A 144,179-nucleotide genomic window follows, 5' to 3' on the forward strand; every position below is an offset into this window, starting at 1 on the left:
GTAGATAATCCTCAGTGTATCCTTTTATAAAAATGCTAGTGTCATCAGCGAACATCACCATTTCTGCATATGTCAGATGGTTTGGCAAATCGTTTATGTACACCAAGAACAACAAAGGGCCTTATACGAAACCCTGGGGCACTCCATAGCTAGTCTCTTTCTTTTTTTTTTTTTTTTTTTTTTTTTTTTTTTTTTTTTTTTTTTTTTTTTTTTTTTTTTAAATCTGAAAGATAAACTTTGCCTTCATGACATATTTGTACTTTCTGTTGTCTATCAGAGAGATAAGACTTGAACCATTACCTGTAAGTTCACAATATGAAATTTTCTTGTCTCCTAAGAAAATCTGCTTGCTACGTTTTTAGGCAGGCTTTCCCAGTCAAGCTTTTTTTTAAGACTAGTGATTTTTTGAGGGGCTGAAGGAAGCACCCTGTTATGCTGAGAAACAGCTTTTCTGAGGGACTGAAGACATTTATACGATCATATCTGGGAAGCACGGCTCTCATCTTCAGTCAGTACAGATTTTAGTTTAAGCCTCCACATTCATCCTCTTCCAGCTTTCTTCATATGTTTTTCTATCATTCTCTAACCTGTTCTCTCTCTTTTTCTTTACGGGTTTTGTGCTCGTATTTGCTGGCATCTTCCTGCGATTTTTCATGAAGCGGCCGCGTATGCATTGCCGACATTGTTTTTTCCACTTTCTGAGTACAAATTGATGAGTTATAGAGTAAACTTATTTATGTTTTTCATCACGGATGGGACACTAAATGCATAGCTGTATTTGTAAATACCTTACCTTTCTTTAAAAACTGAAGTTATGCTCTTGAAACAAAAGCAAAGACTGCAACTTAAATTTAAATAGCTACAAAAAGAGAAAGTGAGCCTTTCTCCTCCATCCTTATCTACAAAAGTGCCAACTTTGTTCAACTATATTTCCTCAAATAATTTTGTAACTTTGCTAATTTTTCCATGACACTAAAATTTGACTTATGTAGACTGAGAACTCTGTGACATAAATTTAATTAAAAATGAAATTTAAAAATGTCTCAGCCTCAGTTTCACAATGAATCACTCTATTGTGGACATAAGATACTAGTTTTCTGTGTTCGTGAAGTGCACTCTCTTACATTTCTGTAAGTTTAAAGCAAGTTTCCAATTTTTGCACCATTTCGGAATCTTGGTACAAAGTGTGTTTTTTTTAAGTAAGTACTGTTTTGAAATTAAAAAAATACATGCTAAGATATCTCAATGAATTTATTTTTGCATGAAAGCCTGTACCTTAATCTACTTTACTACATAATTTCCGTCAATATTGAGGCACTTGTCATAATGTTGTACCAGTTTTTGAATACCCTCCTCATAGAAGTCTGCCACCTGACTTGTTAACCACTGCATCACCATTGTTTTGACTTCATCATCGTCTTGAAGATGCTGACTGCCCAGGTGTTTCTTCAAGATAAAACATGGGTGGCCTACGTCACACCAGAATCAAAGCAACAGTCCATGAAATGGCAGCATACACATTCACCCAGAAAAGTGAAGTTTAAGCAAACAATTTCTGCCCAGAAAATCATGTGCATAGTTTTTTGGGACAGAAAAGGAGTATTGCTTGTGGAATTTCTGCCTCATAATGAGACAATCAATGCAGCAGTTTACTGTAAGACATCTCACCTTTTTGCAGTTTCTTAAGTTTAACCCACAGGTCATAACCAATAGATTGTGGTCAGAGTCCACATCTGCCCCTGGAAATGTCTTACTATTTAATACCTGGTTCCTAAATCTCTGTCTTACCATTATATAATCTATCTGATATCTTTTAGTATCTCCAGGGTTCTTCCATGTTTACAACCGTCTTTCATGATTCTTAAACCAAGCGTTAGCTATGATTAAGCTGTGCTCTGTGCAAAATTCTACCAGGCGGATTCCTCTTTCATTTCTTAGCCCCAATCCATATTCATGTACTACGTTTCCTTCTCTCCCTTTTCCTACTACCAAATTCCAGTCACCCATTACTATTAAATTTTCGTCACCCATCACTATCTGAATAATTTCTTTTATTTCGTCATACATTTCTTCTTCGTCATCTGCAGAGCTAGTTGGCATATAAACTTGTACTACTGTAGTAGGTGTGGGCTTCGTATCTATCTTGGCCACAATAATGCGTTCACTATGCTGTTTGTAATAGCTTACCCACCTTCCTATTTTCCTATTCATTATTAAACCTACTCCTGCATTACCCCTATTTGATTTTGTGTTTATGATCCTGTATTCACCTGACCAAAAGTCTTGTTCCTCCAACCACCGAACTTCACTAATTCCCACTATATCTAACTTTAACCTATCCATTTCCCTTTTTAAATTTTCTAAGATACCTTCCCGATTAAGTGATCTGACATTCCACGCTCCGATCCGTAGAACGCCAGTTTTCTTTCTCCTGATAACGACATCCTCTTGAGTAGTCCCCGCCCGGAGATCCGAATGGGGGACTATTTTACCTCCGGAATATTTTACCCAAGAGGATGCCATCATCATTTAATCATACAGTAAAGCTGCATGCCCTCGGGAAAAATTACGGCCGTAGTTTCCCCTTGCTTTCAGCCGTTCGCAGTACCAGCACAGCAAGACCGTTTTGGTTATTGTTACAAGGCCAGATCAGTCAATCATCCAGACTGTTCCCCCTGCAACTACTGAAGAGGCTGCTGCCCCTCTTCAGGAACCACACGTTTGTCTGGCTTGTCAACAGATACCCCTCCGTTATGGTTGCACCTACTGTACGGCTATCTGTATCGCTGAGGCACACAAGCCTCCCCACCAATGGCAAGGTCCATGGTTCATGGGGGGAGGTATGTTGATCAACAATTAAAATGGGATGAACATATTAGGATGCTTGGGAAAAAAATCAGCACAGTGTGCTATGTCTTACGAATATTAGTCACTGTGTGTAATAGTTCATGCAAGAGAATGACATACATTGCACACATACATTCTATAATAAGTTTCGGCTTAACATTCTGGGGTCCAAATGCCCAAAATGTGAAATATGTGTTCAGATTGCAAAAACGAGCTATCAGAATAATGAGCAAGAGTCACAAAAGAGCGCACTGCAGTGAGCTATTTAAAATATGGGGTATTCTGACAATCCTAAGTGAATATATCTTGCAAACTACAGTTTTTATTCACAAAAATATTGAGCAATATTTAGCAAACAGCTGCATACGTGATCACCAAACCAGAAACAGTAATTGCTTGTTCCTAAACAGCGTGAATAAAACTAAAACCCAGACCACTATGTTTTACCAAGGTGTCAAGATATACAATAAATTGCCAAAAGAAATCAAAAACATAAAGGAATTCTGTAAATTTGAAGCATTCCTTAAAGAATTTTTATTAAAAAATAGTTTTTACTCAATTAGAGAATTCATGCAGCATAAAATTGGCATAAATAAATAATGAATTTATTATATATAGCATGTATTTCATTATCTTATGTGACAAAATAATGTACATATGTATGTATAATGACGACATCCATACAAAGAAATTTGTTTACGGATGAATAAATAAATAAATAAACCATAGTGAGGCGCCTCAGATGAGGCGGCAGTGTGTTGGGTCACTTGCTCTTAGTGGTGTATGGTAATGACCTTGCAAACAATATTAATAGTTACCTCAGACTTTTTGCAGATGATGCAGCTATGTACTTTGAAGTATAGTCAGATCTTGATAAGATTTTGGAGTTTTACACCGATTAGCAACTTTGTTTAAATGTTTGTAAATGCAAAACTGTGCACTTATCAAAATAAAATAAAAAACTACTGTGACTACAGTACCAATGGCCCACAATTGGAATTTGCAAAATCATACAAATATCTGATTGTAATAGTTTGCAGAGGCATGAAATGGAACAGTCACTTAGGCGTAGTTGTGTGTAAAGCAGGTAGAACCCTGGGGAAGTGTAATCAGTCTACAGTGTGATTGGTTACAAGTCACTCATGTGACCATCCTGGAACATTGATAAAGCATGTGGGACCCATACCAATATCTGATTGTAATAGTTTGCAGAGGCATGAAATGGGACAGTCACTTAGGCGTAGTAGTGTGTAAAGCAGGTAGAACCCTTGGGAAGCGTAATCAGTCTACAGTGTGATTGGGTACAAGTCACTCATGTGACCATCCTGGAACATTGATAAAATATGTGGGACCCATACCAAATAGGGCTAACAGGGGATATTGAATGTATACAAAGAAGGGCAGCACAAATGGTCACAAGGTTTTTGACCGACAGGAGAGAGTCGTTGCAGAGAAAATGAAAACTGAACTAGCAGACTCTTGAAGATAGGTGGAAACTACCCTGGGAAAAACCTACTTACACTGTTTCAAGAACCAGTTTGAAATGACAGTTACGTAGGAATATACTACAAGCGCTTACTTATCACTCTTGTAAGCATTGTGAGATTAGATTGAATGCTTCTGTGCACGCTGCTATTCTTCCCACACTTCATATGTGAATGGAATGGGAAAAGCCCCAGTAAGTAATACAATGCTATGCACTTCACAGTGGTTTGCAGAGTATAGGTGCAGATGTAAATGTTGACGTGGATGTCAATTTTATTGGACGGCTGTTTTGTGGATCATTACTTTCACCCTTCTTGTAGGCAGATGTTACCTGTGGTTTCTACCAAACTCTGAGCACTGTTGTTCCCCCTCTGCCCCCCCCCCCTCCCCTTCCCACCAACCGGACGAATCTGTTGTATATTATTCTTAAAATCTTAAAATGGGAGCTAACTCAGCTGCAGATTCTGTACAGAACCTGACAAGAATTCCATCACATCCTGTTTTTCAACATCACTGGCACTAATATTCACAATATACATAAATGACCTTGTGGATGACATCGGACGTTCACTGAGGCTTTTTGCAGATGATGCTGTGGTATATCGAGAGGTTGTAACAATGGAAAATTGTACTGAAATGCAGGAGGATCTGCAGCGAATTGACGCATGGTGCAGGGAATGGCAATTGAATCTCAATGTAGACAAGTGTAATGTGCTGTGAATACATAGAAAGATAGTTCCCTTATCATTTAGCTACAATATAGCAGGTCAGCAACTGGAAGCAGTTAATTCCATAAATTATCTGGGAGTACGCATTAGGATTGATTTAAAATGGAATGACTATATAAAGTTGATCGTCAGTAAAGCAGATGCCAGACTGAGATTCATTGGAAGAATCCTAAGGAAATGCAATCCGAAAACAAAGGAAGTAGGTTACAGTACACTTGTTTGCCCACTGCTTGAATACTGCTCACCGGTGTGGGATCCATACCAGATAGGGTCGATAGAAGAGATAGAGAAGATCGAACAGAGAGCAGCGCACTTCGTTACAGGATCATTTAGTAATCGCGAAAGCGTTACGGAGATGATAGATAAACTCCAGTGGAAGACTCTGCAGGAGATACGCTCAGTAGCTCGGTACGGGCTTTTGTTGAAGTTTCGAGAACATGCCTTCACCGAGGAGTCGAGGGCGCTGATGACCTCGACGTTGAGTGCCCATAAGCCCCAACACACACACACACACACACACACACACACACACGCACACACACACCGAGTAGTCGAGCAGTATATTGCTCCCTCCTATGTATACCTCGTGAAGAGACCGTGAGGATAAAATCAGAGAGATTAGAGTCCACACAGAGGCATACCGACAATCCTTCTTTCCACGAACAATACGAGACTGGAATAGAAGGGAGAACCGATAGAGGTACTCAAGGTACCTTCCGCCACACACCATCAGGTAGCTTGCGGAGTATGGATGTAGATGTAGATGTAGATATCTGTGACTCATCTCTCTGGTAGTATGAGAATTAAACTGGGCTCAGTTGTAGTCAAATTAAATCAGGTGATGCTGAGGGAATCAGATTAGGAAATGAGACACGTAAAGTGGTAGACGAGTTTTGCTACTTTGGCAGCAAAATAACTGATGAAGGCCAAACTAGAAAGGATATAAAATGTAGACTGGCAATATCACGAAAAGTGTTTCTGAAGAAGAGAAATTTGTTAACATAGAGTATAGATTTAAGTTTGAGGAAGTCTTTTCAAAAATTAGTTGTATGGAGTGTAGCCATGTGTGGAAGTGAAACATGGACAGTAAACAGTTTAGACAAGAGTCTTTTGAAATGTGGTGCTACAGAAGAATGCTGAAGATGAGCCGGGTAGATCAGGTAGCTAATGATGTGGTGAAGAGAAAAGAAATTTGTGGCACAACCTGACCAGAAGAAGGGATCTGTTGGTTGGACGCATTCTGAGACATCAAGGGATCATCAGTTTAGTACTGGAGGCAAGTGGGGTGGGGGCTAAAAATCATAGAGGGAGACCAAGAGTCCTTTACCCATCCACCCCACTCCCTAATTCCATTCCAGCACAACACAGCGTTCTATTATTCCACCACTGAACCAACACCCTTTTTACTTTTCTCCGCCCCCCCCCCCCCCTTCCCCATCCTCCGTGTAACCTCCTGGCTTGCACCTTGCTGTGCTACCCTCTCCTCACAACTACCCTGCTATCCCTTGTAATATTTCTGGCTTATTCAGCCATCATATTAGGCTCCAGGAAGCTATTCCCAGGGCAGTGGAGATGCAAGAAGCATAAAGATGATGCAATGTGGGTTGAGGTACCGGTGACAGATGTTAGATTCGGTACCATTCCCGTGAGAAAGACCGCCAGCATGATGCTGCTGCTCTGTTATTGGCTGTTGTGTTCGGCAGTAGGGCACCAAAACGTTAAACTTTAGTTGCTATTATTAATTAAACCTTGTAATATCTCTTTATGTTCGATGAATTATTCTGATACAATTCTGCCCTTGGATGACGTTTACTAATTTTCTATCTTCATACTCGTAGAATCCATGCGCAAAGTAGTTTCATACAATAGCTATGCCATGAGCGCATAATTATTCTTTGTAGTACTCTCTCTGGTGGTTGTTAGAAAAAAAGGCTTCTGAGATTGTCTTTGTGCCAATTAGCCTGAGCATTGTTTGAAGAATTGTAATCTGAATATTGAGATTTATGACAAAAGATAACTGATACGAAAAAGTACGATTAAAAGGGAAATATATATATATATTGCTCCTTCATACAAAAGGTGTGTAACAATTTAGCCTACATTATTTTTACATTATTTGACATTTGAGAATTAATGATATTCATTGATACTGGATACGAACCTGCATTTAATAATCCAAGAGCTCCATTACTTCTTCGAAAGGTTAAACTTCATCAAAGCCAAATATCCACTTGATCTGAGGTTTCCTGACTGATTATACAACGCTCCCATATTTGTATAGATTAGCAGACTGCCGCAAAGCACGAGCCTGCAGAAAAGAAGAATCATCGCCTGATTTCATTCTAACAAGTAAAATTTCTGAATCATTTTGAGTGACTGAGTTATGACTGTGTTTCCTATCATGAATGATTGATTGCTCGAATGAATTGAGAACTACATAATTATAATAGAGGGAAACATTCCACGTAGGAAAAATACACCCAAAAACAAAGATGATGCGACCCACCAAACGAAAGCGCTGGCAGGCCGACAGACACACAAACAAACACAAACATACACACAAAATTCAAGCCTTCGCAACAAACCGCCGCCCCACCAGGAAAGAGGGAAGGAGAGGAAAAAACCAAAGGATGTGGGCTTCAAGGGAGAGGGCAAGGAGTCACTCCAACCCCGGGAGCGGAAAGACTTACCTTAGGGGGAAAAAAGGACGGGTATACACTCGCACACACACACATATCCATCCACACATATACAGACACAAGCAGACGAAAAATTACAGTGGCGACCGTGACAGGACAGATTGTTTGGCGTTACCGACCTGTCATCCAAATTACTTCATTTTTCAAAATAAACATCTCTCAACAGCCAGCTATCAATCAGTCATTTCAAAATTATTAAAATCAAGTTATTTCTAAAACAAAAGACTGACGATATTACTGCCGATGCAGTTCGGTGGCGTTCGGGTCACGCCTTGCTGGCTTGGCGCGCGAAGTGTCTCGCACAGTCCAGCTCTGCAGTTCTGACCGTTCCAGTAGACAGACATGTCGTCTGTTATAGCAGTATTTGTTTCATGCAGTTTTATTTACTACAGTTCTGACCGTCGCCAGGTACAGACATGTTGTCTGTAATAGCAGTATTTGATTCATGTAATTTTATTCTCCAGTTCTGACGGTTCCAGTAGACAGACATGTTGTCTGTGGCAGGATGTATTTCACGTTATTTTAGCCAGATATAATGACTGTCGAAAGATATATTCAATACGCTGTGATCAGGAATAGTTTCTCGTGTCTATATCAATAAAAACGCGAGTGGCATCCCGAACGAGTTATAGTTTATTCGTAGCAGTAGTTCCTTGCGAAGTTAATTTCAGCCTCAAGGAAAAGAATTTATGACCTGCGTGCTGTTTTCTGCACTGGGGACATCATCATCGTGAAGACAGCAGGTTAGTGAAGTGTACAAGAACTTATGTACTCCACACAGGGCAGTGGAAACGACTAGGCACCTCACGTGTACTGCATGTACAGTACAAATGTGCTCAGTGACACGTCATTTGCAGTAATGCAGAGGAGGTAAAGAAGGATGAAAGTTTTAACACTATCTCACTTTTATTCCTTTTTTCTTGCCGTACCCCCCCCCCCCCCCCCCCCCAGCCTCCTCCTTACCCCGACTGCAGTGACTGCCTCTCTCATCGTGCACCGTTGCTCACAATCTGGCGTCGGCAGCCGGAGTCCGTGATCGTGTGTGTGTGAGCTGCATTTGCATGTATGTGTGTGTACGTTGCCTAATTCCGATGGAGGCCTGTTTGGGTGAAAGCATACTGGGGGGCCTATCTGTGACTCAGTATCTCTGCTACATGGTGCGTACCAACTATCCTTTCCGTAATGTTGTCTTTGTACTGTATACTATGTTATAATCTGGCTGATGTTGATACATTTCAAGTAGTCAGTACAAAAAACATTAATAATCTACCAACCACAATAAATAACAGAGCAAAAATAGTAATGTTTCCCGACGATACAAGTATCCTTGTACAAGGACCCAACTCCACAATGCAGGATACAAGTACACAAATGGTTCACTGCAAATAGCCTAACCTTAAATCTTTCAAAAACCACCAATATGATACAGCTTTCAAAAAAAAAAAAAAAAAAAAAAAAAAAAACTGAAATACATGTTAACACTCACAAAATTAATGAAACCACACATACAAAATTCCTAGGTAGTCAGATAAACAGTCACCTAAGATGGAAAGAACAAATTGATCAGCTGGTCAAGAAACTTAGCTCATCGTGCTTTGCACTAAGAGTCCTCCATCAGTTAGTGGACAGAGAAATAATGTTGTTGCCATATTTTGTGTATTTCCATTCTGTTCTCTCCTATGGCGTAATCTTCTGGGGAAATACTGCAGGTGTTGAAAAAGTCTTCAGAATACAAAAACAAGCAGTGAGACTAATATGTGGGGTCCCTAATGGGGCATCTTGCAGAGGTCTCTTCAAATCTCTCAGGATACTTGCCATCACAGGTCAGTATATATACTCACTGATGTTATTTGTAGCCAACAACAGGGAATTGTGACATCCTCGACCACGACGCAAGACGGGTGAAAAATTTACGCCAAGGCTCTGCAACTCTCACTAAAGTACATAGGGGAGTTACTGAGTCAGGTATAAAGGTCTTCAATAAGCTCCCTATCAATATAAAAAAGGAAATAAATAATGTACAGGTTTTCAAAAGGAAACTAAAGTTATGCCTCATTGAACAAACTTTCTATAAAATGAATGAATACTTAGAGTTATAAGGTATGAGAGTGGGGGAAACTGCCTAAGAAAAGCACACCCTTAAAGATAAAGTGTGTGCTGTTATTTGTAGTTTAACTGAAGTTGTGATAAAATGTAACTTTATCTATATCATTATAAGAAAATGTGAACTCGCATGTATCCACGCTCTTGAGCATTCACTTAAACCCCTTCTTAAGGAATGCAGTTTAGCATAAAAATATGCACTATCACTTATTCTACTATTTTGAACAGTCACTTAAACTGTTTCTGGTATAATGCAGGCTTTAATACTGCATGCAAGTAATTGTTTTTGGTAAATAAACAAATGTCTTTGCAATGTGATGTATAAATGTTCATGCACTACTGTATTATATCAATTGACTTGTCCTGCATCACTTGTACACTGGTTGTATAATATGTAATCAACAAGACCAAATAAATAAATAAAATTTAAAAAAACTGCAAGAAGTGCTGCCACATCCCCTCTGTCTGACAAACTGGCACCCAGCAATTTCTTCTTGTTGCCAAGTGTGAGGAAATGGCTCACAGGTAAATAATTGTGTGTGAATGAAGAAATCGTCATCGAGGTGAGAGGCATATTTTTGAGAGGATGACAATTCCTATTTTTTGGAGGGGTCAAAAATGCCCTGGGCATTGAAAGAAATGTACAAAGTGTGATTGGAAAGTCTCAAGGATGGATCCGTTACTGCTTACTGGTTTGACGGGCAGGAGGGTGGGGAGTGAGTTGTTGCCTTGTCCTTGAACGCCCCCTGACAGGAAACCACATTTCCTTTATTCAGTTCGTTGTGGCAGCTGGTTGAGTGTGGGTCTGTGAGGGCTCGTTGCTGGATTCTGTCTGCGTGACAATGGACATAAAAACAGAGCAATGAGTTTGTGTGAAATTTTGTTTTTGTCCGGTTCAACAAATTTAAAAATGGCTGCAAATCGTTTGAAGATGAACCACGGTCCGGCCGTCCTTCCACCTCAAAAACGAATGAAAATGTTGTGGAAGATCATGACTTAATGCACTCTGATCGTAGACTTACAATTAGGGAGATGGCTGATGAACTTAATTTTAAGTTTCTATTCAGTTCAGTCAATTTTAACTGAAGATTGGACATGCGTCGAGTGTCCACAAAATGCATTCCCAAAGTGTTGTCAAGTGACCTGGGACAATACCAACTTGAAGTGTGCTAGGAACTGATTAATCAGACTAAAAATGATGCAGATTTGTTGAATAGGGTAATTACATTTGATGAAATGTGGGTATATGGAGATGATCCTGAAACCAAAGTGCAGTCATTGGAGTGGAAGACTCGAGGTTCACCACGGCGAAAAAAGCACGGCAAAGTCGGTCGAAGGTGAAGACAATGTTAGTGATTTTTTTCGATTCTACAGTATTGTGCATCATGGACTGGAGGACAGTCAGTTAACTAGGAATTCTACCAATGTGTCCTTGAGCGTTTGCGCGAAAAGGTGCGGAAGAAAAGGCCTGCATTGTGGAAAGATGGGAGTTGGGTGCTACACCGTGCCTTCTCCATCGTTGAATTTTTGACCAAATTCAAAATTCCTGTGTTTCCATAACCACCATATTCATCTGGTTTGGCCCCTGTGGACTTCTGCCTGTTTCCTAAACTGAACAATTCACTGAAAGAGAAGCGATTTGACTCGATTGATGACAGCCAGGCAAATACGGAGAGCGTCCTTAGCACACTTCAGGAAAAAAATTTCCAGGAATGTTTCCAAAAGTGGAAACGCCATTGGAGTCCATGTGTTCAGACAGGGGTCTATTCTGAAAGAGATGCATCAATGTAGCATGTAAGTACCACCATTGTACAATTACAAGCCCATTCATAAAACAACCAGTCACACCTCGTACATTCCTAAAAGGCAACCTCACTGAAAAGTAAATAATTTGTTTTTGCGCTACTGTGACAGATTATTGAACTGCCCTCATATGGTAATGATGTAATCATTTGCTGTTAGCTGTATGGCACTGCTTGTCTCTCTCTTGCAGGACAGTGCCATAATTCGAGTCATCGGTGGGGAAAAAGCTGCAGACGTGTGGGTTCCACGGTTTGTTTTCAATCACAAAACAATCTGCGCCGGCGTCACCTTAACTGCAGAAGCGGACCTCACGAGTGCGACGTGCCTCGACGATGATGAGCCACTTGAGGGTGAGCACAAAGTACACCTACATCTACAATTTTATCCTGTAAGCCAGATTTTGAAGTGGCATATATTAAACAGATGTATTTTAACTTCAGGCAGGGGGGCAGAGGTTAGTTTAACAACTGATCTGCCCTGTATTTTACGAGGCTGTCAGACGAATTTGAAATGACTATAGGTTTTGTGAGATGGCTGATGCGCTCCCAGAACTATCTACATCTACATTTATACTCCAAAAGCCACCCAAAGGTGTGTGGCTGAGGGCACTTTACATACCACTGTCATTACCTCCCTTTCCTGTTCCAGTCACATACGGTCCGCGGGAAGAACGACTGCCGGAAAGCCTTCGTGCGCGCTCGAGTCTCTCTAATTTTACATTCGTGACCACCTCGGGAGGTGTAAGTAGGGGGAAGCAATATATTCGATACCTCATCCAAAAATGCACCCTCTCAAAACCTGGACAGCAAGCTACACTTCGATGCAGAGTGCCTCTCTTGCAGAGTCTGCCACTTGAGTCTACTAAACTTCTCCGTAACGCTATCACACTTACCAAATAACCCTGTGACGAAACGCGCCACTGTTCTTTGGATCTTCTCTATCTCCTCTGTGAACCCGACCTGGTACGGATCCCACACTGATGAACAATACTCGAGTACAGGTCGAACGAGTGTTTTGTAAGCCACCTCCTTTCTTGATGGACTACATTTTCTAAGGACTCTCCCAATGAATCTCAACGTGACACCCGCCTTACCAACAATTAATTTTATATGATCATTCCACTTCAAATCATTCCATATGCGTACTCCCAGACATTTTACAGAAGTAACTGCTACCAGTGTTTGTTCCACTATCATGTAATCGTACAATAACATGCTGCGTTCTGTTTGCTAAAAACTCTTCAATCCAGCCACACAGCTGGTCTGATATTCCGTAGGCTCTTACTTTGTTTATCAGGTGACAGTGCGGAACTGTATCGAATGCCTTCCGGAAGTCAAGGAAAATGGCACCTACCTGGGAGCCTGTATCTAATATTTTCTGGGTCTCATGAACAAATAAAGCGAGTTGGGTCCCACACGATCACTGTTTCCGGAATCCATGTTGATTCCTACAGAGTAGATTTTGGGTTTCCAGAAATGACATGGTATGCGAGCAAAAAACATGTTCTAAAATTCTACAACAGATCGATGTCAGAGATATAGGTCTATAGTTTTGCGCATCTGCTCGACGACCCTTCTTGAAGAATGGGACTACCTGTGCTCTTTTCCAATCATTTGGAACCTTCCATTCCTCTAGAGGCTTGCGGTACATGGCTGTTAGAAGGGGGGCAAGTTCTTTCGCCTTCCCAACAACATTTTCTATGAGTTCTCTCCAATTTAAGTTGTTCATGTCAGGGCAGCTGGCTCACCCTGTCTGTTGTTTCTTCTTCAGTTCAGTTAGGATTTTACTATCACATTTTAACATTGGCAAAGTTGAATATTTTACAGTCTATATCTACAAGGATACTTTGCAAATCACACTTATGTGCCTGGCAGAGGGTTCATCGAACCACATTCACAATAATCTTCTAGTACTCCACTCTCGTTTACCTTGCTGTGCGAGATCCAGTTTCCCTTATTTTATTATGGTGATTGTTTCTTCCTATGTGGATCTGCATCAACAAAATATTTTCACATTCGGAGGAGAAAGTTGAAAATTGGTCAATGAAATTGAGCTAGAGGATCAGACTGCAATGAGAAACACTTTTATTATTATTATTATTATTATTATTATTATTTTTAAATATCTTTTATCATGTCTGTGACACTCTCCCCTACTTCTTGATACAAAATGTGCTGCCCTTCTTTTCACTTTCTCCATTAATCCTACCTGGTAAGGATCGCGCACTACACAGCAGTACTCCATAGGAGGATGGACAAGCAAAGTGTAGGCAGTCTCTTTAATAGATCGGTTGCGTTTCCTCAGTGTTCTGCCAATAAAACACAGTCTTGGGTTCGCCTTCCCCACAACATTTTCTATGAGTTCTTTCCAGTTTAAGTTGTTCGTAATTGTAGCTCCTAGGTATTTAGTTGAATTTACAGCCTTTAGATGAGACTGATTTATCACATAACAGAAGTCTAATGGATTCTTTTTATCACTCATGTGGGTGACCTCAGACTTTTCATTACTTAGGGTCAATTGCCTATATTTGCACCATATCTTTTCTAAATGGTTTTGCAATTCATTTGATCTTCTGATGACTCTACTAGAGGACAAATGACATCACATGTGCAAACAACCTAAGACGGCTACTCAGTCTCTTACATCATTTATATAGATAAGGAACAGCAGAGGGCCTTTAACACTTCCTTGGGGACCACCAGAAATCTCTTCTGTTTTATTCAATGACATTCCATCAGTTACTACAAACTGTGACCTCTCAGAAAATCACGAACCCAGTCACATAACTGAGACTATATTCCATATGCGAGCAATTTGATTACAAACCACTCGGAGGTACAGTGTCAGAAGCCTTCTGGAAATCTAGAAATATGGAATCAATTTGAAATCCCTTGTCAGTAGCACTCACCACTTGTGTTAGAAAAGATCTAGTTACGTTTCACAAGAAAAATATTTTCCAAATCTGTGTCAACTGTGTGTCAGTAGACAATTCTCTTTGAGATTAATTTGTAATGTTCAAACACAACATATGTTCCAAACCGGGTAGGTGAAAGTGCCCAAAAATGGGAGAGAGTGATTGTAATATCAAGCGACATTGTATTGTTTGCATTTTTACTTTTAACTACACTCCTCTGTAGCTGAGGTCGCTAATGCGTGCCTGTGTGGTGGCACTCGACTAGAGACGGGTAGTTCGCGAACGAACGGGTGCAAAGGAACGGTTCACCAAGATGAACGAGAGGACCGAGGAATGAATTCCAAGGAACGATCGGTTCATAGTTCACTTCAGTCGTGACGGTCTACTTATAGTTCCCGGGAACGAGGAACGATTGGTTCATAGATCACTTCGGTTGCGGCGGTCACTTTGGCAATTCTCGTTCCAGCCTCGGTCGCATGCTCGTCTCAGTCTCTGTCTCCCTCGGCCGCACTCGTCGTTCTTCGCATGACCACCTGTCTCAGTTCCACGGCCGACTGCTTCTAGTTAGTTCAGTATCCAGTTGCTCATTTCGTTCACTGCGCTCGCCTATTTTACATGTGTTCCAAACTGTTCTTGCATTTGGATCTGGCTATTCAGCGTCCATGACCGGTAATCAAAAAGTATTTTATAGTTACGTAAATTACATAAAAATTACATCGTGTGTAATAAGTACGTCTCTTCAGGTAACAAAAGGGCGTATCAGCTCACTTCATTATATCGATGAACAGCAGAAGACACACTTATAACAAGGCAAGGGGGTTTTTTTTTTTTCATAAATATTTTGGTTTCATCGAATTGATTTAGCAGCTAACTTTCAATAATTTGCTTAATTTTTAGTGTAAGAAAACTCATTTAAAACGATTTTCGTGTATCTTTCATATATAAAATATTACATTTAGGAAGGATCTAATTATTTGTAAGTTTTGTTGGTTCCAATTTGCATTACCTGCTAGTTTGGTTTCTTTGAAAAAATGAAAGAAAGTGGGTTGCAGGTCATTTTGGCTCAGTAGGAAAAGCGGTGCCTCTCCATTTGAAAAGACATAGATTGCCATAAAATCGTATTTACTTATTATCTCAAAAACATTTGTTCAGAAGGAGCTTTCAAACCAAAAACTTTATTAGTGCGAACTTAATTATTGTTATTATTATTGCTGCATTAACTTTAATAATGCAACATAAAAACCTAATTTTTACTAAGCGTGTGATGCAAGTATGAGAAAACCACATTTTATTTTATGCTTCCACAAAGTCTCTACTCCGCCTACAAACTCAGAGATAACGTGAAATATATATAGGGTGTAAACGATTATTGTTTACAATGTAGCATAGCTATGTAGTGGAAGTCGAAACGAAGAATTCTATACGAGACACTTGTGGTCTATTAAGTTGAGAAACAGCCACCAACAGGTTTACAAGACTAAATGAGCTATAGCCCACGCGCGTCGCGTGAGATTTTCACATTCTCTTCTCCAGCTCTCTACACATCGTCATCGATTGTTTCGCAATTGTTGCTCGCGTTATCTTGTTATTTCTTCACTGCCTAATTATTACACGTTTGTCTGTCTGTTGTATCTGCTCGTAACGGGCAACACACCGTCCGTAATTGGCGAGCAGGTCTGTTCTCGGGACCGGTTTTCCGTGCGCCATCCTATATTATTTCCTTGCAATCAGCCACACAAGACTATGGTTGGCTAAACGAGAGGTTCTGCAGAGTCACAGAAATTGTTTCTAAAAGTGTATAAGAATTCTGTAATGAATACAAAATCTGTACTTCAGGGGGGAGGCAAGTGCCCCCTCCTGATGCCCTCCATCCTTCAGTCACCTACACTACTAGTTTTCAGTTTTTCATAAGAACCATATACCAAGCACAAATGAACGGCGAACGAGTAAAAATGAACGGTTCCCAAGGACGAACGAGTTTGCCCATCCCTACACTCGACTCTGAGGTAAGACGGTTCGGACATTGTTCGGCCTTCAAGGGGAGGAGAGGTGACGGCACAAAGTTCCTGATCACCAGTTTTTGCACCGGTGGCTCGGATTAATTCCAAACCTTTCCACGGTGTCTCACAAAGTGACATCACGTGACTGTCGACGACGAGGCCGCCCGTCGGGAGGAGGTGTTGAGCTCGGCAACACCCTCGATGTTATTTGAGTGGTTAGGAAAGGTGAAAGGAGTATATAGAGGGACTATACAAGGGCGATATACTTAAGGGCAATGTTGTAGAAACGGAAGAGGATGTAGATGAAGATGAAATGGGAGATACGATACTGCGTGAAGAGTTTGATAGAGCACTGAAAGACCTGAGTCGAAACAAGGCCCCGGGAGTAGACAATATTCCATTAGAACTACTGACAGCCTTGGGAGAGCCAGTCATGACAAAACTCTACCATCTGGTGAGCAAGATGTATGAGACAGGCGAAATACCCCCAGACTTCAAGAAGAATATAATAATTCCGATTCCAAAGAAAGCAGGTGTTGACAGATGTGAAAATTACCGAATTATCAGTTTAATAAGTCACGGCTGCAAAATACTAACATGAATTCTTTAAAGATGAATGGAAAAACTGGTACAAGTTGACCTCTGGGAAGCTCTGTTTGGATTCCATAGAAATGTTGAAACACGTGAGGCAATACTGACCCTACGACTTCTTAGAAGCTAGATTAAAAAAAAGGCAAACCTACATTCCTAGCATTTGTAGACTTAGAGAAAGCTTTTGACAATGTTGACAGGAATAGTCTCTTTCAAGTTCTGAAGGTGGCAGGGGTAAAACACAGGGAGCAAAAGGCTATTTACAATTTGTACAGAAACCAGATGGCAGTTATAAGAGTCGAGGGGCAAGAAAAGCAGTTGTTGGAAAGGGAGTGAGACAGGGTTTTAGCCTCTCCCCGATGTTATTCAATCTGTATATTGAGCAAGCAGTAAAGAAAACAAAAGAAAAATTCGGAGTAGGTATTAAAATCAATGGAGAAGAAATAAAAACTATTGAGGTTCGCCGATGACATTGTAATTCTGTCAGAGACAGCAAAGGACTTGGAAGAGCAGTTGAACGGAATGGACAGTGTCTTGAAGGAAGGATATAAGATGAACATCAACAAAAGCAAAATGAGGATAATGGAACGTAGTCGAATTAAGTTGGGTTATGCTGAGGGCATTAGATTAGGAAATGAGACACTTGAAGTAGTAAAGGAGCTTTGCTATTTGAGGAGCAAAATAACTGATGATGGTCGAAGTAGAGAGGATATAAAATGTAGACTGGCAATGGCAAGGAAAGCGTTTCTGAAGAAGAGAAATTTGTTAACATTGAGTATAGATGTAAGTGTCAGGAAGTCGTTTCTGAAAGTATTTGTATAGAGTGTTGCCATGTGTGGAAGTGAAACATGGTCGATTAACAGTTTGGATAAGAAGAGAATAGAAGCTTTCGAAATGTGGTGCTACAGAAGAAAGCTGAAGATTAGATGGGTAGATCACGTAACTAATGAGGAGGTACTGAATAGGATTGGGGAGAAGAGGAGTTTGTGGCACAACTTGACTAGAAGAAGGGATCGGTTGGTAGGACACGTTCTGAGGCATCAAGGGATCACCAATTTATTATCAGAGGGCTGCGTAGAGGGTAAAAATCGTAGAGGGAGACCAAGAGATGAATACACTAAACAGATTCAGAAGGATGTAGGCTGCAGTAGGTACTGGGAGATGAAGAAGCTTGCACAGGATAGAGTAGCATGGAGAGCTGTATCAAACCAGTCTCAGGACTGAAGACCACAACAACAACAACAACCACATTTGTATTGGTTTATTTTTAAAAAGAGTGCTAATAACCATGCTGTTGAGTGTCCTAAATACACACACACACACACACACACACACACACACACACACTATTCAATTTGTGGCATGTGGCAGAGCGTACTTCCGGCACTAACATTATTCCCTGTTGTGGCTCTCGATCTTCCACCATAATCGAGTCCATCAACGTGAGGCGGCAAACATGAGGTAGCCAAGGAGGTGGGAATGTGGGTTCTACTATGCCAAGACTGCTTGGTAGCTACAACAGGAAAAAACAATTAATTAGCAGGAGTACAAAATAAGAAAGTATTTATTACTTAATTTTTCTGTAGTCCACGATCAGTTGGTTGACAATTATAGAAGATGCGACTAGACTAAGCGTCTGCAGAATGACACAATTTATGAGTCACAAATCTGGCAGTGACGAATTAATCCCTCGTAATCTCGAATGTGAATTTGGAGACTAACTTGGAACGGAGCTACAAAGACTTGATGGCAGCAACGACTGAGCTGCAGATGGTGACTAACATCGGCGCTGGCTTACCACTGAGCGCGGCTACGAACTGTAGACTGGCACAACTGCACTACTCTCCTGCTGCACATGAAGTGGCCCAGCGGTGAGCATAAGTACTGCGACTGGCTGTGTTCTCTTTGGCTAACACAGCCGCTCTTCTGTTCCATGTATCGAGAGAATCGCATCCGGTGGATCGATCTCTCAGGCGGCGGTGTGGTCGTATGACTGACGACATCACACTTGTAATTGACTGAAGAGTCCATAGCAAGTAGAACACAGCCTGTCCTTAATGAAGAGAAGTCTCCAGACATTAAAGTATCTCTGGACATATCCAAATGGAGCATTATAGGTCTATTACCACTCATAATAGCCTGCCAGAAAACGAAAACAAGTACACTCGGAAAGGCGATGTCGATTTTGGTCCAGTGACAGCATATGTCACCTGGGGATAGTAAATGTACTGGTAATACGAGGGTTGAATGAAAAGTACTGCCTCCAACTTTGTTAACTGGGTTTGGATGGGAATAGTTTAATAAATCAAATTACCAATATTCACTTTTCTACATAATCTTCCGGAAAGTGTTTGACTCGGTGCCCCACTGCAGACTCCTAACTAAGGTACGAGCATATGGGACAGGTTCCCAAGTATTTGAGTGGCTCAAAGACTTCTTAAGTACTAGAACTCAGTACGTTGTCCTCGATGGTGAGTGTTCATTGGAGGTGAGGGTATCATCTGGAGTGCCCCAGGGAAGTGTGGTAGGTCTGCTGTTGTTTTCTATCTACATAAACAATCTTTTGGATAGGGTGGATAGCAATGTGTGGCTGTTTGCTGATGATGCTGTGGTGTACAGGAAGGTGTTGTCATTTAGTGACTGTAGGAGGATACAAGATGACTTGGACAGGATTTGTGATTGGTGTAAAGAATGGCAGCTAACTCTAAATATAGATAAATGTAAATTAATGCAGATGAATAGGAAAAAGAATCCTGTAATGTTTGAATATTCCATTAGTAGTGTAGCGCTTGACACAGTCACGTCGATTAAATATTTGGGCGTAACATTGCAGAGCGATGTGAAGTGGGACAAGCATGTAATGGCAGTTGTGTGGTAGGCGGATAGTCGTCTTTGGTTCATTGGTAGAATGTTGGGAAGATAAGATAAGAGAGATTAGAGTTCGTACAGAGGCATATAGGCAGTCTTTTTTCCCTCGTTCTGTTTGGATGTGGAACAGGGAGAGAAGATGCTAGTTGTGGTACAAGGTACCCTCCGCCACGCACCGTATGGTGGATTGCGGAGTATGTATGTAGATGTAGAATTTAATACATTTCTGCTTGCAATGAACAAGTTTTCTGACGCCATCAAGGAAGTAGTTGACACAATGTTTCTGCAACCACAGTCCCACAGTTCTCTCAACGTCTTCATCAGAAACATAATGATGTCCCTGCAGATCGTCTTTCATTATTGGGAACAGGTGGAAGTGAGACAGTGCTAAATCTGGACTGTATGGAAGATGCCGTACAGTGGTGAGATTAAGTCTCTCAAGTTCTGCTGTGGTGGCATGTGAAGTGTGTGGTTTGCCAAGCAAAGCAATAATGTGACCCACACGTTATTGTGAAATGCTGACTGTGCTTGCAGTTTCTCTCTGAGTGATACGATGATCGTCCTGAACCAATCTGTCAACATTTTGCTTGTGAAACTCGGTGGTTGCTGTCACAGGGTGTCCGACTCGTTGTTTGTCATGCAGATCAGATGTTCCTGCCTCAACATCTTTAAACTTACTCTCCCAACGACGCACATTACTCACATAGACACTATCACTACAGGGTGTTACAGAAAGGTACGGCCAAACTTTCAGGAAACATTCCTCACACACAAATAAAGAAAAGATGTTATGTGGACATGTGTCTGGAAACGCTTAATTTCCATGTTAGAGCTCATTTTAGTTTCATTAGTATGTACTGTACTTCCTCGATTCACCGCCATGATTTCATACGGGATACTCTACCTGTGCTGCTAGAAAATGTGCCTTTACAAGTACGACACAACATGTGGTTCATGCACGATGGAGCTCCTGCACGCTTCAGTCGAAGTGTTTGTACGCTTCTCAACAACAGATTTGGTGACCGATGGATTGGTAGAGGCGGACCAATTCCATGGCCTCCACGCTCTCCTGACCTCAACACTCTTGACTTTCATTTCTGGGGGCATTTGAAAGCTCTTGTCTACCCAACCCCACATCTACATCTACATCTACATCTACATGAATACTCTGCAATTCACATTTAAGTGCTTGGCAGAGGGTTCGTCGAACCACAATCATACTATCTCTCTAAAATTCCACACCCGAACAGCGCGTGGGAAAAACGAACACCTAAACGTTTCTGTTCGAGCTCTGATTTCTCTTATTTTATTTTGATGATCATTCCTACCTATGTAGGTTGGGCTCAACAAAATATTTTCGCATTCGGAAAAGAAAGTTGGTGACTGAAATTTCGTAAATAGATCTCGCCGCGACGAAAAACGTCTTTGCTGTAATGACTTCCATCCCAATTCGCATATCATATCTGCCACACTCTCTCCCCTACTACGTGATAATACAAAACGAGCTGCCCTTTTTTACACCCTTTCGATGTCCTCCGTCAATCCCATCTGGTAAGGATCCCACACTGCACAGCAATATTCTAACAGAGAACGAACGAGTGTAGTGTAAGCTGTCTCTTTAGTGGACTTGTTGCATCTTCTAAGTGTCCTGCCAATGAAACGCAACCTTTGGCTTGCCTTCCCCACAATATTATCTATGTGGTCTTCCCAACTGAAGTTGTTCGTAATTTTAACACCCAGGTACTTAGTTGAATTGACAGCCTCAAGAATTGTACTATTTATCGAGTAATCGGATTCCAACGGATTTCTTTTGTAACTCGTGTGGATCACCTCACACTTTTCATTATTTAGCGTCAACTGCCACCTGCCACACCATACAGCAATCTTTTCTAAATCGCTTTGCAACTGATACTGGTCTTCGGATGACCTTACTAGACGGTAAATTACAGCATCATCTGCGAACAACCTAAGAGAACTGCTCAGATTGTCACCCAGGTCATTTATATAGATCAGGAACAGCAGAGGTCCCAGGACACTTCCCTGGGGAACACCCGATATCACTTCAGTTTTACTCGATGATTTGCCGTCTATTACTACGAACTGCGACCTTCCTGACAGGAAATCACGAATCCAGTCGCACAACTGAGACGATACCCCATAGGCCCGCAGCTCAATTAGAAGCCGCTTGTGAGGAACAGTGTCAAAAGCTTTCCGGAAATCCAGAAATACGGAATCAACTTGAGATCCCCTGTCGATAGTGGCCATTACTTCGTGCGAATAAAGAGCTAGCTGCGTTGCACAAGAACGATGTTTTCTGAAACCGTGCTGATTACGTATCAATAGATCGTTCCCTTCGAGGTGATTCATAATGTTTGAATACAGTATATGCTCCAAAACCCTACTGCAAACCGACGTCAATGATATAGGTCTGTAGTTCGATGGATTACTCCTATTACCCTTCTTAAACACTGGTGCGACCTGCGAAATTTTGCAATCTGTAGGTACAGATCTATCGGTGAGCGAGCGATTGTGTATGATTGCTAAGTAGGGAGCTATTGTATCAGTGTAATCTGAAAGAACCTAATCGGTATACAATCTGGACTTGAAGACTTGCCCGTATCAAGCGATTTGAGTTGCTTCGCAACCCCTAAGGTATCTTCTTCTAAGGAACAGACAGCATAGTGGAATAGCTAGCAGAGCACCATCTGTGTCCACCCTGTAGCAGGGAATGCTCACAGCCAGAAGGCTCAGTGTGATGCAAACATGTAAAGCAAGCGAGCAACCACGTCAGAGACGCCCTCCCGCTTCCTACAGCCAGCTGAGCAAGTTTGTAAGGAGTCAAATTGTGGGCTTCCGATCGGCAGGATGGTCCTTTTGAAGAATTGCCTCATAAATTGGACGTGCTGCACCAGTTGTGCAACAGTGCTAGTATCAGTGGTCACACGAACATTCTCACACCCATAGACGAGGTTCTGGATATCCACGCAGCACAGAGGCCTGCTAGGATCATTGTATCTTAAGTGTTGCAGTGTCAGATCGTGCAGCTTCCGCAGCACAGATAAGAGGGTTTGTGAACCCAGATGTGTCAACCCGAACTGTTGTGAAGCGGTTATTAACAGTTGGACTCTAGGCACACAAGCATTTAGCCCTGTGTAACTAACCTGTTACTACGGGTTATTACGTTAAGACTAGGGTCGCCACTGACTCTAACCGTACAACTAATCAAAGGTTTGGCCGAGTCGGAAAATAAATTAATTTGATCACAGTCCATAAACTCATAGAAATGCATACGTCGTGATACCGCCCATAGGGGATGCGATGTAATTAATAGTATTGCCCATGCACTGTTCACCAGAATCAAACATTTAAAATAAAATAGAAAATGCATCAACACTGTGCATAAGATCAGCTCCCAGCAACACACCTGAAAATAAGACTTAATCTAAAGCATTTGTTTTGAAATAAAAGGGGAAAATAATCACTGAACCTGTGCATAAGGAAATGCATTGGATGTGCTAACGGGAAAGCTACGAGGTGAGTGGCTTAGGTGCAAAACCGTAATCTCAGAATACAAGAGAAAATGGCGAATAAAATCATTTATTCCTAAGACGTGGATGTGAGGCATGTACACAATTCCTGATAACATTAATTCCTAAAACATTAAAGAAAAGCATAGATACATTCACCGTTATAATCTACACCTAAAATCATTGGTGTGAATCATTCATACAACTGCTGTTGCCTGATGACTGATCGCAATAACTCGTGAAACGGTAGTCATTTCACAGTACACCCGCGTGCCTACGTGGTTTGTGGAGACGCAATTTCTAGGTATTGTGGCCAAGTTGCAACAATATCACATCACACAATCGCGAACAGTTAACATTCTTTAAAACAAACATGAGATCGGACAGTTAGTGATGACTGTAGCTCAACGAACTCTAATGTTCTACGGTGGTTGGCTCCCTACAGATGAAAGACACATAAAGCAAGGAAAATTTACGAGAAGGCAAAGCTATTAATATTTAGAAAAATAAAAGCATATACAGGCACAGTTGAAGGCAAACAGACATTCATACAGAAGCGAGTTCTCACTTCTTATCGACACCTTTGCCTGGCGGATCCAAGTCTGCTATAGGAATTTTCTAAAAGAAAAATCTGCCAAAGTTTTGCATTCCTTGCTGCGACAAGGCAAAGCAATCTTGCAGAGTTTAAAAGCGAGACCAAAATGTAACAGCTCTCCCCTCGCCAAGTAACAACGCGCCACGCGGTCAGTCTAACTCACCCTTCTTTGATTGGAGCACAGCTGTGGACGCTTCCCGTACCGGCGGCAGACTGCCTCCCTTTTTCCTGTCCAGCCTCCTCCACGCTCCGCGTGGCCCAGAAAACCCAAAGGTGCCATTTCCACCACCAACCTAACGCAGGTGGATTTCTCACGAGTAGCGCAAACCTCTTTGCCTACTTGACCACTACGAGAGTTGGCTATTCTGTACAACTGCTACTGAATCTGTACGACTACCGCAGACTTTCTGCAGCAGACTACGCCACCGTCTAGCAACGTGACACACAACCACATTCATTCAATCACACCACTATGAGAGTGATGAGGAAAGAAAAACAAGGAAAAGAAATAGAAATGCTAGTGAAAATGGGCTACCGGACTAATGAAAGGTGGCTACAGGACTCTTTCACGGTCTTCCGATCACGCCAGAGCATTGATGTGCGTGGCTCGACTGGTACCACCAGAGGATCACTCGGAAGATGGAATGGCATGCCGTGGTCTTTGGTGATGAAAGCAGATTCTGCCTGCCAGCAAGTGGTGGTCACTTGACATAGACCTGGTGATTTCTGTCTCATGGAGTGTATTCATCCAAAACACACTGCCTTATAGTCTGAGGTCCAATGAGCTTCAACTCTTGTTCACCTTTGGTGTTTCTGGAGGGACACTAACCAGCACTCGGTATGTGCAGAATGTTATTAGATGCATTCTTTTCCTGCTCTTGCAACAGGAAGGTGTTGTGTCATTCCATCAGGTTAATGGTCACCCACACATTGCCCTCGAAACTCGATGTTCTTTGCAGGACGTGGGGCAACTTACCTGGCCAGCATGATCTCTGAACTTGTCTCCAGTTGAGCACGTGTGGGATATGACGGGATGAGAAATGACTCGTACAACTCGTCAACTCTTACAGGGCTACATGAACAGGTTGAGCAGCTGTGGTGTAACGTGTCCCAGGATAGTATTAACCATCTGTACGATCGACTGGATGCCGGAATCAGTGCCTGCATTGCTGTCCGTGGAGGCTAGCTCATATACTAATGTGGGTGTTGCAGCACGGGTCAATCACCGCTACCTCAGAACTGTGTGTGATGTTGACCTGTAAATGAGATCATTTCATGTACTTCATATGCACTGTTGTAATAGTAAATCTTGAGTAAGCAGGAAACCTGTAAAAGGGTGTACTAATTTTTTCCCCATGTATAAAGGACCTAGCAGATAATGTCAGAATCTCTATGAGATGGTTGCTGGATGGTACATAAAACTCTAGGATGTTTGACTAATATAGAGTGTTGCCCATTAGGCTGAGATCCTAGCTGGAAATCCAAATAGAGCAGCACGATTTACCCACGTGTTGACCTGCCAGGTTAGCCGAGAGTGCTAATGCGCTGCTTCCCAGACTCGGGTAGGGATCGAATCCATCTGGCGGATTAATGATGAAGGCCGGTGTGGTTATTAGGCGGTTTAGGCCATTTTCCACCTACTGCTAGGTAAATACCGGGCTGGTCCCCGTGTCCCGCCTCAGTTACACGACTTGCGAACATTTGAAAAACGTTCGCACTATTTCATGGCTTACACTAGACGCAGACAGCTGGGGTACAGTGTGTTAACTGTAAGACGGCAGAGTTGTGAGGGGGGTGCGGGGAGAGGAGGAAGCAAGCATGGCTGGCGAGGGGAGTGGAGCCGTTGTGGGAGGGGGGGCAAGGCACGCCTATCAGTTGCAGTGCTGGCACTACAAATTGCGCGTCATGCTTACACGAAAGCTGTCGAAAGGCTTGGAAGTAAAACTCGCTATGAATGTTGTTTGTCTACTATGCGCTCACAAACCATTCATCCGATTGCAATGAAACTTTGGTGAGTTGTTCTCCGAACACCCGAAAAGAGTAATGCGCAATGTTTCAACAGTTAGGTCACTGTAGCATGCGTAGCGCAATTGATTTAGTAAAGGCTTGTCATGCAGCAGACCTAGGTTTGATTGCCACTGCTCGCAATTTTATTATTTTTTTTTTTCATTCCCCGCAATGCTAAACTATTAATTATAAAATTTAAATATACTTAAACAGGTCATATAGTATAATGTAACTGTCAATCTCTATATATAAAAATGAATGTGTATGTATGTCTGCCCTCTGTGCATTCCCAAACCATTCATCCGACTGCGGTGAAATTTTGGTGATTTGTTCACAATGAGATACCACCGCGGGAAAATATCCAGATTTATGCACCCACTATTTGAGAATGAGAACATGTGTTTCGAAATAATACAGTAGCCAGTGGTGTTTCCATACAAAGCAATACGGTAGCAAGGAAAAATGAAATATAAGGTAATTCGGATGAAATAGGGGGCTCCTTCATAGTGATCGCAAACAAAATATCTGAAATGGAAACTCACCTTTTCTTGCCAGGCGTTTGTGGTGATACGCCAGGATGATTCTTGGGAAACTGTTTGAATTTTCCAATGCTACGCATGCTTTGTCCAGTGTATGTAGCAGCTCTCACTGAAGATTTGTAAATGGGGTGAAGCAATTTTTTCTGCTCCCTTTCCCTTTTGCATCATTCAATCACACGCAATATAATTTTGCATTGTTGGCGACTCCTGAGATGGGCCAGCAACTGCCTCTTCAGTAATTTTGATAATGTTTAGCACAACTGCACAGTAATAACACGCAGAACAGTACAGCGCAAAACAATAATGAAGCAGACGACAATGACTACCTTGTACAACACAGTCAGCTACGTAATGTTGGCAGCAGTCGAAACTGAGTGCCTACCGAAGCCTCCCGACGTTTACCGATTCAGGACTAGGGAGAGGTTTGCCATCTAAAAGTTTACACACTGTACACTAATTCTGTCCCTGGGGGTATGGGGTGGCCACAGGAAGGGCATCCAACCACCCTTCTACACTAACACAGTCAAATCTGTAGTAACACGGCCGATCCCACGTTGAAGTGGGACAAAGGCCCAAAGAAAATGTTGATAATGATGATGTTCTGCCCATGGGTTTCACTAGTAAGTGTGAATGCATCACACACGTGCTCATCCAACTCAAGTGGAAGATACTAGAAGAGAGTCGTTACACATCACAGTATGGTTTACTTTTATAATTGTGAGACGGTAAGTGCACAGAGAAGTCAATTAACGTAATGCCTCCTGTTTTGTGAAAGACATACCGTACAGTTGGAGAGATCTGAGTGCACACGAAGTCTTACCTACAGTCATTCTTCCTGTGCACCAATTGCAAATGAAACTGAAAAGGTATGGAACTAATAGTGCTACATAAAGTATCTTCTGCCACACTCCATACAATGGCTTTTGAAGTATAGCTATAGAAGTAAAGGCTTCATTAACTTTCACATGTTGGCCACATTAGTATGTAAGGATAGTTGCTGTTTTTTGCCATAAAAAACAAACATTTAATAAGAGGACCAAGCATCATTAAACTACAAAGTTATCTGAAGAAAAGTGTTTTTAGAGGCGTTGGCTGTAAACATTCAACGTTATTCTACACTAATTTTGGTTTTTAGAGTTGTCATTATGGCCGATGACACTGTAATTCTGTCAGAGACAGCAAAGAACCTGGAAAAGCAGTTGAACAGAATGGACAGTGTCTTGAAAGGAAGGTATAAGATGAACATCAACAAAAGCAAAACAAGGATAATGGAATTAGTCTAATTAAATCGGGTGATGCTGAGGGAATTAGATTAGAAATGAGACAGTTAAAGCTGTAGATGAGTTTTGCTATTTGTGGAGCAAAATAACTGATGATGGTTGAAATAGAGAGGATATCAAATGTAGACCGGCAATGGCAAAGAAAGCGTTTCTGATGAAGAGAAATTTGTGTACTTCGAGTATTGATTTAAGTGTCAGGAAGTTGTTTCTGAAAGTATTTGTATGGAGTGTAGCCATATATGGAAGTGAAACGTGGATGATAAATAGTTTAGACAAGAAGAGAATAGAAGCTTTCGAAAAGTGGTGCTACAGAAGAATGCTGAAGATTAGATGGGTAGATCACATAACTAATGAGGAGGTATTGAATAGAATTGGGGAGAAGAGGAGTTTGTGGCACAACTTGACCAGAAGAAGGGATCGATTGGTAGGACGTGCTCTGAGGCATCAAGGGATCACCAATTTAGTACTGGAGGGCAGCGTGGAGGTTAAAAATCGTAGAGGGAGACCAAGAGATGAATACACTAAGCAAATTCAGAAGGATGTAGGTTGCAGTAGATACTGGGAGATGAAGAAGCTTGCACAGGATAGAGTAGCATAGAAATCTGCATCAAACCAGTCTCTGGACTGAAGACCAAATGAACAACAGAGCCAACGTCACCAGAAAGCTAACAACTGAAACAGGAATACATATGCAGTATACACAACCTAGAGGAACAAAAAATATGAGAATTTTATTGCTTGTTTCAAAATTAGTAATGTGATTGTAAGACTTTGTAGCGCTTATAAAATTCGACTTAAGTTATAAGTAACACATAGATGAAAGAGCAACTCAAACTGTTTTACTTACGAGCGTTCACTGTGAGCGTCATTCGCCAAACGGCACACTTCGATTCGATATGCGAGTTCTTCCCAAACCTCGATCAGCACGTCTGGAGTAATTGTGGTAATATCTGCTTCAGTCCAGTTTCTGGAGTTGGGTAGGTCATCTGGTAGCATGATTCTTTATTAACCCTCAGAGGTAAAAATTGCACGGAGTCAGATTGGATGAACGTGGAGGCCGTGTGAAATGAGCTATGCTATTTAGTCCCGTGTGGCCTATCCAGTGGTCAGGCACAACATCATTTGAGTTGTGTACTGAGCTATTCTGGTGAAGGAGCACAGCATCTTGCTGCCAAATAAAGTTCTGTTGTTCAGCTACTTCCAGTTTAGGAAAGAGTCACAGTTGTAGTGTATCAAGTTAATAAAAACCAGTTATAGTTGCTTCAGTGCAGAAACAGGCCCTATAAACTCTCTGCCAGACTATAACACAAAAAGTAATCAATTTAGGGAGTCTAAAAGCAGTTATAATTTTGTGAGGATTTGCTGATCCCCAGATTGCGCATTGTATGTGTTACATTTTCACGTATCCAAAATGTCGATTCGTAACTGAAGATGACGTGATCCAGAAAATCTTCATCGTGCGGCAACATTATGCTTGCAGAGATGGCATGCAAAGCATAGTCTGTACACCTCAGAGCTTGTAACAACTGCAAATGGTAAGGACATAGTCACACAGTCATCACTGGAACTGTTAATTCGCGACAAGCCTTCTGAACTGATTTCTCGGGGCTACTCTTTCATTCGTTTGATATGTTCTTTGATTGAACTTGGTCGCCCCATTTTTTTATCTTTGCATAGACAGTCGGTGTCTTCAGACAGATGTCAGACCATCTACGGATGTTACGAGGGTGAGTCAATTATTATCTGCAAAGTAGTTATGAAATTTTATTGTAATCAAATAGGAAACTTACAAGAACATCATTTTTCAACATAGTGTCCTTGCGTTTCAGTGCACTTGGCCCATCGTTGTACAAGCTTCCTGAACCCCTAATAAAAGAAAGTTCTCAGTTGAGCTGCGAGCCAGGAATGAACCGCTTCTTCTTGTCCGAGGCAAATCGATAGCCCCTTAATGCCTGTTTGAGTGGACCAAACAAGTGATAGTCAGAAGGGCCAAGATCGGGACTATGTGAAGGATGATCCAGTACTTCAAATTTGAGTTCCTGGAGCGTTTCAGCAGTGTGGGCAGCAGTATGCGGATGGACATTGTCGTGCAACAGCACAACACCTTTTGACAGCAATCCTCGATGTTTGCTTCGAATTGCAGCTTTAGCCTGGAGTAAGCGTCTCACTGTTACACTGTTTATTGTTGTGCCCTTTTCCCCATAATGTTCCAGTGCTGGACCTTGTGCATCCCAAAGAACCGTGAACTTAAGTTTTTCTGCGGACGGTTGGGTCTTGAACTTTTTCTTGCACGGCGAATTTGGATGTTTCCATTCCATACTCTGCCATTTACTCTCCGGCTCGTAATGATAGATCCATGTTTCGTCACCGGTAATGATCCTGTCTAAGAAGTTGTCCCCTTCATTACCGTAGTGATCCAAATGTTTTTTGCAGATGTCCAAGTGTGTTTGTTTATGGAACTGTGGGAGCTGTTTTGGGACCCATCTTGCACAAACTTTGTGAAACCCAAGTCTGTTGTGGATGATTGCATAGGAAGAACTGTGACTAATTTTAAAGATGTGCCACTTCGTCAATAGTTAATCTGTCTAAGAGAAGCATTTCATGTGAACGCTCAATGGTTTCTTCATTTGTGGCGGTAAAGAGTCATCCAGCTCCTTCATCATGCATAACACTTGTGTGACCATTTCGGAATTTTTCAATCCATTCGTAGACACTGTGCTGTGGCAAAACACAGTTCCTGTACTGTACCAAAAGTCTTCTATGAATTTTGGCCCCTGATACGCCTTCTGACCACAAGAAATGGATCACTGAATGCTGCTCTTCTTTGGTACAAATAGACAGCAGAGCAACCATGATTAACAGCATGGCAGTGATAATGAAACTAACCTAGCAGCTTGAAAATTGGAAAGATATAACAACAAATAAACAAAGCATGCATCATCAATGTAAAACAACAGTACTATCAAAATAAACAAAAATGTAACTAAATTGCGGATAATAATTGACTTACCCTCGTACTATCACTTGGAGAATTACAACAGAACTTAATATGAAAGGCACATTGCACAATAATAGCAGATTTAGCCTTTGCCAACTGTAAAAACGTACAGCTTCCTGTTTACTAGTTGTCATCTATGCTATTAGTGTGTTCAAATGGAGACTTAGAAAACAGTGCATGCACATCTGCATGGGTATACAAACTTTTTGGGTTGCTCCTGCATTTGACGAGTTATTTATAACTCTAAGCTGAAAGTAATGAATCTTACGAAGCCTTAAAAACTCAATATTTATTCTGAAAGACTCGGCGCATATGTGCGTCAAAATCACAAAATCGTACTTACAAAGCAGTACTTCAGATGGATCAGAAATCCATACAGCTTGTACGAGACTCATTCTCACATGAAATACAACAATGTCAAACAGTGGTACGCAAAATACATGTAATGTAGCCGTTGTCATAAATCACAAACACATGTTATAGTTAGTAGGTGGGTGTCATCAAAGGCAGATGTAACCTAAGATCATTAAAGAGTTTAATGTCAAGGAGTAGATACATATGGAGAGCTTTAACATAGTCAGTAGAAGAAGTCAGAGGGTGCAATTGATACAAGGTTAGTTCAGTGCTGGCAACAAGTTGTTACTATAATCATATTTTTATTTATTTATTTATTTATTTATTGAGTCCTTTTATCATATGTAGTACAGTGTACAGGATGATATTGGGCTTATTACCAAGTTCAAAATGATACATATTTAAATAATCATTCTTCAACATGCTACCAATTTCAATAGTTGTAGTTCTTACAATGATACAATGTTACAAATTACAGTAGCTTTAGTTCTTAACAGTTATTCTGGTCCAAGTATTCCTTTACTGAGTAGAAACAGTGGTACTGTAGGTATTCTCTGACAGAGCTTTGAAAAGCACTAATATTTTGTAAGCATTTTATACTATTTGATAGTCTATTATAGAGTTTAATACCCAGATAGCATGTACCTTTCTGATACAAACTGGTACTGGCTGGGGGTACATGCAAGTTATATTTTATTCAAGTATTATAATCATGCATCTCTTTGTTTTTTAAAGTATTATCATCATTTCCAATCATATACTTTTTTACGTACATTAGTGTGTCAACAATAAACATACACGGTAGAGGTAGTATATTCAGTGCTTTAAATATTGGTTTGCAGGACTGTCGAGCACCACTCCCTGTCATAATCCTAATGGCTCTTTTTTGTATTCTGAAGGTCCCTTGAGCTGCTGGGGAATTTCCCCAGAATATGAGTCCATACTTGAGATGGGCATTGAAGTATGCGTAATAGGCACACAATAATGCCTGTTCATTTATGCATCGTTTGAGAACCCTAAGAAGATATCAACCCGTGCTCAGCTTGGCATTAATTTGTTCTATGTGTCTGTCCCATTTTAAGTCTCTTTGTATCCAGATGCCGAGAAATTTTGTAGCCTCATCATTTGCAATAGGGTGTTGATTGATTTTTATTTCTGGATATATCAATGTGGTGTTTTGGTGGTTATGGAAACTTAAGGCTACTGTTTTGTTGTAGTTTATTATCAACTGATTTTCTGCTGTCCAATTACTTAGATGTTTTGTAACTGTGTTTACTTCTTCTTGTACATCTTCATTTTTTGCTGCTTTTACCAATATTGTTGTGTCGTCAGCAAACAGTATTACTTTGTGGGAATCAATATGTATATCCAAATCATTGATATATAACAAGAAAAGTAGGGGTCCCATTACTGACCCTTGCGGTACCCCGTAAGTGAATGGGCTTTCTGATGATACATATTCTGTGATTATTCGTGCTTTACATCTATATGTCTCATGGATACTTTTTGTTTACGGTCGTTGAGAAATGAACGAATCCAATCATTTGCCAACCCCCTAATTCCATAGGGCTCTAGCTTCTTCAATAGGGTTTTGTGGTTTACCATATCAAAGGCTTTGGTTAGGTCCAAAAATATACCTGTTGCTTGTTGTTTTTCATCTATTGTTTTTAATACAGTAGATATGCATTCATAGATTGCTGTCTCCGTTGATTTCTTGCTTCTAAAGCCATGTTGAGTATTAGATAGCACACTGTTTTTGTTTATCAACTTTAACAACTTACTACACATAATTTTTTCTATTACTTTTGAGAAACAGGGTGTTAATATAATGGGACGATAGTTTATTACTTCATCTTTGTCACTAGCTTTGAAAATAGGGATGACTTTTTGATGTTTTTAGTTGATCTGGAAAGATGCCTGACTCTAGGGAACAGTTGCATAAGTGAGTAAGGGAGTCAATTATATTTTGGATACAGAGTTTTAGGATTCTGTTCGGTATACCATCAATTCCTGCTGAGTATAGCCTAAGGAGAACAAGTGTAGATGAAGCTGTGTCATGAAACATGGCAAACAAATAACTTTTAAATGATAAAAATCATGTCTTGTTAAATACACATTTTTATACAATAGTAGCATTACATAAAAGACAATTGTAGATAGTAGTTGCAGGCAATCAGCTTGTCATCCAAGTAAGGCAATGATGTTGTTGTTGTTGTGGTCTTCAGTCCTGAGACTGGTTTGATGCAGATCTCCATGCTACTCTATCCTGTGCAAGCTTCTTCATCTCCCAGTACCTACTGCAACCTACATCCTTCTGAATCTGCTTAGTGTATTCATCTCTTGGTCTCCCTCTACGATTTTTACCCTCCACGGTGCCCTCCAATGCTAAATTTGTGATCCCTTGATGCCCCAAAACATGCACTACCAACCGATCCCTTCTTCTAGTCAAGTTGTGCCACAATCCTCTCTTCTCCCCAATCCTGTTCAATACCTCCTCATTAGTTACGTGATCTACCCACCTTATCTTCAGCATTCTTCTGTAGCACCACATTTCGAAAGCTTCTATTCTCTTCTTGTCCAAACTAGTTATTGTCCATGTTTCACTTCCATACATGGCTACACTCCATACAAACACTTTCAGAAACGACTTCCTGACACTTAAATCTATACTCGATGTTAACAAATTTCTCTTCTTCAGAAACGATTTCCTTGCCATTGCCAGTCTACATTTTATATCCTCTCTACTTCGACCATCATCAGTTATTTTACTCCCTAAATAGCAAAACTCCTTTACTACTTTAAGTGTCTCATTTCCTAATCTAATTCCCTCAGCGTCACCCGATTTAATTTGACTACATTCCATTATCCTCGTTTTGCTTTTGTTGATATTCATCTTGTATCCTCCTTTCAAGACACTGTCCATTCCGTTCAACTGCTCTTCCAAGTCCTTTGCTGTCTCTGACAGAATTACAATGTAATCGGCGAACCTCAAAGTTTTTACTTCTTCTCCATGAATTTTAATACCTACTCCGAATTTTTCTTTTGTTTCCTTTACTGCTTGCTCAATATACAGATTGAATAACATCGGGGAGAGGCTACAACCCTGTCTCACTCCTTTCCCAACCACTGCTTCCCTTTCATGCCCCTCGACTCTTATAACTGCCATCTGATTTCTGTACAAATTGTAAATAGCCTTTCGCTCCCTGTATTTTATACCTACCACCTTCAGAATTTGAAAGAGAGTATTCCAGTTAACATTGTCAAAAGCTTTCTCTAAGTCTACAAATGCTAGAAACGTAGGTTTGCCTTTTCTTAATCTTTCTTCTAAGATAAGTCGTAAGGTTAGTATTGCCTCACGTGTTCCAACATTTCTGCAGAATCCAAACTGATCTTCCCCGAGGTCCACTTCTACCAGTTTTTCCATTCGTCTGTAAAGAATTCGTGTTAGTATTTTGCAGCTGTGACTTATTAAACTGATAGTTTGGTAATTTTCACATCTGTCAACACCTGCTTTCTTTGGGATTGGAATTATTATATTCTTCTTGAACTCTGAGGGAATTTCGCCTGTCTCATACATTTTGCTCACCAGATGGTAGAGTTTTGTCAGGACTGGCTCTGCCAAGGGTGTCAGTAGTTCTAATGGAATGTTGTCTACTCCGGGGGCCTTGTTTCAACTCAGGTCTTTCAGTGCTCTGTCAAACTCTTCACGTAGTATCATATCTCCCATTTCATCTTCATCTACACCCTCTTCCATTTCAATAATATTGTCTTCAAGTACATCACCCTTGTATAGACCCTCTATATACTGCTTCCACCTTTCCGCTTTCCCTTCTTTGTTTAGAACTGGGTTTCCATCAAAGCACTTGATATTCATGCAAGTGTTTCTCTTTTCTCCAAAGATCTCTTTAATTTTCCTGTAGGCAGTATCCATCTTACCCCTAGTGAGATAAGCCTCTACATCTTTACATTTGTCCTCTAGCCATCCCTGCTTAGCCATTTTGCACTTAATGTCGATCTCATTTTTGAGACGTTTGTATTCCTTTTTGCCTGCTTCTCTTACTGCATTTTTGTATTTTCACCTTTTATCAATTACATTCAGTATCTCTTCCGTTACCCAAGGGTTTCTACTAGCCCTTGTCTTTTTACCTACTTGATTCTCTGCTGCCTTCACTATTTCATCCCTCAAAGCTATTCATTCTTCTTCTACTGTATTTCTTTCCCCCATTCCTGTCAATTGTTCCCTTATGCTCTCCCTGAAACCCTGTACAACCTCTGGTTCTTTCAGTTTATCCAGGTCCCATCTCCTTAAATTACCACCTTTTTGCAGTTTCTTCAGTTTTAATCTGCAGCTCATTAGCAATAGATAGTGGTCAGAGTCCACATCTGCCCCTGGAAATGTCTTACTATTTAAAACCTGGTTCCTAAATCTCTGCCTTACCATTATATAATCTATCTGAAACCTCTTAGTATTTCCAGGGTTTTTCCATGTATACAACCTTCTTTTATGTTTCTTGAACCAAGTGTTAGCTATGATTAAGTTGTGCTCTGTGAAAAATTCTATTAGGCGGCTTCCTCTTTTATTTCTTAGCCCCAAGCCATATTCTCCTAATACGTTTCCTTCTCTTCCTTTTCCTACTGTCAAATTCCAGTCACCCATGACTATTAAATTTTCGTCTCCCTTCACTATCTGAATAATTTCTTTTATTTCATCATACATTTCTTCAATTTCTTCGTCATCTGCAGAGCTAGTTGGCATATAAACTTGTACTACTGTAGTAGGTATGGGCTTCGTATCTATCTTGGTCACAATAATGCGTTCACTATGCTGTTTGTAGTAGCTTACCCGCATTCCTATTTTCCTATTCATTATTAAACCTACTCCTGCATTACCCCCATTTGATTTTGTGTTTATAACCCTGTAGTCACCTGGCCAGAAGTCTTGTTCCTCCTGCCACCGAACTTAACTAATCCCCACTCTATCTAACTTTAACCTGTCCATTTCCCTTTTTAAAATTTTCTAACCTACCTGCCCGATTAAGGGATCTGACATTCCATGCTCCGATCCGTGGAACACCAGCTTTCTTTCTCCTGATAACGACATCCTCCGGAGTAGTCCCTGCCCGGAGATCCGAATGGGGGACTATTTTACCTCCGGAATATTTTACCCAAGAGGATGCCATCATCATTTAATCATACAGTAAAGCTGCATGCCCTCGGGAAAAATTACGGCTGTAGTTTCCGCTTGCTTTCAGCCGTCCGCAGTACCAGCACAGCAAGGCCGTTTTGGTTATTCTTACAAGGCCAGATCAGTCAATCATCCAAACTGTTGCCCCTGCAACTACTGAAAAGGCTGCTGCCCCTCTTCAGGAACCACATGTTTGTCTGGCCTCTCAACAGATACCCCTCCGTTATGGTTGCACCTACGGTACGGCTGTCTGTGTCGTTGAGCCACGCAAGCCTCCCCACCAACAGCAAGGTCCATGGTTCATGGGGGGGGGGGGGGGGGGGGGGGGAGTTGCAGATACACACACACACACACACACACACACACACACACACACACACACGGTGGGTGCTGAGACCGCACTGCCTCAGGGAAGATTGCGGTCATGTGTGTGTGAGTTGCATTTGTGGTTTTGTGTGTGTGTGTGTGTGTGTGTGTGTGTGTGTGTGTGTGTGTGTAATATTGTTATTTAAACCAATTAATTGAATAAAACTAATGATCGAAACTATTTCGATACAGATGAAAAAATTTCAGAGCTCCTGAAGAGATTTGCGCCCAGTACCTTCTGCATATGAGGAAACTACCTTAAACATTACACTATGCAATTAGTCTGTGCAAAGCTCCTATTTATAAGCTGTAAAGCATCAAACATGTAATTACAATTTTTTTCTGTATATGTGACATCATTTCGATTCTGCAGCCACGATGAATAAAGACAAAGGAATTAAAGACATTAACTGCCAGTAGGCATCGATTTATGTCAATGGGGAAAGTTGAAAATTTGTGCTTACTAGGCAGATGTGCTGACCACGACACAATCCAGACACATGATGGGCGAGAGCACCCCATAAGTAATGTCCAGATAAGTTGAGAATTTGGGTCTGACGGGAGAGGTGCCAGGGTAGTCTGTGCAGTCGAGATGAGCGCTGTACCCAGCAGGCGTAATTTGTCAGTGCATCTACCTAGTAAGCGGGATACCTGGGTTCGAATCCTGCTCCGACACAAATTTTCAACTTTTTCCATTGATATAAATCAGCGTCCACTGGCAGCTAACATCTTTAGTTCCTTAGTGTCTCAAATCTTTTTTCGTCGATTACTCGCTAACGGGGGCCCCGCAGGGATGGACAGCCACAGGGTGTGGTACCTCGGCCCTTGCCTACCTCAACATATAGGCGGTTTCAAAAAATCAATCCCTCCCCAGGGGAACTCTCCACGTGAGAGTCCAATATCACCTTTAGTGTCAGGAGTCTGACCTGTGTGAAATGTGAGCGTCATTTATGTCTGTTATCTTGCTTTTCCACATTGGGAAATCTGTATCTTTTTTCATTATAAATATACCAGTCCACCACTATTACATATGTACCAAGCTTCATGTCATCCGTTATTACTACTTGCTTACTTAATTCCTTTTACTCAGATGTGGAGCATAGGGCATATGGCCAGGGTACTCTCAGTATAGTCCTCAAACATTTATTGATGAAGGTTTGTACTCTCGTTTTAATCTGTGCTGTCACATTCCGTATCTCACACCCGTAAAAGAGAACAGATTTTACATTCGAGTCAAAAATTTTAAGCTACCGTATTTGCTCGAATCTAAGCCGCACCTAAAAAATGAGACTCGAAATCAAGGGAAAAAAAAATTTCCAGAATCTAAGCCGCACCTGAAATTTGAGACTCGAAATTCAAGGGGAGAGAAAAGTTTTAGGCCGCACCTCCAAATCGAAACAAAGTTGGTCCATTGTAATATGAGACACAATTTAGGTCGAATGAATGACGATACAGCTACAGTAGTTTGGTTCCAGTCGTAAGCTTAGCAGTTAAGCTTTACCAGGTAGCCATTGCTATGCATCAGGCGCTCCGTCCGTATTTATACGGGTACCCTTCCTTTTTCACATGCTTTGTCTGGTTTGAATTGATTGCTTATTTTTCTTTGATCTGATAAGTGCCGTTCTCTTTGTTATAGGTGTTTACGTCACTCTAAGCTGAAAATGCATTACTGTACTGTGTCATGTATTGTTTGTCTCATTCTGATAATGAGTGTTTACAGCCTGTCGCCGCTCGCGGCATGGCTTGCTTTTGTGCGCGCTGCCGCCACTTACTATTAAAAAAAAGAGAGGAATTGTCTCATAAGCAAAACAATGGCAAGAGACTGCTATTTTTTGTTACTTACATTGCAGCTTTCTTTGATAATGATCAACAAGAACCAAATGATAGACTGCGTACAATAGAAGATGTTCTGAACGAGAGTTTAGCAAAAATTTTTCTCCGTTTGAAAAATCTTTGCAGACGCCTCTTTAGTACATTACATTCTGCACAGAAACTAGAGTCATCTTAGATTTAAAAATCTTGTAAATTACCGTGCTTCATTTCTGACTGTATCACTATTAGGCATAAGAATAATACAAATATAAACATGACATGTTATGTATATTCTTCCGCGTTTGCTTTTGTCTCACTCTAGTTCCGTAGTTTATTAGGCAGTTCTTATGGTGAAGAGAATACTGCATGTGATTCACAATTCATAAAAGTTCCTATTAGCAACCATCTCTTCTCACAGGTAGGAAAAAATTCAGAACGTAGACTTGGCCATATTTACAAACATCCCAAACAGTCTTGCCAATCGTAGTACATTGAAATGCTGCTACATTCGAAGATGAACAATACGGAATTTGTATTTACTTCGTTGGATAATGTATGAAAATACAGTGGTCGAAACTCGAGGCGGAGAAAAAAGCTCATCTTCCACCTTTTTTTTAAATTTATTTACTGACGCAGAGGTTTTGGCGCCAGTATTTATCTTCGTGCCTGCAAAGCATGCCTGTGTAGCGCTACATATATTCGACGGCAGAAGTTAGTTGTGGCGGCACCTTCCAACATTTTTCAGAACTTCCACTTACTTTGCACTCAATTCTAAGCCGCAGGCGGTTTTTTGGATTACAAAAACCAGTTAGATTCAAGTAAATATGGTATACCTTCAACTATATTTCACGGGATGTCCAAACTGATCGCAGCTGGGCAAAGGCCCCTTTTCCCTTTTTGATCCTATTTTCGATGTCTTCTGTCCTCGCTCCATTTTTGGAAACAATACTTCCCAGATAAAAGCTCTCCACCTGCTCAATCTCCTCTTCTCTCACGGCTATTGCGTTCTTGTTCTTACTGCTCATCCTAAGCTCTTTAGTCTTAGCCATGTTTATTTTTAATCTGACTCTCTGAGCTTCTGTTTCCAATTCCTTGGCTTCTCACTCATATCCTTGAAAGTGTGGGACAGAAGGCAGATGTCGTCCGCAAAGTCCAGGTCTTCCAGGTGAGCATATAAAGTCCACTGTATACTTCTCCTTTTCTCTTGGGTTACCTTCTTCGTGACACCGTCTCATGTCAGCAAAAACAGCAGCCGTGAAAGCAAACAAACCTGCCTTACTCCAGAATTTAAAATGAATGGTCCTGAGAGATTTCCGTCACATTTCACCTGAGAAGTACATTATCCGTACATCATCTTCACGATACTGATGATCTTTGGAGGTACTCCGTAACTCTGCATTGTTTTCCGGATGGCTTCATGCTGCACCCTATCAAAGGCGTTTTCGAAGTCAACAAAAGCCAGATACAAAGGAGACAAGTGTTGCACGGATTGATCAATAATTGTCCTCAAGGTGTTGATTTGGTCTGTGCACGATCTGCTTTCTCTGAAACCACCCTGTTCTTTCCAGAGCTTACTATCGACGAGCACTCAGACGGTTTAAAACAAACCTTGAAAATATTTTACTGGGTATTGACAAAAGTGTGATGCCACACCAGTTGTTGCACTTTGTCAGGTCTCCTTTCTTGGGCAACTTGATAAGGATTCCCTTCCTCCAGTATTCTGGGATGGTTTCTGTGTTCCAGATTTCTTGGAATGTTGGGAGTTTGACCTGTGTGAAATGTGTTCCTTATTTATGTCTGTTGGCTTGCTTTTCCATGTTGCGAAATCTGTACAATTTTTCATTATAAATATACCAGTCCACCTCCATTACGTATGTACCGTGCTTCATGTCATCCATTATTGCCTGTGATTATTCCTGTCCACAATGTCTCTGTCGCATAGCAATAGTCAAGCAGTGTATTGAGTTATGTAACATGGCAAGATTAGGTCCATTTTGCATTTGTATTCAGTACAGTAAGCATAAGTTAGTCTAGTGTAGCAAAGTAAAACTCTGCATTCTGCCCACGATTTGCAAATTGAAACTGACCGACCATTGTGTCGCCCTCTGCCGGAGGCATCGTCGGGTGCCGTATCAGTGGGCGTAGGGTCGGTGCACCACTCTCCCAGCCATTGTCAACTGTCTCAACTGTGGATCTGCTACTTCTTCTTCTACATCTACATCTGCAAGGGCTATTCAGAAAGTAGGGAACGTTTTGGCATTAACAAAAAAAAAAAGAAAGAAGTACAAGAAATACATTTTACGAGGGTCACTCCGAAAGAAATGCACACTATTTTTGTAAAAATACAGTTTTCATTCTGCATGAGTGAAAGTTTTACAGTGTTTACATACATCCTTCCCGCTTGTTTTCAAACTTAGTTCAACCTGTTCCCATGAGTGGCGCCGTCACAGCATGTCTTCAAGGTGGCTGCCACACTTGATGTTCATCAGAAGCAATGTGCTGTCATAGAATTCCTGTGCTGTGAAAACGAGACAGTGGCAAACATCCACAAGAGGTTGAAAAAGGTGTACGGAGATGCTGCTGTCGATGGCAGTACAGTTAGTCTGTGGGCGAGCAGGTTACGTGATGAAAGCGGGCACGGCAATATTGAGGATTGTCCTCGCAGCAGCAGGCCTCGTACTGCACACACTCCAGACAGTGTGCAGGGAGTTAACGAACTGGTGACAGCTGACAGACGCATCACAGTGAACAAATTGTCACGCTACGTTGGAATAGGGGAAGGAGGTGTTTGCAGAATACTGAAAGTGTTGGCGTTAAAGGTTTGTGCCAGGTGGGTTCCCAGGATGTTGACAGTGGCTCACAAAGAAACAAGAAAAACGGTATGCAGCAAACTTTCGGAACAGTACGAGAATGGTGGAGATGAATTTTTTGAAAGAATTGTGACAGGTGATGAAACATGGCTCCATCATTTTTCACCAGAGTCGAAGAGGCAATCAGTGGAGTGACATCATGCAAATTCACCCAAGGAAAAAATTGATGACACTGAAGAAACTTCAAGCTCGACTGAGTCGTGTTCGACCGAATCGGCAAAACCAGGATGTTTTGCTGTTGCACGACAATGCACGGCCACATGTCAGTCAAAAAACCACGGAAGCGATCAAAAAAGTCGGATGGACAACACTGAAACACCTGCCTTACAGTCCTTACCCAGCTCCATGTGAGTACCATCTCTTTGGGAAACTGAAAGACTCTCTGAACAAGGTTTGAAGAAGAAGACTCCCTTGTACACGCTGCCAAACAGTGGCTCCAACAGGTCGGTCCAGAATTTTGCCGTACAGGTATACAGGCACTGGTTCCAAGATGGCATAAGGCAGTTGAGAGGGATGGAAATTATGTGGAGAAATGAAAATATTGTTCCTAAACGATGTATCTACACACTGTAAAAGTTTCAGACATGTAGTATAGAAGATGAATATTAAAAAAATAGTGTGCATTTCTTTTGGAGTGACCCTCGTATTATATACATCTGAAAGAGCGACTGACATACTACTTTCCCCATAGCCACCAAACACTTTGAGGCACTTACCATAGCGGTGGACAAGATTTGAAAGACCTTCGTCGTAAAATTCTGCCACTTGAGACTTCAGCCAGTGAGTCACACCCGCCTGGAGACCCGTGTCATCATCAAAATGCTGCGTTACAAACCTGTTCTTACATCTTGGGAAACAAGTGGAAGTCGCTTGGTGCAAGATCGGGGCTGTAGGGCAGATGAAGTAAAATTTCCCATTTGAATGAATTAAGGAGTTCTTTAGTGCAGTTTGCTGTGTGAGGTCGTGCAAAAACAAAATTTTATATGTCAGCTTTCCTCAGTGTTTTGTTTTGAACTGCTCTTCTGAGGCTGTGCAAAGTCTGACAGTACCGGGCAGAATTTATGGTTGCTCCATGTTTGAGAAAATCGATAAGAAGCACACCTTGCCTATCCCAAAACACTATCGCTATCAACTTCTTTGCTGACAAGATTTGCAAACATTTTCTTGATTTCTGGGGGGGACCTTGTGTGCCCCCACTACAAGGACTGTAATTTTGTCTCACAATTAACGTGTTTCACCCAAGTCTCATCACTGGTTACGATTCAATCCAGTAATGAATCACCATGTTTGCGGTAGGCCTCCAGAAATGTCAACTTTGCCCCCATTCGCTGTTCTTTGTGGTGCTCTGTAAGCATTTTGGGCACAAAATTTGTGGTAGCCTAGCTTTTGAGTGAAAATTACAAACAACAAAGTCCTTGAAACTTGTGGAAAAGAAAGCGAAAGCTCCGTTATTGTGAAGCGACGATTTCCACTAATCGTTTCATCAATTTTAGTGACAAGATCATGAGTCACAGTGCTCGGGCGTCCACTCTTCTCTTCATTGTGAACGTCGGTTCTGCCATTTTTAAACTGAATGCACCAGTTCTGGACGCAACATTCACTCATTAAGTTGTTTCTCTACACTTTGCACAGTTCACGATAAATTTCTATAGATTTTAGGTTTTTTGCCAACAAAAACCACATCACAGACTCCACCTCACAACTGGTGGGATTTTTGATTGCAGTGCACATTCTAATTCTAATATCGAAAAAACCAGACATGCAGAGACGTTCCCGCTGTCACGGATGGATGCTGACTGAGCTGCCGAGTAGGCACATACCAAAATATTTGTGATCAGCGTGCACCTAGTGGCGTCAGACGGAAACGTTTCCTACTTTCTGAATAGCTCTCGTACATCTACATCTACTTTTACATATCCATACTATATAAACCACCGTGAGGTGCATGCCAGAGGCCACATCCCATTGTACCATTAGGGTTTCTTCCCGATCCATTCACTTATGGAGCGCAGGAAGAATGATTGTTTGAATGCGTCTGTGCATGCAGTAATTATTCTGATCTTATCCTCACAATTCCTATATGAGCAATTCATTTGGGACTGTAATATATTCCTAAGAGTCATCATTTAAAGACACTTCTTGAAACTTTGTTGATAGACTTTCTCAGGATAGTTTATGTTTATATTCAAAATTAGATTAGAATAGATTCAGTTTTCGTTCCATAGACCCAAAAAATGAGGTGTTTCTCGTGGATGTGTAACATGTCAAAATATAACATAAAAACATAAAACATTTGAATATAATACTTACTACCCTGATCATTTGTCAGGGGATTGTCGAAATAGGTGAATGCAATGCAGTAAACTGGAACAGCTAATATTTACAGAATTAACACGCTGTCAGAATGAAACACTGTTATGCACTATCAATAAATTTATCATACACAAAATACTTAGTCTTGACTGTTGTGACAAAGTGCTGTCAAAACTGAAATCTAACAGCCATATTTACTTAAGTTGGCCTAACTTCATCTATGAAGTAGAAGGAGTTGCCTATCAAAAAGTTCTACAAACTCTGTTTAAACCGTGCTTTCTCTAAAACCAAGTTTTTAATGGTTGCTGTCAATTTCTGGAAAATGTGTGTTCCTGAATATTGGACCCCTTTCTGGACCAAAGTAAGTGTTTTTAGGTCTTTTTGTAGATTGTTCTTATTCCTAGTATTGATACCATGTAGATTGTTCTTATTCCTAGTATTGATACCATGTATTGAGCTGTTGATTGTAAATACAGATGTGTTACTTGCAACAAATTTCATTAAGGAATAAATATACTGAAAAGCAATGATTAGAACCCAAAGTTCCTTGAACAGGTCTCTACATGATGATCTTGAATTTACACCACAAATAATTCTTATCACATGCTTTTGCACCCTAAAAACTTTTGCTTGGTTTGATGCTTTGCACCAGATTATGATCCCATATGACATAATAGAATGAAAGTAAGCAAAGTATGCAAGTTTTTTTTATATTTATATCTCCTACATCTGACATCATTGTCACTGCAAATAAAGACTTATTTGGCACTTAAGAAATTCTGTGGTATGTCCTTCCCAACTGAATTTAGTCTTCCAGTTCAGTTCCCTCAGTATCTCAGTATCTCTGTGACACACTGCCTTGGAGAAACGTGTGACCATTCATGCTGCCCTTCTCTGTATACGTTCGGTATCCCATGTCAGTCCTGTATAATACAGGTCCCACACACTTGAGCACTATTCTAGAACCGGTTGCACAAGTAATTAGTAAGCAATCTCATTTGTAGACTGATTACACTTCCCCATTGTTCTACCAATGACTGAAGATTACCTCCTGCTTTACCTGCAACCAGACCTGTACAACTGTTCCATTTCATATCCCTACAAAGTGTTACGCGTAGGTATTTCTACGAGTTCAATCAGTCAGTTCCAACTTATATATATATATAAAGATGATGTGACTTACCAAATGAAAGTGCTGGCAGGTCGACACACACACAAACATACACACAAAATTCAAGCTTTCACAACAAACTGTTGCCTCATCAGGAAAGAGGGAAGGAGAGGGAAAGACGAAAGGATGTGGGTTTTAAGGGAGAGGGTAAGGAGTCATTCCAATCCCGGGAGCGAAAAGACTTGCCTTAGGGGGAAAAAAGGACAGGTATACACTCGCACACACACACACATATCCATCCACACATATACAGACACAAGCAGACATTTATTGGTCTTTAAATATGTCTGCTTGTGTCTGTATATGTGTGGATGGATATGTGTGTGTGTGCGAGTGTATAACCGTCCTTTTTTCCCCCTAAGGCAAGTCTTTCCGCTCCCGGGATTGGAATGACTCCTTACCCTCTCCCTTAAAACCCACATCCTTTCGTCTTTCCCTCTCCTACCCTCTTTCCTGATGAGGCAACAGTTTGTTGCGAAAGCTTGAATTTTGTGTGTATGTTTGCCTGTCGACCTGCCAGCACTTTCATTTGGTAAGTCACATCATCTTTGTTTTTAGATATATTTTTCCTACGTGGAATGTTTCCCTCTATTATAACCATATCATTAATTTGAACCCAACAATTACGTTTGTTATTGTCGCTGTTGCATTTCGAAATCTTTCCTGTCGTCTTATTTTCTCTTTATTTTCTCTTTCTGTTTTTACCAGTAGTCTCACTTTGTATTCACCTTCCCCTTTTTACTGTAATACAATTTTATCCCGCCTATATATACTCAATAATACGTAACCCACTTCTAAACCATAACAAAAAAAATTTTATTTTCCGCTTTCAACACTACCGCTGCTATAAAATCCACCGTTTCTAGTTCAATAACAGCTGCTTTCACGTATTAAACAACCATTTCGGCTAGTTCTAATAACTTTCACTTTATTTCCACTTCCGTTTTTCGCACATCACTGATCATTTTTAGCCGCTCCCCACAGGTTTTAACGTCATTATTTCTTCGTCAGACAATTGTTAGCCCCATTTTCGTTATCTTTCACCACAACACCACTCCTTTTAGTACATTTACACGTTTTTTCGAAATTTTCCCGAATTTCTCCGTCCTTTAACGTGTTTTAGCGGCAACACAACCACTTAACCTTCATGGACATCGCTGTCTACCAACCCAAGTTCACCACAGGATCAACTTTACCAACACTTTTTCACCTTTTTTCATCCCAGATCTCCAGTTACTTTCTAGTTCACCCTTATCTCTCCCCATATATTTTTATCTTTCACTTTCATTTCAACCTCCTTCTAATACCATGTCACCCTCACAACACCCCCACAACGACCCCATTAAGTTTTATTTACATTCCCTCCGCAAACATGAAAATGGTCTTTAAATATGTCTGCTTGTGTCTGTATATGTGTGGATGGATATGTGTGTGTGTGCAAGTGTATACCCGTCCTTTTTTCCCCCTAAGGCAAGTCTTTCCGCTCCCGGGATTGGAATGACTCCTGACCCTCCTTACCCTCTCCCTTAAAACCCACATCCTTTCGTCTTTCCCTCTCCTTCCCTCTTTCCTGATGAGGCAACAGTTTGTTGCGAAAGCTTGAATTTTGTGTGTATGTTTGTGTTTGTTTGTGTGTCTGTCGACCTGCCAGCACTCTCATTTGGTAAGTCACATCATCTTTGTTTTTAGATATATTTTTCCTACGTGGAATGTTTCCCTCTATTATAACCATATATATAAAAAACAAAAATGATGTGACTTAACCAAACGAAAGCGCATCTCTGACCAAACTCTTTGCCCCTGTATATGTCTACTTGTGTCTGTATATGTGTGGATGGATATGTGTGTGTGTGTGCGAGTGTATACCCGTCCTTTTTTCCCCCTAAGGTAAGTCTTTCCGCTCCCGGGATTGGAATGACTCCTTACCCTCTCCCTTAAAACCCAAATCCTTTCGTCTTTCCCTCTCCTTCCCTCTTTCCTGACGAATATATATATATATATATATATATATATATATATATATATATATATAATGGAAGGAAACATTCCACGTGGGAAAAATTATATATAAAAACAAAGATGAGGTGACTTACCGAACAAAAGCGCTGGCAGGTCGATAGATACCCAAAGAAACACAAATATACACACAAAATTCAAGCTTTCGCAACAAACTGTTGCCTCATCAGGAAAGAGGGAAGGAGAGGGGAAGACGAAAGGAAGTGGGTTTTAAGGGAGAGGGTAAGGAGTCATTCCAATCCCGGGAGCGGAAAGACTTACTTTAGGGGGAAGAAAAGGACATGTATACACTAGCACACACGCACATATCCATCCACACATACAGACTGCTTGTGTCTGTATGTGTGGATGGATATGTGCGTGTGTGCTAGTGTATACCTGTCCTTTTTTTCCCCCTAAGGTAAGTCTTTCCGCTCCCGGGATTGGAATGACTCCTTACCCTCTCCCTTAAAACCCAAATCCTTTCGTCTTTCCCTCTCCTTCCCTCTTTCCTGACGAATATATATATATATATATATATATATATATATATATATATATATATATATATAATGGAAGGAAACATTCCACGTGGGAAAAATTATATATAAAAACAAAGATGAGGTGACTTACCGAACAAAAGCGCTGGCAGGTCGATAGATACCCAAAGAAACACAAACATACACACAAAATTCAAGCTTTCGCAACAAACTGTTGCCTCATCAGGAAAGAGGGAAGGAGAGGGGAAGACGAAAGGAAGTGGGTTTTAAGGGAGAGGGTAAGGAGTCATTCCAATCCCGGGAGCGGAAAGACTTACTTTAGGGGGAAGAAAAGGACAGGTATACACTAGCACACACGCACATATCCATCCACACATACAGACTGCTTGTGTCTGTATGTGTGGATGGATATGTGCGTGTGTGCTAGTGTATACCTGTCCTTTTTTTCCCCCTAAGGTAAGTCTTTCCGCTCCCGGGATTGGAATGACTCCTTACCCTCTCCCTTAAAACCCAAATCCTTTCGTCTTTCCCTCTCCTTCCCTCTTTCCTGACGAATATATATATATATATATATATATATATATATATATATATATATATAATGGAAGGAAACATTCCACGTGGGAAAAATTATATATAAAAACAAAGATGAGGTGACTTACCGAACAAAAGCGCTGGCAGGTCGATAGATACCCAAAGAAACACAAACATACACACAAAATTCAAGCTTTCGCAACAAACTGTTGCCTCATCAGGAAAGAGGGAAGGAGAGGGGAAGACGAAAGGAAGTGGGTTTTAAGGGAGAGGGTAAGGAGTCATTCCAATCCCGGGAGTGGAAAGACTTACTTTAGGGGGAAGAAAAGGACAGGTATACACTAGCACACACGCACATATCCATCCACACATACAGACTGCTTGTGTCTGTATGTGTGGATGGATATGTGCGTGTGTGCTAGTGTATACCTGTCCTTTTTTTCCCCCTAAGGTAAGTCTTTCCGCTCCCGGGATTGGAATGACTCCTTACCCTCTCCCTTAAAACCCACTTCCTTTCGTCTTCCCCTCTCCTTCCCTCTTTCCTGATGAGGCAACAGTTTGTTGCGAAAGCTTGAATTTTGTGTGTATGTTTGTGTTTCTTTGGGTATCTATCGACCTGCCAGCGCTTTTTATATATATATATATATATATATATATATATATATATATATATATATATATATATATATATATATAAAAAAAATAGAGGGAAACATTCCACGCGGGAAAAATATATTTAGAAACAAAGATATGTGACTTACCATACGAAAGTGCTGGCAGGTCGATAGAAACACAAACAAACACATACATACACACAAAATTCTAAGGGAAGGAGAGGGAAAGATGAAAGGATGTGGGTTTTAAGGGAGAGGGTAAGGAGTCATTCCAATCCCTGGAGCGGAAAGACTTACCTTAGGGGGGAAAAAGGACAGGTATACACTCGCACACACACACATATCCATCCACACATACACAGACACAAGCAGACATTTGTAAAGGCAAAAACTCTTTGCCTTTACAAATGTCTGCTTGTGTCTGTGTATGTGCGGATGGATATGTGTGTGTGTGCGCGCGCGAGTGTATACCTGTCCTTTTTTCCCCCTAAGGTAAGTCTTTCCGCTCCCGGGATTGGAATGACTCCTTACCCTCTCCCTTAAAACCTACATCCTTTCGTCTTTCCCTCTCCTTCCCTCCTTCCTGTTGAAGCAACCGATGGTTGCGAAAGCTAGAATTTTGTGTGTATGATTGTGTTTGTTTGTGTGTCTATCGACCTGCCAGCGCTTTCGTATGGTAAGTCACATCATCTTTGTTTTTAGATATATTTTTCCCGCGTGGAACGTTTCCCTCTATATATATAATAGAGGGAAACATTCCACGTGGGAAAAATATATCTAAAAACACAGATGATGTGCTGACAGATCGATAGACGCACAAACATACACACGAAATTCAAGTTTTCGCAGCAAACTGTTGCCTCATCAGGAAGGAGGGAAGGAGAGGGAAAGATGAAAGGATGTGGGTTTTAAGGGAGAGGGTAAGGAGTCATTCCAGTCCCAGGAGTTGAAAGACTTACCTTAGGGGGAAAAAAGGACAGGTATACACTCGCGCGCACACACACACACACACACACACACACACACACACACACATACACACACACAAGCAGACATTTTCTGTCTGTCTGCTTGTGTCTGTGTATGTGCGGATGGATATGTGTATGTATCTGTTTTTTTTCAGACATGTCCGAAAGAACAGATACCATCGGTGACCATGCAACTTGTTAGAATGAAATTACAATGAAATGAACACCCTTAGCTGCTTACAGGCACTGACGTACGTCATCTTAGTATATATATAGTTAAGGCTCGCTGGCCACTTGACCATATTCTTCTTCTGTGCAAATGCACAAACAGTGCCCGAACTCTTACGGGAATCGGTAACACGCCGTGAGTAATGAGTATAATGGGCGGGGGCACTACGAATGTAGTGCGGGACAGTATATTGACAATGTGGGTTTCGCGGGAGGCGTGCCAGAGATACATCCCTGCAGTCGCACTATCCTCTGTGTCCTCGGTGGCTCAGATGGATAGAGCATCTACCATGTCAGCAGGAGATCCCGGGTTTGAGTCCCGGTCGGAGCACCATCTTAGTATATATTTAATTCCTTTGTGCCTCAAATTTATTTTCATTAATTACTAACAAAGAAGGGCCCATACCTTTATGTTGGGAGCCTGACCTGTGTCAAACGTGAGTGTTACTGTTACCCCTGCTTGTCCATGTTGGGAAATCTGCACCATGTTTCACTAAAAATATGCCAGTCCATGTCTGTTACATATCTGCTGTGGTTCACGTCATCCGTTATTGCCTGTGATTACTACTGTCCAACAATGTCTCTGTTCCTTAGCAGTTGTTAAGTGATGTATAGGTTAGTGTATAAGCTCATAAGGGTTTTGTTTAGCATGTTAGTATTCCAGTTGATACGGTTTTATTTATCAATTGCCATTTTTTATTTGTGGTTCATTGTTGCTGTTTGAGTTTTCATATTGTCATTTTGTCATTTGGAGATAGTGAGTGGGGCTGTGGAACCTAGAAAGTGGAGTCACAAGGGGAGAAATTGGAACTTTTCTGACATATTATTCTTGTTGAGTTCAGTGGGGAGGTAACAGCAGCTAAGGCAGGCAGAAACTTTGCACTATGTATGGGGATAATGATATTTCATAGAGCACGGCAAGAAAATGGTTTTCGCATTTTAAGGAGGATCGTTTTTGACATTAGTGACTTCTACCTTCAGCAAGACTTTTGAGGTTTGATGAAGATTGTTTAAATGTGTTATCCACAATGAGCTATGCCAGTGTATGCGAGAACTGGCAAATGTGATGAACAGTGATCATTCCACTATCATGCAACATTTGCATGGAGTGGGGAAGGTTCAAAAATTGTTTGTATGGATACTTCACGCTCTAAGCCAAACTCACAAAAATCAGTGGGTGGTCATATGTGCATCTCAGCTTGCTTGACGTGAATTTCCTTTTGAACAACACTGACCATTCCTAACCTGTAGTGTTATTGATGACTAGAAATGGTGTTGCTAACACGAGGAAAAGAAAGGAAACAGCAACTCCTCAGACAAAGACCTGTGTGCCTCCACAAAAGATAATTCTATGCACCTGGTGGAACAGTGATCTAGCGGTGTACTGCAGTTTGCTTCCCCGAGGTGTAACCGTCGCTGCTGATATTTATTATCGACAGCTGAGACGTCTTGCAGATGAAATCCAAGAACAGTGACCAGGAAGACTGTGTGAAGTGATGCTGATCCACGCTAACGCCCACCCACATTCTGCTAAACTACAGAAGACACTATACAAAATTTGGGTTGGAAAGTCATTCCACACCCACCTTATTCACCTGATCTTTTCAGCTCTCTGTCGAACAACCTTCAAGGAACTTCTTTGCAGATGAAAATGTGCTCTTACGGTGGCGTCCGCAGCTCGTGGTCATTCAGTAGCGTTCTCGCTTCCCACTCCCGGGTTCCCGGGTTCGATTCCCAGCAGGGTCAGGGATTTTCTCTGCCTCGTGATGACTGGGTGTTATGTGATGTCTTTAGGTTAGTTAGGTTTAAGTAGTTCTAAGTTCTAGGGGACTGATGACCATAGATGTTAAGTCCCATAGTGCTCAGAGCCATTTGAATCTTACAGTGGCATAACGAGTTTTTCACCTAAAAAGCACTTTGAGTTGCAGAATCAAAAAGTTACCCCAGTGTTAGCAGACTGTCGTACATAGCGAAGGAGACTATATTATTGATGACTAAAGTCTCTGACATGTGTATCTGTTTTGTTTATTAAACTTCTGGAAAAATGCTACAAACTCATTCACCAACCCAGTATTTATTGAGTTATTTCATGTGGGTAGATTAGGGCCATCACAGCCTCTCTTACATCTAACCACACATTTTACATATTTTGAATTTATATTCATTACTGTAAGTATAAGTTACATCTAGTATGAACCGTGATTTATTTTCATACAATATTCTTAAGAATTTATTTTATTTACTAGCGATTCATCAAGAACATCAACACATTTAATCACACTATGTAAGCATGGAAGTAGTTGCCAGGGAGTAACTGATGAAATCATAACCAAATTCCTGGGAATTTTATTCACTTTAATAGTGCCTAAAAGCATTTTTTAAAAGAAACAGATTTAAAATTATAATCAGACAGCACTCGCTAAATATCAAAGTTACAATTTATTCAGAGGCAGAAAGAAACAAGTTTTGACTGTCTACCATATCTTCCTTCGCCGTCGGCATTGTTGTTGTTACCGTGAGACACCGTTATACCAAGAGGAAAGGCGCGTTGATCTTAGAGCATGAGATATGATGACCTTAAGCCATCGACAACACACAACGGTCACGGTAGCACCTGATTCCAGAATAGCTGCAGTAGTTAAGATCTACGAACTATCCCCTGTTGACCAGGTCCCCAAAACTTAACTCGTAACGAGATCCCTTCAAAGCAAATTGTCATAACGATCGTCTATAAAGGCTTTGTACAACAAGAAGAAATGTTACGGTTTATGGAATAATAACAGATACGACCAAACTGTCTTGTCTTTTCTGCTTTATTTAACATAACTTCGTTCACAGTTTCATTTCACATTCACCATTCATTCGCCGAAACCCTTTGATGAACAGTTTTGGTTGCTTAACACCAACAGTCAATGATAATGATACAGCTTTTCTCCTTTTTATAAATTGAAGCCCGCTCTCCGTGATACAATTAAAAAAAAAAAAAAATGGTCTCAATACCGCGTCCCTCGTGAGATGCGAATAGACTTATCTCGGAATTGACCGCCCTGTAGGTGTACTCAATTTAATGACCACACTTCGCTGTCCGCTATTTCGCGTAACTGAATGTCCATTTGTTAGTCTGATTATACACTGTAGCTATTTAAAATTCGCCCCTATATTTTTCACAACGCACAATTAGCACTTCGTTACTTGTTTGTTGTTTTTTTTTCTAAGAGTAAACGGAAAAAAAGACGCCGTATCATCGGCTTAGTCGACATAAAGCAAAACACCTTAATATGCCCAATTTCACCTCTTCTTATAGTATCGGCTACCTTACTCATTAATTTACTACATATTATTTCCAATAACACTAAACAGGTATCACCGTTATATTTTAATTGTATTCAAAAGCATGTTACTACTATTATGACCAACCAAATCGTCACAAATCGCGCGGCATGCATTTTTAATGATAACTTAACGCTATTCAATTAAATCGCGCGGTGTGCATTTTTGATGATAACTTTACGCTATTGAATTTCCGTTACAGCTATCTTGACTCGTAATGTTACAACTGTATGAGCTTTTGGGCAGAGAACCTTGCCGCTCCCTTTTGACACGGCCGTAGCTATGACCGCTCACAACAGCCTCTGAAAGACTACACTGGTGCAAATCTGCAACACACCAGATAACTTTAAAATAAGAGTTTTAACAATTTACACAAGCACACAAACTATCCACCCCCATAGCAGGGATGGAAATGGTACAAAACACTGGCAATTAAAATATTAACCTTGTTACCGAAGGTGCAACTTGATTCTAACTTTTAAGAAAAGTCTTATGGTGAAAGGGTGGCAACTTCATATACTAAAATGATCATTTAAATAAAAGCCCATGAAATGCAGTCTTATATAAAATTCTACAAGATTGGCCAAAAAATAGTTAAGATGCTCTACAGTACACAGATACCGCCTCTCAAGATCATAGGCAATAATATCAAAGTTTCCAAAGATCAAAACATATTTCAGTATTAGGCCGTTGCACTCCAAGCAATAAATTTGTTAACACACCAAATCTGACAAACATGAAAGAGGCAGCTACTAACGTACGCTAGATTGATAGGGAGATTACCGAACAACCCGAACCGCAGGTTGCTCTAACCCGCCTCTGCTCCACAAGGGAAAACGGACCACCCAATTTATAAATAAACATCTTCCCGCAGGTGGGCAAATGGAGAAGAATGGTGGGACGACCCCAAAGCAAATGGCTAGTGACCTCACAAGAGTAAATCAGACAAGATATCACCTATCACTTAACTTCTAATAAACTGCAATTTCTCGAGAAGACCTGGCGCAGCACCCCCAAATTGCTGTCCCGAACCGTCCGCTGCCAGCCGCTTCAACGGACGCAGGAAGGCGCGCCGATCTCCCATCTCACGGCGTCACAGCTCGCAGCGGCCAGACCGACGTCGTGGGTTGACTCCTGTTGCTCTCGTGTCGACCACGAAGCCACTACCCCTCGCTATACGGCGCGGCCCACTGGACTCACGTGGCAACCTCACGTGCGCCGACGCTCAAGACGGTCAAGTCGTCTCGTGTCTCAGTGCGCGACCGACCGACCGATCGATCCGACCGCAAATGACCGTTGCCTGAGCAAACTCGAGCAGACAGGCAGCCTAACGCACAGACTCAGATGCAGGAACTAAGCCCCGACCGGGCGACCACTCACTAAGTTCTCTTACTGGCGGAGTGGAAAGACTCATTTTGCTGGCTTTAAAGGTTGATACCAACTGCCTAACAAATGCGGACGAGAGACAGACTAGCAAGCTGGGAACGAGAGACTGACCCAGACTGACCGACTGGCGAGCTCATAGCGCCCCTTAAATGCACATGAACAGGCATCCTTTCTCCTTTCCCACCAAAGGGAGACACCAAAGCTGTGATCGCCCAGCGGCGCCACCGCCAGAAACAGAGGGCGACTGCTTCACACTACGCGCTGCGGCGCGCTCTTCAAAACAGCAATTTTTTACCACAGCTCATAGTACAGCAGAGCAAAGTAAAACTCTGCGTTGTGGCCCCAGTTTTCAAATCGAGACAGAGCGACCACCGTGTTGTCATTTGCCAGAGGAATCATCAAATGCAGTATCGAGGGGCATAGGGTCGGCATACTGCCCTCCCAGTTGTTGTCAGCTGTTTTGGCTGTGAAACTGCTACTTCTCGTTCGAGTAGGTCTTCAGTTGGCCTGTACTGGAGGTGGACTGTCTGAACTATCTTGTCTGCTGGAAACACTTGCTGACAGTTTTATAAAAAGGATAAATTGCTACTCACCATATGGCGGATGTGCCGACTCACAGATAGGCACGACAAACGAGACTGTGAAACAAGCAAGCTTTTGTCCGAAACGGCCTTCATCCGAATTAGACAACATAAACACACATACACACTCACAGAAATGCATCTCACTCACACATTACCACAGTCTGGCTGTCGAGGTCAGACTTCGAAGAGCAGCATCCTGTGTAGGTACGACAATCGACAAGCTGTCTGTCCACACAAATGGCCAACAAACAGCTACCCGACATGACATTCTTCATTTCAGTTACTGCTTCACAGCCTCTGCCATCTGGATCCTTAGTACCAACACCAGCTTTTCTAAATTGTGTAGATGGGAACTCTCTGCAATACATCCCACATTCCTGTAACCCTCTGGTGTCAGCCTTCATTAGTTATTATCCTTTACCCACCTATCCCCTCCCCTGTTCCCTTTCCAGGACTACACCAACGCACCCACACACTTCTTACTTCTCTCCTTTTCCACTACTTCTTTCCCCCTCCCTCAGTTCCACCTTCCATCTAACCTCCCAAGTGCATCTAGTTGCCCTATCCTCTCTCCACTTCATGCCTGTATGCTCCCACAACCCACACTTTGCCCCCACTCCTACCCTGCTATCCCTTCCCCTCCTCCCCTCACCCAGCCTCCTGCTTACCCCCACCACCCAGATCGCTTCTCCCATCACCTAAATTTTACTTTCAAAATCTTTTCTTAAAGAATTGACTTTATTTACTGGCGATTCATCAAGAACATTGACACATTTAATCACACTAGGTGAGCGTGTAAGTAGTTGCCAGGAAGTAACTGATGGAAAATTACTTTTAACAAATGTGAATTTTATTCCTAAAAGCTTTTCAAAACAGATTTAAAGTTATAAGCAGAAAAGCACCCTCGAAATATTGAGTCGCAATTTTATTTAGAGGCAAATAACAATATTAACAGTAGGTGCCTTCGGGCTGAGAAGCTCGCCTGCTCCCTTTCGACACGGCCGTAGTTGTGACCGCTCACAACAACCTCTGAAAGACTACACTGGTGCAAATCTGCAACACACCAGGTTACTTTAAACAAAAAATTTATACAACTCACACAAACACGTAAACTATGCACTCTGTAGGAGGGATGGAAATGGTACAAACACTCACATTAAAAATATTTGCCATCAAAAGTACATGTTTTTGAAAGAACTCTTACGGCGGAAGTGTGGCAACTTATATTCTAAAATAACCATTTACATAAAACCATGGAATGCAGTTGCAGCGTTACGTGGCTTTATGCTTAATTACATACTTACTATTTTATCAGTTGATTTGTTTTCACCACGTAACGCCCGTTGTTTACGTCCTTCTTCGTTGCTGAGCGATGTATCACTTTTTGTTCTGACGCCGCAACGCTTCCTTTCCTATATTTTACTACTTTTTATCTATATAAATGATGAACTATTGGTTTTGCCGTTGAACAACTTTTTAATAACTGTGGAAGTATTACAGGCATCGGGTCCCACCTAATGTGTCACCTGCCTATACGTTTTACACGAACCTTTAAAGACTCGATCGATCTGTTTACAAAGAGAAAGCAGAATATCTCTTCCTTTGACGTTGTCCAACAATGACTTAGGGAGGAAGGGGTAATATCGATAATTTTAGACCTATTTCTATGCCATCAATTTTTGCTAAAGTTATTGAAAAGGCTGTGTAGGTAAATATAATTGATTATTGTATATGACATGATTTGCTAGTAAATGTACAGTCTGGCTTTAGAAGTTGCTTAACAACTGAAAATGCTATATTCTCTTTACTCTGTTAGGTACTGGATGGGGTTAAACAGAAGGTTTCGAACACTAGGCATATTTTTTGATTTAACTAAGGAATTTGATTGTGTTGATCACGAAATATTGCTCCAGATGTTGTACCATTATGGAATACGGGAAGTACCTCACAATTGGTTCACCTCTTACTTCAGCAACAGACAGCAAAACATCATTATTCACAGTGTTGAGAATGGCTGTGATGTGGGGTCTGAGTGGGGTACAGTCAAGTGGGGGTTGCCCCAGCGATCAGTGTTGGGGACACTCCTGTTCCTTATTTATATAAATGATATGCCATCTAGTATTACGGGTAACTCTAAAATATTTCTGTTTGCTGATGACACTAGGTTGGTAGTAAAGGATGTTGTGTGCAACATTCACCCAGTTTCAAATAGTGCAGTTCATGACCCAAGTTCATGGGTTGTAGAAAATAAACTAACACTAAATCACATTAAGACTCAGTTTTTACAGTTTCTAACACCCAATTCAACAAAACCTGACTTTCAGTTTCACAGAATGGGCATATGATGAGTGAAACTGAATAGTTCAGATTTCTAGGTGTTCAGGCAGATAACAAACTGTCATGGAAAGCCCACGTTCAGGATCTTGTTCAAAGACTTAAGGCTGCCATTTTTACTATTTGAACAATATCTGAAGTGAGTGATTGTTCAACAAAAAATTAGTCTACTTTGCTTATTTTCATTCGCTTATGTCATATGGTGTTATATTTTGGGGTAAATCTTCCCATTCTAAAAGGATATTTTTGGCTCAGAAACGGGCGATTCGGGCAATAAGTGGTGTAAGTTCTCGAACCTCTTGTTGACCTCTTTTCACGAGTCTGGGTATTTTGACATTGGCCTCTTAATATGTATATTCCTTAGTGTCATTTCTTGTTAACAATATTAGATTATTCCCAAGAATAAGCAGCTTTCACTCAGTTAATACTCTGCAGAAATCAAACCTGCATTTGCATTCGACTTCCTTAAATCTTGTGAAGAAAGGTGTGCAGTATACTGCTGCATCCATTTTCAACAAGCTAGTGCTCAAGAACTCTTTGCCTCTGTATATGTCTGCTTGTGTCTGTATATGTGTGGATGGATATGTGTGTGTGTGTGTGTGTGCGAGTGTATACCCGTCCTTTTTTCCCCCTAAGGTAAGTCCGCTCCCAGGATTGGAATGACTCCTTACCCTCTCCCTTAAAACCCGTACCCTTTCGTCTTTCCCTCTCCTTCCCTCTTTCCTGATGAAGCAACCGTTGGTTGCAAAAGTTTGAATTTTGTGTGTATGTTTGTGTGTCTATCAACCTGCCAGCACTTTCGTTTGGTAAGTCACATGATCTTTGTTTTTAGATATATTTTTCCCACGTGGAATGTGTCCCTCTATTCTGTAACTTACTAAACAAAAGCGTTGGTACGTTGATAGAGACAATAACAAACACAAACAAACACACAAATTTCAAGCTTTCGCAACCCATGGTTGCTTACGCAGGAAAGAGGGAAGGAGAGGGAAAGACGAAAGGATGTGGGTTTTAAGGGAGAGGGTGAAGAGTCATTCCAATCCGGGGAGTGGAAAGACTTACCTTGGGGGGAAGTAGGGACAGGTATACACTCGCGCACACACACACATATCCATCCACACATATACAGACACAAGCAGACATATGTAAAGGCAAAGAAAAACCCACGGGGAATGTTTCCCTCTGTTATATTTATATATATATAAAATCCTCTTCAATGACCGTCACGACCACACGATGTGCAGTTTTGTCCACATCGTGACTTAGCAGATGATGTTTTTCCAGTTTCGTCATATGTGGTATAAATTTTCAATGCGTTGCCTCTTGAAACACCGGTATAAATTTTCAATGCGTTGCCTCTTGAAACACTGAGCACTACAGCTACTGCCGTTTGTGGTCAGATACAACAGTGCTAACATCTGCATTTATGTTCAAGTGTGTGTTTACGTATTTTCGTCTAACCTCTTGTAGATAGGGGATAAAGTGAGATAAGTGATTGAATAATGAAAAGAGCAATAAGTCAAATTGGGAGGAGATGGAAGCATTTCCTTTAATGTTTTTGATAGGGAAAAGTGCCCATACATGTTAATTTTCAGCTTCTTCCTAAATGAACAGCATGTTTAATTGTGTGCAGAGCACAGCTTAGCTTGTTCCAGAGGCAGATGGCAACGATAGTCGAGGAGTTTGTGAATGTTTCTGTTTTATGAATGGGAACAGATACAGTACTAGATAAGTGGGACCTTATGTTGAGGAGCCATTGGCGTAAACACAGTGCACAGTAGTCACACGATTTGTCTGGTCGCGTCTGTTGTAAGTGGGTTTATGAATGAGAGCTTTGTAGGGTTTGTGGGTAGGCTACGTTTCCACTGGAGTAGAGGGGCATAGTCAGAAGTGAAGGTAGTATTTGTTCGGTTAAACGAGGTTTTGCCCGTTTCTTCCTAATGTGAGTGAGGTACACTTTCTGAGGATCTTCCAATGAATTATAGTCTGCCATCTGCCTTCCCTGCAATTAGTCTCAATTAATTGTTCCACTTTCAGTCACTCTCAGAGATACAGGGTGTTTCAAAAAGAATATACATATTTCAAATGCATACGAGGTTTGTCCGGGAAATACGTATAATAGTTGAATAATTACTTTATTTTACAATTATTCAGGTATTACAATATGGTCTTCTTCAAAGGACTCGCCCTGAGATGCGATACACTTCTGCCAACGACGTCCTGAGATGCGATACACTTCTGCCAACGACGTTTCCACTGTTGATAACATTGCTGAAACTCTTCAGTTGTGATGTTGTTCAGTTGCTGTGTCGTTTCCGCCTGGATGGCTCCCACATCTCCCAAGTGCCGCACCCGAAGCACCATTTTGCATTTCGGGAAGATAAATCGGGTGAATAAGGCGGGTGGTCTGTCACGGTGATTGAGCTTCGGGCCAAAAACTCACGCACAGTGAGCGACGTGTGAGCGGGCGCATTGTCGTGATGAAGGATCCACTTGCCCCCTTTTACCAACTCCGGTCGAACTCGGGCCACACGAGCTCTGAGACGTGTCAGAACTTCAACGTAAAAATTTCCGTTCGCTCTCTGGCCGGGAGGGACAAATTCCTTGTGAACAATGCCCCTAGAATCAAAGAAAACAATCAACATTGTCTTCACATTAGACCTCGATTTTCGCGACTTTTTTGTTCTCAGTTCTCCTGCCAGTTTCCATTCCTCACTTTGAGATTTGAGCTCCACATCGAATTCGTAAAACCAGGACTCGTCTCCGGTGATGACTCGGCTGAGAAAGTCCCCTCGTTCCTCTGCTTCCAACCAATCCTCACAGCACTCAACCCTCTTTGCTTTCTGTTCTGGCGTCAAGAGCTTCGGTACGATTTTCGCACACAATTTCTTCATTTCAAGTTTTTGAGTCAGGATTTCGTGAACGATTGTTTTGGGGATTGACAGCTCGTCAACTCGATGTCGACGGGCGTCCCGGGCGAGGGTCACCGTTCACTTCTTCTCGGCCATCCCGGAACCTTTTTAACCCCTTGTTCACGGTCGGTTCCTTCAGAGAATTGTCTCCGTAAACCTGTTTCAAACACTCAAAAATCTCACGGCCATTCTTGCCTAGCCTTGCAAGAAACTTTATGTTGACACGCTGTTCCTCAATCAGTGAGAGCTCCCTGCCGACGGCAGGTGAAAAAGGGTAAGTGTCGACAAGCTGCCGCACACTCCCACCTTCACGCAGAGTGCTCTGACTCGAACTGAGTGTTGATGGGATTGATTACAGCAGTAGTCCCACCTGGCAGTGACTGCAATTTGTAACATAAAGACATTATTCAACTTTTATATGTATTTTCCAGACAAACCTCGTATATCTATTAAACTTTAAGACATACAAATATGAAACTTTACTCACATATTTATGAACCTCTCAAGTTCAGATTACAGATGTTCAATATGTCCTCCATCTCTGACACAAACAATATCACATCGATACTCAAATTCCTCCCATACTTGGGCAAGCATGTCCTTCGTCACTGATGTTATGACAGTACGGATCCGACTCTTCATCTCTTCCAGGTTCTGTGGAAGTGGTGGTACATAAATGTTGACTTTAACGAAACTCGACAGGAAGAAGGCAGAGGGTGTCAAATCTGGTGACTGTGGAGCCCATCTGAGACATGCTAAGTCGCCAACTCTTTGATGACCAATCCAGCAGTTCGGTAGAGTTTCATTCAGACATTCACGCTCTTGGCGACTCCAGTGAGGGGGTGCCCATCTTCTTGAAAAATGAAGTTGTCTTCGTGTAGCCTCAGAAACAACCAGTTTTGTAACACAGCGAGATACTACTGACTGTTAACAGTGTTTCCATCAAAGAAGAATGGGCAGTAAACAGATGATCGGGATATCGTACAAAACGCATTGACTTTCAGCGAATCCTGTACATGTTTAATGGCTGCATGTGGGTTCTGTAGGCCCCAACTTTGAACATTGTGTTTATTTACCTGATCACTAACAAGGAAAGTCGCTTCATCACTGAACACGATGCATTGTGCGAAAGTGTTGTCATTGTCAATATCATCAAGAACATCATTACAAAATGCTACACTTTTGTGTATGTCATCACGATGCAGAGCTTGTAACAGCTGTAAGTTGTACGGCTTCATAACCTTCCGACATCTCAAAACACGCCAGATTGTTGTTGTAGGCAGTTGTAACTACCGACAGGCATGACGTGTGATTTTGAAGGACTATGTTGGAAAGCAGTTTGAATTTGTGCAACATTTTCTTCAGGAACACGAGGGTGGCCAGGCCTCTTTCCTTTACATACACATCCTGTATCTAGAAACTGTCGATACCATCTGTGAATGTTCCACCTATTCGGGAGATCAATTTGGTACTTTAACCTGAAATGTCTTTGGACTGTAATCACAAAATTGGACTTCGCAAACTCGAGAACACAAAATGATTTCTGCTGTGGAGTAGCCATTTTAAACACATGACAGTTACCAAGCAAAACAGAAGAAAACTGACATAGAGCAGCTATTAATATAAAATACACTATGCTCATTCTGCACACCTACGTCACGCGTACCCTGAAAACAGGTGAGTGTTCTGAGTGTTCTGCTCAGAATGTTGTATGCGATGCGAGCATTATATCTGATTGTAGTGGTTATTTAGTGAATTTTTATTGCATTTGTTGCTAATCGTCACAGCTCACGATGGTGATTGACAAATTCTATACGAGCGAGGGAGGCACATAATTTGTGAGATACACACTTTCATCGAGCGCAGAGCACATGTATGCGCATACTGCAACCGTCACATGGCACTTGTGACAATTCAGTCCCCATCGCGGTCTCAATCTGCGCGAACCAGTATCGTTTATGGATCGGACTGTAGAAGAGCATGGAAACCACTTTCTGCATCTTTTGCAGTTCACTGAGTTCTGCATGTATTTCTGTGTTGATAATGTGTATTTTTATTTATTTAGTGCTAGCTTAGTGTCCGCTGCTTTGTTCATATGGATTGTATGGTCTCCTTGGTGCCCCCCCCCCCCCCCCCCTTTCAATAATCGATTTCCGTAGAAACTTCCATCACCTAACACATATATCTTTATTCCTAAATGAGAAGTCAAATGCCAATTCTCATAGATTTAGCTTCAAATGTGTTTTAATAAAACAAAATATTTTTGTAAAAATTTCGTCCCGTTTCACACTCCTGAGAATTGAACTGGGAAGTAAAATTCCAGTATTCATAGTTGTAGCTTAAGAAATACGTTGTTAGTACTTCAAAAATGATACCAAGTTTTCTAGTTATATCTTCAAAATTGCCTGAATAGCAACATATTTTCAAAAACACCTTTCCTCTCCTACTTCACCCCATTTGGAATTGAATTTTGAACAATCCCTTGCTAAACGATGTATAGGATCAACAGCGTGTTCAATTTCAAGTTTCTATTGTCAGCAGTTTGGGCTTAGCGATGAGAAATCGTTGAATCAGTCAGGCCCTATTTCATGCCCTTAGATGTTGAATTTACAAAAATACTGAAACATGTAATTTTTTGTTTCTAACCAAGAAGCCAAATTCAAATTTTTGTAGATTTAACTTTAAAAATACTTTCATAATGAAATAATTTTTATAAAACACTTAATCCTCTATTACATCCCCTTAGGGGTTGAATTTCCAAAAACACTTGAAGCAGTTACTTTTTAATTTGTAACCAAGAACTCAAATATCAATTTTCATAGCTGCAGCTTTAAAAACACTTCAGTAGTTCTTCAATAATGATTTGTAAACAAAAAAATTCACTATCTGTTTCACTGTCATTCCAGGAAATGCTCAAACACATATTTGTTTCTTTATGATTGAGAAACCAAATACCAATTTTCACAGCACTAGCAACGGGACCCCGTGATCCAGAGGCAACAACGCTAGCCCCTAGACCACGAGCTGCGGACAGCTGACTTGTGGCCCACCCTGTATAGTGTGAGTTTACTAAATGGAACAAACTACAGGAAATGATTACTGAAAGGGTCAGGAGCAACAAAGATTGTTCGGACATAGGCCGGAAATGCATTCCGAGGGAGGCTCACCTACGCGGAGGTGGAAATGTCAGTGATATGTTGATCTCGGATGCAGATACCTGCAGGAACAATGAATCTGTACATTGCATGGGGAAGTCTATGATCCTGTGCTGCCAGCAAAGATTAGATTAGATTAGATTCAGTTTTCTTTCCACAGACTCAAAAGTGAGATGATTCTCGTGTGTGTGGAACATGTCAGAAGGAATAACATAAAAAACATAGAACATTTGAATATAATACTAATTTCCCTGATCATTTGTCAAGAGATTGTCAAGATATGAATACATTACAGTGAACTGGAACTGCTAATATTTACAGAATTAATACACTGTCAGAATTAAACATAGTTATGCACTTTTAATAAATTTATCGAACCAAGTGACCGAGTGCTGAGTAACCAGAGACTGCAGTCATGTGGGTCTGAGTTGTATTTGCATGAGTGTGAGTGTGTGTGTGTGTGTCTTTGTGTATATGTGTTTGTGTCTTCTATCTCTGAAGAAGACCTTGTTGGCTGAAAGATCATTTCCAGACAGTCTTTTTGAAGTGCCTATCTGCGACTCAGCATTTCCTCTGTATGGTGAGTAGCAATTATCTTTCTCAATATTATTACATTATGTCCTGGATTTACTATAGTTGAATTTTATGTGTGCGTATGTATATTTGTTAGTCTACAGCAGGGCTTAACAACAAACGTGCACTGTGAGCACATAGTGAGTGAGTGCCGGCTCGCGAAGAGCGACTATCGTACCCTCTCCTTCACAGGGAATAGGGTGGAGGGGCGTGTGGAGGTTTGTTAAATGAGGACTTTGATTCTAAGTGAAATGCTGGGAGAAATCTAGACTGTCTTTATATTCCCTTTCTCACTGCAGATCGATTGTTTCAAGCTCAAGATCAGAGCATTTTGGATAGTGGTAGTCTTTTTCAATTTTCCGTTCAGTTGCACTAAGAATCCTGATTTATTTCCCAAAATCGCTGGTACTCGCCCTGAAGACACACAAACTAATAAATTCCATGAGAGACTTACATTTTGCACACTTCCTTCCACACTTCTGAGAATGTCACATCTTGCTGTGTTCCTGGAGTACCTGCACTTTCATAGACTGCTAAGGAATATGTAACAGACTCTTTACAGATATTTTCAGGGTGCCTCTGAACATTCTCTGAAATAATGTATATGAGACACAAGATTATCACATTCAGTAACAGTTCTGGCTCTGAGCACTATGTGACTTCACTTCTGAGGTCATCAGTCACCTAGAACTTAGAACTAATTAAACCTAACTAACCTAAGGACATCACACACATCCATGCCCGAGGCAGGATTCGAACCTGCGACCGGAGCGGTCGCTCGGCTCCAGACTGTAGTGCTTAGAACTGCACGGCCACTCTGACCGGCACCACCACGCAAAACCTTTCTACTGTAAGTAGACATAAATGTACACTTGTAACTACCAAATATTCTTTTATTAAATCAGCATTTGTGAAATGGGTGAAGGACTTTGTTAAAAGCAGTGCAGTTTTGTAGCTCATCCAAATGGCAGACTCATTTGATTTTTGTTCCTCTCCTTCTTCCTTTTTAAAGAGCTTCCTTTCAAGTTTTACAACTTTTTGTACATGTTCAGCTCCTTCATAATTCCCGTTACCATATTCTTTGATGTGGTAAGACACATACTGCTCCAGCGGAGTGTGTTGGGACCCTTTCTGTTCGTGTTGTACTGGGTGGTTATAATCAAACTTTCCCTATTTAACACATTATAACATAGAAACTAATTACCGTGTGAGTACCAGACTTGGTAGCATTAATGTCCAGAGTACGGGGTGCACGGTTTCTGTGTGCCACAGTGCCACCGTCCAGTTCCAACTGAGGTACCGTGATCAGTCACTGTGATTCGTAGTCTCACACACCTGACCAGTCACAGTTCACTTATTGACGTGTCGACGTGAACGTGGACAAAAAGAGAAGGGCATTATTAGTGAAGCTCTAATCTCAAAATAACAGTAATGCTGCAGCTGCACTTTGAGAATATCACCAGCTGAAAGGATTACAGAAGGATTCTCTTTCTCCAACTGCTGTGCAGAGTGCGATGAAGAAGTTCGAATTAACTGGAGAACTGGGCGCCGTTCGGGGAAGAGTCCGATGACCGGTTGCACCGCAGGTGGTCGATGAAATCGCTGTTCCTACGGCGGACGACGCTGCACGCAATTCCCGATCGTCAGGCAGTGCACGTGCTGTGTCACGAAAGTTGAATATCCCGTGGTCCACTGTACAGAAGGTGCTTCGAACCGTTCTCAGAGGGTGTCCGTATGAAGTCCGTATCGCAAAGCAGCTTGTATGACGGGACACACAATGACGTGTCGACTTCGCTCTTCACTTTCTCGAAAGGATTGAAGTTGACGAGGGCTGGCCCTGGGACGTCCTATGGACGGATGAAGCTCATTTTTCTCTGATGTATGAAGTGAAAATACAGAATTGCAGAGTGTGGGGATCTTCACCTCCAGTCACTATGCGTGAACTTCCTCTGTGTGGTGAATGTGTTACAGTACGGTGTGGCTTCACGGCTACGTTCATTATTGGCCCATTCTTTTTTTAAACAGGTCGGTGTTTGAGCACTGCAGACGTGCAGTGTGACTGGCCAGCGTTACTGTGATACGATTCGCCGGCATGTCGTATCCGCCCGACAGGAGAAAGACGCATTGAACACTGAACGGAAACCTGTGGCCAAAAATGTCATCCGCCGAGGCAACGCCTGGTTGTGCACCACTTAGATCTATCTCTGTCACTGACAATCGTAGCAATCGGTAATGATCACTGAATAACAAATAATATTTCGAGGTATTCTGCCTACAGTCTGTCAGCCTGTGTAGTCACATGTGTTGCCGAAGATGTGGCCTTGTGCCGTTGTGTATAACTTCGACAGAGTGTAAAATCATTAGATGACATTTCTAGACACAGGTTCCTGCCTACAATTTGTTCCTCGAGACAAACTGTACAACCTCTCAAAGTTTGTCACTGTCGTTTTTTACCACCCTGTTTATGGAAATTTAAGAAATGTCAGTCCTATTAACGTTGTGCTCAGCAGTTTCTACATTATGTTATCAAATGTGAGCTCTGACATCTAACATAAATGTGAAGAAAAGAGGAAGAAAAAAGTTACAGCAGAAGCTTAGGAAATAAGATGAAAGGAAGGAAACTACACAAGGATGAAGAAAGAATGGCTAGTGCAGACTGTTACAGAAATATTGGTTCACTGTTGGACAGAAGGAAAACATGTGGGATTCCATCTACTAGTGACAAAGTTTGCATACCAATGAAAAATGTAATAAGGAAGCTGTCAGTTGTTGGATGTAAGGTCAACCAGTTATGCAAAACACCATTTTTTCCATGTTCCCAAAAGTGTTTCAGCACCTCTGTGCCATCATGAGTGGGTTTCTGTTTTATTTAGCCTTCACACTCGGTTTGCATGGTTTTTCAGGACCACTTGTGTATTATTTATTACAGGTAGCTTGTCATGTTTTTGTGTGGCAAGTTCTTTTTTCTCAGCATCATGGTGAGGTGTTGTGAAGCACACATAAACAGAACAAGTATTTTCACAAACTAAGGTTGTAAAAACACTTTGCACTTCTCCAACAACTACTACTACAGCGTGTTTTGGTGAAGTGCAAAGTGCTTTTGTGAAAATACATGTTCTGTGTATGTGTGCTTCACAACACCTTCACCATGATGCTGAGAGGACTTGTCTCACAAAAACATGACAAGCTACCTGTAATAAATAACTTGGAAAAAACAGTGTTTTGCATAACTGGCAGACCTTACATCCAACAATTTTAACTACAAACTCAGTAAACACAAGGAGCCGCAAATCCAAATAATGAAGCTTTCAGTGCTTGAACCTACCACAGCAACTGGGAGGTCTTATTCTGTATCACTGAAGGTGTCTGAAGAAATAAGTGGTCTTAACAATCACTGCTAGGATTAGGAAGTAACGTATCTCAAAAGTATGTTAATTGAAAATATTTATTTTCAAATTTTCAAGATAATAGAAATGTTCAGTTCAGTAATTTTTTGAGTTTTTGCATTTAATTCTGTACCTGAACTTCAATAATAATTGATTACATGTAGCCAACATCATACATTAATTAGGCAAAGTATGGAATTAGGGGCACGGTATTAGAATGGTTTAAGTCCTATCTAACCAACTGAAGACAAAGAGTGGTTATAACATCAGAGAGAGGAACTTATACTTCAAAATGGAATACTTCAAAATGGAAAACCATTTCACATGGAGTACCCCAAGGTTTTGTCTTAGATCCCATTCTGTTTTTGTTTTACATAAATGATCTGCCACTTAATATTGAGTGTCATTCAGTTTTATTTGCAGATGACACATCCTTAATCATTGAAAGTAACATTACAGATCAAATTCCACCGTCTGTATTAAATACTTTAGAAAACTTAGATAACTGGTTTGATTTCAATGGGTTAAAATTAAACATGAAAAAGACTCAGTTAATGCAATTTAAAACAAAACAAGCAAAATTAAATGATATTTAGGTCAGTCACAGAAACCAGGATTTGTAGGAAGCTAGCTGTGTGAAATTCCTAGGAATGCAACTAGATAAAAATCTATCATGGGGGTCACACATACAGTAGCTTGCAAATAAATTAAATAGCCTAGTATACGCAATGAGAATATTGTACAATACTACCAGTATGGGCATAAGAAAAGTAGTATATCACAGCTACTTTGAGTCAGTAATAAGGTATGGAATTGTATTTTGGGGTAACTCAAACCATATGTGTGGAATACTAAAACTTCAGAAAACCGTCGTTAGAAATATGCACAATGTAGGGTGAAGAAAATAAAGTCACCCACTCCTAAAAAATCTGAGTATACTAAGTGCTCCCTCACTATACATATATGAGCTGATTATCTTTGTAGACAGTAACCCTGATTTATTTGTAACAAATCATTTTCAGCATAATTAAAACACCAGAAATCAAAATAATTTTATGCTGCCCATCCACCATTTAAAACTTTATGCTCAAACTCCACATTATATAGTTATGATAATTTATAACAAAGTGAAAGGAAGAGAATTGCTCAGCATAAATTTAGAAACACTGAAAAAATCCTTATATGAGAAACTGGTGCAGAAATGTTACTATTCAGTAGAAGAATTCATAAATGACAACCTGAAAATTGGAGCAGGAGAGAGCAAGTACTTAGGACTGTTAATCTTAAAAGTTTGTTACTTTTGAAGAAAAATTATTAATTGCTTAACTAAGTAATTATTCAGTTATGTATATTATATTACTGGTATTGTAAACCAGTTTTTGTGTTTTGACAAGTCTCCTGTACTTTTAAGTCAATGGCTTGAAATTGTGTGTTATGAGACAATAAAGTTCTACTACAACTTAATTTATATTGGATCACTTCACTTCTTTGTATGTCAAAGCTTGTAATAGATCATTATAAGAACTTCAACCATTCAGTATGATGTGAAAACTTAAAACATGAGCAGCACTTTTTTTTTTTTTAATTGACTTACACAGCAGGTTCCAGTGTTCCATGATATCGTCTTCAGGTCCCTTGACCACTGTAAATTGGGGAGGAGGGGGGGGGGGGTGGAATGTAATCTCATGTACAGTCATAACAGGAGCCAATAATAAATAACAGCTGCCTGTAGATCTCTGTTTTACCAAACACTATGTCTTCCTTCCTCAACTGATGACTCAACGAAAGCATAGCATTGGGTAAACCAGAGATGTACAGACATAGGTTATTTAATATTGGCTCCTGTTATGACTGCACACGATATTACATTCCTCCCAATTTACAGTGGTCAAGGGGCCTGAAGGTGGTGTAATGGATACTGAAACAGATTGCATTACAAAATTAAGTGGAAAAAAGATGCCTGCAGGTGTTTTTAAGTTTTCATTTCACATTTGAGAGATGGCGAGAATGAAGATATCTCAATAGCAAACAAAGTTTAATTCTCCTCTGGTGTTTAGATAAGACACAGGTTACATCTGTATCTACACAGATACTCCGCTAGCCGCCATACAGTGTGTTGCGGAGAGAACCCCGTGTCAGTACTTGTCATTTCCTTTCCTGTTCCACTCACAAATAGAGTGAGGGAAAAACGACTGTCTATAAGCCTCTATATGAGTCCTAATTTCTCGTATTTTATCTTCACAGTCCTTACGCGCAATATATATTGGCAGCAGTAGAATCGTTCGGCAGTCAGCTTCAAATGTCGGTTCTCTAAATTTTCTCAGTAGTGGTTCTTGAAAAGAACATTGCATTCCCTCCAGGGATTCCCATTTGAGTTCTCGAAGCATCTCTGTAACACTCATGTATTGTTGGAACCTACCGGTAGCAAATCTGGCTGCACGCCTCTGAATTGCTTCAGTGTCTTCCTTCAATTTGACCTGATACAGATCCAGAACACTCGAGCAGTACTCAAGAATAGGTTGCACTAGTGTCCTAAATGCAGTCTCCTTTACAGGTGAACCACTCCTTCCTAAAATTCTCTCAATAAACCAAAGTCCACCATTCATCTTCCTTATCGCAGTTCTTAATGCTCGTTCCCCTTATTTCGCATTGCAACATTGCACCCAGATATTTAAATGATTTGACTGTATCAAGCAGGATGCTAGTAATACTGTATCCAAACATTACAGGTTTGATATTCCTACTCATCTGTATTAACTTATATTTTTTCCACATTTTTGGCTATCTGCCATTCATCAAACCAACTGGAAATTTTGTCTTAAGTCACCTTGTACCGTCATAGTCACTCAACTTTGACACCTTACCACACACCACGGCATCATCAGCAAACAACCATAGACTACTGGCCACCCCGTCTGCCGAATCATTTATGTATATACACTACTGGCCATTAAAGTTGCTACACCAAGAAGAAATGGAGATGATAAATGGGTATTCATTGGACAAATATATTATACTAGAACTGACGTGATTACATTTTCACTCAATTTGGGTGCATAGATCCCGAGAAATCAGTAGCCAGAACAACCACCTCTGACCATGATACGCCTGGGCATTGAGTCAAACAGAGCTTGGATGGCATGTACAGGTACAACTGCCCATGCAGCTTCAACACGATACCACAGTTCGTCGAGAGTAGTGGCTGGCGTATTATGACGAGCCAGTTGCTTGGCCACCATTGACCTGACATTTTCAATTGGTGAGCGATCTAAAGAAAGTGCTGGCCAGGGCAGCAGTCGAACATTTTCTGTATCCAGAAAGACCCAAACAGGATCTGCAACATGTGGTCGTGCATTATCCTGCTGAAATGTAGGAATTCACAGGGATCGAATGAAGGGTAGGTCCACGGGTCGTAACACATCTGAAATGTAACGTACACTTTTCAAAGTGCCATCACTGCGACCGAGACGTGTAACCATCAGCACCCCATACCATCATGCCGGATGATGCGCCAGTATAGTGATGACGAATACACGCTTCCAATGTGCGTTCACCACTATGTCGCCAAACACGGATGCGACCACGTGTTGCTGTAAACAGAACCTGGATTCATCCGAAAATGACGTTTTGCCATTCATGCACCCAGGTTAGTCGTCGAGTACACCATCGCAGGCGCTCCTGTCTGTGATGTAGCGTCAAGGGTAACCGCAGCCACAGTCTCCTTACTGATAGTCCGTGCTGCTGCAAACGTTGTCGAACTGTTTGTGCAGATGGTTGTTGTCTTGCAAATGTCCCCATCTGTTGACTCAGGGATCGAGACGTGGCTGCACGATCCATTACAGCCGTGCGGATAAGATGCCTGTCATCTCGACTGCTAGTGATACGAGGCCATCGGGATCCAGCACGGTGTGCCGTATTACCCTCCTGAACCCACCGATTCCATATTCTGCTAAGAGTCATTGGATCTCGACTGACGAGAGCTGCAGTGTCGCGATAACGATAAACTGAAGTCGCGGTAGGCTACAATCTGACCTTTATCAAAGTCGGAAACATGATAGTACGCATTTCTCCTCCTTACACAAGGCATCACAACAACGTTTCACCAGGCAATGCCGGTCAGTTGCTGTTTGTGTATGAGAAATCGGTTGGAAACTTTCCTCATGTCAGCACATTGTAGGTGTCGCCACCGGCGCCAACCTTGTGTGAATGCTCTGAAAAGCTAATCATTTGCATATCACATCATCTTGTTCCTGTCAGTTAAATTTCGCGTCTGTAGCACGTCATCTTCGTGGTGTAGCAATTTTAATGGCCAGTAGTGTAGAAAACAACAGCGGTCCTGTCATGCTTGCCTGGGGCACTCCTAACGATGTCCTTGGTGTCGAGGCAACATAAGTCTGTTGTTAAGAAGTCTTCAAGCCACTTGCATATCTGTGAACTTATTCCATATGCTTGTACCTTTGTTAACAGCGTTCAGTGGAGCACTGTTTCAGGGTAGTTTGTTCCAGATTTTTACAGCTGAAATGCAGGAGGAAATGGAGAAAGATTTAGTGTCACACACAGGTGCAGCCAAGATGCTGAACATATCTACTGTGGTGTTGAAGCTGTCGAATGGTGATAGGTATTTCACAGGGGCAACAGCGTTGAAGCAAACAGACGTGTGAAAATTGTACAGCAAGGTGTGTAAGTGAATTTTAATGTGCCGGCCTCGGTGTTGCAGCATTTGTGGTGGTGGAGAGCCACGGGCAGAATGAGCCGCCGGTCCAGGTGGCTCACATCGACCGGTGCGTCAAGTTCGACAAGGAGCAGCAGCATGTGCACGACCTCATGGTCTGCTTCCACCACTGTCAGTGGAACTTCAGCCGAGACGTCTTTGTGCCCAGTGCGAACCTCGAGAATGACGGGTGAGTAGGCCCACTGAGTGGGAATATTTGGTCTGTGATGGGTGCCATTATGAGGGCTGCAACTGTTGATAAATACAAATAAAACATTTTCTGTGCGTCACTCATTTACTTTTCCCGTACACGTTCCGACAGTTCACACCGTCGTCTTCAGGTGGAGGATTGTTTTATTTGCACGCTGGTGTTGGCGAAGAGTGCAGGTGTCTTTTCACAGTAGCAGACCAGGGGCAGTGTAGATCTTTTGCTAAAGATAAATGTTGTTTATTTAGAATAGGCACTTTAGAGATTAAGAAACATTAGTTTCTGATAGTGAACTGTACTTACAGGCACAGTAGAGTTGTTCAGTCTGCATACTGTTGCCAGATGTACTTCCTCTTCACTGCACATTACTTTTACACTGTCACTTCAGAGATGCTGTAGATGTTGCGGATATGTTTGTTTACATTGGCTGCAGAGATAAAAGATTAAATGGTTTCTACACAAGTATGTTTTTCTTTTTTGAACAAATATGAATGGACTGCACCAGAATTTTGACATGTGCACAATTCAGTTATTTTCTGGTGCAGACCATTCATATTTTTTTAAACAAATAAAAACATATTTATATTAAAAACAAAGATTCCATGACTTACCAAACGGGAAAGCACTGGTAGATAGGCACAATAAAAAAAAACACACAAACACACACACACAAAATTTCGAGCTTTCGCAACCCCTGGTTGCTTCGTCAGGAAAGTGGGAAGGAGAGGGAAAGATGAAAGGATGTGGGTTTTAAGGGAGAGGGTAAGGAGTCATTCCAAGTCATGGAATCTTTGTTTTTAATATAGTAAGTCATGGAATCTTTGTTTTTAATATAGTAAGTGATGGAATCTTTGTTTTTAATATATTTTTCCCATGTGAATGTTTCTTTCTATTTTATTTATTTCATGAAAAACATATTTATGTAGAAATCATTTAATCTTGCTGGCCGGAGTGGCGGAACGGTTCTAGGCACTTCAGTCTGGAACTGCGTGACCGCTACGGTCGCAGGTTCGAATCCGGCCTCGGGCATGGATGTGTGTGATGTCCTGAGGCTAGTTAAGTTTAAGTAGTTCTAAGTTCTAGGGGACTAATGACCTCAGATGTTAAGTCCCATAGTGCTCAGAGCCACTTGAACCATTTCATTTAATCTTTTATATCTATATCTAATGTAAAGAAACATATCTGTAACATGTACAACATCTTTGAAGTGACAGTGTAAGTGTAATGTGCAGTGGAGAGGACGTACGTCTGGCAACATATGCAGACTTTTAATGACTACTGTGCCTGTAATTTCAATTCACTGTCAGAAATTTATGTTTTTTAACCTGTAAAGTGCCTTTCCTAAATAAACAATTTTTTCATTACCAAAAGATGCAAACTATCCTATGCTGCCATTGGTCTGCACTCATCACTGACATCAGGCATGTAAATAAACAATTCTCCATCTGAAGACGATGGTGTGCACAGTCATAAAGGCAAAATAAAGAAGAGACTGATGCAGAAACTGTTTATTTGTAACAATCCCACTCTTTCCACTGTGAGGTACTGGATGGGTTAAACAAAAAGTTTCTAACGCTAGGCATGTTTTTTGGTTTAACTAAGTGCGTTTGATTGTGTTGATCACAAAGTATTGCTCCAGAAGTTGGACCATTACAGAATATGGGGAGTAGCTCACAATTGGTTCACGTCTTACTTTAGCAACAGACAGCAAAATTTTATAATTCACAGTGTTGAGAATGGCTGTGATGTGGGATCTGAGTTGGGTACAGTCAAGTGGGGGGTGCCCGAGGGATCAGTGTTGGGGCCACTTCTGTTACTTATTTGCATGAATGATATGCCCTCTAGTATTACGGGTAACTCTAAAATATTTCTGTTTGCTGATGACACTAGCTGGTAGTAAAGGATGTTGTGTGCAACGTTCACTTGGTTTCAAATAGTGCAGTTCATGACCTAAGTTCATGGGTTGTAGAAAATAAACTAATGCTAAATTACAGTAAGACTCAGTTTTTACAGTTTATAACACACAATTCAACAAAACCCAACATTATAATTTCACAGAATGGGCATATGATTAGTGAAACTGAACAGTTCAAATTTCTAGGTGTTCAGATAGATAGCAAACAGTTGTGGAAAGCTCACATTCAGGATCTCGTTCAAAGACTTAATGCTGCCATTTTTATTATTCGAACGGTATCTGAAGTGAGTGATCGTTCAATACGAAAATTAGTCTACTTTGCTTATTTTCATTCACTTACGTCATATGGCATTACATGTTGGGGTAACTCTCCCCATTCTCAAATGATATTTTTAGCTCAGAAACGAGCGGTTCGGGCAATAAATGGTGTAAGTCAACGAACCTCTTGTTGACTCCTGTTCACTAGTCTGGGTATTTTGACATTGGCCTCTCAATATGTATATGCCTTAGAGTCATTCCTTGTCAACAATATTAGCTTATTCCCAAGAATAAGCAGCTTTCACTCAGTTAATACTCGGATGAAATCAAACCTGCATTTGGATCGGACTTCCTTATCTCTTGTGCGGAAAGGTGTATGGTATACTGCTGCATCCATTTCCAATAAGCTACTACTAGAATCAAAAAATCTTAGCAGTAATCCATGTGCTTTCAAATTGAAACTGAAGAGTTTCCTCAAGGGTCATTCCTTCTATTCTGTCAAGGAGTTCCTTGAAAAATGAAGCTGATTCTTGTTGAATTGTGGATTACGTTTACTTAAACTTGTGGCTTGACTTTTTTCAGGTTCATAAACATTTTATTTTTATCTGTTATTACTTTTATGTTGTAATTTCATGTACTGACACGTTCCATGGCCTTGGAGGTTTGCTCCTCAATTTGGTCCTACGGAACTCGAGGTGTAAATAAAATTAAACAAAAAACAATACTATCAAAAGCTGTCCAAAACATGTTTCGAACATTTCTTTTTTTCTGAATGTTGGTATTTAATACACGTGTTGGTGCACAGCTGACCGTCAGAAATACAGCAACTGGGAACATAGCAAGTAGCGAAATTTAACTTTTCATGCACGTATTGTTTGGTAGGAAGAATACAGTATTAAACTTGGAGGCAGTTTAAGGGTGTACAGGGTGTGAAATTTTGTTCACAGAGCTGCCATGGATGACAAGTGAAAGTATGTAATTCTGTACTGGTTCCAATGTGAGCCAAAATCCAGCAGTCATACTGTGTGGCGAGTGCTGGCCTCCCAGTCTCTCTGCAAAATTAGACGAGAGGTTTTCAGTGGGTGAGAGATCTGGAGAATGAGGTTGCTATAGCAGCAAACAAACACCCTGTTCTAGCAGAAGTGTACCATAGGTCTTTGGTGGAGCAAAGTGTTCCCGACAATTGGAAAAAAGCACGGGTCATTCCCGTTTCCGAGAAGGGTCGTCAAACTGGTACACAAACTACAGGCCCGTATTTCTGACATCGGTCAGCCGTAGAATTTTGGTAGACGCTTTATGCTCACCTTTTATGACATTTCTGGATACCGAGGAGCTCGTCTGTAGGAATCGACACAGGGTCCAAAAACGGTGGTCGTGTGAAAACTGGCTCTCTCTGTTCGCCCGTGAGGACCGGAAAGCAGTAGATACTGTTCTGTGACTTTCAAAAGCCATGAGATGCAGTTCTGCATTGTTTACAAACGAACAAATTGTAAGCGTATGGAATATCGGACCAAAAGTGTGATTGGATAGAAGAGTTTCTAGCAGTGTCTTCAGGCGTGAAACACTCCAGGTGTATCCAAAGGGACTGTTGTAAGTCCATTACATTTCACAATATACGCAGTGATTCTTATTAATGTTTAAAAAACCCTGAAGCAAAGTAGATGATGCTGAGACAAATAATTTAATATAAGACACACAGGGCTGCAAATGTCGGGAAATAACCCCAAAAGTGGATGATGAATGTGTGCCATCACCAGATGACCTACCTTGCCACACATGCAGCGGTGGAGCCTATTGTCTGTCACATCTGACTGTCCCAACCCGAGTCAAATATTCACGTTGGTGTGGACCCGGGCCTACACGCTTGAACCCTACGGTACTAAAGTTCGAGTCTTGCAACTAGCAGGCAGTATTTCTTTGCATTGCATTAGACAATCGTGTGTTTACATTGACAAAATATTCATTATTTTGTTTGCCAGCCTTGCTGTCTTGGCTGGTTAATTGTAAAGTACAGGACAATCAAACCTAATCATACTGTGTGAGCAGTAAATAAATATAAGCTTTCAAATCGCATTTGTACCAGTAAATAGCCTACATCTTCTTTATTGCCTAAAGTCTTTACACAAGAAAAGAATACACAAAAGGAAAGAAACACAATAAGGACAGCTTCTGATTGGTTACGATGAGAACAATAATATTGCAACTTCTACCTCAGACCACATTTATAGAAGGTGTTTGAGAACAGTTTCCTACTGGAGCAGTAGTATCAGAAATTGAGTCCACCCTGATGCAAAACACCTTGTTATTCGTTTATTGTTTTATTATCCCAAACTAGTTTCGGTGACAAATATTACCATCACCAGTGGGGTTTTTTAATCTAAAACATGCAGAGAATAGCATGGTTTTGTACAAACACAGTAAAACATTACTACATTTTTACAATTTGCCTTTTGAAATATAGTTTTCTATTGATACTTTCATACTACCTTATTTATTGTATGTTACAGCATGTTTTAAGCAATTATTGGTGCTGTATGCTTAAAACATGCTGTAACATACAATAAATAAGGTAGTATGAAAGTATCAGTAGAAAACTATATTTCAGAAGACGAATTGTAAAAACGTAATAATGTTTACCTGTGTTTGTACAACCATGCCATTCTCTGCATGTTTTATATATATAAAAAAAAACACTGATGATGGTGCTATTTGTCGCTGAAACTAGTTTGGGATAATAAAGCAATAAACGAATAACAAGACTCAATTTCTGATGTTATTGTTTTTCTATGCAAACACGGACCAAATGGAAGAGTTCCAAGATAATATTATTGTCTACTGGTGTGTTGGTTAGCACTGACACCTAACAGTGAGGGTAAGATCAGCAAGCCCGATCTCTCCACGTGTAGCGAGGTACATCCTATGGTTATGTCACTCTGCAACATTTGTCATCTGCTTTTGGGGTATTTCCCGACATTTGCAGCCCCACGTGTCTTATTTTAAATAACTTGTCTCAGTGTCATCTACTTCACTTTGGGGCTTTTTAAACATTAATAAGAATGATCTTGTACGTAAATCCCATAGCACACATTATCAGAAGTTCTTTGAGGCTTTTCATGCATGAGGCTACTGTAAACAAAGAAACAGCATTGCTAAAAACTCATACCAAACTGCATGAAGACCTGAAAAGGAGCAAGGCTAGTGGTAACAAATGTAACATATTGTGTATAAGTAGACAGACAGACACATTATTGTACAATTACATTATAGCAGAACAATCAGTGGAGGCAGTTACTTCTTTAAAATACAGGGGGACAATTATTAAACTATATGAAAAAAAATTAAATTAGTTACGAACTACTGCATGCACACACTTTATACAACATGTAAACGTCACTACAGGTATTCGGGCTTAGGTTATGACATGTTCGATATGCCTCCCACCATTGGCAATGATGTGGCATAGACGAATAGCAAAATTCTGCACAACCCGCTGAAGTGTCAGAACATTGATTCTGTCGGTGACCTCCTGAATGGCTGTTTTCAGCTCGGCAATGGTTTTGGGGTTATTGCTATACACCTTACCTTTAATATAGTCCCTCAAAAGGAGTCGCGCGTGTTCAGACCCGGAGAATGTGGCGGCCGATCGAGGCCCGTTCCAGTGGCCTCTGGGTATCTCAGAGCCAGAATGCGGTCTCCAAAGCACATCAAACACTCTCTCTTGCACAAACCACATCTTGTCAAAATCAGGGTCACTTTGTATAGTGGGGATGAAATCATATTCCAAAACCTTCGTGTACCGTTTGGTAGTCACTGTGCCATCAAGGAATATCGCACCAGTTATTCTGTGACTGGATATTGCACACCACACAGGCACCGTTGAGGGTGAAGAGACTTCTCGATCATGAAATGCGGATTCTCAGTCCCCCAAATGCACCAGTTGTGCTTATTGACGAACACATTCAAATGAAAGTGGGCACCTTCGCTAAACCAAACTATACAGCGCATACTAACACACATCGTGCCCCGTGGCCAGTGGAGTTTGAATGTCGTAATGCAAACCGTTCAGAAGTTACAACAATTTTATAGCATATAGTTCAAAAATTGCCATCCCATCTCAGGGAGTATGCGTATGGAGTGATTTGAAGTAGAACAACCGCATAAAACTAATTACAGGAAAGGTAGATGCCAGTTAGAGATTCATTGAAAGAATTTTCTGGAAATACAGTCCATCAATGAAGGAGGTAGCGTACAAAAACCTCATTTGACCAGTACTTGAATATTGCTCACCAGTATGAGATCTACACGAGATAGGATTGATGGAGGAAATGGCGAAGATCCAGAGAACAGCAGAACATTTTGTTACAGGCACTGTTCATGAGCTAGAAAGTGTCACAGAGATGGTCAGTTGCAGTGGCATATGCTGCAAGAGAGGCATTCAGCACCACAGTTTGGTTTACTGTTAATATTCCGAGAGCGTGTATTCCCAGTCGACAAATACATTGTGTGAAAAGACGGGAAAAAAAGACGGGAAAAATAAAATAAATTAGAGACATTCGAGCGCACACAGCAATCAATCTTCCCGTGAACTATTTGTAGCTGAAACAGGATTGGAGGGGGGGGGGGGGGGGGGGGGGGGCGAAGGTGGTACATAGGGCACTCTCCACCACACACTGCAAGGTGGCTTGTAGAGTATTGTTGTGGGTGTAGACATATCGAGGTGTATCGGGACAGTGCGGGTGTCGTGATCTCACGTTATCTCGTCCAAAGATAAAATTACAGTTATCTCGAAGGTAGGGCACGGCAGATGGCCTCAGTGTCAGAAATGTAATCCGTGCTCTCCTACTTACTGGCTGTGCGAACCGGAGACCATTGTGTCGCGTGCCCGGTGGTGTCCCGCACTGCCACTCCAGGTGCCGGGCCCATTCTGTGGTGACAAATGCAGTCGAATAACGTTCTTTTGTCCTCGCAGCCTCCGCATACTCGTACAACCCTCGTGATGCTGCACACGAAGCCAGGACTCGACTGGAAGGGTGACGTGCTACCACTCCCACGTGCAGCTCTGTTGTCGGGCACACCACTGTCAGGGCACCTCTATCCATTGTCCCGTTAACTGAAGCCGTGACAGTGATTTCTGTACTGATGGTCCAGAGTAGGACTGTCGATATTTTTAAAAATATCGGGAATCCAGTATAGTGATATTTAAAAAATATCATTATTGGCTCTCGATATATTCTTCTCCTGGCAAATTATTACGAAATTTCTTCTATTTTCGGCCAGATTTATCAAGTAAGCCTGTAACTAAATATCCAATTTAGTGAAGGGAAATTCCCAATGCGCAGCCCTCAAGATACCTTGCTTCAAGATTTCTTCTTCTTCTTCTTTATTTTGTAGGGTTGATTTAAGTATACCATACAAAACACACACTTTTCTGTATGATCATTTACCACTCTGAATATCATGATCAACTTTATGTAAAAGTTCTGGATCATAATTACATCATACTGTAGCACCTTTCCTGCTCTTATACATTCTCGGCATTGTCCGAAATCACCCCACACAGTACACAGTTTTACAAAAACCATCGTTATTTTATAACCTTGCACGAGAAACTTGGCAAACTTGCACAGAAATTGACTCAATGCTGTTAGCTACTGAGCATGTCAACAATTACGGTTACAATACCTTCCCACTCGGCGCAACAATGGATGGTTTCCACTTTACGATAATGCATGGATTTTTAACAATGAGACTGTTCGTCAATTATTCACCTAGGAAAACAATTGACGCAAAATAAAAGTTGCGGAAAGCAATAAATGCAGTCTTCCGCTTAAAATAAATGGCTCACGGACGTTAAAGTAAGTAACTCTTTGTTTCTATGCAGTGGCAAAGAGCAAATAAGCCGTACTGTCCGAATTCGCCCCGGTCTCTGAAATCACCCCGTATGACGGTATGAGATGAACATCAACAAAAACAAAATGAGGATAATGGAAGGTAGTCGAATTAAATCAGGTGATGCTGAGTGAATGAGATTAGGAAATGAGAGACTTAAAGGAGTTTTGCTACTTGGGGAGCAAAATAACTGATGATGGTCAAAGTAGAGAGGGTATAAAATGTAGACTGGCAATGGCAAACAAAGCGTTTCTGAAGAAGAGAAATTTGTTAACATCAAGTATAGATATAAGTGTCAGGAAGTCTTTTCTGAAAGTGTTTGTATGGAGTGTACCCATGCGTGGAAGAGAAACGTGGACAATAAATAGTTTAGACAAGAAGAAGATAGAAGCTTTTGAAATGTGGTGCTACAGAAGAATGCCGAAGATTAGATGGCTAAATCATCTAACTAATGAGGAGGTATTGAATAGAATAGGGGAGAAGAGGAGTTTGTGGCACAACTTGACTAGAAGAAGGGATCGGTTGCTAGGACATGTTTTGAGGCATCAAGAGATCATCAGTTTAGTATTGGAGGGCAGTGTGGAGGGTAAAAATCGTAGAGGGAGACCAAGAGGTGAATATGCTAAAAAGATTCAGAAGGATGTAGAGTGCAGCGGTTACTTGGAGATGAAAAAGCTTGCACAGGATAGAGTAGCATGGAGAACTGCATCAAACCAGTCTCTGGACTGAAGACCACAACAAAGACATATTTGGGTACTGATTTATTAGTAGATATTCTGTAAATCTAGTAGCTAGGAGCCTGCCTACCCCCTCTTAGCAAGAATTGAAAGGATAACGGTGTACATTTATGCTTGGCGATAACCACTTTGCTGCCAGTGGTAACTACACTGACTAGTACGAAAAACACAACACTTCAGTTTCTTACAAAAACTGAAATTTATCACACTATTACGACACTAATCCCTATCTTATGATGTAATATTGTGGTACAGTCCCATCTAACTGTCGCACAATGAAAAAAGGAAGATAAATACCAATTTAACAAATTAAGGCAGAGATACAAACTTCAGGGATATTTTGGGTGAGCTCATTAAGGTAATGTATATCTGGTTTGATGTTATACATTCCACACTGTACTTCACAGATCTCAGAGACGATCTCGGAGACCTCTGTTCACATCTTCAAAAGCGTTTATTGCCACCTCTTGCACCAGTGACGGCATTTGACCTTTCGAGAATGCTCCTGATTAATGCTGTAATGTCCTGTTGATGAATCGTATCTGATTCTTCCAGGAGGGCATTCCATAAGTCCTGTAGGATCTCTGGATAGTGCCGACGAGCTCTTCTCCCCAACGGTCCTAAACATGCTCAGTAGGATTCAAATTAGGGCTGCAAGCAGGCCAACCTGTAGCATGAATCCCTGTTTCGTCCAAGAACTCTTGCACAATTCTCGCAACACGTGAGTGTGTGTTGTCATGCATTGGGGTAAAATTATCACCAGTAAAGGGAGCGAAAGGCGCAACATGCTCCAGAAGGATTTCCTCCACGTACCAATATGTGGTAAGGCTCGTATGCTCCACAAATACCAAATCCGTCCTTGCAGCTGTATTCGTTCCTGCCCACACGATCACGTGTCCTAGATGAGAATGTGCAGGGGGAATACCTTTCCCCTGGACGTTTCCAGACCCTCTCTCTTCCGTCAAGTGATGGGAGACCAAATTGCAATCATCGGTGAACAACACTTGATCCCGTTGTTGTCCTGTCCAGCCAAAATGTTCCCTTCTGAAACGTAGTTGAGCTGTGCAATGCTCTATCATCAGTTTCGGACCTGTAGCAGATCTTCTGGATGGAAATTTGGCTTCTTCCAATCTTCTTTGAACGGTTCTCTCACTAATTGGGTCTTCGAACCTGGTGGAGTCGATTTCGTGTGAGCTGACCGCTGTGGCTGAGTGGTTTTAGGCACTTCAGTCCGGAACTGCGCTGCTGCTACGGTCGCAAGTTGGAATCCTGCCTCGGACACGGATGTGTATGATGTCCTTAGGTTAGTTAGGTTTAAGTAGTTCTAAGTCTAGGAGACTGATGACCTCAGATGTTAAGTCCCATAGTGCTTACAGCCATTCGAACCGTTTTGCAATTTCGTGCTTCAGTAACAGTGGTGTGACGGTTGCAGAGAACTTGTAGTTGTAAGAAGTGGTCATCCGTCTCTGCTGTTACTCTTCTCAGGCCTGCTCCTGGTCTCCTTGCAAAGCCTCCAGTTTCTCTGTACCTTCACACGTTTCTGGAAATCGTGGAAGGTGTAGTCCTCAACACTTCTGCAATGTAATGCATGCTGCGGCCATCTTTCACCAAAGCAACAGTTTCCACAGCTTGTCCAGGGCTTAATGTCATGTGTACTCCAAAAGCTGATTACGATCACAGAAAAATCCTACAAACGTGTGACCGAAAAGGGAACAACTCAGGTACAGCAATAAGCCCTACAAGAGTGGGAAAACATTATTCGCTCACATTCAGAACTACCCCGACTCAAAAAATTGGTTGCAGTAATGGAAATGAGCGTTTGGCATCATTAGCCTCGGGGCCCCCATGCGGGGCATGTACGACCGCCTTGGTGCAGGTCTCATTACATTTGATGGCACACTGGGCGACCTGCACGCCAGATGGGAATGAAATGATGATGAAGGCAGCACAACGCCCAGTTCCTGAGCGGAGAAAATCCCCGACCCAGCGGAAAATCGAACCCGGGCCCGTAGGATGGCAATCCGACACGCTGACTGCTCAGGTACATCTACATCTACATTTACACTCCACAAGCCACTCAACGGTATGTGGCGGAGGGCACCTTAAGTGCCACTGTCATTACCTCTGTTTCCTGTTCCAGTCGCATACGGTTTGCGAGAAGAACGACTGCTGGAAAGCCCCTGTGCGCGCTCGAATCCCTCTAATTTTACATTCGTGATCTCCTCGGAGGTGTAAGTAGCGGGAAGCAATATATTCGATACCTCATCCAGAAATGCACCCTCTCGACACCTGGACAGCAAGCTACACCGCAATGCAGAGCGCCTCTCTTGCAGAGTCTGCCACTTGAGTTTGCTAAACATCTCCGTAACGCTATCACGCTTACCAAATAACCCTGTGACGAAACGCGCCGCTCTTCTTTGGATTTTCTCTATCTCCTCCGTCAACCCGACCTTGTACGGATCCCACACTGATGAGCAATACTCAAGTATAGGTCGAATGAGTGTTTTGTAAGCCACCTCCTTTGTTGATGGACTACATTTTCTAAGGATTCTCGCAATGAATCTCAACCTGGTACCTGCCTTACCAACAATTAATTTTATATGATCATTCCACTTCAAATCGTTCCGCACGCATACTCCCAGGTATTTTACAGAAGTAACTGCTACCAGTGTTTGTTCCACTATCATATAATCACACAATAAAGGATCCTTCTTTCTATGTATTCGCAATACATTACATTTGTCTATGTTAAGGGTCAGTTGCCACTCCCTGCACCAAGTGCCTATCCGCTGCAGATCTTCCTGCATTTCGCTGCAATTTTCTAATGCCGCAACTTCTCTGTATACTACAGCATCATCCGCGAAAAGCCGCACAGTATTTCCGACACTCTCTACTAGGTCATTTATATATATTGTGAAAAGCAATGGTCCCGTAACAATCCCCTGTGGCACGCCAGAGGTTACTTTAACGTTTGTAGATGTCTCTCCATTGAGAACAACATGCTGTGTTCTGTTTGTTAAATACTCTTCAATCCAGCCACACAGCTGGTCTGATATTCCGTAGGCTCTTACTTTGTTTATCAGGCGACAGTGTGGAACTGTATTGAATGCCTTCCGGAAGTCAAGGAAAATGGCATCTACCTGGGAGCCTGTATCTAATATTTTCTGGGTCTCTATCGGGGCAGACATTGGTTGCACTGCTACACTTTTATTAAATAGATAATTACTCACTGATTACATATCATTATTGGGTGTTGCATTTTCTGTGCTGGTCAGTGAACGTGTAAGAGCCACAATACAAGATGTCTGTCATTTGGTTTCATCACACGTTGGATTTGTCCGCTTCCTAGCATTTTCATTTCTGCTAGCTCCAGCAAACTAGCAGTTGTAATATCAAAATTGTGTGGTGAAGCTAAACTTCGCAGTTTGTGAGCAGCATCGAGTGCCGATTACATCAGGATTTCCCTTCTCACGTCTCCACCCACTGCAAAGATCAGTCTCGTCATTTAGATTTTTGTTCATCAGTTTCAGCAACTGTTTTTGAAGAATGCTCATAGTTCCATTAAAAAATTTTTTTTAACGCAGCTGGTGTTCTTCTTCTTCACATTGGAAATCTTGTTATTCCATTCACACCACCACCTCCCAGTGTGATCAGAGGTCTTCCTTTGTGTAATTTATAATTGCTTCACACTTCAAGGAGAAACATTGGACAGGATGAAAGCTCAAAAATTAGTAAGACTCCTTCACACAGTGAAAGTAAAATTATGTCCCTCTACAGTTTCAAAAGAATAACTTAAAATATTTTCCAAAAATTCTGAAATAATATAATACAAAATAAAAATCAGTTTAATAAGTCACAGCTGCAAAATACTAACGCGAATTCTTTACAGACGAATGGAAAAACTGGTAGAAGCCGACCTCGGGGAAGATCAGTTTGGATTCCGCAGAAATGTTGGAACACGTGAGGCAATACTGACCCTACGACTTATCTTAGAAAATAGATTAAGGAAAGGCAAACCTACATTTCTAGCATTTGTAGACATAGAGAAAGCTTTTGACAATGTTGACTGGAATCTCTCTTTCAAATTCTGAAGGTGGCAGGGGTAAAATACAGGGAGCAAAAGGCTATTTACAATTTGTACAGAAACCAGATGGCAGTTATAAGAGTCGAGGGGCACGAAAGGGAAGCAGTGGTTGGGAAGGGAGTGAGACAGGGTTGTAGCCTATCCCCAATGTTATTCAATCTGTATATTGAGCAAGCAGTAAAGGAAACAAAAGAAAAGTTCGGAGTAGGTATTAAAATCCGTGGAGAAGAAATAAAAACGTTGAGGTTCGCCGATGACATTGTAATTCTGTCAGAGACAGCAATGGACTAGGAAGAGCAGTTGAACGGAATGGACGGTGTCTTGAAAGGAGGATATAGGATGAACATCAACAAAAGCAAAACGAGGATAATGGAATGTAGTCGAATTAAGTCGGGTGATGCTGAGAGGGAATTAGATTAGGAAATGAGACACTTGAAGTAGTAAAGGAGTTTTGCTATTTGGGGAGCAAAGTAACTGATGATGGTCGAAGTAGAGAGGAATATAATGTAGACTGGCAATGGCAAGGAAAGCGTTTCTGAAGAAGAGAAATTTGTTAACATCAAGTATTGATTTAAGTGTCGGGAAATCTTCTCTGAAAGTATTTGTATGGACTGTAGCCATGTACAGAAGTGAAACATGGACAATAAATAGTTTGGACAAGAAGAGAATAGAAGCTTTCGAAATGTGGTGCTACAGAAGAATGCTGAAGATTAGATGGGTAGATGACATAACTAATGAGGAGGTATTGAATAGAATTGGGGAGATGAGGAGTTTGTGGCACAGGGAGATGAGGAGTTCGTGGCGCAACTTGACAAGAAGAAGGGACCGGTTGGTAGGACACGTTCTGAGACATCAAGAGATCATCAGTTTAGTATTGGATGGAAGTGCGGAGGGTAAAAATCGTAGAGAGAGACGAAGGCATGAATACACTTATCAGATTCAGTAGGATGTAGGTTGTAGTAGGTAGTGGGAGATGAAGAAACTTGCACAGGATAGAGTAGCATGGAGAGCTGCATCAAACCAGTCTCAGGACTGAAGACAACAACAACAACAACAACAACAACAAAATAAAAATATCGACACTCATTATTTCTGTTTTCATATCGATATATCAGGGAGAAAATATCACCGATATATATCGATATGTTTTGGAAAAAATATCGATATTCAATATTTTATCAACAGCCCTACTCCACAGTGTTCAAGATTTTGTTGCACTGCTTATGTGGAATTCTTTTCTTTCTACAAATACACTGATTCGAGATGTGTGGCACGGTCTTTACGATCCTCCACAGCTGAGAAGATACTGCACTGAGGCATGGTCTAATATGTACAGTCAGGATGCTTTCTGGTGAGAAAGTTGTTACTGTTTGATAGCTGGAACTACATTAGTGCTTGGAGCGGTTAGACAGCAGGCACTCACATGCGTCGTAGGGATATTGCTCATGCTTAATTATTTTCTACTTTAATTCACAAAATAGTTATGTTTTTGCATTCCATGTGTTATTAAATTACCAAGAGATGTGAATTATCATGAAATATATGTAAAAGAAACAAATCACACTGATTCAGCGATATAAGCCGTAACTAATTGGTGAGGAAATACTTTCGAATATGTGTATAATTTCAGCTAATTCTGCTGAAAGTGAGAGAATATAAAGACATATTTCACACACGAGAAGCATATATTTCTGTTGTTAATTGTTGTTACTTTCCTAGGTACTTTTTGTGACGCTAGGAAAAAATTTTATGTAGGCTAATGATTCACCCGTTCTCAGCATTGCTTCACAAGTGAATGTGTTGAAGATTCCTGATATTTGTGGCTCAAATTTAGCAACAATTGTGAAATTATCTTCTTCCTCTATTGGGAAATAGTTTTTTTTCTTTTGATGATTTATTATCAAGTGTGTATGGTTTTCTACATTCTATGGATCAGAGCGTGGAATGTCAGATCCCTTAATCGGGCAATGGTTAGGTTAAAGTTAGGTATAGATGGAATTAATGGCATTTCATGGCAGGAGGAACGACTTCTGGTCAGTGTATACAGGGTTATAAATACAAAATCAAATAGTTGTAATGCAGGAGTAGGTTTAATAATGAATAACAAAAATAGGAGCGCAGGTAAGCTACTATGAACAGCATAGCAAATGCATTATTGAAGCCAAGATAGACATGAAGCCCACGCCTACTACAGTAGTACAAGTTTATGTGCCAACTAACTCCGCAGATGACGAAGAGATTGAAAAAATGCTATGGTGAGATAAAAGAAATTATTCAGATAGTGAAGGGAGACAAAAATTTAATAGTCATGGGAGATGGGAATTCAATAGTAGGGAAAGGAAGAGAAGGAAAAGTAGTAGGTGAATATGGAATGGGGGTAAGGAATGAAAGAGGAAACCATTTGGTAAAATTTTGCACAGAGCATAACTTAATCATAGCTAACACTTGGTTTAAGAATTGTGAAAGAAGGTTGTATACATGAAAGAGGCCTGGAGACACTGGGAGGTTTCGGATAGATTATATAATGGTAAGACAGAGATTTAGGAACCAGGTCTTACATTTTAAGACATTTCTAGGGGCAGATGTGGTCTCTGACCATAATCTATTGGTTATGAACTGTAGATTAAAACTGAAGAAACTCCAAAAATGTGGGAATTTAAGGAGATGGGACCTGGATAAACTGAAAGAACCAGAGGTTGTACAGAGTTTCAGGGGGAGCATAAGGGAACAATTGACAGGAATGGGGGAAAGAAATACAGTAGAAGAAGAATGGGTAGCTCTGAGGGATGAAGTAGTGAAGGCAGCAGAGGATCGAGTAGGTAAAAAGATGGGGGCTAGTAGAAATCCTTGGGTAACAGAAGAAATATTGAATTTAATTGATGAAAGGAGAAAATATAAACATGCAGTAAATGAAGCAGTCAAAAAGGAATACAAACGTCTCAAAAATGAGATTGACAGGAAGTGCAAAATGGCCAAGCAGGGATGGCTAGCGGACAAATGCAAGGATGTAGGGGCATATATCACTAGGGGTGAGATAGATACTGCCTACGGGAAAATTAAAGAGACCTTCGAGAAAAGAGAATACTTGTATGAATATCAAGAGCTCAGATAGAAAACCAAGTCTAAGCAAAGCAGTGAAAGCAAAAAGGTGGAAGGATTATATAGAGGGTCTGTAAAAGAGTGATGTACTCGAGGGCAATATTATGGAAGTGGAAGAGGATGTAGGTGAAGATGAAATGGGAGATATGATGCTGCATGAAGACACAAAATTATTAAGGCTTTCGTGGCCACTTGTTGACAAACTGCCTATTGGCTTCTGTCTCGGGTTCTTCGGCCGACATTCATCTAATGATTTTTCTGACGTTTCACTAGCACGAGTGGCTGGCATTGTCAAAGCTTCACCCTCCATTGCCGGTGGTGAACTGGAGCCGAGCTCGCGGCCGCAGACTATATGTACCTGGCGCGCCATCGTCCGAGGGCTTCTCCGCGGTCATTTCCGGTGCGGTTCTCCACTTTCTACCTGCGACGGTTGTTCGCTGCAGTACGGGAAGCCAGGATCCGTTCACCGTAAGGCTTTCCTCTTTCTTGTTGAAACTGTTCGCGTGTTTTTGTATTTCCACAGCTTCTCTAAACAAGCGTGTGTGATAGTGCTTCTCTACAGCCAGAACTTCCGTGTCGGCGAATTTTATTTCGTGGTCGGTCTCATTCATTGCGTGCTCTGCCACGGCCGATTTCTCCACCTGCCCCAACCTGCAATGTCGCTTATGCTCTTTGATCCTGGTGTTAATGGGTCGTCCAGTCATTCCGACATAAACTTTTCCGCATGTGCATGGTATACGGTATATTCCCGACATTGCAAGTGGGTCTCTTTTCTCCTTCGACGATCTAAGACACTCTTTGATCTTCCTTGTCGGTTTGAAAATCGTCTTTACGCCATGTTTGCGCAATATACGTCCGATTCTGTCCATCACTCTGTGAATGTATGTCAGAAAGGCTGTACCCGACATTTCTTCTTCTGGTTCCTTACTTCGCCGAGTGTTTGGCTCTGTTACACTTCTAATGTAATTTGTGGAGTACCCATTGCTCCTCAGAACAGTTTCCAGGTGTTGCATTTCTCGTTTGAGGTGTTGCGCCTCACATATTCATCCTGCTCTCGTTACGAGCGTACTAATCGTGCCTCTTTTCTGGCTCGGGTGGTGGTTTGACAGTTTGTGCAGGTATCGGTCCGTGTGTGTCGGTTTTCGATACACGCTGTGTCGCCATGGGTAGTCCTCTCAGTCCAGTGGTGGCCAACTTCTTCATGGAACAATTCGAAGCACAAGCACTGGACTCGGCGACTTGCAAACCTAAGGTGTGATACAGGTACGTCGATGATACTTTCGTGGTGTGGAGCCATGGTGAAGAACAGCTCAGTGATTTCCTAAGGCACCTGAACAGCCTCCATGCCAACATAACATTTACCATGGAAGTAGAAAAAGACAAGAAACTGCCATTTCTAGATGTGCTGGTCACAGGGGACGGCGAAAATCTGGGACACAGCGTGTATCGAAAACCGACACACACGGACCGATACCTGCACAAACTGTCAAACCACCACCCGAGCCAGAAAAGAGGCATGATTAGTACGCTTGTAACGAGAGCAGGACGAATATGTGAGGCGCAACACCTCAAACGAGAAATGCAACACCTGGAAACTGTTCTGAGGAGCAATGGGTACTCCACAAGTTACATTAGAAGTGTAACAGAGCCAAACACTCGGCGAAGTAAGGAACCAGAAGAAGAAATGTCGTGTACGGCCTTTCTGCCAAACATTCCCAGAGTGACGGACAGAATCGGCCGTATATTGCGCAAACATGGCGTAAAGACGATTTTCAAACCGACAAGGAAGATCAAAGAGTGTCTTAGATCGGCGAAGGAGAAAAGAGACCCACTTGCAATGTCGGGAATATACCGTATACCATGCACATGCGGAAAAGTTTATGTCGGAATGACTGGACGATCCATTAACACCGGGATCAAAGAACATAAGCGACATTGCAGGTTGGGGCAGGTGGAGAAATCGGCTGTGGCAGAGCACGCACTGAATGAGACTGACCACGTAATAAAATTCGCGACACGGAAGTTCTGGCTGTAGAGAAGCACTATCACACGCGCTTGTTTAGAGAAGCTGTAGAAATACAAAAACACGCGAACAGTTTCAACAAGAAAGAGGAAAGCCTTAAAGGTAAACGGATCCTTGCTTCCCGTACTGCAGCGAACGACCGTCGCAGGTAGAAAGAGGAGAACCGCACCGGAAATGACCGCGGAAAAGCCCTCGGACGTTGGCGCGCCAGGTACATATAGTCTGCGGCCGCGAGCTCGGCTCCAGTTCACCACCGGCAATGGAGGGTGAAACTTTGACTATGCCAGCCACTCGTGCTGGCGAAACGTCAGAAAAATCATTAGATGAACGTCGGCCGAAGAACCCGAGACAGAAGCCAATAGGCAGTTTGTCACTGCATGAAGAATTTGACAGAGCACTGAAAGACCTATGTCAAAAAGAGGCCCCAGGAATAGACAACATTCCATTAGAACTACTGGCAGCCTTGGGAAAGCCATCCCTGACAAACTCTAATATCTGGTGAGTAAGATGTATGAGACAGGCGAAATACCCTCAGACTTCAAGAAAAATATAATAATTCAAATTCCAAAGAAAGCAGGTGTTGGCAGGTGTGAAAATTACTGAACTATCAGTTTAATAAGTCACGGCTGCCAAATACTGACACGAGGTCTTTACAGACAAAGGGAAAAACTGGTGGAAGCTGACCTTGGGGGGAGATCAGTTTGGATTCCGTAGAAATGTTGGAACATGTGAGGCAATACTGATCCTATGACTTATCTTATAAGATAGATTAAGGGAAGGCAAACTTACGTTTCTAACATTTGAGGACTTAAGAAATTCTTTTGACAATGTTGACTGGAATACTCTCAAACTCTGAAGGTGGCAATGGTCAAATGGAGGGAATGAAAGGCTTCTTACAATTTTACAGAAACCAGATGGCAGCTATAAGAGTCAAGGACATGAAAGGGAAGCAGTGGTTGGGAAGGGAGTGAGACAGGGTTGTAACGTATCCCTGATGTTATTCAGTCTGTATATTGAGCGAACTGTAAAGGAAACAAAAGAAAAATTTAGAGTAGGAATTAAAACCCATGGAGAAGAAATAAAAATTTTGAGGTTTGCCAATGGCATTGTAATTCTGTCAGAGACAGCAAAGGATGTGCAGAGCAGTTGAATGGAATGGACAGCATCTTCAAAGGAGGATAGTTTAGACAAGAAAGGGATAGAAGCTTTCAAAATGTGGTGCTACATAAGAATGCTGAAGATTAGATCGGTAGATCACGTAACTTATGACGAGGTACTGAATAGAATTGGAGAGAAGAGGAATTTGTGGCACAACCTGACTAGAAGCATGGATCGGCTGGTAGGACACGTTCTGAGGCATCAGGGGATCACCAAGTTAGTGTTGGAGGGCAGTGTGGAAGGTAAAAATTGTAGAGGGAGACCAAGAGATGAATACACTAAGCAGATTCAGAAGGATGTAGGGTACAGTAGTTACTTGGAGATGAAGAAGCTTGCACAGGATGGAGTAGGATGGAGAGCTGCATCAAACCAGTCTGAACTGAAGACCACAACAACAACAACATGGTTTTCCCTTATACTGCGGTTATGGTGGCTTATTTGGTAGTTTAAAAAATGTAGGTATTACATTCCGTATAGGTTTCCTATGGTCCACATTCACTGATTTGCGTGAAGTGTAGTGAACAAAATTCTGCTCTGTTGATTAGATACATGACGTCTTTCTGCTAAAGGCCTGGTGATCTGGTGTGTGCTAGCAATTCCTTGTTATGAAAGAAAAACATCATTATTCAGTAAATGTCTGTATTTTATAAAACACTCGTAAATAAAGTGTACCGTTCCATTTTGTACCGTCCAGGGTCCTTAGGAAACTCAATAATGGCAAATGTGGTGCTATTTTTTTAGTTATTGTCAATTTTTGTGGCACTACATACACCTCTTATTGTAAAAAAGTATGTTACAAATTAATATAAATGGTAGCACTCACAGTCATCCAATATCGTATTCAGAAGTACCGCCTGCTGGCCACTCGGAGTGGCACTATCGCTGTGTCGGGACTGAGTGTCGTGACTGGTATGTTAGACTGTTACCGAAGTGACAAAAGTCACGGGATAACAATGTGCACATTTAGAGATGGCAGTGGTATGACACACCCAAGATATAAAAGAGCAGTGCATTAGCGGAGCTGTCATTTGTACTCTTGTGATTCATATGAAAAGGTTTTTGATGTGATGATGGCCAGATGATGGAAATTAACAGACTTTGAATGTGGAATGACAGTTGGAGCTAGACGCATGGGACGTTCAGTTTCAGATATCATGTTGTTGTTGTCGTCTTCAGTCCTGAGACTGGTTTGATGCAGCTCTCCACGCTACTCTATCCTGTACAAGCTTCTTCATCTCCCCGTACTTACTGCAGCCTTCTGAATCTGCTTAGTGTATTCATCTCTTGGTCTCCCTCTACGATTTTTACCCTCCACGCTGCCCTCCAGTACTAAATTGGTGATCCCTTGATGCCTCAGAACATGTCCTACCAACCGATCCCTTCTTCTAGTCAAGTTGTGCCACAAACTCCTCTTCTCCCCAGTCCTATTCAATACCTCCCCATTAGTTATGTGATCTACCCATCTAATCTTCAGCATTCTTCTGTAGCACCACATTTCGAAAGCTTCTATTCTCTTCTTGCCCAAACTAGTTGTCGTCCATGTTTCACTTCCATACATGGCTACACTCCATACAAATACTTTCAGAAACGACTTCCTGACACTTGAATCTATACTCGATGTTAACAAATTTCTCTTCTTCAGAAATGCTTTCCTTGCCATTGCCAGTCTACATTTTATATCCTCTCTACTCCGACCATCATCAGTTATTTTGCTCCCCAAATAGCAAAACTCCTTTACTACTTTAAGTGTCTCATTTCCTAATCTCAGATATCATAAGGGAAGTCAATATTCTGAGAACCATAGTGTCAGGAGTGTGCTGAGAATACCAAATTTTAGGCATTACTTCTCACAACGCAGTGACCGACAGCCTTCACTTAGTGACCGAGAGCAGCGGCATTTGTGTAGAGTTGTCAGTGGTAAGAAGCGAGCAATACTGCATGAAATAACTGAAGAAATCAGTGTTTGACATATGACTAATGTATCCAGTGTTGTTTTTCTGGGGGGATGCGCACCCCTAAACTTTTTCATCGACAAAGTAATTTTTTTACGATGTTGAAAACTTGGAAGAGTGCTTTATTTCATAGACGTAAATTTTTTATTTCATTTTTTCGTGTCGGTAATTGCAATACGAATGATACCAGTGCAGATTTGGTGGGAACATCCATGTCATTGACTGTTTCAAGCATTTCGAAGGTGCGGCAACTGTTCTCGACAACTGAATCGCTGGCAGCCAGTTCGACAAGCGTGTAGTGCCTTCGCCCACTAGTAGTGGGCGATGGTAGTGCTAAACAGATATGCGTGGGCTCAAATCGCATGCTTCATTTGAGGTGATGTAAACTGATGTGTTCGATATCACATTCTCTTGTATATTTGTGTGTTTCTTGGTATCGCCTGCTTCATTTGCGCTGTAAAGTCAACTGAAGATTCCTATACCTTTATTTATTTATTTATTTATTTATTTTTTTTTTTTTTTGCAGTTCGTCGTGTTGATAACGTCCGGGCTAAAAGCAGTCAGATGATCTCCCATGCTTCAGTTATAACTACAGTGTGTTAACTGTAAGACAGTAGAGTTGTGAGGGGAGTGCGGGGAGAGGAGGAAGCAAGCATTGGCTGGCGAGGGGAGAGGAGCCATTGGGGGAAGGGGACGCCTATCAGTTGCAGTGCGTCACACTTACACGAAAGCAGACAAAAGGCTTGGAAGTAAAACTCGCTTTAAATGTTGTTCATAAACAAAACTGAAATCGTCATGTACATTAAAAATCTATATATATAAAAATGAATGTATGTATGTTTGTTTGTATTTTGCGAGCATCGCTACATAATACTGGTTTCCTTCTAACTGTAGGCGTACTGGTAGGGGTTGTTGGCGACTCCTGAGATGGGCCAGCAACTGCCTCTTCACTCTTTTTGATAATGTTTAGCACAACTGCACAATAAAAACACACGGAACAGTGCAGCGCAAAACAATAACGAAGCAGATGACAATGGCTACCTTGTACAACACAGTCGAAACTGAGTGCCTACCGAAGCCTCCCGTCGTTTACCGATTCAGGACTAGGGAGAGGACTGCCATCTAAAAGTTTACACACTGTAATTTTTGCTGCATTATATCCCGTGTCGGAGTACCCTCAAACTTTTTTTTAGAAAAAAAGCACTGAATGTATCCATTGGGACAGTTGTGCGAAATTTGGCGTTAATGGGCTATGGCAGCAGACAACCAATGGGAGTGCCTTTGCTAACAACACATCGCCTGCAGTGCCTCTCCTGGGCTTGTGTACATATCGGTTGCACCATAGACAACTGGAAAACCGTGGCTCGGTCAGACGAGACCCGATTTCGGTTGATAAGAGCTGGTGGTGGTAGGGTTGGGGTGTGGCGCAGACCCGACAAAGCTATGTATCTAATTTGACAACAAGGCACTGTGCAAGCTCTTCCTTTATGACTTGGTCGTGTTTACGTGGAATGTACTGGATACTCTGGGTGTTGGCCTTCATCGAGACAATTTGTCGCCATTTATGGAGTCACATTTTCCAACCAACAATGGAATTTTTGTGGTTGATAATACACTACGTCACCAGGCCAAAGTTGTTCACAATCGATTTTTGAGAACATTCTGGACAGTTCAAATGAATGGTTTAGCCATCCAGGTTGCCTGACATTAATCGCACTGAATATTTATGGGAAATAATAGAGAGGTTAGTTTGTGAACAAAATACTGCACTGGAAACACTTTTATAATTATGGAGGGCTATAGATGCAGTATTTCTGCAGAAGACTTCCAACGTCTCGTCAAGCCCGTGTCACATCAACTCAGAGTATGTCTGTCTTGTTAGTAGCACGGGGACACTGGGATCCGGTGTAGCATTGAACACAACTGTCCTGAAATGTAGCACGACACTGAGAATGGCCCTCCTGAACCCAACAATTGCATATTCACATGTCGGTCATCAGATCGTGGTTCACATGAGCAGCAATATCTCTATATGATACACCAGTCTTGAATTTTGCTGGTAGACATTCACCTTCGTAAGGTGTATACACCTGGGACAACTGGGAAGTCCAGAAAAAAACCAGGATTTTTTTAGAAATACAGAAATTTTTCATTGTTTTACTTTTCAGTCAAATTTTTGCCATTTTGTCTGGTAAGAACTGATACTCCAACAAAGAATTTTACTTTAGCCCACTATTGCAGAATAGTACTCCAGGAGAAAAACATAAATGAGAGAATAACACCAAACCAAACTTCAGCTGCAAAGAAAATGTGCATTTTACAGCAACAAAACACAGTGCTCGCACAAGCGTCTGCCGATAGCAAAATGTCAGAGTCTATGCAATACCTTGTAATGACGAACTGCTTTCAAAGAGAGTGATATCAAAATTATTTACATTTCTAACAGATTGTGGGAAAATATTGCAAATTGTAGGTTGAGAGAAGTGTTGCTTTCAAAGTAAATTTCCTTTTATGCAAGATGAATTGATATGTGTGAGAATGTCCAGTGAATTTCTTAAATCACGGGGCACACAGCATCATTCAAAGCTTAACACTAGGGACCAGCCACTTAGAAGAATGTCTGGCCCAGAAGACCAGCCAGTTATGCTGATATTTAAAATTTAACTGGTTTGATATATCTTAAAGGATAACACACACAAAAAAAGATGAAGCTTCAAAGGTTAGTCTTTCATCTTTATTTTAGTTCTTTCATAGATTACAAATTATGGAATAATGAAGGCAAAAAGTATAATCATTCATCAAAAGAAGTCTGAGGTGAGTTCTTGAACAATTTCACATAGAATTGGCTTTTATATGGAAAGGTCGAAGTGCTCGAAGGAACATGTATTCAAACAGGTAACCTACAAAATGCTTGGTGCACAACAGAGAAATTTATAATCACTTTTGTCAGAAATTTCAGCTGCTGCAATTTAAACTGTGCTTGTAGCATCCTGTGTAACCACACCCTCGGAAAAAACAACAAAAAATTTTTGGCAATTGGTAGGTGGAAGCTTAGCTTTTCTTGTAGCTATATTGTATGTATATTAATTTAAACCTCTAAGTTGTCCTATTTTCGTGTTTGCACTACATAATAGTGACGTTGCAATTGGCTGACTACATCACGTGTCACATGCTCGGCATATCCACGTCATTGGCTGGCAAGATCGTATGACATAAGCTATGACTGGCTGACAAAAATGCATCGCTATCTAGATTTCAGTGCTTTGGAAGCTACGGTGCAGCATCTGGTGGAACTTTGTTTATACTTTTGTAATACAAAAATATGCAGTGCGAATGTTGTCATGCATCAAAGATCTTTTTGAAGGGTTTCGTTACCTAGAGTGCTGGGCAGTTCTATGACAGTGTGTAAAACCTTCACCATTCAAAGGATTGATAAGTTTTACAGCTCTGAGGTAAAGTATATTGACAGTACAGTGTATTTGTACCTGGGAAAAACTGTATTTTTAACCACAAAAGTCTGCATGTCATGTTCTTACATGAGGCATAACATCATCTTCCCACAAACAATGTGATGTGTGAATGAGAAACCCACTGTGTAATCTTCCTTGTCTGTGTTGTTTGGATGAGACATCGTAACTCACCCACGCTACTCCCTTGACTCGGTACCCTCTGATTAGCATCTTTTCATTAAACTGAAGAAGTTCTCAGATGGACAGCACTTTTTAAACAATAAGGAGGTCACGGAGACTCTGACAGAATGGCTTCGGGAGGTGGAGTGGACAATATATGAGGGAACACAGAACTGGTGCGCTTCAAGAGTGCATTGATCTCAGTGGCAATTATGTGGAGAAATAATAACATATTTTGGGGCATACTGTGTAAGTTTCACAAAAAATATTCAGTTTTCAATTTTTAACACTTGTTGTATTATTATTTTCTGGATGTACCTCATACCTGAGTTTTGTGTGGTATATTAACACAGACCCTTTTATCTGAGGGATAAATTGTGAAAGACATTGAAACCATATTTGTGCTCATTGCATCTGTCTATAATCCACTTCTATAGTCACATTTCTTTGCCCGATTACAAGCCAGAGTGCTTTCTATGAGGTTCCATTCTGTGTGTATTGTACACCCACAGAAAAAAAAGTTGTAACACCATATAATAATTGATCTAGAGTAATGAAGTTTTGGGAAAAGTAGCACAAGGAAATTATGGGTGTACATATGCAGGATGGCAGGTTAATGCAAGGGCGAGATAAGCCATTGCGAATGTGAAATGCAGGTACATTATTAACTAGTGTAACTGCCAGAATATTGAATGCAAGGATGGAGACGTGCATGCAATGTGTGTATAGGTGCCGTATGTCAGTTTGTGGGATGGTGTTCCACACCTGTCACTACTGGCCAGTCAGTACAGGGACATTTAACGCTGTTTGTGGATGGTGCTCGAGTTATCCAATGGTGCCCCATATGTGCTGGAATGGAGACAGGTCTGGTGATTGAGCAACATGTCGGCTCTCTATAGGGCACGTTGGTTTAGAATAGTGGTATATGGGTGAGCGTTATCCTGTTGGAAAACAGCCCCTGGGTTGGTTTTCATGAAAGGCAGCACAACAGGTCGATTGATGTACAGATTTGCAGTCAGGGTGCATGAGATAAACATGAGAGTGTTCCTGCTGGAAAAAAAAAAGAAAAAAAGAAAAAAAAGGTTGCTCCACTGACCATAAATCCAGGTGTAGGTTGAGTGTGTATAGCATACAGACACGTGGGGCAGCATGTGGTAAATTACATTATTATTTCTATTATTTGTTGCCGTTCTCAACACGGGCTCTCTAACTACAATGTTGGCAACCAGAAAGTGATTAGCAAAAACGTGATGCCTGTAATTAGAGTTCACTGTTTCCACTCTGATGGAGAATAAAAGTTATTGATTATTGAGGATTTAGGATGATGTCTGGAATCCATAGAAAATGCAGTTTACTATAACAATTTTCACTATATTCTGAAAACGATAAAGCGTAAAATTCCTGACAAATGATTACCCATATCAGCTATTGTACTATCAGAGCTGTTCAGAGTCTATTGTGCGGATCCTATTATCCCCAGATAACGAAACTGTCAGTAACCATTATTGATGTAAATGTTCAAAGTGAATGCTTGCCAAAATTTGATGTACTCATCAAACGCCATGCGAGTAATGGTAGAAAGTCTGTCCTGCGGCGACATGTGAAAATATGACATACGCAAACTGAGACTAAATCACTGGAGTCGTTCCGTAATTAACACTTTACCCCAGTGCGAACTCAATGTTAAGTGCATATCGAGTTCCGTAATACGGCATCCGAGGCTGTTCCTGGCAACTGCACAACGCTACGTGGCTTCCGACACGGAGTGCACGCTGATACGAATCTAGAAGAGAACTGGGGCCTTACTCTAGCACGCACACTCGTATTTATATAGCCGTGTTGCGGCTGCCAAAGGCACAGCCGACAACATTTGCCTTTTTGACTACCCGCTGGGCTAGCAAAAAACCACTTCAATTTACTAAATAATTAATTGCTTCATTTGCTGAAGGCCAAAGAAGCTCGCAATTTAATTGTGCAGTGAGCATACAGTGAAGTATCTGTAATAATATTCTGATGTGGCTAGGTTAAATACTTTTGGCGAGAGAATTATTTTAGTTGTACTGCACACAATAGATGAGCTCTGAACTTGCCCTTTGGAGAGACGCTACAGCTATAGTTTTATAGCTACTTTTTGGAAACTTCTCACATCTTTGTTATTATAGCATATCTCCATTATACCGAAATCTAAACATCCTAGCTTTATCTAATTACTTAGTTAATCTATCTTGCTTCCGAGCTTTTAGGACACAAAAACAGAAAATCATGAATTTCAACCAAAATATTACTTTGTGAGATCCAGCAAGCTGAATCCGAATATAAATTTTGAAGTTTCTAGCTCCTTCCTGTTGCGCCGATGATTTTTACGTAAAACGTCCAAATTTCAAAAACTGTTTATACCAAACTGAAACTTAACACATTATTATTTTAGCATCACTCCTGGCATGCTATTAACTTTTCAGATTATTTACTTTATCTTTAAAGTATTGCACAACATTCGTGATGTCATAGCTAGTTACAGCGGACTAGGCTGCCACACAGTGGAAAGCATACGAATTTTATATGGCGTGAGTAGGATGCTTCCCTACCGACAGTTTGATTGAACTGACCTGCTTCTAACCAACGCAGGTCCATCAAAGACACCAAGACAGAACCAGCTTTTATCTGAAAACACAACAGACATCCACACTGTCCTCCGATTACCTCTCGCTTGACGCCACTCCACCATTACAGCGTGTTTATAAAAAAAACGTGATGTGCATCCTCATAGTGGCACTAATCGTGCCACTTCTATGTGAATGGCACGAAATTTGAATACACATCTTTCTGATGTAGATACACACCTACTAACTTTCATTTATGTCGGACAATTCCATCTCAATGTTGCACCTTTTTTACCATCGGTGTATACCAGTATACTTTGTATTATCAGCAGGCTTATTCCCCAGATGACAAACATCATCTGCAGTGATACTTGTGCAAGCTGTGGTAGGAAATGTGTGTGTAATGGAACTGACTAACAAATATTCTTCCAGGATGGCCAGTGAATTTGACGAACAGTGCAGTGTGATGGGATTTGGTCACGTGACTCCTGAGGGTGACAAGTGCAATATTCTGCATACGATGGAGATTCAGATGGGGACACTACAAGATTGTGGCTCCCACGATGACAGCGTTCAGAACTACGTCTGTGGTGCAACTGCAGAGCAGCAGGTGAGGTTACGGCAACAACTCGACAGCATGTTTCCACCAGAAGTAGATATTAATTTCATTTCATTTTCACTTATCACTTAAATTGTGCACATGCAAATGCATGTGATATGTCAATATAATGAACTAATAATGGGTGATCAGTGAAAGAATAGGAAACAGTGCAATTTTACAGCAGCAGATACAGTTTTATGAAGTACGTAATCTATGCTGAGGCAGAATAACTATGATCCATTTTAACAGAACTAGTAAGTTTTAGTTGAATGAAATGTACAAGAAGGCACTTAATTATCACTGAGATTAGAAATGTACACAAGAAAGCCAAAAATACAATTTAACAATGTATTACAGACAGTGAAAGTGTGGCACTACGTTGAAAAACTCCAGGAATGATTTCAAACCAAATTATTAGCAAATATCAGAAATTACTTCTTGTTGTTGTTGTGGTCTTCAGTCCTGAGACTGGTTTGATGAAGCTCTCCATGCTACTCTATCCTGTGCAAGCTTCTTCATTTCCCAGTACCTACTGCAGCCTACATCCTTCTGAATCTGCTTAGTGTATTCATCTCTCGGTCTCCCTCTACGATTTTTACCCTCTACACTGCCCTCCAATACTAAATTGGTGATCCCTTGATGCCTCAGAACATGTCCTAACAACCGGTCCCTTCTTCTTGTCAAGTTGCTCCACAAACTTCTCTTCTCCTCAATCCTATTCAATACCTCCTCATTAGTTATATGATCTACCCATCTAATCTTCAGCATTCTTCTGTAGCACCACATTTTGAAAGCTTCTATTCTCTTCTTGTCCAAACTATTTATCGTCCATGTTTCACTTCCATACATGGCTACACTCCATACAGATACTTTCAGAAACGACTTCCTGACATTTAAATCTATACTCGATGTTAACAAATTTCTCTTCTTCAGAAACGCTTTCCTTGCCATTGCCAGTCTACATTTTATATCCTCTCTACTTCGACCATCGTCAGTTATTCTGCTCCCCAAATAGCAAAACTCCTTTACTACTTTAAGTGTCTCATTTCCTATTCTAATTCCCTTGGCATCAACTGATTTAATTCGGCTACATTCCATTATCCTTGTTTTGCTTTTGTTGTTGTTCATCTTATATCCTCCTTTCAAGACACTATCCATTCCATTCAACTGCTCTTTCAAGTCCTTTGCTGTCTCTGACAGAATTACAATGTCATCGGCGAACCTCAAAGTTTTTATTTCTTTTCCATGGACTTTAATACCTACACCAAATTTTTCTTTTGTTTCCTTTACTGCTTGCTCAATATACAGATTAAACAACATCGGGGACCCAGTCTCACTCGCTTCCCAACCGCTGCTTCCCTTTCGTGCCCCTCGACTCTTATAACTGCCATCTGGTTTCTGTACAAATTGTAAATAGCCTTTCACTCCCTGTATTTTACCCCTGCCAACTTCAGAATTTGAAAGAGAGTAATCCAGTCAACATTGTTAAAAGCTTTCTCTAAGTCTACAAATGCTAGAAACGTAGGTTTGCCTTTCCTTAACCTAGCTTCTAAAATAAGTCGTAGGGTCAGTATTGCCTCACGTGTTCCAACATTTCTACGGAATCCAAACTTATCTTCCCTGAGGTCGGCTTCTATCAGTTTTTCCATTCGTCTGTAAAGAATTCGCGTTAGTATTTTGCAGCCGTGACTTATTAAACTGATAGTTCGGTAATTTTCACATCTGTCAGCACCTCCTTCCTTTGGGATTGGAATTATTATATTCTTGTTGAAGTCTGAGGATATTTCGCCTGTCTCATACATCTTGCTCACCAGATGGTAGAGTTTTGTCAGGACTGGCTCTGCCAAGGCTGTCAATAGTTCTAATGGAATGTTGTCTACTCCCGGGGCCTTGTTTCGACTCAGGTCTTTCAGTGCTCTGTCAAACTCTTCATGCAGTATCGTATCTCCCATTTCATCTTCATCTACATCCTCTTCCATTTCCATAATATTGTCCTCAAGTACACTGCCCTTGTATAGATGCTCTGTATACTCCTTCCACCTTTCTGCTTTACGTTCTTTGCTTAGAACTGGGTTTCCATCTGAACTCTTGATATTCATACAAGTGGTTCTCTTTTCTCCAAAGGTCTCTTTAATTTTCCTGTAGGCAGTATGTATCTTACCCCTAGTGAGATAAGCCTCTACATGCTTACATTTGTCCTCCAGCCATCCCTGCTCAGCGATTTTGCACTTCCTGTCGATCTCATTTTGGAGACGTTTGTATTCCTTTTTGCCTGCTTCATTTACTGCATGTTTATATTTTCTCCTTTCATCAATTAAATTCAATATTTCTTCTGTTACCCAAGGATTTCTACTAGCCCCCGTCTTTTTACCTACTTGATCCTCTGCTGCCTTCACTACTTCATCCCTCAGAGCTATCCATTCTTCTTCTACTGTATTTCTTTCCCCCATTCCTGTCAATTGTTCCCTTATGATCTCCCTGAAACTCTGTACAACCTCTGGTTCTTTCAGTTTATCCAGGTCCCATCTCCTTAAATTCCCACCTTTTTGCAGTTTCTTCAGTTTTAATCTACAGTTCATAACCAATTGATTGTGGTCAGAGACCACATCTGCCCCTGGAAATGTCTTACAATGTAAGACCTGGTTCCTAAATCTCTGTCTTACCATTATATAATCTATCTGAAACCAGGCTTCTTCCATGTATACAACCTTCTTTTATGTTTCTTGAACCAAGTGTTAGCTATGATTAAGTTGTGCTCTGTGAAAAATTCTATTAGGCGGCTTCCTCTTTTATTTCTTAGCCCCAAGCCATATTCTCCTAATACGTTTCCTTCTCTTCCTTTTCCTACTGTCAAATTCCAGTCACCGATGACTATTAAATTTTCGTCTCCCTTCACTATCTGAATAATTTCTTTTATTTCATCATACATTTCTTCAATTTCTTCGTCATCTGCAGAGCTAGTTGGCATATAAACTTGTACTACTGTAGTAGGTGTGGGCTTCGTATCTATCTTGGTCACAATAATGCATTCACTATGCTGTTTGTAGTAGCTTACCCGCATTCCTATTTTCCTATTCATTATTAAACCTACTCCTGCATTACCCCCATTTGATTTTGTGTTTATAACCCTGTAGTCACCTGACCAGAAGTCTTGTTCCTCCTGCCACCGAACTTCACTAATTCCCACTATATCTAACTTTAACCTATCCATTTCCCTTTTTAAATTTTCTAACCTACCTGCCTGATTGAGGGATCTGACATTCCACGCTCCGATCCGTAGAACGCCAGTTTTCTTTCTCCTGATAACGTCATCCTCTTGAGTAGTCCCCGCCCGGAGATCCGAATGGGGGACTATTTTACCTCCGGAATATTTTACCCAAGAGGACGCCATCATCATTTAATCATACAGTAAAGCTACATGCCCTCGGAAAAAATTACGGCCGTAGTTTCCCCTTGCTTTCAGCCGTTCGCAGTACCAGCACAGTAAGGCCGTTTTGGTTATTGTTACAAGGCCAGATCAGTCAATCATCCAAACTGTTGCCCCTGCAACTACTGAAAAGGCTGCTGCCCCTCTTCAGGAACCACACATTTGTCTGGCCTCTCAACAGATACCCCTCAGTTGTGGTTGTACCTACGGTACGACTATTTGTATCGCTGAGGCACGCAAGCCTCCCCACCAACGGCAAGGTCCATGGTTCACACTGTAAATTTTACCCATGATGAATTAGGTACAATTTTAAGAATTTTAAATTTTAAATATTGTCAATCCGCATGATGTGTGAGAAAAATAATGAGACTGATTTTTTTTATTTACCAAAGTTTTTATTTTTATCAAACAACAATATTTTCCCCTTCAAAGTTGTTCCCTCTGGCACTCATACACTGGGGAGTCGTCATTTCCAGTCTCGGTAGCAACGCTGAAAGGCTTCAACTGTTAGGGGCATTAACACATTGGTCACATTCTTTGGAACGTTCTTGTAAGTCCCAAAATGATGTCCTTTTAAGCCAGTTTTCAATTTCAGGAAAAGAAAAAAGTTGGTCCAGATCAGGTGAATTGGGGGACTGCATGGACCAACAGATATTGCCTTCTGAAATTGAAAGTCTTCCTGAATGAGTTTCATCTTCAACATGTTCTGGGCCTTCCAGAAATGACTTGTGCCTTGTGCACTTGATCAGGAATGTTCCTAGCAGGCCTGTTTCAACTTATTGAAGATCATACCTGTGGACTCCCAACGTTTAACGCAAAACTTCATGACATAACGTTGGTCTAAATTCCGCTATTCCCTTTTCTTATCACACAACTTCACTGATGGCACTCTCCAAAATCACGTGATGGTTTATGGAGCTGAAATTTAGATCTGAGCATCTGGAAGGGATGAACACACTGATCTACACAACTAGAACATTATAGTGTTACCAGATTACTCATAGCATTGTTAGTCTCTCAACTTTTCTCACATACACCGTATGTTATCTGCTTATTCAGGTACAGTTTTTAAGAATTCTAAAATTTTAAATATTTTCAGTGTATATTATCTACAGAAATTATTATTTATTAACATTTCATTTTATTTTTTAATCTGAAGATTATCATAATGTGCATTGAAACAAGTTATCAAGTATGACTATTTGCAACAGAGATTGTTACATTAAATATTTTTAAAAGACCAGAACCTACAATGAATCTTCCAGCCATTTTTAATAAAATCAAATACTGTTATGTCAACAGAGCTTTAAATAAGACTGAAACCTTGTATCTCACTTCCTTGAATTATTGCTTGTGGAAAATTAATGTGTATTTCATTTCATTTTTTGGTTTCGTTGTGATCAGATCAGTAGAGTCATTTATATAATAAATGCCAGTACAACACACACTCACTAGTAAAGTACAATAAATGTAAGAAATAATGGAAAATATAAGATGGAATAACAATTGAATTGGGTAAACAGCTACTTACCACGTAGAGGAGCTGTTAAGTTCCTTGACAGGCACATGAAAGAAGACTGTAGATATTATCTGCTGTCAGACTTAAGTTCTTGATCAGGTGTAGAATAAACATGCAGATATTGACACATGCAGATATTGACACATGCATAGCATCAAAGAAGCGATAGTGGAAATAATAGAAACGTAGGAAAGTGGGATTTCAATACAGGGTAAAAGGATATGAATGATAGTATTTGCTGATGACATTGCTATCCACATTGCTAGCAGAACTAGCACTGCTGAAAGAAAGGATACTGCGGAGACATGGCCTAGCCATAACGGGGGGGATATTTCCAGAATGATACTTTCACTCTGCAGCATAGTGTTCGCAGGAGAGCTTCTGTTAAGTTTGGAAGGTAGGAGGCGAGGTACTGGTGGAAGTAAAGCTGTGAGGACGGGGTGTGAGTCGTGCTTGGGTAGCTCAGTTGGTAGAGCACTTGCCCACGAAAGGCAAAGGTCCCGAGTTCGAGTCTCGTTCCAGCACACAGTTTTAATCTGCCAGGAAATTTCACATCAGTGCACACTCCGCTGCAGAGTGAAAATCTCATAGTGGAAAGAATGATGACAGAGACTAAGCATTTGATAGTATATGAAACCGGGAAATAAAAACACCTGGAGTTAGTGACAATATCTATGAAAAGTCGTTCCAAATTGTGACAGTAATAGCTGCATGTAAAACGTCATATAATAATGTAAATCTAAGCATACCAAATAACGCGGTATCCACGCTCACAGAAAGAAATAAAGCAAAACATGCATAGCCTACCTGATTGCAGAGAGAAAAAGAATTAATTCCGTATACATTTACACTCACCAATTTACGATGTCAATGGCACAATTTCATCCAGTTCTCCTTCACTGTCATCGGAATCGGCACCTAAGCTGTTGTCTTCATCATCATCGTCATCATCATTAAGAGAAATCATTAATTTTTTGTTTTCATTTATAATGCCATCTATAGTCTGTGCTTCTCTTATCAGTTTAGCAAAGTGGTCCACTTTTTTCCTCCATGAGGTAGCATCTACAGCAGCAATACCTTCACGTAGCAGTCTTTCCACTTCTGTTATAGTAAAAGTCTTGTTGTTATTTCTAATGTACACCTTGACTTCTCTCCAAACCAATTCAGTTGGATTAAAATGGCAGTGATAAGGCAGTAGCCTAATTACCAAGTGACCCTATTCACTTGCAATTTCATCTATGACGTATTTAGGTGTCACAGCCTTATTTTGTTTCACGAGCGAGTATAACAGCAGCTTTGTCATGGACATGTCCGCAGCAACGTCTCTCGCCTGCAACCACTGCACCATAGTTTCTTTACGGTCACTAGTGGTGGGAGTTTTATCTAAAATCACAGAATGGTACGGTGCATTGTCCATCACAAAAACTGTCGGAACACTAAACTGGAGCAACAAATTTTTAAACCACTGTAGAAACCATGGGTGGTCCATATCCTCATGATAGTCACCAGGTTTTTTTCGATCGAAGAACTAGAAGTTCTTCAGGCACAAAGCCGTTTGAAGATCCTGCGTGGGCCACAATTAAACGGGATCCTCTTCCTGTTGGCTGATGACCACTGCTGTTCACGATATCATCTGTCCAGCATTTCTCAACTGATTCTCCAGCGATGACCCAGGTTTCGTCTAACCATATGACTGAGTGTATGTCCTTTCCTACAATTTTGTGTAACAAAATGGTACGAGCTGCAACAACACGAGCTTTTTCTTGTAACAGTTTTCCTCCATCTAACTTTTTAAAATGGAAGCCCTGCTTTTTAATATCATCTTAAGTGACGTTTTCCACCCTGAGAAAAGTTCACTTTCCTGTAAAGAAATTAGCAACTTTGCTATTGTGGGGTATTCTTTCCTTTTATAGTATCCGTGTTTGTGCCGACGAATTACATCGGATTGGAAAGAATCAATATCTGTAAGAGGACGAGGCTGCTTTTTTTTCTTGCCCGGAGTACTTAAAAACACACTGTTTCTTCCACAGGGGCTTTCCTCTACACTGTTTACTTCACTGTCTTGTAAGTCTTGAAGTAGCACCCCTTTCCTCATAACTATTCTTTCACAGAGTCCTACAGTTATCGAGGTACGCTCTAAAACTTTATCGGCAAGAATCGACGTGTGCTCATGAACAGAAACAAATTCTTTTTCTTGCTCGTAAAACTCACGCGTCCTCTGTAGCAATTCCAAAGCCTGGCTATTTAATGGCACTCCACGGCACAATGGACTGTCGCTCGGTGAACGACTTCGTTTTGGTGACTGTAGTCGAGGCGGTAACACAACACAACAGCAGGTGTTTGCGCACTACCGTACAATGTTCACACGGAAGCTGGCAACGTGGTAGCGTCAACGCTCGTCAACGCTGGAACCGGCTTTTGTTCGGTGCTGTTATTGGTTCAGAAGACGTGGCACATCCCATTCCTCACTTGATTGTTAGTTATACTACCAACTCTATAGCATTTGGTGAGTGACCTTGGAGTGATACGTTTCAGCGGCCCAGGTATAGGTGCAGTCTGGATGTTAGACCGAGGGCAGGGGAGAGCTGGGGAAGGGGGGGGGGGGCTAGTAGAAAATAGAAAAAGGAGATAAATAAAAAGACTGAGTGCATTGGTGGAATGAGGGCACTGTAGTGCTGGAATGGGAACAGGGAAGGGGCTGAATGCGTGGGGACAATGACAAATGAAGGTTGAGGCCAGGAGGGTTACGGGAATATTGGATATACAGCAGGTAGAGTTCCCACCTGCGCAGTTCAGAAAAGACCACAATTTGTCAGTGGCCATTCGTCCGAACAGACAGCTTGTTGGTTGTCATGCCCACATAGAATGCAGTACAGTGGTTTCAGGTTAGGTTGTATATTGCATGGCTGGTTTCACAGGTAGCCCTGCCTTTGATGGGATAGGTGATATTTATGACCGGACTGAAGTAGGAGGAAAGGCCGCTGGACCTGATGGGATACCAGTTCGATTTTACACAGAGTACACGAAGGAACTTGCCCCCCTTCTTGCAGCGGTGTACCGTAGGTCTCTAGAAGAGCGTAGCGTTCCAAAGGATTGGAAAAGGGCACAGGTCATCCCTGTTTTCAAGAATGGACGTCGAACAGATGTGCAGAACTATAGACCTATATCTCTAATGTCGATCAGTTGTAGAATTTTGGAACACATATTATGTTCGAGTATAATGACTTTTCTGGAGACTAGAAATCTACTCTGTAGGAATCAGCACGGGTTTCGAAAAAGACGGTCGTGTGAAGCCCAGCTCGCACTGTTCGTCCACAAGACTCAGAGGGCCATAGACACGGGATCACAGTTAGATGCCGTGTTTCTCGACTTCCGCAAGGCGTTCGATACAGTTCCCCACAATCGTTTAATGAACAAAGTAAGAGCATATGAACTGTCAGACCAATTGTGTGATTGGATTGAAGAGTTCCTAGGTAACAGAACACAGCATGCCATTCTCAATGGAGAGAAGTCTTCCGAAGTAAGAGTGATTTCAAGTGTGCCGCAGGGGAGTGTCGTAGGACCGTTGCTATTCACAATATACATAAATCACCTTGTGGATGACATCGGAAGTTCACTGAGGCTTTTTGCGGATGATGCTGTGGTATATCGAGAGGTTGTAACAATGGAAAATTGTACTGAAATGCAAGAGGATCTGCAGCGAATTGACGCGCGGTGCAGGGAATGGCAATTGAATCTCAATGTAGACAAGTGTAATGTTCTGCGAATACATAGAAAGAGAGATCCTTTATCATTTAGCTACAATATAGCAGGTCGGCAACTGAAAGCAGTTAATTCCATAAATTAACTGGGAGTACGCATTAGGAGTGATTTGAAATGGAATAATCATATAAAGTTGATCGTCGGTAAAGCAGATGCCCGACTGAGATTCATTGGAAGAATCCTAAGGAAATGAAGTCCAAAAACAAAGGAAGTAGGTTACAGTACGCTTGTTCGCCCGCTGCTCGAATACTTCTCACCGGTGTGGGATCTGTACCAGATAGGGTCGATAGAAGAGATAGAGAAGATCCAACGGAGAGCAGCACGCTTCGTTGCAGGATCATTTAGCAATCGCGAAAGCGTTACGGAGATGACAGATAAACTCCGGTGGAAGACTCTGCAGGAGAGACCCTCAGTAGCTCGGTACGGGCTTTTGTTGAAGTTTCAAGAACACACCTTCACCGAAGAGTTGAGCAGTATATTGCTCCCTCCTACGTATATCTCGCGAAGAGGCTGTGAGGATAAAATCAGAGAGGTTAGAGCCCACACAGAAGCATACCGACAATCCTTCTTTCCACGAACAATACGAGACTGGAATATAAGGGAGAATTGATAGAGGTACTCAAGGTACCCTCCGCCACACACCGTCAGGTGGCTTGCGGAGTATGGATGTAGATGTAGATGAAGTAGGTGGCAGGACGTATGGCACATGTCTTGCATCTAGGTCTATGATATGAGCCACGAGGTAAGGGGCTGGGAGCAGGAGTTTTGTAGGGATCAACGAGTATATTGTGTAGGTTCGGTGAACGGCAGAATACCACTGTGGGAGGTGTGGGAAGGATAGTGGGCAAGGCATTTTTCATTTCAGGGCACGGCGAGAGGTAGTCGAAACCCTGGCGGAGAATGTAATTCAGTTGCTCCAGTCCCGGGTGGTACTTCGTCAGTCATTGTCATCACCCATCTAGCTCCTTCCCTGTTTGCATTCCATCACCACACAGCCCTCATTCCACCGATGCACCCAGTCTCTTTACGTCTCTCATTTTCCACTAGCCCCCCACCCCCATCTCTCTGCTGCCCTCCGTCTAACCTCCTGACCGCACCTAGCTGCCCTATTCTCTGTCCACGTCGACACTGCGCAATCCCCAGCATCACTCCACTATCCCCCACCCCTACCCTACCATTGCTCTCCCTCCCTGGCCCAGCCCCTCCTTACCCCACCCAGTTGCCTCCCCCATCGTGGACTGCACTACTGCCGCTGCTCGTAGTTATGCTTCAGCTGCCAGAGAGTGCAGTCCTGTGTGTGTGAGTTTAGTTTGCACGAGTGTGTGTCTGTCGCCTATTTTTGACAGAGGCCTTGTTGGCTGAAGGCTTGTTTGTGATTTTACAAACGTTCAAATGGGACTTACTTTTTACAATAATCTTACAACTAGCAATGCGCAAACATACCATCAGTAGTCTTGAGTTTCTCAAAAAAATTAATTCCTCTTATTATAATAGTTAGCTGATGTCTCTGTACATCCGTTTATAATCTCTTGTAAATCATAGCTAGTGGCTGGCCAGTAACAGTAAAAAAGGTAAGGAACAGTTTTGGGTTATTGCAGATAACGACTGAGGGCCACGATGACGACACATTCTATGTTTCGTCGAAATAATCAGAAAATCACTTTTAATAAGCAGCAATTAAATTTGTACCAGAAGATAATGAAAGAGAATAAATTTCAAAGGGAAGATTTCATTTGTTAATATTAAGCAAGAGATAGAAATCCTGAGAAAAGGTTACGTAGTTTGTTGTAAAAGGGAATGTTATCAATAACAAAAGAGGTAGAGAGGAGACGGGAATACCTTTTTCACTGTTACTGGATCACCATCTGACTGCTACATCGAACTGCAACATGAATATTCTTACTCTGTTTTACTATACTCTATTAGCTGCTAATGGGCTTTCGTAATAAGTGGGTCCTTCTGTTGTGCCTATCTGCAACTCAGCATCTGTGCTTTATGGTGAAAGGCAACTTTCCTTTTCATAATAGTGTTACATTCCATCCTGAATTTTCCATTGTTTGACATATCCTGATGTACAGTAATATGTATAGAATTAATGCTTAAAAAATCCTTAATTTTACTCTGCCTGAGCAGGCCTACCTGCTAATGAGCAGCTAAATCTCACTTCTTGTTTTGAGGAAATTTATCTGACATAGTCACTATCATCTTACAAGGCAGTATCTAAATATGTAAATGTTTCAGAAGTGGACGATATAACATGTGATTACATTTTCATGCAACTTGGTTGCATAGATCCTAAGCAATCAGTACCCGGAACAACCACCTCTGGCCGTAATAACAGCCTCGATACGCTTGGGCATTGAGTCAAACAGAGCTTGGATGGCGTGTACAGCTTCAACACGATACCACAGTTCATCAAAAGTAGTGACTGGCGTATTGTGATGAGCCTGTTGCTCGGCCACCATTGATCAGACGTTTTCAATTGGTGAGAGATCTGGAAAATGTGCTGGCCAGGGCAGCAGTTGGATATTTTCTGTCTCCAGAAAGGCTCGTACAGGGTCGTGCATTATCCTGCTGAAATGTAGGGTTTCACAGGGATCAAATGAAGGGTACAGCCTCAGGTCGTAACACATCTGAAATGTAATGTCCACTGTTCAAAGTGCTGTCAATGCGAACAAGAGGTGACCGAGACGTGTAACCATCAGCACCCCATACCATCATGCCGGGTGATACGCCAGTATGGTGATGACGAATACACGCTTCCTATGTGCGTTCACCGCGATGTCGCCCAATACAGACGTGACCATCGTGATGCTGTAAACAGAACCTGGATTCATCCAAAAAATGACGTTTTGCCATTGGTGCACCCAGGTTCGTCGTCGAGTACACCATTGCAAGTGCTCCTGTCCGTGATGCAGCGTCAAGGGTAACCGCAGCCACAGCCTCCTTACTGATAGTCCATGCTGCTGCAAACGTTGTCGAACTGTTCGTGCAGATGGTTGTTGTCTTGCAAACGTCCCCATCTGTTGACTCAGGGATCGAGACGTGGCTGCACGATTCAATACAGCAGTGCTGATAAGATGCCTGTCATCTCGACTGCTAGTGATACAAGGCCGTTGGGATCCAGCACGGTGTTCCGTATTACCCTCCTGAACCCACCGATTCCATATTCTGCAAACAGTCATTGCATCTCGACCGACGCGAGCAGCAATGACGCGATACGATAAACTGCAATCGCGATAGGCTACAATCCGACCTTTATCAGAGTCGGAAACGTGATGGTACGCATTTCTCCTCCTTACACGAGGCACGACAACAACGTTTCACCAGGCAGCGCTGGTCAACAGCTGTTTGTGTATAAGAAATTGGTTGGAAACTTTCCTCATGTCAGCACGTTGTAGGTGTCGCAACCAATGCCAACCTTGTGTGAATGCTCTGAAAAGCTAATCATTTGCATATCACAGCATCTTCTTCCTGTCTGTTAAATTTTGCTTCTGTGGCACGTCATCTTCATGGTGTAGCAATTTTATTGGCCAGTAGCGGATTTCATCTGCATTTTCTGGACCACTAGTTGATGATATGCCGGTGATGTCAGCTTTATCAGTGACAAGGTTTACAATTTTGCTATCGTGCATGATTTGGTGCCCTGTATCTTCATTGGTGACACACTTCCATTCTTGAATGTATTTTTCATCACATTGTTTTGAATATTGAACATTTTGGTCATACCATTCTGTTCATGACTTTCAATTAGATTTCGAGAACTTTCCACCGTACCCAGAATTTTGTTCGAGGCTTTTTTTCAAATTTGTTTCCTGTATATTTTCCCATGCTCCTCAAATCATACAGGGTGCATCTTTCAAATCAATATTTTTACAATTTTCTTCTCTGTCCTCTTCTCTTTCTAATGGTAACACAAGCAACATTTTTTTTTGTTAAATACCATTGAAAAGTCTGGGCTACAATATGGAGGTCATGTTAGATGGAAGAAACATAACTTCTAAGTAACTCATTCTGTTTGTTTAAGATTATCACATGATGGATGAGTTGGTTTATTGTTAAGGAGTAGTAATGTTTTCTCCTATTTGCCATTCTTTAACTGATGAGCTTCTACAGAGACTACAAAAGCTTCCATAAACCATTCCATGAAAATAATTTTTTCTGTCCAGATGCTCATTTGTGAGGTGTAAACAGTAGGTATTGCAGACATGTTAACGTGTTTTAAACAACACAATTTCTTCCTCTTACCAATGATGAGCATGACTATTAGTGGCTATTAGTAGTATTAGCAGAAGCCATAGCACTAATACCATCATTGGTTATTTTAGGACCAGGTGCTGCAGATTCACAATATGGAACAAGACTTTTTCTTGATAAAGTTTCCCAATTGAGGACAGTTTACTGTGGATTGTTTTGGAGAGTGTAATCGTCACCCTCGAGTTTGGTTTTGAGAGAATCAACTGCTGAACAATGGTCAGACAGTTTATCTTATAGTATTTGAAGCTCACAAATGCTGTGTCTTGAGTTTGTGTTTTATGCAGCCAGTGCTTTCATTAAATTGAATTGCCTTTCCACATGTAATGGGATGACAGACAGGTTCTTGTGATCTTTTTTGTGTAAACTAATTGTAAACAGCATTATCTAGATTAGCGTTTGTTGTGAGCTTATTGATTTGTTGATCCATCAGTAGAATGAAGTATATAGAGGGAAACATTCCACGTGGGAAAAATATATCTAAAAACAAAGATGTTGTAACTTACCAAATGAAAGCGTTGGTATGTTGATAGACACACAAACATACACAAACACACACACAAAATTCAAGCTTTCGCAACCAACGGTTGCTTCATCAGGAAAGAGGGAAGGAGAGGGAAAGACGAAAGGATATGGGTTTTAAGGGAGAGGGTAAGGAGTCATTCCAATCCTGGGAGCGGAAAGACTTACCTTAGGGGGAAAAAAGGACAGCTTGAATTTTGTGTGTATGTTTGTGTTTGTTTGTGTGTCTATTGACCTGCCAGCGCTTTCGTATGGTAAGTCACATAATCTTTGTTTTTAGATACATTTTTCCCACGTGGAATGTTTCCCTCTCTCTCTCTCTCTCTCTATATATATATATATATATATATATATATATATATATATATATATATAGAGAGAGAGAGAGAGAGAGAGAGAGAGAGAGAGAGAGACACGGATAATCGACACTGTACTGTATTGAGAAAAATTTGAGATTTTCAGAAATTTAAAATGAGTTCCGTAAATTCGTCATCAAAACAGAAGCAGTCAGTTTGTGTTGTATTTTGCTTGGACATTTGGCTGATTTGATATGCACTAAGAGGTAACTTTAAATTTTTATTCCCATACACCATCTGCATATAGTTTTGTGCTATGTACTATAATTGATAATTGTGTTAATTCTCCACAAATTTTCTTCGAAAAGGCTTTCTGCCCTGTTCAGGTGAGTGCTGATGGCTGATCAGTCACTCCATTGGTGCTTCCCTTCATATGGGTAACTCTCCTCTCACTTCCCGTTATGGCAATCTCAGTAGAGGAAGAGGAGGTGGGGCCGAGTTGCTGCTCCACTATTTCTGGGTTCATGTCCCACCTCAGCACATTGCCCCCAGTGTGTGGACTCACTAAAATGTAATCCACTATCTTTATTTCAGGTTGAGATAGATTTCTGTGTCTTCTTTTACTGCACAATCCCACAAAGAAGAGGATTGTCAGAGTATCTTCATTTTGTCATATTCCATGGCATGACCAGTTTCTGTACAGCGCTCTGCTATGACCAATTTCATGGCTAGCTTTAATCTTAATACTAAGTTGCTTTTCTCTGCATTGTTTATGTATACAATATACTATGTTGACTATTATAGGTACAGATGAAAAGAATGAGTAGAGTACAATGATACAAGCAGTTAATCCTAATAAACTTTGGTCAGGGAACCTGCTGTTTTTCTGACATGACATGTGTACAAGTGCAATTGTGCCAATGTTACCACACTATCAGTGCCTTAGGCTACATTTTTTGCCACAGCTTCCCTGCTAGTTAGTCACTCTCAGTTAGGTGAGTATGTTACTTTATTTTTTAACAGTTTAAGAGAAATATAGATTGCTACTTACTGTACAGATGACATGTTAAGTTGCAAATAGGCACCTATAAAAGACACACATTAGCTTTTGGTCAAAGCCTTCATCAGGTAAAAAAAGGGAAACACACACGCTTTCATTCACACAAGCACACACACACTTCTACCACACGACCGCCAGCTTGGACGAGAATGAACTCTGGCTCAAGCTGCCAGAGATGGCGGTCTTGTGTGCGTGAGGTATGCTTGCCTGTGTAATAAAATTTTCTGATGAAGGATGTGACCGAGTGTGTGTTTCTCTTTCTTTTTCTGATGAAGGCTGTGGCCGAAAACTGATGTGTAAGTGTCTTTCAGTTGTGCCTGTTTGCAACTTGTCATGTTTACAGTAAGTAGCAATCTATCTTTCCCTTACATTGTTACTATTCCAACCTGGAGTTACCATTGTTTTAGTTTTTATGGTTTTGACAAAATTAGCTGCAAATAATTTGTTTCTAATTGAGTAGAAAAGTTCACGAAAAACTTGTTTCGGTATTACGTTCCATTATCAAGTGTTCATGTTGCCATTACGTTTATACATTATTTTATTATGCTATGAGATTGTATATTATACATACATCTAGATGGCATAACATTCATAATTCATCTTGCAATGTAAGTTCTTTTATGTGCTATGTTGTTAACATAAGGCAATGTATTCACTCTCTATAGAATAATAATAGTGAAACTAACAGAAAAATGCTCCTATCAGGGCAGAATAAATGTGAATATGTTTGTATTTATTTAAAAGACTCTGACTGAAAAGTGGGGTACCAGCTGCCTCATTATACTTTCCTCAGCACCTTTAAAATTTTTCACAAAAATTTTGGCACACAAACGTATTCATACTGAAACTTGAAACTTCCCGGCAGATTAAAACTGTGTGCCAGACCGAGACTCTAACTCGGGAACTTTGCCTTTCGCGGGAAAGTGCTCTACCGACTGAGCTTCCCAAGCACGACTCATGCCCCGTCCTCACAGCTTTACTTCTGCCAGTACCTCGTCTCCTACTTTCCAAACTTTACAGAAGCTCTCCTCATTCTGGTATTCATACTCTTTTTAACATACAACTTACCTCTCCCTCTCACAAGCTCCGCTAACTATTATCTTGCTCACACCCACTACCAGCCCATCGCTGTAAGTCGCTCGTACCCATCCTCTCCCACTTGCCCACTCTCACTCACTCATTCAGCTCAACTCATTCTCATTATCACCTTGTGTCTCTCTGTCACTGTCCCCTTTCTCGCATACACTTGTCTCCTCTAACTGTCTGTGCGCCTCTTGTTATTCTTACTGCTATTATCTCATTCATTTCTTCCCACTGTGAGTGTCTCTTTTCAGTGTCATTGTCTCTCTCTCTCTTTCATTGTTGTCATTGATTCAGCCTTTCTGGAATGATTTCTTCCAGTTTCTTACGAAACAAAGCTGAAAAGCCATGTTGAAAGGCCTTCTCCTTCCTTGACCCCTATTTTAATTTTAATTTTTTTCATCTCTGAATGTAGCTTTAAAATAAGCCTTTGTTAACATTCTCTTAATTGAAGTGGTAGTGTTATTGTCTAGATATGATTTCTTAAGAATTTTAAAGTGTTGCCGTATCAGTTGAGATATACACTGAAAAACAGCCAGCCAGCAAAAGTAATTACAAAGTTTTTGGGTATTTTTAAAAAATGTTTTATTACTGATAGCAGATTTAGAATGTACTTTGTGCATGACCTGTTTTTCGCTGTTTTCTGAGCTCTGTTGTTCCTCTGCTCTGGTTAGTAACACTAGTGATAATTTTGTAGGTGACTAGAGCAAGCTGAAAAGCATCTATATAATAGTTTACATCACTGTTATAAACATTTTTATGTAATGCCTGGATCTGTAGCTGATTCCATCTTTTCAGAATTTCCTCTGTTGTTTTAAATAATTCCTGTTGATTGCTTACAGAATCATCATTTGCGTACAGCTAAAGTTCTGCAGTTACTAAATCTTGTCTGTTTGGTGGTAGAGGGTCACGGTGTTGTTTAGGTTATTGTTCAAAGATGAGCCCTAATGGGAGGCATTCACAGTTTAAAAGATTTTCCAAGGTTTTTTGTTACATTTAGTTATACGAGGTCTGTCCGGAAAATACGTATAAAAGTTGAATAATAACTTTATTTTTCAATTATTCAGGTATTACAATATGGTGTCCTTCAAAGTACTCACCCTGAGACGCGATACACTTCTGCCAACGCCGTTTCCGCTGTTGATAACATTGTTGAAAGTCTTCAGTTGTGATGTTGTTCAGTAGCCGTGTCGTTTCCGCCTCGATGGCTCCCACATCTCCCAAGTGCCGCCCTCGAAGCACCATTTTGCGTTTCGGGAAGATGAAGAAGTCACACGGGGCTAAATCGGGTGAATAAGGCGGGTGGTCTGTCACGGTGATTGAGCTTCGGGCCAAAAACCCGCGCACAACGAGCGACGTGTGAGCGGGCTCATTGTCGTGATGGAGGATCCGCCTGCCCCTTTTGCCAACTCCGGTCGAACTCGGGCCACACGAGCTCTGATACGTGTCAGAATTTCAACGTAAAAATTTCCGTTCACTCTCTGGCCGGGAGGGACAAATTCCTTGTGAACAATGCCCCTAGAATCAAAGAAAACAATCAACATCGTCTTCACACTGGACAACGATTTTCGCGACTTTTTTGTTCTTGGTTCTCCTGCCAGTTTCCATTCCTCGCTTTGAGATTTGAGCTCCACGTCGAATTCGTAAAACCGGGACTCGTCTCCGGTGATGACTCGGTCGAGAAAGTCCCCTCGTTCCTCTGCTTCCGACCAATCCTCACAGCACTCGACCCTCTTCCTCTTCACTTTCTGTTCTTGTGGCAAGAGCTTCGGTACGATTTTCGCACACAATTTCTTCATTTCAAGTTTTTGAGTCACGATTTCGTGAACGATTGTTTTGGGGATTGAGAGCTCGTCAGCAATCATTCTGACTGTCAATCTTTAAGAACACAAGCCCGAATTCGTTCAACATTTGCACTGGAACTCAATGTCGACGGGCGTGCCGGGCGAGGGTCACCGTTCACTTCTTCTCGGCCATCCCAGAACCTTTTTAACCACTTGTTCACGGTCGGTTCCTTCAGAGAATTGTCTCCGTAAACCTGTTTCAAACACTCAAAAATCTCACGGCCATTCTCGCCTAGCTTTGCAAGAAACTCGATGTCGACGCGCTGTTCCTCGATCAGAGAGAGCTCCGTGCCGACGGCAGGTGAAAAAGGGTACGTGTTGACAAGCTGCCGCACACTCCCACCTTCACGCAGAGCGCTCTGACTTGAACTGAGCGTCAATGGGATCGATTACAGCAGTAGTCCCACCTGGTGGTGACTGCAACTTGTAACATAAAGACATTATTCAACTTTTATACATATTTTCCGGACAAACCTCGTATGTAGTGCCCAACTCTTGAACTTACTTAAAACATTTATTTTCCTTATTTTCTTCCCAATATCTCTCTGTTCATTTCCTACATTTTGTTTTACATTCTTTTTTCTAACCTGAACGTCATTTGGACTGCTTCTCAGCAAATTTTTGTTTGTGAATTATTCTTCTTTTTCTGTTGCTCCACAATTCATTGTGAACATTGGCCTCCCCAACAATTCCCTGGCAGTTTACTGCAATCTGTTGCTTCAGCTTTCCGTCCTCTGCAGGCCCTCGACAACTCCAGCCACTGATCTGGTTCTCAGTTGACCCCATCCTCTTTGATCTAATATGTAATTACTTACATATCACCTATCCGTGCCAGATGCGCACCCATCTCAGTCTGACTGTTTTCACTATTCTTCTAGTAAATAGATCCTTTTATGTGGAGTACATCTCAGGGTTGTATCTCCTCTCCCGTCTTCGTCTGACAGGTGAGACCGGTGATTCTTCAGAGCACCTTTCTCTCAAAGACATCTCGCATTCCAGTATCATGTGATATTAATAATCAAATGTGGCACTGGTCTTATGAGTGTTTCATAAATCGTTAATTTGGTGACACAAGTTAAGAACCTCAAGGAAAATAGTTGTTAATGCTGAATAGGCTATACAGGGTGTTACAAAAAGGTACGGCCAAACTTTCAGGAAACATTCCTCACACACTAAGAAAGAAAATATGTTATGTGGACATGTGTCCAGAAACGCTTACTTTCCATATTATAGCTCATTTTATTACTTCTCTTCAAATCACATTAATCATGGAATGGAAACTCTCAGCAACAGAACGTACCAGTGTGACTTCTAACACTTTGTTACAGGAAATGTTCAAAATGTCCTCCGTTAGCAAGGATACGTGCATCCACCCTCCGTCGCATGGAATCCCTGATGCGCTGATGCAGCCCTGGAGAATGGCGTATTGTATCACAGCCGTCCACAATACGAGTACGAAGAGTCTCTACATTTGATACTGGGGTTGCATAGACAAGAGCTTTCAAATGCCCCCATAAATGAAAGTCAAGAGGGTTGAGGTCAGGAGAGCGTGGAGGCCACGGAATTGGTCCGCCTCTACCAATCCATCGGTCACCGAATCTGTTGTTGAGAAACGTACGAACACTTCGACTGAAATGTGCAGGAACTCCATCGTGCATGAACTACATGTTGTGCCGTACTTGTAAAGGCACATGTTCTAGCAGCACAGGTAGAGTGTCCCGTATGAAATCGTGATAGCGTGCTCCATTGAGCGTAGGTGGAAGAATGTGAGGCCCAATTGAGACATCACTAACAATGCCTGCCCAAACGTTCACAGAAAATCTGTGTTGATGACGTGATTGCACAATTGCGTGCGGATTCTCGTCAGCCCACACATGTCGATTGTGAAAATTTACAATTTGATCACGTCGGAATGAAGCCTCATCCGTATAGAGAACATTTGCACTGAAATAAGGATTGACACATTGTCGGATGACCCGTTCGCAGAAGTGAACCCGTGGAGGCCAATCAGCTGCTGATAGTGCCTGCACACACTCTACACGGTACGGAAGCAACTGGTTCTCGCGTAGCACTCTCCATACACTGACGTGGTCAATGTTACCTCGTAGAGCAGCAACTTCTGTGACGCTGACATTAGGGTTATCGTCAACTGCTCGAAGAATTGCCTCGTCCATTGCAGGTGTCCTCGTCGTTCTAGGTCTTCCCCAGTCGCGAGTCGTAGGCTGGAATGTTCCGTGCCACCTAAGACGCCGATCGATTGCTTCAAACGTCTTCCTGTCGGGACACCTTCGTTCTGGAAATCTGTCTCGATACAAACGTACCATGCCACGGCTATTGCCCCGTGCTAATCCACACATCAAATGGGCATCTGCCAACTCTGAATTTGTAAACATTACACTGACTGCAAAACCACGTTTGTGATGAACACTAACCTGTTGATGCTACATACTGATGTGCTTGATGCTAGTACTGTAGAGCAATGAGTCGCATGTCAACACAAGCACCGACGTCAACATTACCTTCCTTCAATTGGGCCAACTGGCAGTGAATTGAGGAAGTACAGTACGTACTGACGAAACTAAAATGAGCTCTAACATGCAAAGTAGCGTTTCTGGACACATGTCCACATAACATCTTTTCTTTATTTGCGTGTGAGGAATGTTTCCTGAATGTTTGGCCATACCTTTTTGTAACACCCTGTATAATTACTTACATATCACCTATCCGTGCCAGATGTGCACCCATCTCAGTCTGACACTGATTTCACTATTCTTCTAGTAAATAGATCCTTTTATGTGGAGTACAGCTCAGGGTTGTATCTCCTCTCCCGTCTTCATCTGACAGGTGAGACTGGTGATTCTTCAGAGCACCTTTCTCTCAAAGACATCTCGTATTCCAGTATCGTGTGATATTAATAATCAAATGTGGCACCGGTCTTACGAGTGTTTCGTAAATCGTTAATTCGGTGACACAAGTTAAGAGCCTTAAGGAAAATAGTTGTTAATGCTAAATAGGCTATATTGGATGCTATTAATCTCTGTTTACTTCCATGAGAGATGTTGTATGAGTGGATGATTTTTGGTCTCAGATATTTAAACTGCACACCCGTCTCAGAATGTTTCTGAGGCTGGCACATTTGCCGTGTGTGCTTTCCCAGCAGCTGTATATTTTGCTTGCTGCCAGTTGATATTTAATCCAATATTCCAGATCGCCTGCTCAAGTGTGACAAATGTCTCCATTACCTTGCGAATAAATGGCTGTCTTCGACACAAGCGAGTGTGTGAACTGGTTTATAAAATAATAGTTCCCCTGCTTTGTAGGTTTGTGTCCTTTGTGACCTTCTTCGAGGCAACATTAAAAAGGAAATGTGCTAGTGGGTCTCATCACCTTACCCTGTATTGTATGTATAGTGGACTGTGTGGTGTGGGATCCTTACCAGATAGGACTGATGGAGTACATCAAAAAAATTCAAAGAAGGCAGCACATTTTGTATTATCACGAAATATGGGAGAGTGTTACTGAAATGATACAGGATTTGGGCTGGACATCATTAAAAGAAAGGCGTTTTTCATTGCAACATTTCTCTGGTCTAGGTATACTACAGTTGCTCTTTGTGCTGTCATAAGCTGGTTTGTAGTCAAGGAAAGTTAATGTGCACATTTCTGAGTTCATTTCTCTTTTCTAAAATTTTCGTATAGGGTGAGGATCTGTTCTTAATGCTGACTAGCTGAGTACTCCATGTTACCCAGTTTATGTACCGGGTGATCGAAAAGTGATATAAATTTCAAAACTTAATAATCCATGGAATAATGTAGATAGAGAGGTAAAAATTGACACACATGCTTAGAATGACATGGGGTTTTATTAGAACCAAAAAAAAGAAAAAGAAAATAAAAAGTATTGCTAGATACGTGAAAGATCTCTTGCGCGCGTTGTTTGGTGATGATCGTGTGCTCAGCCGTCACTTTCGGTCATGTTTGGCCTCCCGGTCCCCAGACCTCAGTCCGTGCGATTATTGGCTTCGGGGTTACCTGAAGTCGCAAGTGTATCGTGATCGAGCGACATCTCTAGGGATGCCGAAAAACGACATCCGACGCCAATTCCTCACCCTAACTCCGGACATGCTTTACAGTGCTGTTCACAACATTATTCCTCGACTACAGCTATTGTTGAGGAATGATGGTGGACATATTGAGCATTTCCTGTAAAGATCATCATCTTTGCTTTGTCTTATTTTGTTATGCTAATTATTGCTATTCTGATCAGATGAAGCGCCATCTGTCGGACATTTTTTGAACGTTTGTATTTTTTTGGTTCTAATAAAACCCCGTGTCATTCCAAGCATGTGTGACAATTGGTACCTCTCTATCTACATTATTCCGTGATTTATTCAGTTTTCAAATTTATACTGACTTTTTGATCACCTGGTACCTATTTCAATTCTGTTAGTCGATCTTCTCCTTCCCCCCCTCCCTCTCTGTCCATCTCCTCACACACACACACACACACACACACACACACACACACACACACACACACCACGATCCCCTCCCCACCCATTTCTTTCTCCCCTTCACTCTCTCTACCTCCTCCACTCCCTTCTCTGTCCATCTGCTCCTCTCTCTTTCTCTGCCCATCTTCTCCTCTTCATTTTCTCTGCCCCCTCCCCCTCCCCCTTGTACTATACAATCATATAATTTTGTAGGTACATTCAGCGGGATATGTGGATACTGCTGGCTAAGTGTGTTGTGAGTAGAGTTAATATCAAAGAAGTAATAAATTTAAAAGTTATGTGGTAGTTTTTCAGCACCTTTTGTTTGTGACGTGATATCTCCTGAATTATGTGCCATACAATGATATAATTTTGCACGTATATTCAGTACTATGTGTGAACATTGTCTACAAAATTTGTCTTGAATACAGTCTGTAGTAAATTGTTGTTGTTGTCGTTGTAGTCTTCAGTCCTGAGACTGGTTTGAAGCAGGTCTCCATGCTACTCTATCCTGTGCAAGCTTCTTCATCTCCCAGTACCTACTGCAGCCTACATCCTTCTGAAGCTTCTTTGTGTATTCATCTCTCGGTCTCCCTCTACGATTTTTACCCTCCACGCTGCCCTCCAATACTAAATTGGTGATCCCTCGATGTCTCAGAACATGTCCTACCAACCGGTCCCTTCTTCTTGTCAAGTTGTGCCACAAATTCCTCTTCTCCCCAATTTATTCAATACTTCCTCATTAGTTATGTGATCTACCCATCTAATCTTCAGCATTCGTCTGTAGCACCACATTTCAAAAGCTTCTATTCTCTTCTTGTCTAAACTATTTATCGTCCACGTTTCACTTCCATACATGGCTACACTCTATACAAATACTTTCAGAAACGACTTCCTGACATTTAAATCTATACTCGATGTTAACTAATTCCTTTTCTTCAGAAACGCTTTCCTTACCATTGCCAGTCTACATTTTATATCCTCTCTACTTCGACCATCATCAGTTATTTTACTCCCCAAATAGCAAAACTCCTTTACTACTTTAAGTGTCTCATTTCCTAATCTAATTCCCTCAGCATCACCCGACTTAATTCGACTATATTCCATTATCCATGTTTTATTTTTGTTGATGTTCATCTTATACCCTTCTTTCAAGATACTGTCCATTCTGTTCAACTGCTCTTCCAAGTCCTTTGCTGTCTATGACAGAATTACAATGTCATCGGCGAACCTCAAAAGTTTTTATTTCTTCTCCATGGATTTTAATACCTACTCCGAACATTTCTTTTGTTTCCTTTATTGCTTGCTCAATATACAGATTGAATAGCATTGGGGATAGGCTACAACCCTGTCTCACTCCCTTCCCAACCACTGTTTCCCTTTCATACCCCTTGACTCTTATAACTGCCATCTGGTTTCTGTACAAATTGTAAATAGCCTTTCGCTCCCTGTATTTTACCCCTGCCACCTTTAGGATTTGAAAGAGAGTATTCCAGTCAACATTGTCAAAAGCTTTCTCTAAGTCTACAAGTGCCAGAAACATAGGTTTGCCTTTCCTTAATCTTTCTTCTAAGATAAGTCGTAGGGTCAGTATTGCCTCACGTGTTCGAACATTTCTACGCAATCCAAAATGATCTTCCTCGAGGTTGGCTTCTATCAGTTTTTCCATTCGTCTGTAAAGAATTCGTGTTAGTATTTTGCAGCTGTGACTTATTAAACTGATAGTTCAGTAATTTTCACATCTGTCAACGCCTGCTTTCTTTGGGATTGGAATTATTATATTCTTCTTGAAATCTGAGGGTATTTCGCCAGTCTCATACATCTTGCTCATCAGATAGTAGAGTTTTGTCAGGACTGGCTCTCCCAAGGCTGTCAGTAGTTCTAATGGAATGTTGTCTACTCCCAGGGCCTTGTTTCGGCTTAGGTCTTTCAGTGCTCTATCAAACTCTTCACACTGTATCATATCTCCCATTTCATCTTCATCTACATCCTCTTCCATTTCCATAATATTGTCCTCAAGTACGTCGCCCTTGTATAGACCCTCTATATACTCCTTCCACCTTTCTGCTTTCCCTTCTTTGCTTAGAACTGGGTTTCCATCAAAGCTCTTGATATTCATGCAAGTGGTTCTCCTTTCTCCAAAGGTCTCTTTAATTTTCCTGTAAGCAGTATCTATCTTACCCCTAGTGAGATAAGCCTCAACATCCTTACATTTGTCCTCTAGGCATCCCTGTAAATTAGTAATAAATTAAAATGTCGTGCCTGATGTGACAGTTTTACTGCATGAAAAATGAGAATATTGGAAGAGAGAAAAATTTTCATAAAGGTTTGAAATTATGTGCAAAGTTTGTTGCGAGTCACTGAGTGCTTTTGTTGTCAAATCCTGAATAGTGTGACTTGTAGCTATACATTATCAAATGTCTAAATTATACAACAAATAATGTGGAAGCATGAATTAATCCATTGAAGATTGTATAAAACTGTATTCATTAGGGGGTGTTTCAAAATGAATATACATGTTTTAAGGCTCTGTAGCATTTCTTACATTCAACTTACAATTATAAACAATACATCAAATGAAAGAGCAACCCAAACAGTTGTGTTTGTATACCTGTGTGTAAAGGCAAGAGTACAGAACGGCCGAGAGTGACTGAAGAGCATGTCGAACGAGTGAGTCTTTCGCGCGTGGCCCCAAGAAGTCAGTTCGGAAAGTTAGTCGTGACTTCTGTGTGGAGACCTTTACGGAGATGGTTACAGCTACATCCTTATTGTTTACAGCTGTTACAAGTTCTAAAACCTACAGACTCTGGTTTACATGCCAATTTTGCAATCAAAATGTTACTGTATGACAACGAAGATTTTCTGGGTAGTGTCGTCTTCAGTGATGAATCGACATTTGACGTAAGTGGAAATGTGAACACACGTAATGTGCATATCTGGGGGTCAGCATATCCCAACTAGATGGAACATTCGCAAGAGAGACCCCTAAATTGAATGTTTTTTGTGTCATATCATGGCAGAAAGTTTACCGGCAAAGTGGTGTTTCTTATCTTGATGTGCTAGAACTATGACTCTTTCTCAGCAGGAAGAAGCTTGACCACAGAACTTCATTTCTCAGTCTCACTTATGTAACTCAGTAACCGATTGGTTAAACAATGTTGTACCCGACCACTGGATTGGCGCAAGGGGCCAGATATAGAGACCTTTTCGTGACCTCCACATTCAGACACACTCTGACGCCATGTGATTTTTACCTTTGGGTGTTTATAAAGAATCGTGTGTGTGCTTCCACTACCAATTGAACTACTCGACTAAAAACAGCATTGTCACAACAATTACTCCAGACACACTGATCAAAGTTTGGGAAGAACTCGCCTATCAATTCGATGTGTGATGAATTGTGCTCACATCGAACACTCATAGGAAAAACTGTTTTGAGTGGCTCTTTAATTTGATGTATTATTTTATTATTTGTAATTGTAAGTTGAATGTAACAAATGCAACAAAGTCTTGAAACTCGTATATTCATTTTGAAATACCCTGCACTTTCAATCGCATCATGTAGCACGTGCCAACAAAGAAAAGCTTCTTCACAAATATAAAGTTCAAAAGTCAAATAATTAATAACTTTTTCAAGGATTAAATATGTTCCCTAATTCACGGAATATTCTTCAAGTAAATTAGTATTTTGTATTGTATACTTTCTAAAGTATTCTGTGTTCTTCCTCAGGCTTCATAATATCTCCTTACCAAATTTCAACAAAATTGTTCAGCAGATTAGTAATAATAAATTTAAATGTCTTGCACTATGTGGCAGTTCTTCATGCATCTGTGTTTGTGATGCCATATATCCTGAGCTACGTGTCATACAATGATGTAATTTTGCAGGTACATTCAGGTGTAAATGTGAACACTGTCTGCAAAATGTGTTGTGAATGCAGTTAGTAGTAAAAAAAATGATAAATTAAAATGTGCCTGATGTGAAAAATGAACAGTGAAAATGTAGAAACCGATCAACTTATTTCTTCCATGATCATGTGGGAGGGGGGGGGGGGGGGGGGGGGCGGAGTAAAAGTTACATAAAGGATTTGAAATGATGTGTAAAGTTTGTTGCAAGTCACTGAGTGACCTCATTCTCTAATGCTGGTTGAACAAAATCTGTGTATTCCTGCATCGTGGCCTACACATTTTTTTCACCTCTACCCTTACCCTTTGATAGTTAGGTGGTGCTTCCCACTGCAGTGGTTGTTTTCAGACAGTAAGTAATACTTGTACCACATGTGGTTGAAATTGATGCAGTGGTTTCGGAAGAGATATAGAACATAATAGTAATAATAATAATAATATAATAATAATAATATTTATTCAACATCGAATAATCAAATACAATCCCTAGAAATAATACAGTTTCGGGACATCATACAGATTATTCTTCTGAATACGTCAGTTTATAAATTACAAACTAAACATTTGTTTGTATTAATAAATTTTACATTTTGATGGATTTTACATTTGGTAGTATACAATCACGATATTACAAATATTGTTTTTATCAACATTATATTAGTTGCAGGTTACTTAAAACTATGAGCTTGACATACTTATGAAGCACTTTTCATACAGATATAATACTCGTCTAGGGAATAAAAAGGGTTTTCAATTAGAATTCTTTTTAGCTGATCTTTTAATTTGTTAGTAGGAAGGGTTGTGAGACTTTTTGGTAGGGCATTGGCTAGCTTCAGCCCAGCGTGAAGTGCATTTTTTTCATATAAAGCTGTTCTGTGGCTATTTACATGGTATCTGAACTTTTGCCTTGTATTATACTGGTGCAGGTCACAGTTGAAATTCGGATTTATTGTTTTCACAAGCAATATATCTTTCAACATGTTTACACCTATAATGGTAAGCACACCTAATTTTGGGAACAGATTCCGACATGATTCTCGAGGTTTGGCACCACAAATAATTCTGATAACTATTTTCTGTAGTATTAATAATGTACTTAGGTTGGCTTGAGTTGTTGCACCCCATATTTCTACAGCATAGTTTAAGTTTGATGAGAATAGGGCGTGATAAGCAGTTTTTAGTACACACATGTCCTTACAATATTTGCTAATCATATTTATAGCAAACACATTCTTCGACAGCTTACATGCTAAGGAATCAATATGCATGTCCCATTTGAGGCTGTCCTGGATTGTAATTCCCAAGAACTTTGTCCATTTTTCCTTTTTTACAATGTCATTTCCTATGGATAATTTCATGTCAAATTCTATTTGTTTCCTTGTGTTAAATTCAATCATTGCAGTCTTTGAAGCACTTACATGTATGTAGATGGCTTTCATTAAAATACTTGACCATTTCATTAGTTACACTGTTGCACTGTACCTCCAGACTCTCATAGTCTTTGTGTTTACACACTATTGATGTGTCATCTGCATACAATATTTTTGTACAGTTAGGAGAACAATACTGTTTATCATTAACATAAATCAAGAAAAGAAGGGGTCCCAAGACAGAACCTTGAGGCACTCCATATTTGATATCAGTAATTTTAGATTTTTAAGACCCACTGTTTGTTTTAAGCAAGACAAATTGTTTTCTATTGCTCATATACGATTTTATTAGCTCATAGCCAGTTCCTCTGATACCCAGGTTCCACAGCTTGTCAAGTAATATGGTGATGTTGACACAATCAAAAGCTTTTTCTAGATCAAGGTACACTCCAGTTACATACTCCTTGTTCTCTATGGCCGTTATTATTTTGTCTATTAATTGTGCTGATGCTATTGATGTTGACTTGTTTTTCATAAAGCCATTCTGATTTTCAAATATTACATTGTGTTGACTCAGGAATGTCATTAGTCTAGTATAAATAACTTTCTCAACTACCTTAGAAAATGCAGGTAAGATTGAGATGGGGCGCTAGTTTTCAATTTTAGATTTATCACCTTTCTTGTGAATCGGGGTTACTTGTGCTGCCTTTAGACTATCTGGGAAACAACCTGATGCAATTACATCATTTACTGCTGTGGCCATGGCATCAGATATGTTGTCTATGCATCTTTTCGGTGTACTGATAGACAATCCATCATAGCCTGCTGATTTTGTATTTTTTTATGACATTATTATGTTTTTGACTTGATACATATATACATACATTTTTATAATATATACAAATATCTTTTTCTTTCCCTTAATTCTGATTTTGGTGAAATATAGCCTATACAATCCCCATAACTATGCTGAAGTTACCAGTGAAAACTCCTTAAAAACCCCATCCAGTAGTTTTAGAGACTAGTATGTTCAGACAGACAAGAAAGTTTAAGTAAAATTTTAAATCATGATATCCATTCTTTGTAATCCAATTTTGATGAACTAAAGCCTGTATGGTGCACATAAGTATGCTCAGTTACCTGCAAAAACCCCATTAAAATTTGTGTAGTAGTTTTAGAGTTCAGCATGTTGAGAGATAGACAGACAGAGATTACCATTTTACAGATTTTTTATGTATAAAGATTTCCCAGGGAGAAATCCACATTGGTATTAGCCAGACTGAAATTTAGAACCCTAATTTACGGACACAAATTTGTTGAGAAGCATTCCAAACAAATTCAGGTTAGACAGAAGAATCTAAACGGAAATGCAGTAACCAGGTAGATATGATACTGAGTCTCCCTCGGAATGATTGGGAGGAGATAGTCAAACTGTATGTTGGAAAATACATTTTATCACAAGTTCAGAACCATTAATTTCTCAATAGTTGCTTGTATATAGAGCATATAATTCCTTCTTTCCCAGTATCATATCTACCTGGTTACTGCATTTCCGTTTAGATTCTTCTGTCTAACCTGAATTTGTTTGGAATGCTTCTCAACAAATTTGTGTCTGTAAATTAGGGTTCTAAATTTCATTTTATTCTTAAAGTCTTCATGAATGCTAATTTCTTTTAGGTCTTCATTAGTTTCTATAAAACATTCATTGTACTTTTCCATAAATAAATCTAGGTTTAGAATTTTCTAAGTGATCCTGTTGTCCAATCTATATAGGTGACTAATATATATCCGACAGTTAATGCAAATTCCATTTTCACATTTTGGTCTAATGATTTTCTGAGAATTTTCCATTCGTGTTTTTCTGTTATTATTATTATTATTATTATCATTATTGGGGACCTGGCAGCAATTATCATGGTTTAAGATATGTAAAGCTCCTCTGTTTTAGTGTCTGTGTCATCATGCTGTCTTTTTCCTTTCTATTATTATTATTATTATTATATTATTATTATTATTTACTGCAAATGCGTCATCTGAGGACCATGTTCCAATTTCAGTTCTTTGTTCTTTTCTTTCAGTATGCTTTCATCTGTTTGCTGTGTTTCTTCTTTCTGTCAGACCATTTTGAACCCTTCTTTTTAGCTACCCTGCCTTGAAATCCTTCCATTTTCAATACTTTAAGGCATCTCTGTTGTTTACGGCTCTTGTTTTTACATTGTTTCATTCTAAATCCTTTTTTTTACTTCATTGGAATTCTTTCCCACAAATATTTGAAAATCTTTTAGTTAATCTACTGTCTTGCATTTGAAATAAATGTCCAAAAAAGATGAGTCTTCTTTTTCTCATTACATTTGAAATATTTTCTTTATTTTGGTATATTTCAGCATAACTTCATAATTCCAGCCTTCTGCTGTGTTTTGAAGTCGTCATATTTTCCTTATAATTTGCCTTTCTAGTACTTTAATTTATCTAAATTATAGTTCAGTGCCAGGTATTCACTTGCATATAGGCATTGTGGCTTTACTACTGTGTTGTAATGCCTTATTTTTGCGTTTTTGGGTAGGCACTTTTAATTGTAAATGTCTGCTCTCCCCATTTTATGCAGTCTTTCCTTTATTGCAGATTTTTCCAGTGAGATGGATTATCTCTAGATATTTGAATTTTTTTTACCCTCTCTATTTGGACAATATCTGTTTTCAGGAATTTTAGAGCATCCTTAATGTTTGTTCCATATTTTGTTGTTTGTGCAGAAATTCTTAAGTTCTGCTGGCTATTTCTTCCAGGAGATTTGTTTTTGTTATTATTATTCTTAAATAACAACTTACCATTAAATTAACAGTGTTCTCCAAGCATTTGAAAAGCTATATATCACAGGATATAGATTATGTCAGTTCTAGAAGTCTGTTGTAGTTATATTTGATGATATTATATAAATAGGATTAATCTGTTTCATATTATGGTATCTACAACTTTGGTTGTATCACAGAAAAGTACAAGTATTTAAATATGTTTATGATAATAAATAAACATGCATACAAATAAGGATCTGGGAATGTATTTGAACATCACAGATACACAGGTACTAAACACTGTCATTAGGTAACACTTCTGCAGTGTAGCATGACCTTTTGCAATAACAGCTGCCTGAAGATTGTTTTTTAAACAACTGGTCATCATCCACTATACACTTAATTTGTGAACAGATGGCATTAAAAATCTTACAGCCAGTGAAATGGTCCCCCTTCTGTATCACACCCAGGTTCGCATGCTCATAGTAGATATCATATTTTCTTCCACTGTTGTGACATTAGGTTTAAAAAGGGGCTTTTTCCCTCCTGAAACACACCAGGGAGAATATATTGTGCAGTAGATGTGAAGACTTCAAGTTCCATTATTTCTGCATGTGGTTCTAAGTTAGAGTCCACTCACGATTCTTATGGCTCTTTCCTGTATATATAGCACTTTTCTATCCAGTGGCTGGTTTCCCCAAAATATTACCACCAGGATGAAGTGTATTGAATTGTGTTTCCACATGGCTTTCACCTTACATGCCAGGTCTCTGGCCATCTTCTCATCACAGGTACTTTGCAAATTACAGATTGAGGTGCAGTGATGTGTATGTTGAGCACTGTTACAATACCAGAGAAGGAAAGTTGCTACTCAGCACATAGCAGCGATGCTGAGTCGCGATAGGCACAATAAAAAATTCACACGATCATAGCTCTTGGCCATTAAGGCATTTGTCAGCAGTAGATACACATACACACACGCGCGAACACACGCTAACGCAACCTGCACACACATCTGCAGTCTCAGAGAGCTGAAACTACACTGCACCAGTGCATAATGGGAGTGATGACTGAGTGGGGGTGGTATTCTGCCGTCCACTGAACCTACACAATATACTCGTCTATCCTTACACGACCCCTGCTCCCAATCCCTTGCCTCATGGCTCATACCACTGTAATAGACCTAGATGCAAGACCTGTCCCATACATCCTCCTACCACCACCTACTCCAGCCAGGTCACTAACATCACCTATCCCGTCAAAGCCAGGGCTACCTGTGAAGCTAGTCATGTGATTTAAAAAGCTAAGCTGCAACCACTGTGCTGCATTCTACGTAGGCCCGACAACCGACAAGCTGTCTGTGCGCACGAAAGGCCACCGACAAACTGTAGCCAAAAAAAAAAGTGGACCACTCTGTTGCTGAACACACTGGCAGACACGATACCCCTCATCTCAATGACTGCTTCACAGCCTGTCCCATACGGATCCTTCCCCCAACCGACATCAGCTTTTCTAAATTGCGCAGGTGAGAACTTTCCCTGCAATACATCTTACATTCCTGTAACCCTTTTGGCCTAAAACTTCGTTAGTCACTGTCCTCACCCATCCAGCCCCCTCCCTGTTCCCATTCCAGCACTCCACAGTCGTCATTTCACCGCCACACCCAGTCTTTTAATTTCTTTATATTTGTCTCCTTTCCGCTACTTACGCCTTCCCCTCTCCGCTCCTTCTCTCCTGCCCTCCATCTAAACTGCAACACTTCACTGTCCACCACTCCCACCATACTATCCCTCCCCCTCCCCCTCCCTGCCCCAGCCTCCTCCTTACCCCCACCCAGTCGCCACTCCCATCATGCACTGGTGCTGCTGCTCGCAGTGTAGTTTCAGCTCTCGGAGACTGTAGACGTGTGTGCAAGTCGCGTTTGCATGAGTGTGTGTCTACTGCATCTACATCTACATCCATACTCTGCAAGCCACCTGACGGTGTGTGGCGGAGGGTACCTTGAGTACCTCTATCGGTTCTCCCTTCTATTCCAGTCTCGTATTGTTCGTGGAAAGAAGGATTGTCCATATGAATCTGTGTGGGCTCTAATCTCTCTGATGTTATCCTCACGGTCTCTTCGTGAGATATACGTAGGAGGGAGCAATATACTGCTCGACTCCTCGGTGAAGGTATGTTCTCGAAACTTCAACAAAAGCCCATACCGAGCTACTGAGCATCTCTCCTGCAGAGTCTTTCACTGGAGTTTATCTGTCATCTCCATAACGCTTTCGCGATTACTAAATGATCCTGTAACGAAACACGCTGCTCCCCGTTGGATCTTCTCTATCTCTTCGATCAAACCTATCTGGTACAGATCCCACACTGCTGAGCAGTATTCGAGCAGTGGGTGAACAAGCGTACTGTAACCTACTTTCTTTGTTTTCGGATTGCATTTCCTTAGGATTCTTCCAATGAATCTCAGTCTCACATCTGCTTTACTGACGATGAACTTTGTATGATCCATTCCATTTTAAATCACTCCTAATGCGTACTCCCAGTTAATTTATGGAATTAACTGCTTCCAGTTGCTGACCTGCTATATTGTAGCTAAATGATAAAGGATCTCTCTTTGTATGTATTCGCAGAACATTACACTTGTCTACAATGAGATTCAATTGCCATTCCCTGCACCATGCATCAATTCGCTGCAGATCCTCCTGCATTTCAGTACAATTTTCCATTGCTACAACCTCTCGATATACTACAGCATCATCCGCAAAAAGCCTCAGTAAACTTCCAATGTTATCCACAAGGTCATTTACATATATTGTGAATAGCAACGGTCGCACGACACTCCCCTGCGGCACACCTGAAATCACTCTTACTTTGGAAGACTTCTATCCATTGAGAATGACGTGCTGCGTTCTGTTATCCAGGAACTCTTCAATCCAATCACACAATTGGTCTGATAGTCCATATGCTCTTACTTTGTTCATTAGACGACTGTGGGGAACTGTATCGAATGCCTTGCGGAAGTCAAGAAACACGGCGTCTACCTGGGAACCCATGTCTATGGCCCTCTGAGTCTCGTGGATGAATAGTGTGAGCTGGGTTTCACGCGATCGTCTTTTTCGAAACCCATGCTGATTCCTACAGAGTAGATTTCTAGACTCCAGAAAAGTCATTATACTCGAACATAATACGTGTTCCAAAATTCTACAACTGATCGACGTTAGAGATATAGGTATAGTTCTGCACATCTCTTCGACGTCCCTTCTTGAAAACGGGGATGACCTGTGCCCTTTTCCAATCCTCTGGAACGCTACGCTCTTCTAGAGACCTACGGTACACCGCTGCAAGAAGGAGGGCAAGTTCCTTCGCGTACTCTGTGTAAAATCGAACTGGTATCCCATCAGGTCCAGCGGCCTTTCCTCTTTTGAGCGATTTTAATTGTTTCTCTATCCCTCTGTCGTCTATTTCGATATCTACCATTTTATCATCTGTGTGACAATCTAGAGAAGGAACTACAGTGCAGTCTGCTGACAAAGGCCATAATGGCCGAAAGCTATGATTATGTGAATCTTTTTATTGTGCCTATCGCGACTCAGCATCTCCGCTATATGGTGAGTAGCAACTTTCCTTCTCTGGTATTGTTACATTCCATCTTGGATTTTCCACTGTTCAATTTGAGCACTGTTAGGTCATCGCTAGTACAGTGGACTGTTCTATCAGTAATTGTGCTTTACTTCCAGAAAATTTTGAAATTAACATTTTCTATGACAGTGAGAGAGGATCGTGTCTGTAGGAAACTCTTTCATTAACTGATACTGACATCACAACTTGTGGTGGATTATTTTGGTGACACCATCATGCCTTTTTCAGCATTATGCGGATACTGAGGTTTTACATTGATGTGTAATGTGTGATATTGTCTCCCTTTGCTTTTTCACATTATACATCCTGTAGTTCCTCGTCAGAAGTGTATCCTGAAAGAGTAAATACACGATAGCTGCATTTTTGTATCAGTTCGGCCTACTGTGGACCACATGAAATAACATGTCTGTTCTCTCTTTTCTCCTTTCCTTATTTCCAGAAGTTTTTCATTATTTTGGCTATGTTGTTCTCTTCTTTCTTCAGTCCATGTTGTGCCTTTCTTTTCTTTGTCTTCTCCTCAAAGATCGTGAAACTTTTTGCTTTTACCATGAACTTTTCTCTTTTCCCCATTTTTCTACAATTTCCATTTCTCTCAGATCTGCTTTAACTTGATAATCTTTGAGTTTTTGTCAAAGAAGTTAACATTCCTTTTTGTTATTCTTTTCTGTGTAGCCTTTTTAGGTGTCCACAGAGTACAACCCTTCCTTTCTTCATTGAATCTAACATTTGTTCTAATCTTTCATAAACTTCTTTACAACTTCTTAATTTCCTTTTCCTGTTGTCACATTTTGGTTCTGAGGTTTCCTGACTGTGTACCTTTCTTTCAATTCTGTTTTGCCTAATTGTTGGGCTGTATTAAACAAAACACATTGTGAGCTCTAAAGACATTCCGGTGCAATGATAGTATTGTAATGCTGGACTTCAGGATTTATGGAAAAAAATTCTTATATTACCATTTTTTGTTAACTGTAAAGTCACTACCTTGCCCTTGCTAAGTCAGCTTCTTTGTCCAAATTTTGTAGCCTTTTTTTTAATCTTTCATATTCAGTTTCAATGTATTTTGATGCCTCCTTTGTTTCTGTCATATATTCTGTTTTTTTAGAAGATATACATAGGCTTGCTTTTGAAACTGTCTGTTGTGGGAGATTTGTCTGTATAATTGGATCTGGAATCGATTCAGCTAAGCTGACATGATTGTCTGTAAAAGACAGTCAGCCAATTCTCAGATTGCCCTCTTTTCTCCCAATTATGATTTTTTAAATTCCTTCTCCTGTTCCTTTCTTCCACACAAGATGTTAAATCTGTAACACACATCTGCTCCAAATTATAAGTGATGCAAGAAGCAGCTCACCTTGCATATCTGGTAAGCATGCACTTCCCTCCTCTTCTCAGATAGGTAAAAATTTGTGACAACAAATAATATACATGCCATTAGTACTAGTTTCACTCCCATCAATTAAAGCAGACCTCTTAAGTTCCTGTATAACCATACCCTCACTTACAGCAACATTTCAGAAAGGAACAGACAGACATTAGTGTCAAGCAAGTAATTGCAAATATCATTGCAGTTTGTTTCACTCACAGCAGCTTAGTCTGTACTCTCCTGCCTAAACACACACTTGGAAATTGCCATTTATTCTGTAATAAACAATGAAATATTTGTGGCAGCGAAGAATATGAATTTATTGCTGCACATTTCAGTTGCAACAATCTGAGCTGTTCTCTTATTTTCCTGCTCTTGCATGTTGCCATGTACTCGTATATGAACAACCCAATATTTGTGATACGGAACCATATAAAGTGCTGAGAAGCATAGGGCCCGAAAGCGCACTGCTGTCAATTTTGATATTGTAGCATGTATGCATGCTGTTCACATCTGTTAATCCAATGGCGAACAAGCTGTAACTGTATTTGTAACCCCACACTGTATATGGGGATATTGGCGAAAATATGTCTTACTGATTTCTTGGAAATTTATTTCCATATGGGCACAAAGCATAATTTTGCTGTTCTGCACTCCTCAATTGTTATCTAGGATTGACAAACTAATTTAGTGTCTACATCATATACATAGGATAATATTTCATAATTGGAGGTGCATTGACAGTTTTAATAGAACCTCAAACTACAAACTGTGCTTAATGAAAATTATGATAACAGGGACCATGAAGTGTTGGAATAGGTCATAATTGTGTGGTGTGGTGTGTGTGTGTGTGTGTGTGTGTGTGTGTGTGTGTTGCATTTAGTAAATGTTATTCATGTTCTGATTCTAGTTAATTACAACTTCAGAGCTGCCTATATATGGAGATTTTGTGAATCAACATTAATAATAAATATAATCCAGAATGTTAATTAATATCTCATAACATAAAGTAGCTGCATTATTTTTTCATAAGAAGTCTAGAATGTTTAGGCTTGGTTAAAAGAAAAAGAAGCAATTCAGACCTATGAGTCTGGTGATTTGTCTCCAAATTAGATTTTCACAAACATCTATTTTTCTCAAAACTTTGTTTTCATGCTTAGGGTCCTTATGGTTCTCAGTGTCTCATATGAATGATATTGTTGCTCATTTCCTTTGCAGTGATTTAAGCTGTCCTATAATGTTCCTGCCTAACCACACACTCAGAAATATGCAGCCAAATATTCATTGCATTCTTCAATTCCTAATCAGGTGGAAACATAAGTTACTTTCACGAGAAAGTCAAAGTCTTAGAATGTGGTAACAATTCACCGTCACCTCAAAATGGCATACTTCAAGTTTTAATGCAAAAAGCTAAATATGCTACAATAAATATGTCATTTACAGCATTTGGAGCAGATAACGTGTTGTAGGTTTAATGTCTGTATTTCTCCATTCCCTGATTACAACTGAACAACAGGGGGGACAATCCATCTCCTTGTCATACATCAGTTTTGATCTCAAAATATTTGTAGGTTTCGCCTAAAAATTTAATTTTGTATTTGTTAGTGTGTCTTAGCAATAGAGAGCATACACTTTTTGTCTGAGTTTCACTATACATTTTGTCTGATCTGTGAACTACTATTTTGTGTCCTAATTTAATGTGTGCCATCCAGGAATCCTGTGTGGTGAACAGTGGAGAACCTCTGCTGTGTCGGCACAACAGCTCCAAGTTTCGCATCCGAGGCATTTGCAAACAGGAGGACTGTTCGGCCCCTCAGAAGTACAGCAAGTTCCTCTTACTCAGCTACTACAGGTATGTAAAGGGTTACTGATGTGATCTGTTACCTTTCCTGATTTTCACTTCTTCTTTTTTTTTTTTTTTTTTTTTTCATTCGGAGTCTAGTTATGAATCTCCCCCCCCCCCCCCTCCCCCCCCTCGGCCCTGTGCAATCTTTCATGTACATATACACCTAGATGGATACTCTGAAAAATCACATTTGAGTGCCTGGAAGAGGGTTCATCGAACGTCCTTTACAATAGTTCTCTAATATTCTAATCTCATACAGCACACGGAAAAAACAAACACCTATATCTTTCCGAGTGAGCTCTGATTTTTCTTATTTTATTAAGATGATCATTTGTTCCTATGTATGTTGGGGCCAACAAAATATTTTCATATTTGGAGGAGAAAGTTGGTGATAAAACACAGTCTTTGGTTAGCCTTCCCACAATATTTTCTATATGTTCCTTCCAGTTTAAGTTGTTTGTAATTGTAATGCTTAGGTATTTAGTTGAACTTATGGCCTTTAGATTCGACTGATTTATCGTGTAACCAAATTTTAACGGGTTCCTTGTAGCACTCGTGTGAACGACCTCACACTTTTTGTTATTTAGGATCATTGCCACTTTTTGCACCATACTGATATCTTTGATATCTTTTCTAAATCATTTTTCAATTTGTATTGATCTTATGATAACTTTACTAGTCGATAAACGACAGCATCATCTGCAAACGACCTAAGATGGCTGCTCAGATTGTCTACTAAATCATTTATATAGATAAGGAACAACAAAGGGCCTGTAAGACTACCTTGGGGAATTCCAGAAATCACTTCTGCTTTACTTCAAGACTTTCCGTGAGTTACTACAAACTGTGACCTCTCTGACAGGAAATCAACGAATTGAGTCACATAACTGAGATGATATTTAACAAGCACACAATTTCACTACAAGCTGTTTGTGTGGTACAGTGTCAAAAGCCTTCTGGAAATCTAGAAATATGGAATCAATTTGGAATTGCTTGTCAGTAGCACTCAGAATTTTGTGTGAGTAAAGGGCTTGTTGTGTTTCACAAAAACAACGTTTTCTAAATCTGTGTTGACTGTGTATCAATACAGCGATCACTTGGAGGTAATTCATAACGTTCAAACACAGTATATGTTCCAAAATCGTGCTGTGTATTGACGTTAAGGAAATAGGCCTGTAATTTAGTGAATAACTCCTACTACCTTCCTTGAATATTTCCAGACTTTGGGCACGGTTCTTTCGTCGAGCAAACAGTTGTATATGATTCTTAAGTATGGAGCTAATGCAACAGCATACTCAGAAAGGAACCTAACTGGCATACCGTCTTGACCAGAAGACTTGCTTTTGTTAAGTGGCTTCACTGTTGTTGTTGTGGTCTTCAGTCCTGAGTCTGGTTTGATGCAGCTCTCCATGCTACTCCATCCTGTGCAAGCTTCTTCATCTCCCAGTACTTACTGCAACCTACATCCTTCTGAATCTGTTTGTGTATTCATCTCTTGGTCTCCCTCGACGATTTTTACCCTCCACGCTGCCCTCCAAAACTAACTTTGTGATCCCTCGATGCCTCAGAACATGTCCTACCAACCGATCCCTTCTTCTAATCAAGCTGTGCCACAAGCTTCTCTTCTCCCCAATGCTATTCAATACCTCCTCATTAGTTATGTGATCTACCCATCTAATCTTCAGCATTCTTCTGTAGCACCACATTTCAAAAGCTTCTATTCTCTTCTTGTCCAAACTATTTACCGTCCATGTTTCACTTCCATACATGGCTATACTCCATACAAATACTTTCAGAAATGACTTCCTGACATTTAAATCTATACTCGATGTTAACAAATTTCTCTCCTTCAGAAACGCTTTCCTTGCCATTGTCATTCTACATTTTATATCCTCTCTACTTTGACCATCATCAGTTATTTTACTCCCCAAACCGCAAAACTCCTTTACCACTTTAACTGTCTCATTTCCTAATCTAATTCCCTCAGCATCACCTGACTTAATTTGACTACATTCCATTATCCCCGTTTTGCTTTTGTTGATGTTCATCTTATACCCTTCTTTCATGATACTGTCCATTCCGTTCAACTGCTCTTCCGAGTCCTTTGCTGTCTCTGACAGAATTACAATGTCATCGGCGAACCTCAAAGTTTTTATTTCTTCTCCATCGATTTAAATAGCTACTTCGAATTTTTCTTTTCTTTCCTTTACTGCTTGCTCAATATACAGATTGAATAGCATTGGGGAGAGGCGACAACCCTGTCTCACTCCCTTCCCAACCACTGCTTCCCTTTCATACCCCTCGGCCCTTATAACTGCCATCTGCTTTCTGTACAAAATGTAAATAGCGTTTCAGCAAATTGTAAATAGCGTTTCAGTCACTGTGTTTTATCCCTGCAACCTTCAGAATCTGAAAGAGAATATTCCAGTCAACATTGTCAAAAGCTTTCTCAAAGGCTACAGAGTGCTATAAGTGTAGGTTTACCTTTTATTAACCTAGCTTCTAAGATAAGTCATAGGGTCAGTACTGTCATGCATGTTCCAACATTTTTATGTAATCCAAACTGCTCTGTCCTGAGGTTGGCTTCTACCAGTTTTTCCATTCATCTGTAAAGAATTCATGTTAGTATTTTGCAGCCATGACTTATTAAACTGATAGTTTGGTAATTTCCACATCCGTTGACACTGCTTACTTTGGGATTGGAATTATGGTATTCTTCTTGAAGTCTGAGGGTATTTCTCCTGTCTCATACATCTTGCTCACCAGATGGAAGAGTTTGGCCATGGCTAGTTCTCCCAAGGCTATCAGTAGGTTAAACAGAATGTCTTCTACTACCACAGCCTTGTTTCTATTTAGGTCTTTCAGTGGTCTGTCAAATTCTTTATGCAGTATCAAATCTTCCATCTCATCTTCATCTATGTCTTCTTCCATTTTCATAATATTGCCCTCGTGCATCACCCTTGTACAGACCCTCTATATACTCCTTCCACCTTTCAGCTTTCCCTTCTTTGCTTAGAACTGGTTTGCCATCTGAGCTCATGATATACAGGTTGTTCTCTTTTCTCAAAAGCTCTCTTTAATTTTTCTGTAGGCAGTATGTATGCTTCTACATCCTTGCATTTGTCCTCTAGCCATTCCAGCTTAGCCATTTTGCATTCTTGTCAATCTCATTTTTGAGACGTTTGTATTCCTTTTTGCGTGCTTCATTTACTGCATTTTTATGTTTTCTCCTTTCGTCGATTAAATTCAATGTTTCTTGTATTTCTACTAGCCCTTGTCTTTTTACCTAGTTGATCCCCTGCTGCCCTTTACTATTTCATCTCTCAAAGTTACCCGTTCTTTTTCTACTGTATTCCTTTCCCCTGTTCCTGTCAGTTGCTCCCTAATGCTCCCTGGGAAACATTCTACAACCTTCAGTTCTTTCAGTTTATACAGGTCCCATGTCCTTAAATTCCTGTCTTTTTGCAGTTTCTTCAGTTTTAATCTACAGTTCATAACCAATAGATTGTTGTCAGAGTCCACATCTACTCTTGGAAATGTCTTACAATTTAAAACCTGGTTTCTAAATCTATGTCTTACCATTATATAATTAATCTGAAACCTTCTGGTGTCTCAAGGTCTCTTCCATCTGTACAACCTTATTTTATGATTCTTAAACCAACTGTTAGAGATGATTAAGTTATGCTCTGTGCAAAATTCTGCCAGGCGGCTTTCTCTTTCATTCCTTACTCCCAGTCGATATTCTCCTACTATTTCTCCATCTCTTGCTTTTCCTACTTTCAAATTACAGTTCCCAATGACTATTAAATTTTCGCCTTCCTTAACTATTTTAATAATTTATTTTATCACATCATACATTTCTTACATCTCTTCATCATCTGCAGAGCTAGTTGGCATATAAACTTGTACTACTGTGGTAGCCATGGGCTTCGTGTCAATCTTGGCTACAATAATGCATTCACTATGCTATCCATATCTTTTAACTGGAATGCAACAAAAGTTTGTTACACTACTGTGTAGTGGTTAATAAAAAAGGAAAGAGAGAGAAGAAAAGAAAAAGAAAAAAAGCTTGAAAATGTGGGAAGAAATCGTAAGTGAAAATGGGTTTTTTAAAATCGTTAATGACCGTGAAAAAAGGGAAAGGATGAAAAGCAAATCGGACTTCGTATTACAGAAAAGCTATCGGACTTTGTGATTCGGGAAAGTTATTGTTGGGGTGGTCCTTGTGGCGTTTTTGAGCAAAAGTTAAACCAATTTCCACTACAAAAAGTATTGAAAAAGAACAGAGAATAACAAAATGTAACTGACAGGGGGAAATGATGTAGATAAGAGTTCATCCTTTACCAGATTAAATACAGTGCCCACAACTTTTTCTGCTGAAGATGAAATTTGAAATTTTGTATTTTGTCTTTTTTGGCAAGTGCACAGTGAGCTTCTGTTGACTGCTTTTATTCTGCAGTTCAAAGTGATTAGAAGGGTTCCATCATCCATCGCAGTTCTTGCAAGGAAGTTCCCTCCAGAATTCGCGTACTGTTCCAAGTGTTCACTGCACACTGTGTTCCACATTTCCTTGTGAACGTCTGTCAACATTCTCGGAGCCCACCTGGTGCAACCTTTCTTCAGCTTCAATATCTGAATAGTCTTCACACACTCACTTCTCCTTCCCCCCACTCAGACTGACAGTTGGTTCAATGTTGTGTGTCTGTCAGCCAAAATTGGATTGTGAATACATTGCACATTGTCAAGAATCTATGCACAGCTAGGTCATCTGCTTTGTGGGAGGTTCTCACTATTGGCGTGTCCACTTCCACCAGTGTTTTGGCATCCTTGCTGTTTGTGTTGTTTATTAATGGTCTGGCAATCAATGTCAATGTTATCAGTGTCTTCAGACTTTTTATGGATTATACAGTTATCTCTAATGAAGCAATGTCTGGAAAAATCTGCGCAGATATTCAAATAGATGTCGATATTATTTTAAAGGGTGCATAAATTGGCAACTTGCTTCAAATACGAGGGTGGTTTGAAAAATTGTAGAAATGAATATAAAGAAATGACTTACCTCACTGAAATTTTATTTTCAGTTGCAGCCGTCCTGTACAATAATACACTTTGTCAAGTGACATTCCAGTGCCTTGATCCCATCTTGAAAATTAGATTTCCTCCAGGCCTGCAAACTACCAGTCAACTTCAGCTGTGTGTTCTTTGTCTGAAGAGAATCTCCATCCACAGAGGAAAATTTTGTGCTCGGGGAAAAGATACAAGAGGTGCTATCCAAAATTTTCGGGACTGGTAGTGCCATGTGTTGAAAACCTTACCTTTAGACTAATGGTCACCATCACCCATCCGTACGTACACACCAGTCCCAGCACTTCTGCCACTGGTCAAAGGTTTTCTGGAAGTCCTCTTCTTTGAGGGCATTTATCACCACCAGCGATGCTTCTGGAATCCTCTCTAGAGTGTCGACCTGACGGCCTTTCAACTCGAGTTTTGGTTTTGGGAATAGTGCAAAGTTGGAAGGTGCCAAATATGGCGAGTATGGTGGGTGGGGTACAACCGCCATGTTGTTTTTTGCCAAAAGGATCCTGGTGAGCAAGGACGTGTGACAGGGCACATTGTCGAGATGCAGCAGCCAGTTCTCTTGATGCCAAAGTTTGGACCGTCGTCGCCACACGTTTTCACAGAGCCATCGCAAAACGTCACAATAGTGTGTGGAATTCACTGTTTGGTTGGGTGGGACAAATTCTTTGTGCACAATTCCCTCAGTATCAAAGAAAACGATGATCGTGTTCTTCACTTTGCTCTTCACCTGTCTCGCTTTTTTGGGTCTTGGAGAGCCCAGGCTCTTCCTCTGGGACACAAGCGTACGGCTTATTTTCTGTCCCCCAAACACTTGTTAAATCATTGCTAGGATTGCCGTAGCACTTTTCCCAAGATCCGCACAGAATTTGGTACACACGCACTGTTCTGTTTGCCGATCCGTCGTAAAATCGCCACTCACCAAACACGCAGTATTACGGAAATCACTGTGGACGTGCAACACATCATCCCAGCTGGATGCCACTCCGCGCACTGACTCGTCAGATATTTAGCTCTCACCAGCTAGCGGTACAAAGATCTACTACTCCTACTTTCCAGATGGCAGCAGCAGTCCCGAAAATTTTTGGTTCCACCTCATAGGTCTGATGAAGTCAAGTCTGGTGAATAAGGCAGGCGTGACAACAATTTGTATTTGGTTCACGTATTTTTGTCACAGCAGCAACACTTGCATGTGGACAAGCATTTTCTTGATGAAAGATGACTTTCTTCCTTGCCAAATATGGACTTTTTCCTGTATATTTAGCTGTAGACTTTAGCACATACTGTTGACCAGTCGGAAGATAATTTATCAGTAGAATCTCTTTCGCATCCCAGGAAACTCGTGACATGACTTTTTTTGCTGGTCGTATTGCCTTTGCTTCTTTTGATGGTGATGAATTGGCAGGCTTCCATTGCTTTGGCTGTTGTTTTGCCTTTCGGGTATATTAGCAGACTCAAGTTCCATGTGTGGTCACAAACCGGCACAAAAAATGTTATCAGTTGGTCTGAAAATGGGTGT

At 40.9% G+C, this 144,179-nt stretch overlaps 1 protein-coding gene across 1 annotated transcript; it reads left to right on the forward strand.

The window, feature by feature from the left end:
* Positions 1-8,101: 8,101 nt before the first annotated feature.
* LOC126426485 (uncharacterized) lies at positions 8,102-100,508 on the forward strand. The gene is made up of 4 exons (XM_050088395.1): positions 8,102-8,167; positions 11,856-12,015; positions 72,272-72,455; positions 100,250-100,508. The coding sequence occupies exons 1-4, from the start codon at positions 8,102-8,104 to the stop codon at positions 100,506-100,508; spliced, it is 669 nt and encodes a 222-aa protein (XP_049944352.1).
* The last annotated feature ends 43,671 nt before the right edge of the window (positions 100,509-144,179 follow it).

Source organism: Schistocerca serialis, chromosome 11, assembly GCF_023864345.2.
Source record: "Schistocerca serialis cubense isolate TAMUIC-IGC-003099 chromosome 11, iqSchSeri2.2, whole genome shotgun sequence".
In the NCBI taxonomy this organism is placed as follows: Eukaryota; Metazoa; Arthropoda; class Insecta; order Orthoptera; family Acrididae; genus Schistocerca; species Schistocerca serialis.

Excerpts from the sequence above, each read along its gene's own strand:
- LOC126426485 (XM_050088395.1), top strand. The coding sequence starts at position 8,102 with ATGTCGTCTGTTATAGCAGTATTTGTTTCATGCAGTTTTATTTACTAC. Across the intron at positions 8,168-11,855 it reads ACAGTTCTGACCGTCGCCAG|GACAGTGCCATAATTCGAGT; the intron begins GTACAGACATGT and ends TCTCTCTTGCAG. Across the intron at positions 72,456-100,249 it reads GCGAACCTCGAGAATGACGG|GATGGCCAGTGAATTTGACG; the intron begins GTGAGTAGGCCC and ends ATATTCTTCCAG.